The sequence below is a fragment of the Dryobates pubescens genome, chromosome 4 (assembly GCF_014839835.1).
Source record: "Dryobates pubescens isolate bDryPub1 chromosome 4, bDryPub1.pri, whole genome shotgun sequence".
In the NCBI taxonomy this organism is placed as follows: domain Eukaryota; kingdom Metazoa; phylum Chordata; class Aves; order Piciformes; family Picidae; genus Dryobates; species Dryobates pubescens.
The window spans coordinates 38,856,403-39,000,581 of NC_071615.1; the positions used below are offsets into that span (position 1 = coordinate 38,856,403).

At 39.2% G+C, this 144,179-nt stretch overlaps 2 protein-coding genes and 1 long non-coding RNA gene across 3 annotated transcripts in view; 1 reads left to right on the top strand and 2 right to left on the bottom strand.

Moving 5' to 3' along the window:
• The window catches only part of AGMO (alkylglycerol monooxygenase), a 190,782-nt gene extending 183,850 nt beyond the window's left edge, over positions 1–6,932 (bottom strand). The window contains exons 1-2 of the mRNA XM_009903069.2: positions 6,779–6,932; positions 777–907 (exon numbers count right to left, since the gene is read on the bottom strand). Coding sequence (XP_009901371.2) covers positions 777–907; positions 6,779–6,895 — 248 coding nt within the window. The 5' untranslated portion in view covers positions 6,896–6,932. The remainder of the gene's footprint in view (positions 1–776; positions 908–6,778) is intronic.
• Positions 6,933–27,493: 20,561 nt separating this feature from the next.
• On the bottom strand, positions 27,494–81,827 carry MEOX2 (mesenchyme homeobox 2). Its single transcript, XM_009903067.2, has 3 exons — positions 80,844–81,827; positions 41,159–41,331; positions 27,494–28,791 (listed from the first exon to the last, which is right to left on the bottom strand). Exons 1-3 carry the CDS (start codon positions 81,352–81,354, stop codon positions 28,567–28,569), a joined length of 909 nt encoding a protein of 302 aa, XP_009901369.1. The 5' UTR covers positions 81,355–81,827; the 3' UTR covers positions 27,494–28,566.
• A 976-nt stretch (positions 81,828–82,803) lies between these two features.
• Positions 82,804–113,482, top strand: LOC128897215 (uncharacterized). The gene is made up of 3 exons (XR_008462237.1): positions 82,804–83,026; positions 110,858–110,971; positions 113,366–113,482. It is a non-coding gene; the product is annotated as an uncharacterized LOC128897215 (long non-coding RNA).
• Positions 113,483–144,179: the final 30,697 nt, after the last annotated feature.

Consider the following 144,179-nt stretch of genomic DNA (forward strand, 5'->3'; position numbering starts at 1 on the left):
AAGAGTGGACTTTGTTTGCTGGTTTTGTTTTGCTTTCCTCTTTCTGAAGTTTAATGAAAGAAAACTCAGAGTTTAACATACAGCCTAACATAGGATATGGTCAAGTCAGCTAAGACCCAGAATCAGCAAAAGGTGACAGCCAAGATCAAATATAGATGAATATAATTGGAGCTGGAAAATATCCTTCAAGGATCATATTTAGCACTGCAGATTAGAAAGACATTTACACTCTTTATGAAACTTCATTTTAGCAAGGTTGCTCACTCTAGAGAAAAGAAGGCTCCAAGCAGATCTCATTACAGGCTTGTAGCATTTGAAAGGGAGCTACAGAACAGCTGAAGAGGGACTTTTTACGAAGACATGTAGTGACAGGATGAGGGGTAATGGTTTTAAACCACAAGAAGCTAGATTTAAATTACACATTAGGAAGAAATTCCTCACCATGAGGGTGGTGAGGCACTGGAACAGGTTGTCCAGAGAAGTTGTGGAGTCTTCAAGTCTAGTAGTGTACAAAGCCAGGTTGGATGGGGCCTTGAGCAACCTGGTCTAGTAGGAAGTGTCGATGTCCACAACAGGAGGGCCAGGAACAGAGGATCTTTAAGGTGTCCTTCAACCCAAATCATTCCATGACTCTATGACAGTGAGATCCAGATATCTAACACAGGCCTTGATTAATCATTTTAGATTAGCAATAACAACTTCAATACACAATTCCCTTTTCTTCCATACTTTGTATTTGAAAAACAATTTTAAGCCATTATAATATGTATACTTACTCTGGCAGTCGAGACAGGATACCCAGAGAAAGAGAACTTATGCCATCATTGATCCGACCTGACAGCTTACGCTTCTGAACCCAGCTGACAGCAAACTCCAGCACAATAAAAGCAATGAAGAATGGAATACTCTGAAAAATAGTTTGAAGAACAGATGTCACAAGGCAAACAGAATTATATGTACCTTTCCTAAGACTGCAGCCACATACTTCAAGTTGGTTGGCATCTTACTACCTACTACTGTGATAAAGCTCCACATGAACCCTATGAATCAGAGCAATGAAGAATGCAATTTAATCCACAACACCAGCATAAATCCAGTGCACTAACCTCCTCCAATATTATTTTCTTTTGTATCTTCTCCACAAATTGTTAAATGGCATCAAAACACAAAAGTCTTTCCAAACTCATATTTTTCAGATTCAAGTAAATCAGTGAGAGCAGCAACATCTGCAGACTCCTCTAACCACAAGGTAAAACAGAATCTGCTTTTGATTTGTGTTTTTTGAATGTGTTCAGCCACTGAACTTGACATCCAACAATATTATCTGAAAGACACAGTAAAGTGAGTTTCTTCCTACTCTGCTTTTCTGTTGCCATGCTTTTTGCTACAGAGAGCAACAGCTCCTCTGTATGCATTTTCACCAGAAAACCCAGAAACTATGCAGCCCATTTTGATGTAGGTCAGACATCATGCTCTGCTTCCACACCAGGCAGCAATGATACAATGTTCCCTTTTTCCTTTTGAAATGTACTAACTGAAATACAACAACAAGCTAGACCAAAGCATCTCTCATTCACAGCACTGCTTCAGTCTAGAATTCAGTTCATGCTATTTATCTTGCAAACCACGTCAGCTGGCAAGCTGAAAAGGTACATCCATACCCAGCAGAGAAAGGTACAGCTGTGGCTACTGGTAGGATTGGTAATATTGTGACACCACCATTTTTCATCAGTGGAGAGAGACTGTTGCAGCTGTTCTCAAACTTTCACAGGCAAGAAAGCAGGACTGAACAACAGCAACTGGTAGAGTGCATGCATTTTTACTGATATTGGAGTCCCTGAACTTCATGGGTAGAGGGAGCAATGAGGCAGTGACTGTATATCAGCCATTGCCACCAAAATCTAGGAAGCCTGTGGCAAGGAACACAGGAAGGAGCCATTTCACTTCTCTGTGTACCTGAATGTTCCTTCCACTGTTTCCTTCAGTCTGCAGAAAACTTGCTTGTGACCTTGGAGACTTTCAGACAACTGTTTCTTGGCAGTATTAAGGCATAATATTCCCACCACATTTTTCAGGGTAGGAGAAAAGCACAACCAGTGAGACATTCTGCACTGTTATGGAAGGCATCATACAGCCAAATCTGCCCTGTTACTCATTTTCTGTCTTCCCCTTCAAGAGGCCTACAAATACATACTGATTCACAGACTGAAGCCATCCAAACTGGACTGCTGTAGAAGAGAGGCTGCTGCTGCCTGTACAACATTTTAATGGAAGAAGCAACTTGCTGCTGTGAATGCCACTGCATTTTGAAGGGTGCTCATTTTTGTTGCCAAGTGAGAGAGGATCTGGGAATTCTTACTAGACTGGGACACTAAAGAGCCTAAGATGGATATAGACCAGATTGCTTAGCTGAAGAATTGGATGATTCAAACCATACAAGCAGCAAAAGATTTATAGCATCTAGGAAATGTGAAAGTTCATAAACTTCAGCAGCTCAGGGTTAAGTTACAATAACAGATGAACAGATATCAGTATCAACGTGGCACTTTTTAATTTAGATGCCTAGCTTGTTCTTTAATAGGCTGTTTGGGATACAAACTAACACAGAAAATTCTGAAAGCAAAGAAAGACCAATGGGTAAAGCCTAAATAACACCCAAGAAAATCTGGACATTTGAAATCAATAATAACAAAAGAAATAGAAATCAAACTTTCCAACCTTCTACTTGAAATCATTGAAATTGTCTAGGGAAATATAAATACTCCTGTCGCTCTAGCTGCTTCATTTCCAAGCAGGTAAGGCTTTCAAGATACTTTTCTTAACTGTTGTAAGCAACTGGACATTTGAACAGAGATTAAAAGTGTTTTATTAAGAACAGCTAAGAAACACTTGACCACAATATTAGGAGCCAAGTCTAGCACTGAGAACAGGCAGTTCAACGTTAAGAACAGCAGACGCTGCACCAGACTCAGGACAGAAAAAGTGGGATGTTTAATTATGAAATCAAGAGTGTGTAGAAAATACACAATGTATATAATCTATATAATGTTTTGCTTTACCCAGCAACCTCTAAAATGGTTTAAATACTTGACTTTATACTAATACACAGTAATATAACTTCTTATCCATTGACTTCACTAAATATTGTCTTCCCACCGTGAAGCTGTGAGACAGCCAAGCATTTGACAGCACTTTTTGATTCACAAATAGGGAGTATCATAGCAAGGAGGACAGGGAAACTTTCAGCCTTAACCTCCTGCCCATCCAGGAGCTTGCAAAAGGTAAGATTTATGGCACAGTATCTAAGAAATTACTGCCTCTCTCCCACATTCAGCTTTGTCCAGAGCAGATCAAAGGCATCAATTATGTCAAGACTAGTATGTATTATTTATGTAACCATAATACCTAACAGCTATTGTCATGGAGCAGGATCGTGCTGTGTTAGATGCCCTACAAATAGAAGAAAGACACAACCTGTCCCAAACACTTCACAATCTAAGGATGAGATGTTAGCAGAAGGATAAGGCAAATCATTCAGGAAGAAAAGGAGAGAGATAATAGTCCCACTAGTTTAACCATTACTTCTCTCTATTTGTTTAAGTGAAAACTACCATGAAGACATTTAAGGGATCCATTGAGGGTAAGCAGCTCTGCGAAATTTTTCAAGGGTTGCCCCCACAAAGTGCAACAAAGTTAAGAAACAGCCACAGCAGACATCACAGGTCAGAGACATAAGCTGGATCCTTCTGCTATCTTCTGGTCTGCAAATGTTTTACTCTCTTGGTTTGGCCATTTCTTTCTCTTCACCCATCACCAGAAATACTTAATGGAGATTTGCATTAGTTTGGGGTTTACTTGAATAACAGATCCATAACTTAAAAGTCTTACTCTGAGCACGCAGCAAGAAGGGTTCCCTTATAAGTAACCAGCTCTTGCAGAATGCAAAGGATCATTTAAGATCAGTTTCTGCTTTAGACAGTTAAAAAAAATAATATTAATACCAAGCTGAAACTCAGCATATATTCATGGGTTTATTTCAAGCCTTGAAACAGTTTCTGTTTTCTTAAGGTCCCAGATCCTTACACCATAAGAATCTCAGCTTTCATGTAAAACTAAATACAAAGGTTCTGTGCCTCATTATTTAAAAGCAAAACCTAAAATGTGAATTGAGTGTAAATGTGAATTTAATCTTCAGGCTCTCAAAAGCAGAATAAATAAAGAAGAAAAACAGTGATTATCAAATTTAAGCCTTTCATTCTGGTGCTTTTAGCAGAAGGAACTATACACTCTTTTCCTGAATTTGACCATGAAAGCCTTTACAGAGCACAAGTGATAATTTCAGACTGTAGAACGGAGCAAGGTGAAGTTGTTTTTCCATGAACACTGTATCCAGCAATCAAAAAGTAGCATGTGTCCATCTTTAGATTATGAGAGAATACAAAAAACAGAGCATGCAGAACATAGTCTTGTACCTATAGCAAAGCAGAGGCTCATAAAAAACAAGGTAAGCATTTTAAGAGTCTGGGGTAGTCTACCCTGAAGAAAGAACTTTGACTTACGCTTTCTTGTCTCCTTCTAGAAAGAAAAACCAAGGCTTTCAAATTCTACATGACAAAAGCTCACATAAAAAGAAATTCTATGATTATGGCCCAGGATTTGGACCCCTTTTCCCAGAATTTTGGGGATTAGATGGAAGGGCGACATTTCCCTGGACACTGCTGCAGAGCTTTGCTACTAGTCACTGGTAGCTTATCAGATAGTGTTTGAAATGTGACTAAGGGCCTTCATGTACAGCTCTGCCATGACAACTTAAACTAAGTTATTCTGTTCTCAAAATCAGAGCTGCTTCATCTACTGCTTCATTTGCTGCAAGATATAACAGCAAAGCCTGTTCTGGCTCAAAGAAGCTACTCTGCACTAGAATTAACTTTTACGCTGTGGGGCTGCACTCAGACATCCAATTCTGTATTTGGACCAACTCAAGGTGTTACCACTCCAAGCCCTACCTCAATGGCTCATCAAGTCATGATCAAATGTAGCCCTGCTGAGTCCAACGGATCTGCTGCTCTTTCTATTGCTCCCTAAACAATTCAAGAGAAGCTGTCAGACCAGTAAGTCAAGTGACAAGCACCTGGAGAGGCACTGCCCACAAACACATGGCCAGAAGAAGAGCCATAGAGTTAAGATAGTCAAACTGCTAAAAGACTTTCACACACACAACTAACCAAGCATCAAAATATCTTTTCTGGCAACAAATGCACTAAGGGGGGATTCTAGTGCAACTAACTCCAAACCAGCAATTATATTAACATATAACCATAACGGAAACCCTTAGTGTATTTGGGGTTTTTTGCAAGATATACATTTCCTTACAAATTTATCACAGTGGTGCTCTGCAACAGCAGAAGTCTACAGGCACTTTTGTAATGCAAGGAAGTTCTCAGTTGTATGCTCAGTAAAGACAATTCCAGGTTTGGCCAAGATCTGAGCTGAATATCTCACAGGTCTGCATGGAAGATGAAAGCCCAGGGATGTTAAGGAATGCTGCTGGCAAAAAGTGAATGATACTCAGGCACATGGGAATAGTAAAAGTGCCTGAGATAGGAAATAGAGCTGGAGGAAGAGACTAGCTAATCTAGGCAGAACTGTCAAACTCTAGACAGTCTTCCTCTGTCATGCTGGTGTAGCATAATTGCAAAATGCCTCTGAGGAAAGCAGTGCATCGACCACATACTGCACACAGAGGGTGGGTTTGCAGCAGCTGTCTGCTTACCCTATCCCAAAGGGCAACATTTGCTGACAGACGTCATCAATAGAGGTACTGCTGCACACCACAATCCGCAGAAAGCTGCTGATGGTGCTGCACTGCTCTGCACAACCCACAACACCCTCACTGCAGCCCAACAGCAGCTGCTGCACAGCAGTCAAAGGTTTACCTGGCTGAGGAGCTAGTCAGAGCTACCGGGGCCCATACAAAAGCATGGATCTTCAGTGAAGTTGGGCTAAATTTACTTTCACACAGGCAAAATAGCATTTATCTGCTGTCTCTCTGGAAAGCTCACATCGCTTGCAAGCTCAGCAGGAGCCAGGTAGCAAGATATGTGCAATAGGTGGACAGAAGGGAGCAAAGGTACTTTCATGGAAGCTAGCAGGGCAGGAGGGGAGGGAGGGGTATGCTGCTGCCTGCTGACAAAGGAGTTCTCACCCCTGACCTCTGTACTCTTCCCTTGGAGCTTTAGGAGACAGCAGTGTCCCAGTACAAATATTTGCTTTCATTTCTCTTAATCTTTTTTTATTTTAAGTAGAAATTTTTATTTTTCTTTCTTTGACTGAACTTGTCACATTCACCTTAAGGGCATAAGGAGGCCTTACTTTGCTTGCTTTAAGAACCATAACAGCCAAACCCAAATATCATGTTCGCTGGTTTACTCAGTTCAGTTTGCTGTCACTATGTCCAGCAGCAGTAACAAACCGAACAAAGTTAGCACCAGCCCTCAGCTATCCGGGGTGTTTGTCTGAACAGTTTCACTGCTGCTATCAGAAGAAGCACCTGAGCCTTATATAAAACACATTAGAGCGCACGGTTCCATACTCAGCTGACGCCCTGCAGGCAGAGAGCCCAGGAGTGAAAGTGGTGGGAGAAAGACGAGATATTTAGCCCACCTCCAGGTGCCCTTTCGCGGACATTGTTTCCTTGGGCCACCTGGGGCGTTGGATGACAGGGTGGGCGGAGAGGAAGGCGAAGGATGCTGCCGAGGGCGGGGAAGGGGACTCTCACCTTCTCCACGTAGTCGGGCACCTCCTCCACCGTGCGGAAGGAGCTCTCGCCGGGCGGCAGCACATAGAAGAGAGCGCGGAGCTGCTGCCCCGGCGCAGTGGCCCTCGGGCCCCCCATGGTTCCGCTGCGCTCCGCGGCCGCCTGACAGCGGGAGCCAAGCCAGCCTGCCTGCCCGCCCTCCCTGCGGCGCAGCGGCGCCGGCGCCTGCCCCGGGCACGGCCCCGCGCTCGGACCTTTAACTGGGCCTGGCAGGCTTTGGCTCTTCCCCATGGCGCTGAGCGGCGTGAAGGCTGTTTGGGGGAAAGCCTCGAATTTCGTACTTCTTTAAGTACTGTGCAATGAACCTCCTGCGTCGCAGGTTTTCTTGCGTTTTGTTTTACCATGTATGTCATCATGTGTGTGACCCACTTCTGGGACCCAGGAGAACGCCCTTGCGCACCTACCCACTGCCCGTCCTGATCCCGTCCCATCCTCACAAATCACTGAACAGCAGAGCTCAGCTCATCCTGCTTCACTTCTAGACAGGTTTCCACACGCACAAAAGTACTGCTCACGTTTTTGCTACTGCATAGAATAAAAGAACTATATAAAATGTTAAAGGTTTTGAGAGGAGAAACAAACCCAAGTGTGCATATTGGCTTCTTTGCTCAGCTGTATGGGTCACTCCAGGACTCTTCCCATTTAAAGTTTTCTTTCTAAACCTTCAGAAGGGTGTATCACAACTCAATTAGCTATACCTCCAGTTACCATGACAATACTGTAGGTAGCCACCAGAAGCCATCTATTTTGTTATTATTTAGAAAGGAATAAAAACAAAGACAAAGAAATGGGGGGGAAGTATGCTAGGTGCTTGTAGAAATTACTTTTAGAAACTGGAATAAGGACAGGTTTTGTACATTCAGGAGCTCAGGAGCATGCATTTCCCTGCCAGATGTTTGTCAATCACACTTGATATGTTTGGCATTAATACAAATAATAAGCTGTGTGATAAAATCAGTTAGCCAGAAATAAAATAACAAAATGTCCCAACAATACCCTCACCACAAAAGTTCAGTTCTACTTATGGTCTTTGCAGAAGAAATTGACTGTAAACCCTGCTGTAAAGGATTGTGCCACAGTTTAAATCCCACCAGTTATTAAATTAAGGAAAACTTTCTACTTTGAATCAGCTCTTAATTTTGGAAAGGAACTATGACAGGTAGATTCAGCTGAAGTTACTGTTTAGAGAAAGAAGCATATGCAGAAATTCGCATCAAAATAATAGAAGTAATACATATTTGTGCTGTTTGTATTAAGTGTGTTGCCATTTAAACATCAGTATGTGGAGTGGGTAGATTTAAATTGTATTCTACAGATAGAATAATATAACAATACTGTAGTGCATGGCTGTCAGAAAGTGACTGGAAGTACCAATAAAATTGTTCTAAGCTGAACAAAGAACACATATTTTAACATGGCATTAATGGTAAAATAGGTTTCAGCACTTCTTCGTACAAATAGTTTAAACAAAAATTTATAAACTCATTGAAATAATTGTAAAATATATCCTAGTGGTCTCAACTTCAATGTTGATTTATGGTGATCTGAGGTTCTTCTAGACTCCTACTTGCTAACTTCTAAAATCTGACTTCATCTAAATTACAAATTTGCTCAAAATCAAATAAATCAACAGCACTTGGACTAGCTCTTAATTGCAGGCAATTACATATGGTAGAAAACATTTGCTTTTTCACTTCAATTAGCCTAAGTATTTCTATGATGTTAATCTCACACTCAGACTCCTTGAACTCACCCTGACCTCAGCCACACCATCCCAGCAGGCCACACTGAGCTCTTAGTTGCTCTGATGCTGGTGTTCATCTTGCTCCCTTATCAACTCAAACTTAATTGCACAAAAAAGAAACCTAAAAGATTATTAGTGAGCAATATCTGTGAACCACTCTGGGGTAAGAACAATTACCAGGGAAAAAGAGCTCATGGCCTAACAAGGTAAGATACATTTCAGGTGCCTTGGAATCACTACTTCATAACACTTAATTTTGGAAAAGGAGAGAATCCATCCATTTTTGGGGGGACTCTATACATCTTAAAAAATTATTTTGGATGTCCATTTCAGTGTAAATTGTCACCCAAGTATCACCCTACTGAAATTCATGTTTTCATAGCTAGAGGAAAGTATTCAAAGTTGATAATGCCTCACAAGGGAGACAGATGGGTTGTGTTTTCCAGCTTCTGTGTCCAAGGAGAAATAGATAATAGCACTACAATAGCTGTTAAGGAGAACATCTACAACGTCTATTAAAGAGACAAAACAATTTAAAATCCTATGCTATTTTAGACAAGCTTCAGTAATCTGGCTCTACAAGTGTAGCTGCTGTTGACTCTTTAAGCCTTGAAACTTTCCAGTGCTCACTTTTTCTTTTTTAAGGAAAGAAATAGAATACAAAACATCTGTGAACACTGCTTTAGTTGCTTTGCTCTAGCCTTCTACCAGACAACACTTTCTCCAGTCAGTGACCTTGCAGAATTTTTTTTTCCCCCAAGGGTTGATTTTCACAGTTCTTTTTTTTTTTTTTTTAAATTTTCTGAAGAGAGTTGAAAAACTTGTTGGGGTTTTGTCTCATTATAACTGAAAAGCAGAAAAGTAGAGATTTCCCAGCCTATGCTGCCATTAAAAATGCAGAAGGATGTTCTGTCTGGAGACTGGGATTCTACTGTTGACTAGTAGGTCACTCCAGTAACTAAGGCAACACAATCCTCTATTCTACTTAGAGGAAACTGGGGATCTGGCTTAACATGATCTGTAGGTGAATCATATTTTGTTTTCTCTGAAGAACTCCATCCCACCCACTCCACGAACAGAGAATGCCCAGACGCTTCCTGTTTGGGTCTCTCTGAGCACTACACCATCACTAAATAATAAACTCATAAAGGGAATTAGAGCAGGTTGAAATTGGGATGGGCAGTATAGTCTGCCTTGGCAATCTTTCACAGTAAACTGAATCGTATCCAGAACTGAGCTGGGCTTAGTAGGCTGTGTTCATGTAGCTGTATCTTTGAATATAGCAACACTTTCAATGAGTACACTCCGATGAACAGACATCAGAATTTGTTTTGTATCACTACTCCAGGTATTCAGCACCAACATTCTTGCTTGGCAAGGTATATCATTAGAGAAGCATTAAAGGCATCAGTGTTATTACAATACTGCTATTATAATTCATGTTGTCTTTGCCAGTGCTAAACATTGTCATTCTTTTATTTATTCATATTTTATGAGCTATATGCATTAATACATAATTCTTAACAACAACATTATATATACTCCAGAAACCTGAAGGCAGGGATGTTCTGCATATTAATCAACATCATGCTATGCACTTAGCCACTTACTGCTAACTTTCCATTCCTTCTATGTGGGACTGCTAACTATAGGACAGTTTTCATATGTGATCCTTCCAAGTTATTTACCCCAGGGCAATTTGTTAGCAAAATCAGTTATTCAAAGATTGGCAAGATGTCCAGAGAACATAATGCACCTTTCAGGCAGTCTGCTAGGAAAATTTACTGTAAAAAAAATCTACATTCTAGAACTATGCTTATATATTATTTATCCTATAACAGCTTGGTTTTTGCCCCCTTTTTTCCCCCATTCTCTCTGGAAACAAAGGGGGTTTTAAATTATTATTCTTAAAATTCCTTATCTTCCTTCTTCTGTCCCCTAGTGTATTGATCATGGGAATCATTTTCACCTTGGTGAGCCAGATGCTGACTTTCTGCTGGAAAATGCCTGAGCAACTCTGCTACTTCCCTCCTTACTTCTAACAGGCTTCCTCCACAATTTACCTACCCAGGCACAGAGATTAACAGGATTCACCCATGAGTTGATTCACCTCATAACCTCATGGAAGAAATTAAGCCAGAGACAAAATAGTTTTACATTGTTGTTCAAGCCCTGGTGGTCACTACACACTCCATGTTAACATGCTTCATCAGTGGAGGAAATAGCCCAGCAAAACAAAATGCTTAAACTCGCTTGAACTGTTCTGGACCAAAGTCAAGACAGACAGTGACAACAGAAAGGATGATCAGGACAATGTGGTAGTCTAGACTCTACCCCACTGAGGACAGCTTGGGAATTTCCGAGTATCACACTTGTCTCATTATCTCATGCCTGAGCTGTGTTGAAATACTTGTCAATAAACAAGCACATGATCTAACTAAATGATTGTTCATCCTGTCTGCATGCCTCCTTGCCTGGATTGCTCAGCTGCTAAGATCCTAGTCTGCCCCATCTATTGGGTGTTCAGCTATCAACCTGCTTAAGAGGCAAATTAACTGGGTCAGTTATTGGCACTCCCTAAAGCTGGCTTCTTGGGCTGCTTATCTCTGCACAAACTGAAAAAGCTCCAAGATGCTACTTCTAAGCCACAAGCATGCTCACAGCAGCTCATGCCTAGTTCTGATGCAGACACACAGCTGCCTAATGAGTCAGGAACCACTCATCAGGGTACTTGGGCAGGCTGAAGAATAAGGCAGAAACTTTGAAAGGATATTTGTATGTTATTATTTCAGCATTTTCTGTTCTTGAAGTACTTTAACCTTTTGTTCCTACTGAGGAAATATGTGTTTTGTTTTTTTGGTGGGAGAGGGGATGGGAGTTACTGGAAAAATAAATTCCAGCTTCAAGGAAGGCCTATCAAGTATCATTAGAAGAACAGCCTGCCCACCTGTTGTGAGCATTTCCAAATTTTATTTGGCATGCTCTGCTGTGCAATTTCTTGTACTGTGTCACTGAAAAATCTTATTTTAGTTTAATTTGTTAGAAACAGCAAGGTTCGAGTTGGTGCATGCTGTAACCTACATGGTACGTCAGCACTATATGGCTGAAAACTTCAGATTCAGGATAAATGTCTTGCACATCAAGATCATTCGATGAGACATGCTGTAACCGATTTCATAGTGGTTTGTACTATCTGACCAATGATTATAACTGTTTGTTATCACCAGAATAATCTTCCATATTTTTAAATTAGGAGCACATGACTATCAACATTAGGTAAATCCAGAACTACAAAACATCTCTTGGCATAAGCTATAGAACAGGCAACCAATTCACTGCATGTGCCCAGGCAAGAGTCATTTGTGTCATTTCTGAGTAGAAGTATAGGAAGTGCCACCTTTTAGGCAAGGCTAAACAAAACACTGGGTTATTTTTCTAATCATAAAGAACAGTCCTAAGGAAATTTAAAGGTCATATACATATACCTGAACCTCAGCAGAAAGACAGTTGTCATAAATTGATACTGAACATCTTTCTAAAAATATCTTCTAGTACCAGCAGCAAATGTACTTAATAGAACTCACTGGGTAACACTGTAAAGCTTGAGGTCTTCAAGCATCATATGACCTCAAAACAAGTGTTTTCCTTTACCCTGAGGAACAGGGTATATTTTCTTTTTCCTAGGAGAAATCACACACTTTCTGTGTATTATCTAGTCTACAAATCTTGAGTCCATGAGGGAGAAATTACTTCCTGTGGCTAACTCCCTTAAATAAACCACCGTGAGCTGAGAGCAATTAATACATATGAACAAAACACAGAGTCAAATTCATAGCTACCAGAGGGGGCAGATCACCTTTGGAAAGGTGGAAATCCTTGGTTTCTTTTCTTCTATTGTATAAGCCACCTGGGCTTCTAGCAGGCAACAAGCCTCCTGTGTCAAAAAGACTGGTAGGACATGGACACTGTCACCCCCACCCACTCCACAAAGGGAATCTACAACCCCTCTCCTCTATCACTCTGGAGCTAGAGCTCACCTCTGGCCTCTGAACTTTCCCTTAATAGAGTTTGCTCCCTTTCCTTACCTTCGAACCACTGCATTAATAGTGCAAATGCTGGTTTGAGGGCAAAGAAGGAGCCTTTCTCATGTGGTCCAAATCACAAGCTTACAACCTCCTCCTAAGTAGCTTCCATCCACCCACAAGAAACCTCTTACCGTTCTTTGTTATTCCAGTACATTTGATGTGCTCCAGATAATTTCTGTCACACATTGATTATCAGACTGTGCAATCTGGTCTTACCTAAAGACATTTCAACATGCTCTTCACAGTCCTTCTGGCTCTCTAATTACCAAAATGGCTGCTAGTTGCAATCCTACTGGCCTAAATAGGTGCTTTCCTAATTAGCAATCAGTTCAACACAGTTGCAGGCCCTTTTTAATCAGCACTCTCAGTTTCAGAAGGTAGTTAACTGAAACTGTTAGCTCCAGAAGGCACTAGAAGCTTTCAGAAACAACTAAAATCTGGACTCTAAATTGAAGAGAAAATGAACCTGCAAGACAACTTATTAGTAAATGCAGTATGATTTGCAAATAATTTTATGGAGGGGAAAAAACCCCAACTTTGAGGGAAGTATGCAAGTGAAAATTCATAGAAACCACAAAGTTTCTGGTGTATTTGAAATCTAGAGCAGAAACCTCATTAGATGTTCTGGTACAAGGTAGCATGTGATTCAGTACTGAAAGATTACTGCAGTGCACAATGCTTTCAGTGTTCAAGTGATTTATTTCGTGAGCTTAAGGTCCATTTCATGCCTCTCACCTTTTGATACAATATGAAAAGCAAGAGTTAAAATTTAGTGGATGCAATGACTGATTGACACGAGTATGATCAATTGAATTGCAAGTATGTTATGTATGTATGTTATGTACGTATGTTATGTCATGTTTTACCACAGAAAAAGCTTTTTTTGACTTTTTTTCTTTTTATAGGTCCTTCTTCCTATGTGATGAATATAAATGAAAAGATAAACAAAATTTCATACACGCATGCACATCACTTTGAGGAGAAACAGACCATCCACTACAAAATTCACATATGAAATGACTGTTTTTTCCCTTCTTCATTCTAGTTCCAAAACTTAGTTCTCCATATATTCATGAATGTTTCTAATCTCTTTTTATGTTCAGGGAATGAAATAGGCTTCAAATTTGTATGTCATAAGCATGGAATGTATTCTCTGTTATTTAGTTGTGGGGAATCCTTCCAGTGTTACAGAGCAACTTACACAGCAGCTGCTATCAAGATGTCTGCAAAGTCTTCTTTGCTGTGCTGTTTACCTGTTCTGAAACATTACTGGTTTAATATCTGAGCCAAAGCCCAATCACTACAGTAAGATTTGTACGGGTAGTGTTTTGGGGACTGCTTAGGGGTTTGTGGTTTTTTGGTGGCAATTTTTCAAGATACCGGGAGACAAAATAGTGGAAAATTAGAAAAAGATTTGCAAGAGACCAGATGCAACTATCAAGGTCAGTTCTGTCTACTTAGAGTAGGTTAGCAATGAATCAGCTCCATAATTTTGACATGAATCATCTCTCTAGCTTTCAAGAGACTGATGAGCTACCTGGGGAATGCAAGTTCATTCTTAAAAGATTACGAAATCTAGCACAATGTGAGGATTCAGTCTGACTAAAACACCACCATAAAACACACAATTTTGCACTTTTTTTTTAAGTTAAAAAAAAAGGAAGTCCATTGACCTCACAACACTCTATAGTTGTATATTGGTGAATAGTTTACAGCATGCTGCTCAGTCAGTGAAACTCCTGTCCACAAGTTTAAGCCATTTCTGTATCATTCTTTTTCCTTTCTTTTTGGCCACAGAGAGGTATCTCTTCAGATGTGGATTGCAGTGAGAGGAAGGGATGGGAAGTGGGGAAAACAAGAATAAACACAGACATTCCTCTACCAACTCTTCAGAATTCAGAAAAAAAGTTAACATTAACTTCAGATTCTCTTTGAGTAGTGCTACAACCCTTGGAGTTCAGGTGTTGTCACAATGCACAAGGCATTTGAGACACATTGATCAGTGTCTCCAGTTTAGCTTCAATATTTGTTTTGCCTTTGTGTTTTTTCCAGCTTTTCTTACCTTTCAACCTGAGCAAACTCACTTTTACTCTAGTTTAGTGAGCAAAGCAAACTGTCAAAGAAAAGCTTTCTTAGAGGATTTTCCCCCTTTTATTCTGGTTGGTTGGTTCGCTTTTTCTCTTCCAGACACCAGATGTAATGATCCCATACATATCTGTATTTGCTTTAGCATTGAAATGCTGTGGCTGGTATGAGGACCTGCAATGTGTAATTCTGAACTAGCAGGTATGCAAACAGTGTGAAAATGTTGGTATCTGTCACATCCAGTCATTCTGCTCCAGAGAAGCACATTCTTACAGAAACTTCCTTCACAGACATCTTATCTTACTGACACTATCTCATTAAAAATGTCTTGGAGCCTATGCCAATTGGCCTTTCAGAAGCGGGGAGTTTTTCATTTGTATTTGTCCAAGTGAGAAGGGAAATAATCTCTATGTTATTTCTCTTGGCTGTTTTGAGCAAGTGAAATTCTCTGAATTGTTCCACTGCTCACATAAGTACATAATCTAATTTTGTTTTTCTGACTCACACCTCTGTGGGATGCTTAAGCCACAGCAGCAGTGTGAGCACAAACAACAATTTTATCAATTTCCTATGGAAAAGCAAAAAGCTAAATGTGAAAGTAGCATTCTAGCTCAGATCATTTTATATCTAGATGTTCTCTACGAGTTTCACCTTTACCTTCTAAATGTTTTACCTGTTGAAAATGTTATGATCAAGTTCAATTCTCCAATTGATCTGGGGTGAAAACTAATTTCAAAATCACCATTTCCACAGAACAAGTATTACATTGCCCAAAATGTTCACAGGTTGAGTATTTTATGATGACAGGTATAATGCAGATATAATCTATGAAGAGTTCTGATGAATTGTGTGAATTAATTTCAGAGGAATAGAATAGAATAGAATAGACCAGACCAGGTTGGAAGAGACCTTCAAGATCATCACGTCCAACTTATCATCCAACCCACCTAATCAACTAAACCATGCAACCAAGCACCCTATCAAGTTTCCTCCTGAACACCTTCAATGATGGTGACACCTCCACCTCCCCAGGCAGCCCATTCCAATGGGCAATCACTCTGTGTAGAACTTCTTCCTAACCTCCAGCTTAAACCTCCCCTGGTGTAGCTTGAGACTGTGTCCTCTTGTTCTGGTGCTGGTTGCCTGGGAGAAGAGACCAACGTCCGCCTGTTTACAGCCTCCCTCAGGCAGTTGTAGAGAGCAATAAGAATGATTTGATCTCAGATGTTGCTAAGTCTTCTTCTGATTTTAGAAGCCACAATCATACCAAAAATTATCTTAAATGTCCTTAAAAATAATACATTCTTACTGCCTTGAGTATCACAGCATTGCTTGTAAAATGAAATCTCATTTTTTTTGCCAGGATAGGACGTGCTTGGACTTGAATTGGAGAAGATCAGAGTGATCTTCTCCAAGCTGATGCATCACTTTTTTGTACGTTGCCATCCTTTCTTCGTATTTGATAGACACAATGCCCAAGCTTGATTTTATCGATGCTCATCTGGAGAATTTGACATAAGTCAATTGATATGTGGGGTAAAGCTGTCAACTCAGTTAATAAAAATTGCAAATTGTATTTTATGTAAGTAATTGTTGCAATCACACGTGGTATTCCTGATTCACTTCTAAAAGTAAATAAATAATGTCTGCACACTGCAATGCAGTGTCCCTGTTAAAATCCAGTTTGTATAACTGCGGTAATCAAAGCAGTGCTAAGTAAGCAGCAGCAGTTAGATATATCATTGTTTATATTCACTTCTGTTGTCATTCTCTGAGTTGTGATAGAGCTGAGAAGCTTCACCTCAAAGAGAGCTGCACAGCAGCGATAGGCAAAAATAGGAATAATAGGTGCGTATGGTTCGCATAAAGCTGACTATACCTTTCAGCATGATTTTTTAAGAGGCCGATTTAAATTCCTGAGTAATAGAATCTTTTGCTGTCAAAATTTCTGAGAACCCTATACATGCCTCAGAGCCTTATCAGACTCATCAAAGATTACTCCAAAAGGACCTTTTCTTGTACCATTGCAGTTTTCTGCTATTTTGAGGTAGGGGAAGGTGTTTGAATATATCTTGTGAAGGTGTTAGGAGACTATAGTCTCTGGCTGGAATCAAAACAAACCTTCGTAATGAACTGTCAAATGCTGTATTCACAAAGTCATTCAAGAGACCACTGTGGGATGGACTCAGTCACAAAATTAGAGCTTCATCCTCATTTCTTCCACACAGTGAATAGGTACAGGATGGATTTTAGTCATTAATGCATTACACCACAGGAACAATTTCACTGCAATTTTCAGCTTTTCCTTTCTCTCTAATCAAAATGTGTTTATCTAAGCCTCTGTTTTGCAAATCTAATGAAGAACCCAATCTGACAAGTAAACACTGGGATTTTGATAAGTATTCAGCCCAGGCCAAGAGCAAGGTTCAGAGTTTTGTGGTTTGTTGTGTGATGAAAAGTCAATGGTATATTTCAATAAACGTATTCATACAAAGTCTGCTTTTAATTTCAGGAGATCCCAACTCCAGCTTCATCAGGCTTATCTTCGTGCCATTGCTGGATCTTTCATTCTTCTTTTGTTAGTCTCTTAAGAGTCTGTGTAACTTTTAACAGGAATCTGGCTGAGCCAAAAAGGAAATCATCTCAATAATGCTGCATGCCAGTGCTTTGTGTACATGTCATTATCACAATATGCTAAGTCAGTCAGAGGCTACACATGAGCTTGAGAACACAAGAGGAAGTCCTTACGAAAGGAAAACTGTTCTTCGTAGTTGAAGACTGGTAGTTCAAAATCATCCAGATGTCTCGGGGTTGATCAAAAATGTAACAGAGCTAGATACTCAATTACTTACAGGACTGCTCTTTATCTCAGTGTCATATCAGCCTTTTGTAAATATTTTGTCAAGGGTTCTGCCTAAGGCTGGGGAGAAAGCTGGATTACTTTCATCACTGATAAAGTAAGCAATGCAAAGCCTTACTGTAAAAAGAAGTAAATGTGCCTGTGCTTTCCTCATCCTCATTTTTTTAAACCACTAACAATATCATTCATTCTGAATGCCAAGACTGCAAAGAGTAAAAGGACTATTTATTCAAAAGACCTTCTGAAAATGGCATAGGAAATAGGAAGCCTTGCATTTATACTGGTAATCCCTCACCTCCTAACAACACTCATCTGCTAGTGAGAGAGAAGTGTTGTAACATCTGGCTCAGTGTGGTGAGTTTTCATCTTCTATTGGGAGGGCTGATGTCATGTAAAGAAAAGAGGAGCAGACTAACCATTGTAAATGAGAGGCAGCAGCAGCGCTTATCCTGGGAGCTGGGGTTCCTGCATGAGTTGAATGGCTGCCTGCAGCCCCCATGTGTTGATTCTGGCCCATTAACCATCCCATTAATCTTCAAAAAGCTTTAAAGCATGAGTGTTTTGGAGAGCGAATATAGGTGAGAATTTGCAGGTGTCATTCACACCATACAGCCATCTTCCACGCTCTTTTCAACAAACAGCTTCCCAAGCCTGTTAAAGCACAGAAGGAAATTCTTTCCGCTACCTCTTACCCCATTTGAAGTTTCTGAGATCATCAGGATTTGTAACATTTTGCAAGATGGCAGCGCAAATGTAAAGGAACAGAATGTCAGTTTATAAGAATCAGGAGGATATTTGTTTTGGAAAATGTCTACACTTCATTCATCCCACATCCTTTAACTTTCAATTTCTGAGTGTCACCACAATAAATACTTCTGACTGAGTCACCTCAATCCTGTATCAACCAACATTTCAATTCCCTGTAATAGTCGGTTCTATTCTTTTGGGAAGGAACAGCATACAAGAGCAGGGCAATTTGAGGCAATTCGAAGGTTATACCATGCTTGACACCTGACTTCACTTTAGCAACACCTGCCTGAAGAATAATTAGCAGGCCACTTTTAAAGAAAGAACTTCCATACACCACAGATGGCATTTTTCATACCAGACAGGCAATGATGTATGTTGGAAGCGAGCCAAACTGTCTGCAAAAACTGTGAGAAATTCAAGACAGACATCTGAGTGGAAGGAAAGTTTTACCTTCCTCGACACCCCTACCCCCCTGCAACCATTCGGGAACATCTGTTCAAACCCAGCTCTCTATATAATGTGCTTTATTTTTCTTATCTGCTAATGCCACAAATTACAGGAGAAGGAAAGCCGCGTAGCAAGCTTCTTTTATATTGGTTATGAAACCTACGATTTAATAACATAATGTGATGATTTGCCAGCTATGGAAATCCCATCTCATAAGACACTTATTAGAACCAAGAACAAAATTTTCTTAACCGGCCAGTAATATGGGGCCCTAAACTCACATTTCCATAAAGTGGTCCCAATTTTCACTGTGTACTCAAAACTCCACTGAAATCAGGATACTGTGTGTCATAATGGAGGCACAAAGTCAACAGTCACTTTGGAAATTATTGGCTAATGTCTTAATCCTGGACTGTTCACTGATTTGTATGAACTTTCGTGTGTACTTTGGGCTAAATCCAAATCCCTGTGAAATCAATCGTAATCTTTCCATTGCCATGGGTAGGCTTTAGATGAGGTCCTTTGCTTCCTTAGAAGAATCTGTACTTCTTTCTTGCAAAAATACTCTATATAAAAGGAGCCCTGAAAACCCTTCATAACGTTGTCAGCTGAATCCAATGTCTTTCACAAATAGGTTAAAATCAGAAACGCAAGAGCTCCGTGTTGCCCTCAGTATTGCTAATCAACTAAACAGTTCCAGTGAACAGGTATAGAGGTGAGGATTGCAGAATTATTTGCAATGTGTTGTAATTCCAAAGTAGGGCTTTCTTTCTCCCCTCATAGTTTTCTGCTCTCTTAAATGCGTTTCTGTGGTGATTGCATAAATTTTTTCTCAGGGCACTTTTCAAGATAAATTTTTAATTTGGGAAAATGCCCATTTTGGTATTTTCTCAGCTGTGCATGTGACTTTCTTGGCAGATAATGTGGTAAGCATTCAGAATAGGCATATTTCTGAAAGCCCTGCAGTCCATCAGCAGACATAAGTAACACGTACGGTGCCTACGTACGTATTCATGGTGAGACTGAGAATGAGATTCTGTCCCTAAACACTAAGTGACATTTATAGATATTTGCCAGGTTCATTGCTTCATATGGTTGTAGAGCACACTTTTATGAGACAAAACCCATGATATTATCACAGAGTCACAGAATCACAGAATGTTAGGAGCTGGAAGGGACCTTGAGAGACCATCTAGTCCAACCCCATTGCCAGAGAGGGGTCACCTAGAGTAGGGGACACAGCAACGTATCCAGGTAGTTTTCAAATGTCATCAGAGAAGGAGACTCTGCAGCCTTTCTGAGCAGCTTGTTCCAATGTTATCCTCACAGTGAAAAGTTTTTCCCTATGTTCACTTGGCACTTCCTGTTTTCCAGCTTGCACCCACTGCCCCTTGTCCTATCATTGTTCATCACTGAGAAGAGCCTGGCTCAGTCCTCCTGATGCTCACCCTCCACATCTCTACAAATGTGAATTAGGTCACCCTTCAGTCATCTCCTCTCCAAGCTAAAGAGACCTACCCCCCTCAGCCTTTCCTCATAAGGAAGATGTTCCACTCCCTTAATCATCTTTGTGGTTCTATGCAGGACTCTTTCAAGAGGTTCCCTGAGGCCCTTCTTGAACTGAGGGGCCCAGAACTGGACACAATATTCCAGATGCAGTCTCATCAGGGTAGAGTAGAGGGGGAAGAGAGCATCTCTCAACGCACTCACCACACCCCTTCTAATACAAGCCAGGATACCATTGGACTTCTTGGCCATAAGGGCACATTGCTGGCTCACAGGTTAAACATGACTTCCCCTTGGTAAAAGCATGTTGACTTCTCCCAATGACCTTTTTATCCTTGATATGCCTATACAGCACCAAAGCTAAGTTTCTCCACCATCTTTCCAGGGATTGTGATGAGGCTGACTAGTCTACAGTTACCTGGGTCCTCCTTATTGCCCTTTCTGAAGACTGGAGTGGCATTTGTTTTTCTCCAGTCCGCGGGCATCTCTCCTGTTCCCCATGACTTACCAAAGATGATAGAGAGTGGCCTAGCAATGACTTCTGCTAGCTCCCTCAGCATCTGTGGGTATGTCCTATCAGGACCATGAATTTATGCATGTCCAGATTACTTAACTGATCCCTAACCCAGTCCTCATCAACCAAGGCAAAATCCTCTCTTCTGACTTGGTCTGTGGCCTCAGGGGTCTGGAGCTCCTGAGGACAGTCCCCACACTATAAACAAGAGACAAAGAAGGCATTCAGTAGCTCTGCCTTCTTTTTATTCTCTGTCACCCACCTCATTCAGCAGTGGGCCTACATTGCCTCTAGCATTAGCTCTGTCTGCAATGTATTTAAAGAAGGTCTTTCTGTTGTCCTTGACTTCTTTTGCAAGGTTTAATTCCAAGGAGCCTTAGCCTTTCTAGATGCCTCCCTACATCCTCTGACAACAGTCTGATATTCCTCCCAAGTGGGTAGCCCCTCCTTCCGTGATCTGTAGACTCTCTTCTTCCACTAGGCTTTGCCCATCTGTTCCCTGTTTAATCATGTGGGTCTCCTGGATACCTTTCTTGATTTTTCTACCCTTTCAGATGTTCTGATCTTGAGCCTGGAAGAAGCGGTCTTTGAATGTTAACCAATTATTTTGGGGTCCCTTTACCTTCTACTTCCCTGTCCCATGGGATTCCCCCTAGGAATTGCTTGAAAAGGCCAAAGTTTGCCCTGCTGAAATCCAGGGTTGTGATCCTGCTTGGCATTCTGTTCCTACCACAAGATCCTGAATTCAACCATCTTGTGGACACTGCAGCCAAGGGTGCCCTCAGCCTTCACCACGTCAACCAGACTCTCCTTGTTAGTGAGTACAAGGTCCAGCATTGCCCCTCTCCTAGTTGGCTCATCCACCATTTGTATCAAGAAGTTATCATCAATGCACTGGAAGAACCTGGCTGGCCAGGGAGGCCTTCCAGCAAGTATCTGGGTAGTTAAAATCCCCCATGAGAACCAGGGCCTGTGACTGCAAGGCTGCTATCACTGCCTGTAGAAGGTCTCATCAACTTCCTCATCCTGATCAGGTGGCCGGTAATAGACACCCACAACAGTATCACACATCCTGGCCTGCCCCTTCATTCACACCCACAAACTCTCAACTTGCCTCTCATCCACCCCTCGACAGAACTCAATACATTCTAGTTCTCTTTCGCATAAAGAGCAACTCCACCACCTTGCCTTGTTGACCTGTCTTTCCTAAAGAGGACAGAGCCATCCATGACCAGTCATGGGAGCTGTCCCACCATGGCTCTGTAATTGCCACCAGGTGCACAACCCCTTGACCACACAGAGATTTCTGATTCCTCCTGCTTATTCCCCATGCTGCACGCACTGGTGTGCAGGCATTTCAGGGAGCAAGCTCAGCACACCAAGCCCATCCTAGAGGGCTGGGAGGCCTCCTGGTCTTCATTAATACCAGAACACTTGCACATTGGTGCAAACCCAGATACAACCCCAACCCCTTCAAATCTAGTTTAAAGCTCTATAAATGAGCCCTGATAATTCTTGTCCTGGGACCCTTTATCCTCTGCAAGATAAGCCTTTCCCATGTATTACTATCAGGCCTGGTGTCTTACAAAACCAGCCATGATCAAAGAACCCAAAGCCCTGCCTGTAGCACCAGTGCTGGAGTTGGGTACATATGGTCTGGATCCTTCATCACCTGCAGCTGGAAGGAGGGAAGAAAACAAATAACTTGCTCTCCAGACTCTCTCACCAACTTTCCCAAGGCCTTGAAGTCTCTCTTCACTCCACTTAGACTATGGGATGCAGCTTCCTCCCCACCTGTCTGGAAGGTCAGTAGCAGGCAATAATCTGATAACCACATCAGGTTGGCAAGTTTCCCACTCATATCCCTGATTCAGGCTCAAGGAAGACTACAGACTTCCCTATGGTGAGGGACACCCCAGGACATTAGGTTCTCTGTTCCCTTTAGCCTTAGGATTAAGGGTTAGGGTTAAGGAATAGGAGGGTTAGGAGTTAGGGTGGGGGTTAGGGTTACAGCTAGAAGTTAGGGTTAGGTGTTAGGTTTCAGGTTAGGCTTATGACTAGGTGTAAGGTTATTGGGCCCTCATTTCCCTGTTTTTTGGTTACATGAAATTTCCTACAGAAACCAGTTATTGTGCTGCTTAATTAATGGATCAGTGAATCTGAAACTTGTCACTAATTTAAAATAACACTTTACAACATTTCTCTTAATAGATCTTAATTTTCCAAATTCACAAAAAGAATCCAAAGGCTAGCAGAGAAATACTTATAGACAAATTCTCTCGCTTGATATCTATCTAGGGACTAGTCAAATTTCTCTCCTACATGTCCAAATATTTAAATTCAAGTACATAACCTTAACAGATATAAACATATTATGTAAAACATTCTAAAATAATTGCATTGGTACAAAAATAATAGGACACTCTGGAAGGAACAGGGATGTGGCAATATGCTTTATCCCAGTCACTTCATCCTCTGAAGAGAATGAATGGCCTTTGAATTATTATTTCATGTTCTGGCTTGTATACCTTTTCCCCTTTTCTCAAGTCTATGTTCTTGCTTTGAAGAATCACATATTTACTTGGGTTTTTTTGGTGAACCCTGTTGGGGAAAGGAGTCTGGGTCACAAGGGCTAGAAGAGGTTTTCATAGAGAGCATTCAAAAGCCAAATAATAGAACCACATTCTTACAGCTGTCTCACAGATTCCCTATGATACAAGGTGGCCAGCAAAAATTAGTTGATTCCCTTGTCTTTTATCTATCAGAAAGGCTATTTCAAAACTTACCTTTCTTTAAAAACTCTTTGGAGTCCATCTATGGAAAAAGACTGCAAAGAAGGGAACTCTAATTATTTTCACACTGCAGCTATTACTTAACAAGCTCTTCATTAACAGTGTTTTCTGGGGTCTTCTCTATTGATTGATACCAATCAAGTCTACTGCCCAGGTGATTTTTTTGTAACTGAAAAAACCCTACATTTTCACCAAATTTCTGCAGGCAGGAGAAAAACAACAAGGGCTAACAGACCTGCATGACTTAGACAGAAGTAATACATGTCTTAGAAACTTCTAATACATTTGCAGTTTTTACAGATGACTGTGATAACCTCTTATTATGCCATATGGAGGCCATACCTAACAGCCAAGGGCCTTAAATTACATTGAAACTGATTCCTAAGCTGCAGCTTTCAGCTGTGAATGATGTCAAAAGCCTATAGGCTTAAAATTAAAATTAGTAGAAATATATAAAAGCAAATGAGCTCTAGTAAGTCTGTATTAATCTGAGGTGATAATGTGCATCATCACTGAAGCCCTGTGCCAGTTATTGCGGGCTATCAACTACATTGCCTGTTTTAAATCGATATTGACAACAGGTTGTGTACAGAATTCCCCCTTTCAACCCTCACACATTACATAATGATATTAAATTACAGCACATAATTGGTTAAACATTTTCTTTAAAATGTCCTGAATCTTGTAGCTGATCTTAAATACTGCATGTACTCTATTAAATACAAGCTCACCCAGGAGACACAAACTGACTGAAGCCAGGAAATTCTAAATGAAGGCTCAAGCTGACATTTTGTCCCTAACTTATATAACTGTGTTTCCTCATAGCTACTAAGAGTGCACATCCTAATGGTGTTTCTTTCTTTATTTGTAAAAATAATATTATTGCAGCAGTCAGAGCCTTCATTTAAGAAAGCAGGTCACATAAACTACCTTGAAACTTGGCCTGTGGTGGAAAGACATAGGTACAGAATCTTTTCTTCTCGTGGTCCTTTTTTGACTGTTTTTGATTCTGATGAAAAGAAAGTAAAGAAAATATAAGCACTTAATTAAATTTCCATACTGCTTCCAATTTGTGATTTAATAAAGTTCAGCCAGCTTGTAATGCTGTTATTTTAACCACACCTCTTGACCAGCTGTTGTCAAGATAAATCTGGAAACAATGAAGCCATAGTAAACAAAAACACAAAATAAAAACTCAGCAATGATAAGGGAAGAGAAAGAAATCCTCCAAATAATACATAGCCTTGTATTCTAGAGATAGCAGGAAGAAGAATTCTTAACATCCATCATGTTGAAAATTAAAACTGTTTGACAGCTCTGCCTGTTTGCAGTCAATTGTATTTTCTGTGTCCTTTCCCTGAGAGTACAAATTTCTGTGTCTGGCTCAGCCACATGCTAACAACAGAACATCAAAGAGAAGTAGACCTTAGACAGATACAGCATCAAAATTACTGTAACTCAAAAAAACACATCATCAGTCCTGAGAAGCAGCATTTGCTAACAATAAGTCATCCAAGTTGATTAGCCACTATCCCATAACAGGAACTAATAAAGGTAAATAAACCAAACTAGGCTTCATCACATTTCATTCTACCACCAAGTGCCTGCACAACTTTGGGCAAATCACAGTCTCAGGGCTTGATTTTGTCTATCTGTGAAATGGTAAAGTATTAGCTATAGCACATGGCTAGATTGGTAAAAGAATCCTCTGCAGACAGGTAGATGACAATGAAGATAACCCAAAGCTATTTCAAAAGACTTTATGCATAGCTAAAAAACTGTAATAAAAAGCCATAACATGTAGCAGCAGGTGATTGATCCCAGAAGCTTCCATAAAACAGTTTTTAAGTAATTAGGTTATTCAGAACAAGATGAGCCATCACCTGCTTTGATAGGTCCTGAGCAATCAGCTAATGACCAAAGGGCAGTTAAAGTGTGAAGAATTTGTTGCTGCTGTGCATAGCTTGAATATGAGCTAGGCCAAAACTGGAAGGAGTGGCTAGCTGCTGCCAATATGGGATCTCCTCACCATAGTGCTCTTACCACTGGTATACCCACAAACCAGGTGGGTTTTTTAAAAGCCATCAGGGGTCTTTAAATAATCTAAGAGATTACTACATACACTTAGCACCTTACAGGGAGGTGCTTTTAAAGCATCAAGAAAAGCAGTTTTGCTAATGTTTTTTTCCCCTGTAATAAAAAGTTACATTATTTGGTCCTTTGTTGGAAGAGTCATTCAATTACCTAAAAAAAATTTCCAGTTTCGGTTAAATGTGGGAAAATGGCAGAATACTAGCTTTCTCAAGATGAAAAAATTCTTTGTGGTAATGAGATTATTGTGGCTCACAGGTTGCCATTATCACACTTGCTGCCTGCTCCCTACTGCAAGTGTCTCTGACAGAATAATATACCAGTCAAAATGCCTTGGGCTTGGAACACAGATAATGCAAATAAAGCCCTTCCATTTGTTTTGTACAATGTTAGCTCGAAGTTGTCTGATCCCTTCTCAGATTCAGCCTTAAACTTTTTATTAAAAACAGCAACAAACAATTCTGCAAACCTGAAAAGATATTTTTGGCAGAGTATTTGAAAGACACTGATCTTCCCCCCTCTTTACTGGCACAACAAGCGATGTTATGTTTGACTAAATGTTGGTAAAAGGCATGATTTGAAAATGATGCCTTCTTTTCAACTTTTCATTCTAATTTTTCATTGTGAAATTCAGCTATATTTCATTTAAGACACAGAAAAATCCAGCCAAGAAGGAAAAAGTTTAGTCTGAATCTCTGGGGATTTTTTTTTCCTGTTTAGATAATCCCTACCACCCCCACAAAAGACTTTACCATCCAGCCATGAAATCAAAAATATTGAAGCCAAGTAGTTGGCTTGCTTCTCTATCCTACTCCCATTCTCAGAAAGTTTTTTTATGGCAAAGGTATCTGAAAAAGAACTTTGAAACAAATACAAAACCCTTTAACTGCTGGAATCCATAAAATGCTCTGAAGCCTTTAAAGAAGTTAATTAGCCATTGTTTGGATATTTTAAACTAAAATGATCCTGACAACAATTAATGTGCAAGAAAGATCAAACCTGCAGTGAAAAGACTTGGGAAACAGACACAGAGTTCTTGACTGCCTTTAACTTTTATGATGCTCTACTGCTCCACATAGCAAAGCTTTAGTGAACACTGATAAGCATTTACTAGGATATGCACATTTCTTGCTTACTCTTTCTTTCTCTCAGCTCCTTCCATGACACAACCCAGTCCAATTTAGATCCAAATTTTTGGGAGATATTTTGTTGTTTTTTCTTTTCCTCCCGAACAGCTTTATCGAACAAAGGCATTTAAATATAAGTATTCATCCTTTCCTGGTATTTGTTCCCTTTCATCCATTTCAACAAGGTCCAACAAAATAACCCTTTATACTTACTCTGAATCTGAAAAAATGGTTGACCAGGGTCTTGTTGGTTTTGGCTGAAGACATCATTAGCTGCTAGGTGCCTTTTTCCTGCTAAAGGAAAGAGTTTCCCAAACGGATCAAGGTAGAAGGTTTATTCAAGATTAAAAGCCTAAATCTGAAAATATAGCTTTATGTTGTCCACAGAAAAAGTTCTGAGAGACCTGAAAAAGGCAGAGCTGCTTAGGACTTTTATAAAAAACATTTTAAGTATCACAGAATCACAGAATGTTAAAGGTTGGAAGGGACCTCCAGAGATCATCGAGTCCAACACCCCTGCCAAAAGCAGGATTACCTAGGGCAGTCCACACAGGAATGCATCCAGGTGGGTTTTGAAAGTCTCCAGAGAAGAAGACTCTCTCCAGAGAAGGAGACTCCTATGAGGCATCCTATGAAATCACTGTTAGACAGACCAGAATTATTTAAAAAGGATTATTTATTAAACATATTTCTTTACAAAGTACAATCAATGGTTTGTGTTAAATTTGGGAGTTTGATATTTGCCTGTATGTACATAAAAGCTTATAACAGAAAATGTGTCGTGATTTTACACATAGGACACAATACTGAATTACTTTCATAATTTGATTTCAACCAACATAAGCAGTTGATAATAAGCTTGAGCTCATCTGCTGGGGTTTTTTTTAAACTGAAGATGAAGCAACAACATTTCTGCAGAGTGTCAGTATTTATCAATGTACTCAATTATGACAAAGTAGAGATGAATAATCCTTTGGGAAGTTTCCACCGAGCATAAGTGGAACAGTACAATTTTTGGCAGGTTAATGGATTATCCTTATGATCCTAAAATCATTTTTTGCAGTTAAAAGATAAGAAGAGTTGAGGAGCTAGGTAAGTTTAATAATACCCTATTAGCAGCAGTTGAAAGTAAATGCAACATAAGGTTTGTTTTGTCTGTCATACAAGGATGTGTCCTAGCAGACACTATTGCGTTGTTCTCTACTTGAACAGAAGTATCTGCATGTATTGTATGTCTTTGGAAAAACAAAACAAAAATAAAGAGACAAAAAGCCATTTATTGTCATGAGTGACTATTGCCATCAGCTAATATGAATGCATTGCTAAAATTAGTGAAGACAGGAAAATGCTGTAAGGTAAATATATACAGAGTTAAAATACATTTCTTATCCACTAGATAGTGATTTTGTGGCACTGTGGTTTTTAGAATATAACGTCTGTTGAGAGCAATGTAATTTTCAGTGCAAGCTAAAGCAAAAATACCTGCCCGCTGTCATAAACATGACAAACAAATCTGGAATGTTCAAAGTAAGTTCATCTTCCACTTCTCCACTCTTGAGGCACCTTTAAGACATGGCACTTACTGTAAACCATCTAAAAATCAAGAAAGGCAGACACAATAGGCCTGAATTTTCTGTGACAACTTTAAAAATCACTGCCAGAGTCACTTGCATACGTAAACGATGCCTGTGTAAGGCTTGCCAGCAAAGCATCTTTCCTGAGAACGGAGCTGGGACACTCTGTGTGTATCATAAGTGTGCGTGCTCAGAGCTGTGATCGCTGTCGTGGCTGTCGTCGTTCGCTAGTGAGTCCCCCGTGTGCTGGAGACCAGCTGCCCCGATGCCAGAGAGCTCGGAGGGGAGCAGTGTGCCCTTTTTCACATTCACCAGTTCCTTCTCCCGGGCTGCTGCCCCTTGCTGGCCCCCTTTTACCCGCTTCCACTTCATTCGTCTGTTCTGGAACCAAACTTTTACCTTCACAGAAGAAAGAAAAAGCAAGAAAATGAAGATGGTGTCATCAAAGGTAATTAATAACGATCTTCCTACCTGTAGCACAATGCTTGGCTTTTTTTCCCTCTTTTGTTTTTCAAATGTGCAAGACACTGCCTTTCTCCCTGCATAATAAAAAGCACAGCAAGCCTTCCCTGAGGAGTAGGTGATCCAGTTTTGGATAGGACACGAACCCTGAGGATGTGAAGATAATGACTGCAAAGGAGCGAATGAGGTTACCACAAGAAGGCAGCTGGGCTACCTGCAGCAAACAGTTCCACAGGGCCTTTTAGAAAACGTCAAGAAGTTGACATATTCTTGAAAAATGGATTAATGGCATTTCACAGGCAGAGAAACAGGCAAAATGGTTCCCATCAAGGGTCTGCACAGAAGAATCCACCTTTCGTGTAATAGGAAGCCTAGGCTGATGGCAGGGACCTGTACTGCTGCCCCTTTACAGTGCTTGTAAGTACCCTTCAAAGGAGGGTAGTCACTTTAGAAAGGAACTTGCACTGAAAAGTTTGCATTGATTTCTGTTTGCTTGTTTCTATAACTAGTGGAGAGTTTCAGGTGGACCTCTTTAAAACCACTTTTTTTTTTTTTTTTTTAAATTACTTGCTGAAGGCTTCAAAACTTACAGCTTCCCTGCCTATTTCACAAGTGTTTTTAAATGATTCTAGCTGACTGACCTTCGATTCTACTACATGTAGCCATAGATCCTAGTCAAATTTTTCAGACAAGTAAATATCCCCAAAGCCAGGGGGCAAGGCATTTCTAAATCTGAGTCAAAATCAGCAAATATATTCAGACAAAAATGGAAAATAAATTCATAGCATGAAAGATTAAAGATGTACCTGCATTTAGGACACATTGAACCGTAAGAGTTTACTCCAGCTGAAACTCATTTCTGTGTCTCCCCTTCTCTGTATAGAGATGGGGATGTGTGTGTGTAAATAAACCTAAATTATTTGCACAGGTCTAAAAAACCAGCGCTGCATGCCACAAGATTTCAGTGGGTTTGAAACCTTTTGGTTTCAGTTTATTATTTTTTTTCAATAGCTGAAACAAAAGAAAAGGAAAAGGAAAAGGAAAAGGAAAAGGAAAAGGAAAAGGAAAAGGAAAAGGAAAAGGAAAAGGAAAAGGAAAAGGAAAAGGAAAAGGAAAAGGAAAAAAGGATATTGAGAAGGAAAAGGAAAAGAAAATTAAAAAAAAAAGAAAACAAAAAAGGAAAAAGAATAAAATGTGCATAGGCTGATTTCAAATCAACTTAAAACACTGTCACTGAACAGGGTATGAATAGATTGTTGGGTTTGACCCATTTAGAGTTAATGTTGCTAAAAAATCTCATGTGTGTGTCTGTGCAGCTCCTCCCATGAAGGTTCCACAGAAAAAATAAACAATGTCTGCAACATTTCACTTGGAAAGAAAGCAAGAAAGCTTTCAATGTTGGTGTATCCTCTGCTGTGTTCAGCAGAATGTGTTTCAAGGGCTTTAAAAGAAACAGCAAGGAACAGGCACAGCAGGACGTATTGTACAACATGAGTAACAGAGCCACAAAAATGCTGTTTTGCTGAATCTGTCTTACACATCCAGGAAACTCTGCAGTGTTTAACCTTTACTATCACTTTGAATTTTACATTAAAGTTTTACTACAGTTGAACCGATAGTTAACGTCACTATCTGTATGTATGTATGTGGGAAGGAAGAGAGGCATAGTTATTCTTTTACACTCTATGCTTCTGTTAAAGCCAATGTGAGCTGTTAAAGCCAATCACTTGGAAACACATCAAAATGATTCTGGGCTAGTCAAGAGCCTCAAAGCACCGCACATCCTTTCCTTTAGTCAACTCCTCAGAGCCAAAGAATCTGGCTTGTAAAGTGCAATGAGTGTAAAGGGGAAGGTTTTTATTACGGGATGCTGTGATGTAGGGAATTATCATACTAAGGTCACGTATCAGAGGTGACTGTGGAAACAGTGTCTTCAAAAGGGTACAGCATTAGTACAGCACTGGAAGCTTTCTGGGTAAGTTAAGATGTGATTAAGTTTATTTTTGGTTTGTAAGACTAGGAAGTTTCTCTTGCAAAAGTCACTACTCTGCTGGTGCTAGAAAGTGCAGTAGATGCAAGTAAAGTCTTAACCAAAACATGAAAAAGAATACACTCTGGATTCACCCCAGTACCATCAAATATTATCACTCTCCTCAATTAAAGACTGAGATAATTTTACTCAGTAAGAAGAAATGACAGGAGTGGAGTGATGTTTAAAAGATTCAAGCAATTCTCCAGCTATTTTTATGGCCTTGAACACTCACAGAATAAGTCACACCATTGAAAGCCTAAAACTAACTAATAATATATACAGAATGTGGTTTAAAAACCACTACGGTGATGCACTTGAAGCAAAAACTGTGATGCGTGGTCTGAATTCAACCTACTTTAACTCACTGGAACTTGAGAGGTCCAGGCAAATCACCTTCTGGATGTGTCCATTTCATTTTTGGATTCCTGAGAAACTGAAGCTAATACTTCTGCAGTCATTGTTCAAAGCTGTTGTGGCTGGGCCAGATGTGAGTATGATGATTGCTGCCTGGCTCCTGATGCAGGTGTCCACTTCTGTTCTCCTCTCACAGAACTAAACTCTCACATCTGCTAGTCTGACAGTTTTTGACTGTTTCCTACTTCAATTTAATAAATTATTCTTTTTCTGTTTTCTGCTTTTTCCTTTTGTTGCTGCTTCTTTTTATAATTCAAGTCACTTCACAAAACCACAGTCAAGAGCAGTTTCTCTCCTAGATCATTAAACCCGGGAGAACCAATTAGCACCAGCTTCCAGGTAATGAGTAGCCAAGGCCAGACTGGGGAGTTCCTCTTCATTTAGATCACCTACCCTCAGAATAGGTCTTTTGACCATGCCCCGAAATGCCTCCACCAGGGAGAAATTCAGGCCAGTGTCTGTATCTTGGTTGATATAAATCAATTCAAGGATGACGATTTCAAGAAAAAGTGCAAGATACATTTACAAATTCCTCAGAGGATCCAGCATGCAACACTATGTCTGCACATGAGCCACTGTCTGGGAAGCATGGCATCTGAGGAAAGCAGGGCTGAAAGCATTCCACCTACTTTTGCATGCACTCTGTTGAGTGTAGGAGGAAAAGAGTAACCCAGCTGCTCCCACAGGACAATATACAGTACTGACAGGCACATGGCCTGTCAGGCTTCCCATAAAGAGACAGTGGAAACAATTTTTAAAAGAAAGGAAAAGTGGGGGAAGGAGGGGAGGAAAAACTCTCTAGGTCTTTTAATTAATGGATTCAAATAATCTGCATCTGCATTACTTAGAGAATATAAAATGAGAAATGTCTTTGTTTGGTATGTCAAAGATTATTTTCAAAAGCTAGAAATCCCTTATAGTGAAGTTTATTACTGAAAATACTGAGAGTTTATTTTGCTGTCATTTGCTGCATTAATGTACAGCAGGACTCTTATATGAGGAAATAGGTATTTTTTATATATATATGTATGTATGTATGTATATATATGTTATTTATGTCCTCTATTACATTTTGACCTGATGCAAAGTACACTAATGTCAGTGGGAGTTTTTCCACAGAGTTCAATGGACTCTAGATGAAGACTTTACTGTTCATGTGCTAATAATACGAGACAGATCCTTCAATTGTTATTTCCTCTTGAGATCAAATTCAGATACTGGAATTCTGAACTTCCTTTGGAGCTGATGAGTCAATTATGGAGGGTATGGTTGTTACTGATATGCGATCCATCTATATTTTAGTAAAGGGAAGGAAGTGAAGCAAACTGTGTGAACTAGTTCAGAGTGTCAATTTATCTGCTAGGCTTTTCAAATGCACAAGTCATTTGAAGCTTACAGGGGCTGCACACAACATGCATCAGAACAGAACACCCTAAGAAACTGAAAAAAGAGAGGAGAAAGAAAGAGAAGAATGAAAGAAAGAAATGGCAAAAGAGAAATAATGAAAGAAAGAAAGAGCAAGAGAGAGAATGGCTGAAAGACAAATAAAGAAAAACAAATAAAGCAAGTAGAAAGCAAAAGCCCTTACTGAAGTGAACTTGAAAACTTGAACCTTTTTCCAGTGAAAGAACTACCTTGTGCCATTTACAACTTTTGGAAAAACTGAATCCTTTTAAAGTGGTTTAAAGATCTACTATGACAAACTATATACCACAGGTTTATGAACATTTTTATTCTGCTTTTCAAGTATAAATTAGCTCCAGGAGGAACTGAAAGTGCTCACCACTCCCCAAAATCAGATCTTGATTGCCTATTTCTTATTAAAATGCACTCCTTTTTCTCCACCCTCTGACTAGCACAACTTAACTGTATAGAGCAAGCATATGTATGTATGGAAAACAAAGGAAGTGGAGGGAAATAAACTACATTAAAGATGATGGTAGCATTAACAGCTGTTTCTAAATCAGCACTTATAAGCCACTCGATTGAGCACATGTGCTTACTGGCACGAAAGCACAGTTTCTTTTCCCTTAGTCAACAAGTTGTTTAGCATCTGCCTCTCCACATCCGATGATTACACTGTTACTTGATGATGATTTCACATTGCACATCTCCTGATCTACAAGATCAGTGTTTTTCCTGTGAGCAATTTATTTTAAGGTCTGCTCTGTAGGAACCAAGGGAGGAGATTCAAAACAAGGAAGTTGATAATGTCAGCGTCTACATTACTAAAGCAACTATTATATACTTAAAAGGTATAGGTCCTCAGTAGATGTAAGGGCCACATTATGTGCTCTCTTGCACATATATCTTCAGCAGAACTTCATGATTTGGACATCAACAAACCATTCTGTTTCCAAATAAGCATATTCTGATAAAATTCTGATTTATTACTCAGTCAGCAAAGCACTTCGGACACAGCAATATTAAGAATAGTCGACTTCTATGCTCTAGCATGCAGATGCTTCCTTTTGACGTGGGATTTTAGCATTCTGTACTTACAGAGAAAAGCTAAACAGGTATTTTCTATAATTAATGAGTACTCCTTAATAAGACATTCTTGGCTGAAAAATTAAAGCATTACTGAATTCCAACCTCCTTAGCTGTCTGCTGTCCTTACTTTAAGAAAAAAAGGTATTTCTTATTCAGAAAGCTCTTCTCTGAAATTAAAGACCTTTCCTAAAATAAGATTTTCTGTTCCAGGTTTTAGTGGCATGAGTCCCAAACAAGATTAAATTTTGAGGTCTGATATCCGGCAAACTTTAAAAATTAGAAACCAGATCTCTGTGCTAGTTGAAATTGTCTCTTGCTATAAGGGAGGCATATTTCTAAGTATGAGTCTTTGAAGTCAGTATCCTAAATTCCACATTTTATTACAGCTAAATGATGTGTCAGGAAGACCAAACCACCATGCCTTTTAAGCGTGCTGCCCGTGGTCAGCCATTGTCCATTTTCTTTTCTTTCTTTCTTTTTTTTTTTAATCTGTCAATTTACTTTCCTCTAATGCAGACAACCATACAGGTAACGAAAAAATAACCCTGAAATTTAAAAATAAGGGAAAAAAAAATAATTTACTTCTCAACTTTCTTTGGCTTTGAAAACATTCCTGTTATTTTTAGATAGTACATTCATGCTGCCAAGCTTTAAAGAAAGTCAAACTTTTGAACTTTACAAAAATCACTGGTGTTATACAGATGAAACTTACCTTTTATATATATATAAAATATATAGTATTTTTCATGATGGCTTATTCAACAAACCTATTAAAGCAAATAGGAATATAAACCCAGAAAGTTTCTTTTCCCATTCAAGACTATGAATAAATATAAGGGTTGGAGTGATCAGCAATATTAGTTAAAGATATTTACAGTGATGCTAGTCAGAGCTATCTGTCCAGTAACTAAAGATAACATGAGATTTTAAATAATTCAGATGGTTTTCAGTCATGCTGGATACATGAGAGAGTAAGTTAGGATAGTTTTACTTGATTAAACTCAGTTTTCTTTCTTATATGATTTGATGGAATTCCAATTTCTATTAAGAAAAACCCCCAGCCTCTTAAAAATTTTAAATCTATTTTGAACTTAAATCCAGTTAAATTAAAAAAAAAATAATCTGAGTATTAAATGTGTTCTTAGTTATCATAAAGGAGTATCAAAATATACCAATTGGAGAAAATTAACTTTTCTTTGGAAATTAATGAGTGGTATCAGAGCCTTCTGATTAAAATTGCTTAAGTCACCTGCTCACTAATTGAAAGCAATCTGCCCTGGGTTATATTACAGGACTTCGCACTGAATGTGCAGAAGTACTTTGCAGCAGCTGTTGAGAACAAGGGGAGGTTTTGGCAGGTGCACAAAGGACAGCTGGAGCTTTTGGCACCCAGGAAGGTGTAGGAGTGAGTTCTGGGTTTTCATTACATAGAAGTCAGTTGAGGTTTGGGTACTGCTTAGGTGATACATTCTCCTTTCTACCTCCCACGTTTAGAGACAGATGGAATGGACATTAGAGACCACTGATAGGAGTATTTAATTTCAGTTTCAAAAGTCTTTGAGACCTTCTGAGAACATCCAAAGCCCGTCCACCTTCTCCACCAGTGATGTTCAAAATCAATTTCATGATGAAACAGCTAACCCTAATCAGCAAAACACTCTCTTAACTATGTTTCACTATACTTAAGCAGATTTTGACATGTTATTTCATATTCTTCCTCCTACTGGTTTGTACAAAATCTAGGGGAGTACTTTTTGTCCATAAGCAAAGAAAAGCAATTTGTGAGGCTGCCGTATGAACTCTCTCCACCTTATTCTCCTGTAATGTATCTTTTTAGAGTCTACTTTCATCCAATTTCTTTGTATATATATAGAAATCAACAAAAGAAAGACATGGTGGAAAACTAATATTTGAGGACAATTGTCCTCTGATGAACTTTGCCTCTTCTTTATATAGACATTTATCTGCATGAAAGACTAATGTATAGAGCATGGCCAAGAAAGCAAACAGCATCCTGGCCTGGATCAGGAACAGTGCCCAGCAGGACCAGGGAAGTGATCATGCTTCTGTGTTCAGCACTGGTGAGGTCACATCAGGAATACTTTGTTCATTACACTTTGTTCACTACAAGAAGGACATTGAGGTACTGAAGCATGTCCAGAGAAGGGCAACAATGCTGGTGAAGGGTCTGGAGAACAGGTCTTATGAAGAGCAGCTGAGGGAACTGGGATTGTTTAGTCTGGAGAAGATGAGGCTTTGGGAAGACCTCATTGCTCTCTGTAACTCCCTGAAAGGAGGTTTGGAGTGAGGTGGGGACCAGTCTCTTCTCCTTAGTATCAGGTGACAGAACAAGAGGAAATGGCCTTAAATTGTGCCAGGGAGGTTTAGGCTGGATATTAGGAAAGATTTTGTCATTGAAAGAGTGCTCAGGCATTGGAATAAGCTGTCCAGGGAGGTGGTAGAGTCACCATCCCTGGAGGTGTTCAAAAAATGTGTAGACACGGCACTTTGGGACATGGTTTAATGGCTATTGTGGTGTTATATCAATGGTTGGACTCAACAGCCTTTGAGGTCTTTTCCAACCAACGTGATTCTACAATTTTATTTCATTAGAAAAAAAAATCTAATATGCACGACTGCATCCATTTTGCACAGATCACCTGAGTGTGAAAGTTAAAGACTCTGGGCAATCAAGACTGGCTTTTGAGTATGTTGATGCTTTTTCTGCTACTGCTTTACAATGAGGAAAGGCAAATGTCAAGAAGCAGAAAATAGCCTCTGACTACAGCCCCATCACAATCCTTCATGGCTCTATGGCTCTGGAAGCTATCTCCCTGCCCAGGTAAGAACTTTCTTCATTGGTATCCACTTAACTAGTTCCACACTTCTTTATGTCAATCCCAGAGGGACCTTGCTGCCTTCCAAAACAAGCTAGCCCTGAGTCTCTTAATAGTAAACTAGTCTCAAAATCAACAGCCAGTTTAAAAATCAGTAAACTTCAAGAAGCTGCAGCTGTTTGTAACAGTGCCTGACTTGAGGAGATGGAACCAGTGAAACGAGGAAGAGATTCTACATTTTCCAATACCTTGCATCAAAAATAAGTTAAAAAAAAATAAATAAATTAAAATCTCCTTTATTCTACCTGTTCATTTGTATCTCTCCTATACCACTTGTTCCTCACTGAGTTCTTCTCTCTGTCTCTTAAAGTGGCCATAAAAAACAAATCTAAAAAAGTCCTATCTTTTTAAGCAGGTGGCAGAACAAGCCTCATCTTTCTCAACTTGTGTCTAGAGAATGTGCAGGGGTAGGGAACAGGGAGCCTTACTCACTTGGTAAAAGCAGCTGTATGACCTGCTAATATTTCTGTCTATATTGCATATGCTGCTTGGCATAGACAGAGGTTTCTCCCCACCCAGAACCTCATGGGGTTTCTCTGCAGGTGTAGGGTCCATTCACAACTAACAGCTTGAAGCACTTGGATCTTTGCACATGGAATTGCTTGTTCAAATTCAATCAGTACTGCAAAAGTAAATATGCTGTTTGAAGTTTTGCCATGTACTTCTTGAGGAAGAATTATCATACACATCAAACTTACGCATGAGTTTTAATTAAGTTTGCCAGGAGCATTCTTTCCCCTCAAAAAAACCCCAAAGAACTGAGTTAGCACAGTAACTCTTACTGCTGGTATTTATATTCCTCAAGACAAATATAAAAGTATTAGTGAGTTTTATTTTATTAAGACTGTTACTTTAAATAAAACAATCCAAAGGATTTCAAGCCACACAGGCTTATTATTATAGTGTGTATAGAGAGTGCTTAACACATGGAAGCTTGGAATGAGCAGCTGCCTTTCAGAGGAGATGTGACAGCACAGTGAACCAGACAGGCATGGACAGGTTTGTCCTATCAATACATTATTTTAATTTTGTTTGAAAGTATACAGGGGAATAATGTCACCACCTAACCTAAGAAATCTAGTTTCCTAAGATAGGAAACTAGATTTCCCAAAGTAGTTTCCCAAATCTAGTTTTGTAAAGTAGGAAACTAGTCATACTGTGTGATGCAGGGAGAGAGATTTACTCTTCCAGAGCTGGTTCAGAACAAACACCTAACTGAGGATCACTGAACTCCTTGGTGTCTCACTGTGGTGACTATAGTGAGTAACCCTCTCACTTTCTCAGTCAAGTCTAAAAAATGCAGTGGTTAGCCTCCCCTGAGCTATGCGGTGATAAAAAGTTTTTAGTGAATTCACTTGTAATGAAAGATTGAGGTAACTGGATCTGGAGGAAACTTATCTAATGGAAAAATGTACTTATTATTTGTATAGTACAAAAAATGCAGTGCTACAGTGTAGGCTATAGTACTATACCAACATTGTCCAAATCCATTTAAAGAATAATGCTGTCTGCTTCCCTGTCTGGCAGAAAAAGGCACTGTGAATCTTCTTCCTTTGGCTGCCATGCATATTGTACCATGATGGGGTGAGCAGCAAACACAGACACATAAGCACTCTTCATTTTGACACATTTTTTCCCTTTGTCTATGCAAAACTGATGGCTTCTATAAATGATTGGTAGCTTCTGGGTGGGTATTGAATATTAAAGCAGAGTTCAGTCTGACTAGGTGGGATTTTCTGTTTATGTTGGCGAACACAAGCATTACATCTTTGGACTGTTTATTCCGGTAACCTTAGCTAGCCTGCAGAACTGCAACATTACTCTTTTGATTAGCTCCATGCAAAAGGATCTTGTGAGGTGGAAAGATCTCCTACTCCTTCTATATTTGGCAGGACCAACTCCATAAAAATTTTGCCACACCTCTGATACCCCACTGCAGCTGCTTCCTCTCCTCATCCCACAGCAAGATATTAAAAAAGCTTGCATGGAACCTTCTCCAACTTTATCTGGATGTACAAAAAAGCCAAGAATGTGCTTGTCAAGGTTACAAATATCTAGGGAGCTAAGATAGTTTTTAGTTTAACTGGCTCTTCAAAATAAAATAGAGGCCTGCCAGCTGAAAATTATTAACTGTTGGCTGAGCAGGGATTGTAAGTGCACTCTATAGGAGATGAAGCAGGAATTATATGTACCCATACTGCTGGAATTCTTACCATAATAGAGCCATCCTACCACCAGATGTGTTTATAGTGCTCTCAAAGTGCACTCTTAATATCTAGGCAATTGAGGCCCTTATTTCATTTCATCCTCCTGTCTTGTAACTCAGGTTTCCCTTCTAGGGAGTGATAGGATTACTTCCTTCTCCCAATCGATATGTTGTGAGGGTTTTTTCTTCCATTATTATTTTAGTGAAATGGCCTTCCATAAGTCATGTATGTTTGAACTGATCTTGTAAGTTGTTTCAAAAGTCAAATAGAGGCTTACTTTGATGACTGTAGAAAACTTTAATGCCTTTATATAGCTTTTTAAATGTGGGCAGACATATGTTTTTTTCTACAGCTTGTTTAAATGTCAGAAAGGTAATTATGAAGTGTAAGTTGGTCAGTGCCTCTTTAAGCAGTGGCGTATGGTTGAAATTATCACTACAGTCAAGAGGAAGATAGAGCTTTCTTATGATAATAGGTTCCATTACTTATCTCACATCTTGGGAAATAACTGAAAGCTGTAAATTTAGGATGACCCAACAGTACCTTCTCTAGATTACTTTTCGGTTTTCTGCCTTCTGAATAATATGGTGCTTGTAATTTTTTTAAAACATAGCAAACCAGTGATGCTAAACATGAACACCAGGGCTTGAGTCTGCTTTCAAACCCATTTTCTGAGCAGATACGTAAGATCACCCAATAGTCACTGCTGGGTTTTGTTATTGTATTACATGAAGTGAGTTTCGGTACTCAGTCTGCAAGTTCAGTGTTTCATGAGAGGTTAAGAGAGCTTCCAACACACAGATAGGTCTACAGTCTGATGAGATTGAGGTTATCACTGACCAATTCCCATCAAATTGGCCAGTATATTTTTTTAGATTTGTTTATCACTGCTCAGCTAAGACAAGAATCCATTCCTCTCCTCCTTACCTGTCAAAATCTCACATGGAATTTAACCTACTTAGCTTACATTAGTCAAAATGAAAAAGACAAAATTTTATCAGTTGTTTGAAACAAAAGAGTGTGCTTTACAAATAGCAAAGTAACTGAAAATTACTCCAGTGGAACCTGGCAACATGTTGAAGTGAAACAAGAGAAACTGACTTCTTAACATGCTGGAGGAAACAGCCATTCTCTAGAAGCCTTAAAAGAAAAGAAGTTTCTCTTGCTTGTATGAGTGAAATGTGTTCATATGAATAGAAAACACAGAAATTTCACTGAGATGTCTACTTACAGCAAGTGTTAATGACATTGAAGAACATTGCAAAACTCCTCATATTGAAAGTTCACAAATCATAGTGTTATTCTATACCTTCCCTTGAATATATCATTATCTTACTGATGGTTTCTGAAGCAACCCCTCAACCTAATGCTGATTCCTGAAGAAGGCATTACTAGTCAGTCATGAGTTGGCAAAAAGCCTTCCATTTTAATGATAAACCCATGGGTAATATTTAATCAAATTTGGTGCACTTGAGTCCAGTATCCTAAATGTCTTTACTAAAACACATTTAAATAAATGTATTGTTGATAAAATTATTAGTTGAAATGTGACTAAACTACCTATTTAGTGTGTTGGGACCCAGATCCTGAAACACTTCAATACATGCTTAACATTAATATTTCCATTAGAAATTAATGTGACAACATGCATGATGAAATTTGAGCACATGCAGAAATGTTTCCTGGACCAGGCTTTGGTGAGCAAGAAACCAACAGCAGAGATAAGAAATTCCATTGTCTCCTCTGTTTTCACAGTGCAGAGTAAGATAAAGTGGTTAAAAATGCCTGTATATTCCATTTTTGCTTGTGCTCCCACTCTTGCTGCCATCTGGAAACAGGATGTTCAGAAACTCTGGACAAGTGGCAAGTGCATATATTTAGTACACTAAAACAAGATGCTCATATTTGTTGCATGCAAGCAAATCAACTCTTTGCGCATGCAGTATTTGGGACCTATCATTTCTTCAGCCGCATCAGTGTGGGCAGATTAGAAAAGATGTGCACCAGTTTAACAGGTATGTTGCTTGTGTTTTTATCTTCCATCTCTGCCTCCTGGATGAGGCTAACTTGTAGCTAGTGCATCTAAAATATAAATTACTTGCACAGTGGAGAGATTATAAATGTATGCAATTTTGCTACAAGCACTCAACCCGATACATCAACATATCTGTTAGTAACAAAGAAGAGTGATACTATGAGTGGCTTCTAACTGATGGTAAATACTGAGCAAGAATTTAAAGTGCATTATTTTTCATTAGTACCTGTCTTTCAGTGAGGTCAAGGTTTACTGCTATCTCATATCGCCTCAGCCTGGTCAAATAGTTGTGATGAGCAAACTCTGCTTCTAACTCTCTGATTTGCTCCTTGGTGAAAGCTGTCCTTTCCTTCCTGGGTTTACTGTTGACCTCTGACTTGTAGTTTCCTTCCTGGGAATCTGAAACAAACAAGGAAGCAAACAAACAAACAAGATTAAGAAAAAGATGCAACAAGAAGTGTACAGCTAAATAGGAAACAACCCCCAAAATAACAACATGCTTAAGTTACATTCTTCAAACTTGCTTCTCTCAGAAATTCACCCTTGCCATCACACCTACGGATTCTTTGCTGTAAATCAGGAAAGTAGCAGTAATTCTAACAGAGGTGAGCTGCTGCTTCCATTCATAAACATCAAGCCTTAGTTTAAAACCTTGCAGTGTTTCATTTCCTAATTATCTATAGAATTTCTGCAAAGCTTCAACTCCTTCCCACTTCTGGAAACTCTCAGTGCATCCAGCCATTACAGGATGTGTATCATTTGATTAGTGTCTTAATGAGTAATACTTCAAGAATCTCTCTCTTGTATCACTTCACTAATACCTTAAGCCAAAGCTCTATTTTGAAGAATATGCTTTAAGGATTAGTCCAGTTACACTTTCAGGGAAAGGTAAACCATAGGAAATTCAACACACACCAGAAAGAAACTGGTGAGTGCATGCCATGTGATAATGAGATCTCATCCTACTCATGCCACCGTGCAGGTAGGGAGGTTATACAACAGCTGGTATCAGCACAGGAAATCTGCCACCACTACAGCTCAGCCTATGGAATACCTGGGCTACAATCAGAGAAGCTTTGCTGAAAGTTTCATTATCACCCTCCTGATTCCTTTGACTATCAGATACAGGTACATTTCATCCTGAGCCAAACTACTGAACTCAGTGACAATCATTCTGTTCATGTCTGTGACATTGTTTAAATAAATTAAATAAATTAATAAATTGTTAAAAAATATTTCATTAATTAAAATAAATTAAAGTCAAATTATTACCAACAAAACAACAACAAAAGAGAAAAGAAAAAAAGGAAAATGGAGAATGAGAGAGTGGAGGAGAAAACCAAGGGCCAGACATTTGTAAGTTTGGGTATAATACAACACCTATAAACCCCAAACTAGCATATCGGTAGGAGAATCATTAGTCAAATTCTGGCTCCATGGACCGTCTTAAAAATGTCACAGATAAATTCACACTTCAGCTGCTGATTTAAATAGAAACCTGCATCAATATCCAAATGAACAGGCCTGCAAGAAATCACTCCCTGGACTCTGTGTCAGATGAATCATCAGCGTGCCTGAAACTGTCCAACTGGCCAGCGAGTCTGGTTTCAAAACTACAGTCAACTGTCTACATTTTATAAAGGTATAAATATATTTTCACTTTTTGTAAGTTACCCTGTTGCTTGGAAGGGAACTTTCTTTTTTTAATGAGAACTGTTGATGCTTGACTTAGTCCTATAGTCATTCATTTAAAATGCTTTAAAACCAAAGGGTCTCAAATCACTAAACCTCTTAATTTGTGCTGATATGACACTCAGAGCTTTGCTTCAAATGTGAAGTGTACTGATGGTTGTGTGACTGAGGGTACCCACCAAAGTTGTTGGGTGGATTTGGGAGCTCTTCAGCCACAGCTTGAGTAGAGATTTCTGAGGTAGAACTCCATCAGAAGACCCTCTCATCTACTACAGTGTGGGGCCAAAGTCAACACAGAAACCAGATCAAAACTACCTTAAACCTAGAAGTTCACATTTCTTCCTTCATCCTAGCTGGAGAACTCAAGTCACTATGACATCTCTCCACATGTACATTGCTCCTGTTCCTTGCAACTTTGTTGGCCACCTCATTCTGAGGTATACATACTATGTAGATGACCTGAACTTAAACACCTGTATCAGCATTTTAATGAAACACTGGAGAAACCTAAATATTTTTCCTTAGCCTTCAGACTTACCTTTCTTATACCATCAGACATCTATTTCATACATGCTTGAAAGCAGGTGGGTGTGCATAACTATTTATCTGCAGTATGACACAAATGCATTTCATGCAAGACATTGCTAAAGTCCTAACTGTTTTTGCAAACATGTGCCAGTGTGAAACCATAAGCCAAGAAGTCTTCCCATGTCAGTACTTGCTGCAAGAAAGATCCATGGCTCTCTGGTTTCAAAACTAAAGTTGTGACTTTAAATAAAAGTAATGTACCTACAGATGACACTGATATCATATTGAAAATTAAGTACTAGAAATGAAGACATAAGCCTGGAAATAAAACAGAAAGAGGGTGTAAAAACTTGGTAGCTGCTGCTATCATGAATGATCAAAGGGAAAAACTTCAGAAGTACCCATCCAAATGTTTCGCAGAGTATGCTTATCTCTGTAAGTCACTCAAATTTATAACACAAGCAATTTTTCTGCAAGCAGGCAGTTCCATGAGAAAACTGAATTATTGTATAGCAAGTAAAACCATAAAGGACCCAAGTCATTGTCTGAGTTAATACTCATGGTTCTGAGTTCCCAATATACAAGCACAGTTAGCATCTAAACTCTAGGTTCCTAGGATACTGATGTACAGAAGGGGAAATGTAGCTGCATGGGTAGCATTTGTCCTTCATCTTTGCCAGCAAAGGATTCAGTGCTGCTAGCAATGTTAGCCCACACAGATCCTGTGCAGATATAAGCTGCTTGGACAACTGGTTTAGACATTTCTGTCATTGCTGGATACTTCCTTTCAATCAGTGTTGGATTTTCAGTGCCTGGCAGCTACAATTTTGTCAGCAGTATGATCTCATCAACAGACTGACACAGTGGAAAAGATTCCAGTTTTAATTTATTTGTTGTGAATGTCATTGAGTGCATCTGTAACAGCCAAGATACTCTGAAAAAAAACCAAAATCAAAAACAAACCACATGTGGTATATTCAAACATTGCTGAAAGCCAGAGTTGGAGAGGAGCACAAGAACATAAGGCAGGTACACCAAAACCTGACTCTTTCTCAGTACTGAGGTTCACACAACAGAACAGGGGTAATCCTAGGAAACTTGTTTCAGCAAAGATCTGCTGAAAATACGCATTAAAAAATACTTAGGTGGATACTAGTTAGGTGAACACTAGTTATGAGTTCTTGCTGTCATCTGACTTTGCTGCAGTGTTACTGCGGTTTCTATACAGATTGGCTTTTACTTCCCATTGACATCATGCTGCTCTGAATAGTAGCCTTTAAGAAATGTGACCTCCATACATTTTGATTGTTTGAATTTCCAAAGCAGTAAAACTAGATTTTCTGATTGGTTCTTTTTAACAAGCTCTTTAGAGGCAGAATCAGGAGCTCCCATTGCTTTCTGACCTTCAGGTCTGTTTGTGTCACCTGACTGGCTTCCCTTTGGTGGAAAATGGGTGGGAGACTTGGAAGAGATTTTTGGCAGAACTCATGTCAGCCTACATCTGGTTTGCAGCTGTTGCAACTAAAACAAGAAAAAAGTCCCAGCAACCTAAGTTTTCTTCTACTGGCTACATCCTATGCCAAATGGTAGGTGTAGAGGCAGAGAACAAAGCCTAGGGGGATCTAAGTTACACTCCTTGCCTCTCAAAAGGCACATGTAAAATACATACAGATGGTACAAACCACTTGATGAAAAATACAGCAATCTATATTGTCTGTCTTCTGCCTTCTCCCAGACAAATTCTGGCACACGCTCAGAAGATGTAGCCTACATGCAGGTATTAGTACTTTATCAGTCTCTCTTTTGCAAACCTTTGTTCTTTGGATGTCAAGTAATGCAGGCAGTTAAACACTGTGTTCTGCTTTGCAGGTCACACCTCTCTCAGAACTTTTTGTATCAGTTTTCAAAAACTCCAGGCAGCATCTTTACTCTCTCCTGTTAGACAAAAGTGCTAACTGATGTAGAAAGTACCATTTGGGAAGACATTCAGTGTTATAAATCACAGTTCTACAGATTATTTGGTGGCATATATTTTTCCTAAGTTTATTAATAGCTCAATTTAAAAATAAATTTTAAAAAAATAGAAAAAATCATTATTACTTGTACTAGTCCCCACCCTCAAAAGTTACTTTTACATTATTTTCCTTAAGGAAAAGTCTCTGTTAATCCCAACATTTGCACTGTCCTGCCAGAGGTCACGTTTCCTTCTCTCTGTATTGAGACATGAAGCGTACCAGGCAAGCACAGAATCTAGCTCCTATGTGTGTAGAATACATTTTGGCAACTTTGCCAAAGGACTGCTCACAGAACAGGGAAAAGAGACTGATCAGAAGATCTGTGACAAAAAGATCTGCTGCTAACTGGGTAGTGTCAGAATCACAGGTGAAATGTGCAAGAAGCACCTACTATTTTTTCTTGGATTAGTTCAATAGCTGAAGTGCCTTCATTTCTCAGACAGAAGTGAGTTTTCAGTTAACTGCAATGTAAGATCCCAGAGAATAAAATTCAGCAATAAGTCAGATTGTTAGTTCTCTGTTAGCAGTTTCAGATGGTTTTTGGATCCTGACAGCAAGTAGCGACAACAGTCACTAATAATTTGTGACTGTAATAATTTATGGATTTCTCCCATAACCTGTTACTCAACATCCAGGTTTTCCACTTTGACTCACAGCATTTGACACTTACTCTCAGAAAAACCCTACTATGTCCCTGCTCATTGCCAGAAGTGTTGGACTAGATAACCTTTAAAGGTCTCTTACAGCTGAAACTGTTCTATGAGTCTATGAACAACCTATTTCTAAACTTATTTCACTACACATTTATAATGAAGCATGATAAATTGAATGGGTTTAATTGCATATGTGTCCATAAATTATGTTCAAGTGTTTGCAGAGAATTACTACATGGTTATTTATTTTTAAAAAGCAATCTATACAAAATAATCAATACAAGAAGCTTGTCCCTTTACTAGTTCAATGCTGTGTGAAAGAACATTTCTTTCAACCTTAATTCCTCTATGTTTGTTTAAAACACTGCCATCTAAACAAAAGCTTTAGAGCCTCTAAACATCAGCAAGACATAAAAAGTATGTATGACTCAGAGCAAAATGCCTTTTTTTCCCCCCCTTCAAAATAATAACAATATGAACTTACAAAAACCATGACTAGAATAGAATAGAATAAACCAGGTTGGAAGAGACCCTCGACATCATAGCGTCCAACCTATCATCCATCACCACCTAATCAACTAAACCATGCAACCAAGCACCCTATCAATGAGGGTAGCAGAACACTGTAACAGGTTACCCAGGGAGGTGGCTGAGGCCCCATCCCTGAAGACATTCAAGATGAGGCTTGACAGGGCTCTGGGCAACCTGATCTAGTTGCTTACTGCAAGGGGGTTGGACTGGATGACCTTTAGAGGTCCCTTTCAAGCCAGGGGATTTCATGATTCTATGAAAACTACTTTACTATCAGGGCAATAATAGAGAAAAAAATCTGAAATATACATATGAAGAAACTGTTGTGCTATTAAAGTTGCAAAGGGGGATTATGAAAGAGAAAACAACTTTATTTTTTAATGGTCAGAAGTACATACTGGTATCCAGCTGTACTGCCTAATCTAATTGTTTCTGATATTTTATAGTTAATTATATTTTCTGACAAAATGAAGTAGTTACTGAGACACAAGCAAGGAGCTGGCATGAAGGTTTCCATATGGTTCCTATTGATTTGCCAGTAACTACATGTGAGAACAAGATTTACCCAGAAATAGTAACTTTCAAACATTTCTTACATTTAATAGAGAATACTATGCAGTTTTTCCATGCTATTTTTTTCTATTTCCATTTCAAAGTTGCTCAGAATTCATATGTAAACTTACCCTGTGTCCAAAACACTGCCCATTGCTCTGTACGATCCTAATTTAAATTCTTACTCCCTACTTTTGAGTATAACAATTAGTTAAATCCAGGGTTAGATGAAACTGCATAGCCCTGCAGATTACTTTGCTGCACCTATTCTTGTTGGCACCGGTTGAGACTAGGCAACCAAATACTGCAGATTTAACTAATCTATTTTTGTTTCATCATTTTCTTTCCCTATAAAATGATTTAAATAATATTCTTAGAAAATTTTGCTCAGTTGAATGTACTGTTCCAAATCATTGAACATACTCAGAGTGCCTGTTTTGAGAAAGTCATTAAAAGTATTTCTGGAGCTGCCATTCACTAAATGTATTTAGGGAATCCTTTCTGAACATAGGAACAAACAGCATCGTCCCTTCCATAATTCACAACTCTGCATGTGCAAATAGGCAAAGCTGTACAGTAGCACAAGTACAACATCAAAATTCCATGAATCCTTCTTTTCATTCTAATGAAAGTGAAGTTTTGTTTGCTTATTGAGTTAACGCTTTCTAACCAAGTCTGTGACAATTTACTATTTAAACCAGCCCTACATCCACTCCCAAAAAAACCCATGAACTGGCACAGCAAACCCTGTGGACATTCAGAAACACATTCTATACCATCCTAAAGCATTACCTACTAGTTCTTGCTGCCAACTTTTTTTGTTGTTAATGCCTCCTGAAAGCAGAAGTTCAGGAATTATACTGCTGTATTGGAAACACTGATTCATAACACTGCTAATGCTCCAGATTGTTGAAGATACCTGTGCTGGAAAAGATATGTTTCTGGCAGGTCACCTGATCAATCTAACTATATGGCATGTACATGTCACTTCTTTTTCAAACCATGCCAATATGGAAGACAACATAAGAATTCACTCCTATGAACATTCACACTAGTTAGTAGATCTTCATGCAGGACTACTTGAGGTCCCAAATGTTGCATAACTACAGATTACACTAGGAAAGACTTGAAAGACACTTTTAGAAACACCTAGAAGTTTGCCTAAAATGTCAACATAGAATTTCCTTTAGAGAAACCTAAAGGCTGCATTTTAATAGGACTTTATCCAGTAGGACTCCCAATTCCCACTTGGAGTTCTAGAGGTACATGTCTTACATATAGCATTGGATAACATACATGCGATGACTGCCTACCTATTGCTAAACTATTTTAGTAGTTTGCTTTCAGGTAGAAGAGTTTCATCAAATGAAGGCAAGAGCTGCTGGCATCACCTCCCCACATATTAGTAGTCCTCTTGAGTAAGAGTAATCTACAAAACTAAACCAAGACATTTTCCATGTAGAGGCCTCTCAGAACAAAGTCATGCAAGTGGAGAAAACAATAGTTGAGATACAAGCTTACATAATCTTCCTTTTCTTGAGTCTCACCTCCTATCCAACTCCAACAGAGACTTTCCTAACCAAAAGAAGCAGAATAGGAATGAACAGCAACCAAACACACCACACTTTGCTTGCCCTGGTCATCATCAATGATCTGATGAAAGCCCTTCCCTGCACAGCAGCCGTATCAGAACTCCAATGAAGCATTAAAATACTCCTTTTGGCCCTACTTTATTGCATAAAAATACTTAGGGAAAGATTTTTCCTGCAAAGATGGTACATGAAGGATTTAAAGTAGTACAAACCGTAGGGAAGTGGCTGATTAAGAAGAGAAAAGAGTATATGACACACAGAACTTATTTGGATAATCACCTCTCAACAAGTCTTGAGTCTCTAAAATTCTGGCTTGAAGTTTTTGTTTTAAGCTTTGGGAAGCAGGGAGACTCTTGTCCTGTCAAAAACACCTGAGTAACCAACAGTCAGTGTTCTGGGAATCAAACTTAACAAAAGACCGTATTTAATTCCTGTGTGGAAAAAAAGAAAAAGGGAAAAAAACACACAACCAAACATAAAACCACCACACAACCAAAATCAAACCACACCAACCAACCAACCAACCAAAAAAAAATATCCCCAAATGCAAGCAAACAAACAAAACCCCAAAACAGCTAAAATGCTTTAATGTTAAAGAGCACACTCTGAATGTTTTAATTCTGGCCAGTGAGCTTTCTGTGGAGGTTCTTTATCACAAGTATCTGTAACTCTGTGTCATAGTTAAAATAGATTTCAGGTTGATCAGCTTTCTATGACATAAAATACGAAATATTTAGCTTAAGACAAAAATAGAGCCAGCAAAAGCAGAGAGGAGGCTAGGGAACGGAAAAAGACATTGCAGTGATTTGCTGCTAAGAAATAACCAGAGAATCAGTCTGTCTCCAATGCTGTTACTCTTTGAAATCTGTCCTTTCAAAACACTCATAACTGCCCTCTGTGGTGTGTATAGCACCTTGCAGAGCTGCAGCATCACAAATTGCTTTCCACTCCACTGTCTTGATGACTCTTGTGGTCCTCACAAGCAATTTCATGTGGCCATTCCCTGCTTTGGTGGCTGCCCCTGCTGGACACAGCTCAGTGTGCCGTTACAGCTTTCACCGTCGGGCACAATGTAATCCCTCTCTGGGTCTTTAAGAACTGTCAGAGACTTCAGTGCAAATGCATATGCCTGCCTATGTTTTATTGACTTGTTTTGTAAATTGTATTATCCCCCAGAAAGCATTAAAGTGAAGCCAACAGGCACAGCTGTCCTCATAACATATCTTAGTAGATATCCAGACTTTTTAAGAACAGAACAACACACACACACACACACACACACACACTACCAAGCAGGGTTGCTGTTCTGGGTGTATTCAACTGTTTCATTCCCAGTTTACTTTACAACATTGTATTGAAGCATAACACTAACTATAAAAATGGAAAAACAGTGGAAAGTGCTTTCCACATGCAATTAAATGGAATTACCTGCCTTTCAGAGGAAACCATAATTAAAAGGGTTATAAAATACATTTTTGGGGTGTTTAGACTATTTATACCATTTGCTTTCAAAACAACCATGACAATCTCATATTTTACTTAAAACTATTACTATCTGTTAATACTAGATAGAAAATCTTCTAATCACTACTTCAGAAGTCCTGACTATCAGCTGGCTTTGACTTACAAGTTCTCCTGCTCAGCAGCATGCATCATTTCCCCTTCTTTGTGTTTTCTCAGATGGTAGAATTCATTAAAAACATCCAAAGGATTTGTTGTGTTTGAAGCGACACAATTTCATTTCTCAAACTATAGTACAATTGTTAAGGGATGGAAAAACATATAATGAAAGAGGAAACCCAAACTCATTCTCTACATTGTATATTGGGTGAAGGAAATAAATCTGTAATAGAAATAAAATCTAACAAACAGCACAGGTTTAAGTGTTCTGCTAAATCTATTTCACTATTCATTTTACAGTCTAGGAGAGCTTTTTGATAAATAATTTAACTTAACTGCTAACAATCAAACTTGTAGAGTTAAAGTTAGTGACTCATAATGGAAAGCTTTGGCAGAGTGCAATAAAAAAAAAGCCAACACCACCAACAACTTTGATGTGAGCAAAAAGCCACAACATAATTGTTTGGAGTACTTCCTATTACTTTAAGATTAGAGTGCAAGAAAATATTTACTATAAATATAAGAGGAGAAGTCACTTCAAGTATAGCTTTTGAGATGGCAAATTTTTATGCCACACTTGTACTGTCCCCTCTTACATACTATCATAGTATCATAATATCAGTCAGGGTTGGAAGGGACCACAAGGATCATCTAGTTCCAACCTCCCTGCCATGGGCAGGGACACCCCACACTAGATCAGGCTGGCCAGAGCCTCATCCAGCCTGGGCTTAAACACCTCCAGGGATGGGGCCTCAACCACCTCCCTGGACAACCCATTCCAGGGCTTCACCACTCTCATGGTGAAGAACTTCCTCCTCACGTCCAGCCTGAATCTCCTCACCTCCAGCTTCATCCCATCCCCCCATGTCCTATCATGTATCATAAGACTGCAGTTAAAGTAATGTCGTAGTTTGGGCTGGGTGCCCTCTGCTACAGGGGTGTTTCCTGTGTCCAGAAGTCCATCCCAGTGGGTGGACTCAGGAAATTAGGTATTTCTACCATAATCCCTTGCACCACTATAAATTTTGCGGTGGGGTCTGGCACTTCCTCTTTCCTTCCCTCTCCGAGACTTGGTAACTGGGGGAGAGATCTCCCGGCCATGGGCCTGATTGGGCCCAAGGCCACAGGGGGATGGGCAGTCTCAGGCCTGGCCAGCTGAGACTAGCCCAGCAGAGGGAGGGGGAAGAAGGAGCCCTGGGGGTTTTGGATGCACCCTCAGGTGGGGATGGGATCTTTCTTTGTCACTGCGCTTTGGGTTTTCTGTAACATTCACTGCTTTCTATTTAAACTTTCATCACTCTTGCAATCCGTTTGTCTGAGTCGTTATTTCTGCCTGTGGTGGGGAGGGGATCTGCCCCAACCCATTACAAGTAACTAAGAGGTTTAAACCTCCCTTAAATGTCTAAAGTGGACTGATACTGCCAAGGTAGTTGATATGCTTAGCCTTCATTTTTTAATTTGGAAAGAGAAAATACAGTAATAAGGGCCTGGTTTTGAAGACTTGTCAGTGTAGATAAAGTTCAGGTCTCAAGTGAGCACTCTGAGAACAGATATATTTAGAAAGAAAAAAAAAAAAGAAAGGGAAAAAAAAAAGGAAAATAATCCACCAAAACCCAAGAGTGTCCAATAATTAAGCCACAAGTCCACAGTATGTTAGTCAAATCAAAAGGTCACTTAGTCCCCAGCTTCATTTCCAACTCCTATTCAGTAATGGAAAGTCTTGCTGTGATCACAACATTAATACAAAAGTAGAAACTTTTATTTTCCCAAGTAAGAGAGGCCATTTGCACAGAAATGTTGAATAATGTGGACTGGCTCTTCCATCATTCACCTCACACAACTTGCTGTGTAAAAGCTGGAGAAGAGGGGCCTTTCTGGTAAGGTGTCAGTGAAACCGTCTGACAGTGCGTGTCAAAGCACAGTAAAACCTATATATGTTTTATAACCCCAGACAGTATTGATTTTACTCTTTAAACAAAGCTCATTTAAAATACCTACCTCTACTGGGGTAAGAAAATTAAAGAGAGGGTCATTATAATTGAAGATACAGGTTGGGTAGGTATATCTTTTTTCTCCATCCTATAAGCTGCAACACTGAAAACAAGTATAAAGGTTATCTAATTCTTCGGTAAGACAACCAACATCTGTCCCCACATTCTCTATTATGATCAGTTGTCACCTCCAGTAATGGTTGGGAGGCTGGAAGTAAAAAATCATCCCTCTGAAAGTGTGGAACTCCATCTTTCTAAGAAATGAAAATTGCTAGTTATTTCTGTGTCCTTCTTCCCATCTATATAATCTAGGGTTGCATGCTTCACAGTAAGAGGAAGGGCAATACTTGAGATTATCAGATCACAGACACAGTGGGGACAAGAGTAGTAAAAATATTGCCACACCTACTGGAGGATGTAAGAGTGTACTCTGAAAAGTAGAGATGAAGCAATAAGGAAATCCCAGCCTATATGCCAGTAACCAGCAATTCCAGGGATGGACTTCATGCAACAACAATGAACACTTTATTTGCCAATGCTAATGGGGTGAGGAAAGAGGTAGAAAAATCTGCTTCTGAATCTCAAAAAATACGTCTTGAACTCTCATCTGGCAGCTCTGAAAAGGAGTATGTAGCAGCTCTGAAATGGCACAAATTTGAGAGGTATATTAGAAAGTGGAATGAAAGCCTGCAGCTTTCCAACAAAATGAGTTATAGCACTTACACATGAGCTCTTTTCAATAAAAGACTTTATTCCATTGAATTTTAAACTAGTCAGTCACAGAGTTTCCACCCGATTGAATAAGATGATTGGACATTATACTATTTTCATCAAGGGTATCTTATTTTTAAATTGCACAGCTTTGAAAAGCCTTACTGCCCAGAAAGGAGCATTTCCAGGGCTTTTTACCCATGGATAGCCACCCAGAATATGTGGTCTCTCACATCTGTGCTCAGGATCTTGAGGCAAAGGGATGCCTATGAACAAGGGACTGCTTGCTTGGCATAACCATCCCTGCAATACACCGCCTGGTAGTTTTTTACTGATAGACACCAAAATCTGAGCCAGTCTTAATTGTCTATTGCATGACAAAGTATTAATAGGCAGACATCCAGTATGGAACAATTTAATTCCCTCTCTTACCCACTCTTCTGCTCAGCCCGTTTTGCTGCCTGGTTATTTAAAATGTCTAACTAGCACAATTTACATTTCCTTTCCTTTCTGTGGTCCCTAATGACTCCAGTCAGTAGAGCAAATGTCACTAAGACATGGATTTATTGTAGATGCTGGACTGAGCATGCTGCAGTACAACACAGCCCTATATAAATGGTACTTGTTGAATAACTGCATTGGGTTGTTTTACATTGTTGCAACGTTTTCCAGGGGATTTATAAGCCTCTGGGGCACTGAAAACATGGAGCAATAGCTTCTTTTGCAGATGTAAACAGGGGGTTGAGTAAATAGTTAATTTATGCTGGTGTTAGAGCATTTGGCAGATGTTTCTAGTCATAAACAACCTTTCCCCATCTTTCAAAACAAGCCCCCAAACTGGACATTGACTTTCTCTACCATCCAAAATGGGACTGTGTTCATTTCGCAAATCTCAGACAAAATTCCAAAGGAAAGGAGGTCAAAATGTTGGTCTGTTAGGGTTATGATTGTGCTGAACTCATATAAAAGATAAAAGAGCATGACATGCTGATGTATCTGACATTTTTAGGCAAGACTGCCTTGTTTCCATTAAACAGCAAGACAGCTACTGTTTAACTGAAGAAACTGATGGAAAATCCTCATTACTATATAAACAGTGATTTAGGCACAAAAGTGTTTAGTTTATGCATCTGTGCATTTAGCTGAACACTAAGCTTTTTCTAAACACAATTTTGTGCCTTCCTACTCCCATATATTTTCACTTTCTTTTTGAAAGCAGGAAATCTGTGTCTCCTCATGCCTCAAAATGTAAAACACACAAAAAAATATTAATTATTTTTGTATGATGTGTTTTACCTAGTCCACCACAGACTCTCAGCTCCTACATTTTACTTCCCTTAGCTTTTCAGTCACAGCAATAAAAATGTACACATAAACCAATTTTTTTTCAATGATGGCTTCCACTGGAGGTTCCACAAATTTTACCTCTTTCAAGCTGCTGTAGTCGCTCTTAAAAATCTAAATGTCAACCTTCTCCTCTCTTCACTCACTTTCATGATGTCACTTTTGTAGAAAGCAGCCCGGCAGAAAAGGACTTGGGGGTGCTGATGGATGAGAAGCTAGACATGAACAGACAGTGTGTGCTTGCAGCCCAGAAGGCTAGTGGTATTCTGGGCTGTATCAAAACTAGTGAGGCCAGCAGATCGAAGGAAGTGATTCTGCCACTTTGCTCTGATGAGACCTCACCTGGAGTACTGCATCCAGCTCTGGAGCCCTCAATACAGGAAGGACATGGACCTGATGGAACAGATCCAGAGGAGGGCCACCAAAACAGTCAGGGGGTTGGAACACCTCTGCTACAAAGACAGGCTCAAGGAGTTGGAGTTGTTCAGAAGAGAGTGCTCCAGGGAAACCTCATACAACCCCCCAGTACCAGAAGGGGGCCTACAAGAATGATGGAGAGAGACTGTTTTACAAAGGCCTGCAGTAACAGCACAAAGGGCAATGGTTTCAAACTAGAAAAGTTAGACTGGATGTTAGGGGCAAGTTCTTTACCACGAGGGTGGCAGAACACTTTGCCCAGGGAGGTGGTTAGGGCCCCATCCCTGGAGATATTCAAGGTGAGGCTCAGCAGGGTTCTGCATAACCTGATCTAGTTGAGGATGTCCCTGCTTACTGCAGGTGGGGCTGGACTAGATGACTTTGAGAGGTCTCTTCCAACCCAAACCATTCTATGATTCTATGAAAAGTAGAAGACATTGATAAGACAAGGCTGAGAACATCAACCAAATACCCACCCTTCCTTCTTGTATTGCATCAGTGGTGACCTGATAAGAAGTTCAGGTTAACCATCCTCCTTCAACATATAATGAGCATTAACTCACCCATATGTCAACCTGCAGGTGAAACAGGATTATTTCTGTGGGTAGTGCCCTGTTTGTAAATAGGTCCTGCCCCAAAAAACTATTCAATAAACCCACACTTGCTGTTGTCTGTCTTAGTACATTTAAAAATGTCCTTTTTAATCAGTTAAGAACTAATTCTGGGTTTTATTTGCTTTGCTGTAACTTGCACTGAGATATAATAGGAGCCTATTTCAGACAATTTGCCACTTCATTATCATTTATTCTCAGAGAAGAGATAACTGAAAACACTGATCACTTCATCCTAGGTATCATCATTCTGTGTATTATACCAGAGTAAGTTTTAAGGAAAGACATAGGGAAAACAACACAACTGTGACACCCTCTAACTTCGTCTTCCAACTCATCTATATGAAAACACCAATTCCTTTGATCCTTATTTGAGTAAGATGTGGCAGTAACTGGCCAACAGTGTACAATTACAAAGCATTTTGCATGAAATTCAAATTTTAAATAACAAACCTGGAGGAAAAGAAGGGCAAAGAGGAGTCAGATTGTGTATGATCTAGTCAAGGTGTGCATCCTGGGCATGGGATGATGTCTAGGTCACATACCACTGTGGTAAAACTGAAGCGATGGCAACACACTCTGTTTCTCTGAGTCAGGATGGTCTTCCTAACTGGTGCAATTCTGAAATTCCTTACAGTATGCTTACCACAGAATCACAGAGTGCTGGAAGGGGCCACCAGAGATCATCAAGCCCAACCCTCCTGCCAAAGCACAATCACCCAAGGCAGGCCATACAGGAGCACATCCAGGTGAGTTTTGAAAGTCTCCAGAGAAGGAGATTCCACAACCTCTCTGGACAGCCTGTTCCAGTGCTCCACCACCCTCACCATAAAGAAGTGCCTCCTGTGTTGAGGTGGAACCTCCTGTGTTCTAGCTTGTACCCATTTTTCCCTGTCTTATCACTTCGCACCACCTTCATCTTGAAACCCACCCCTCAGCTATTTACAGACATTGATAAGATCCCCGCTCAGCCTTCTTAAGATTAAACAGCCCTTATGACAAAAAAACCCACCCACCCAACCAAAAAACCACAAACAAAAATACCTAACATTTATCTCAAAGGTTGCAAGTAATTAAAGGAAGAAGTCAAAATATGCAGTGTCTTCAGACTTGTGTTCACCAAAAGTCTAAGGAAAAGAAACATGAGGTCTAATCCTTGATAGAGAGAGCAAAGGCAACATGAAAACAAATCTTTGTAGACTTTTTTGAGAAGGTGAACAAACCTTTTGTGAGACCTATGTCATGAGATACCCAGATCTATTGAGCTACATAGTAACTCAGTCTTTGTGGGTATAAATCACTTTATCTTCCATATGACAAATTGTTAATATGCAGTGTGAATATTATCTATTCCTTTTTATAAATGAATAATTCAAACAGAGTAAGAGTTCCTTATGTGTAAAAGCTGACCTCAAACTCCAGAAATATATTTAGGAAGTAGGAATACAAGCCAAAATCACCTAAAAAAAATGGTTTCAGGGTGAAAGCAATTACAGAAATTACAGAAGCATCATTGCAAATGCAAGATAACCATTTATCATTAAGAGAGCTATGGAAGTTAGATATTTGTTTGTAGGCAGCTCATACATCAAGTTGCCCAGGGGTAAAATCACTTAGTATTTGCACTTTCATCTTCCTTAGTGTATTTGGAAAATAGCCATTTCGAAACTGTCTTTGCACACACATGTTTAGGGGAACCAAAACCCTTTTCAAAACTTGATAAAAGAACACACATAGTGTATGAAAGTCATTAGCTCAAATCCAGTTCTGAAAATCTGTTTAGAAATCACAATCCCAGGAAACATTCATACAGGATATGAACAATAAGTTGTTTCACAACTCTCAGCAATGTGTGTGTCAAATAAAAGTAGTAGAAAGTGCTCAGAAAGTAGACTGCCTTTTGTACCCATTTTTCCAAGGCAAGCTCCTCACAAGGCTGTTCTGCCTCTCTACATCTTCTGCCACTATCAATCACCAAATTTATCTACCCAATTTTTACCAGGTTATTACACACTGACTTTCCTCTTAGATCCAAACCCTTGTGAATCATTATGACTACAATGTCCCGGAATATCTCTATGGTTCTTTTCTCAAAGCATTCAATATTTCTACAAAAGCAGTTAAGAACCAGTAAGGCAATAATGTTGAGATGCCAAAACTGATGTTCAGCTCCTCATTTACTCTAAATCAATATTAAGAAAAATGTAGGAGATGGCAATGTTATATCCGGTACAAATCATCACTTGGACTAGCATAGCTGACTCTAGACAGGACCAAAGTACTTGTCTGAAATGCTTCCTTCTATCTGAGTGCCTTCTGCACCAACCCCCTCCTCCTGATGTTAAGACGTGCAGGCAGATGCCCTTGTCACTGCCTAGCCTCTGTGTATTTGCCTGGATTGATTCTCGCTGTGCATAACTCTCACTCCGGATGATGAAGATCCCCATCCTAACCCGAAACAAAGCAGACCTCAATGAGCAGAATTTACTAACTGATGTAATGCATATGCAGGTATTAACTCATGCATCCTGAAAAAAAAGTTTGAGGTTGATACATAAACACACAAGTAGTCTGCTTAGCATGAAGATTCGCATGACATATCACTTTCCCTTCATGCTCTGTGCACTGGCTCCCCCTTCAAGTAAAGAATCTACTTCAAAGTCTCTCTCCAGCTCTTTAAAGCCCCTCACAGAAATAGTTTGAGGAACCTGGTAGCTTTTTCTAAGACACAACTTCTCTAAAAAAACTGTGTTCCACCAAAACAATTTATAAAACTTAGGAGGATGAGAAGCTCACAAATGCAGTCTTTCCCCCCTCAAGACCACATCTCCATTCCCATTAGAAATGGAAATTCATGGCTCACAGGAGCAGATTCAAAGCTCTCTTTACCCATTGAACAAGTTATACACATAAACACAACACAAACAAAAGCTGTGTAGTACACACAGGAAAAAGCTAATTCTTTTCTGCCATAGTAACAAGCAGAATTCAGAAACATGACATCTTTCAGTCCTCATAAAGGAGCTCAAAAACTGACTCAACTAGTATAAGTAAAAATTTTGAACAAGGCTTGAAAAACTGGCTGTAGCTTTTGCTCTAAAACACTCTGGAATTTGTTTATGTTTACCTGCAGCTTGCCAAATCCTAACAAACTTGGGCTTAAGTGAATGGGTTAATTCTTAGAAAAGAACTGTCTTTCCAATTGTATTTATGCAATCTGTATGATACTTTTCTTTGGGTCAATTCTTTGCTGGGAGACAAAATAAACAGGAAACTCCCAAGCATTTAGCTCTTACAAAACTAGCCATCGAAGTTTTGAGTTCCAGGATTATTTTAAAAGGCTTGAAGATCCTTTTCAGCACTACCTCACCCTACTATTTTTGGTCTGGGAAAAAAAAAATTGTGTATCTTTTTTCTTCACTGCATTCTTTACAACTTCAGAGGTATTAAATGAATCAACAGGGAAAGTGATCCCACATTTGCTCAGTAAAATAGAAATACATTCTTTATAGTTGTCATATAAATAAAATATGTTAAATAAAGTTCATGTAATGTAGAGCTAAGTGTTTAGCAGTCCTCAAATTTTCCTTCTTCCTATAACAAGGTGCTTTAGCAGTTACATAAATAAGTTACCTAAGGATGTAATTCAGGAACCCTTATGCAATTTTTATTCACATATTCTTTAAGGTACACCTTTAAGGTACATCTTATGGGGTTTTCCCCTCTATTTTCTTTATAGATAACCTTAGAAGTGCTAAAACCAGGATTTCCATCCATTGCAGAAGTCTACGTGCTACCTGACTGATACAAAGATACAGGTGTGAAGCATTTGTTGTTAATGACTGGCCAGAAATCTCAGGTAAGCATAACAAACAAAACAAAACAGACAAAAACTGGAAGTGAAGAAAAATGAGTAAAGATTAAGTTATGAGCAGACTTTGTACTTTCTACTCCACATTTTCTACAGTCTCAGCAGCTAGATTTGGAACGCAGTATTTTCAGCAAATTCAACTTTTACAATCTCCAATTCTTCCCATTTCATTATTTGTTCCTAGTGATCACAGGTCATGTCTGTAATATATCAGGATCTAAGTGGTTGCATAGCTTCAACAAAAGTGCCTTTTCAGGACTTGAAGCTACCAAAATCATATTAGAAACAAATCATCTCTAAACACTTTTTCAGAGTGTGCATGGATTCATTTCAGGATATTTTGGCAAATGTAATTCGGGAACTAATCCCAGTTTTATAAACAAGTAGTGAATTTTGTAGGAACTGAACTGTCATGTTGTATGCATGGCAGACAGATGCATGCCTTTCTTTTCCTTGCCTTTGTTCTGTTATTGACAAAAACACCACTTACATGGGATTAAATGTGAGCCAAGAAATATATATTGTCAACTGCAGCCCCAGTTATTTCCAGAAGTTTTCCAAATTAGATCTAGCATCTGGCACCACAGCAAATGCCATACTCCTTTTGGTTTAGTTTTAAACCATTTTACCATAGGTCTGTTTTCACGTCTCTCCATCACTACTGCAGTCAATTTTAAGTCCAGAGAACAAGAAAGAAAGGAAGAAAAGAAGCCCACAAGGTCCTGTGATGGGTAAGCTCCTGGCCCAGGACAGGGAGTGGTGAAGTGCATCAGCACAGCATTGTCTTTCTCTCCAGTTGCTTTCAACCTTCCGGTATCTTCCCACCAAGGAAAACAGCGACCCTTCAGCACCATGTGGGGAACATGCAAACACCCATGGCAGGAAAGAGACAAATACAGGAATGTCCCCTTCAGTGATTACTGGTAAAAACATGTAAAAAATGTTAAAATCATCTCTTTATTACCTTACAGAACACAGTGTGTACACAAAGCATCAGAGCACAATCTGAATACAGGGGTTGAAATAACAGTTGGGACAGGATACAACTGAAGCCTGTGTTCATGCTAGCAGCAATTACAAGAACAGTTTCTACTTTATCATGAGTTCAAAATGTAAAGTATTAAAATTGCTAGCAATAAAAAATAATAACTTAAAAGGATTTGGATGAGAACAAATTAAATATTTTATTTTTAGGTTTAAAGGCAAAATTTAAAAAAAAAAAAAAAGGCTGTGGATCCAAATCCAAGATTGGACTCCTAATGAAACTGTTTTCCAACAAAGAAAAAGCACCAATGGAAATACTGATGCTAAAACTCTTAGCAAGCATGAAATTATTTAGAAACAAGAATGGAATGGATAAAGGAATACGAAAGGGTTTGCAACACTATTTATAGACTATGTTGTAAAGCTGTCCCATTTTAAAAATCTCATTAGCTTTTGCTGGGCCAAGGGTCCACCCATAAGGAAGATTCATTAGATTTTCCTTTAAAAACTCTTATTTCTTCTACTATTGATTGTTTCTGTCATGAGATCAGCTTCCATTTAGCAGTTATTTGTAGTTTTCGTATTCATAGACATTTGTAGAAGTCAAAAGTCAGTTTCTCTTAGAAACAAAGTTTAAAGTGTCTTTGCTGAAAATAACTGCAAGCTCTTACCAGAAACATTTTCTGTCATTTTTATGGGGTAAACTATAGTAGTACACATAAAAATCAGTTACAGAACCTAAACCCAAGATTTTTTTCCCTTCACAACCACTATGCTTGCCTGTCAGAAGCTTACTTTCCGCAATCCTTTTCAGCAGTGGAAGTAGCCATCAGAGAACAACCAGCATGAATTAAGGACTTTACTGCCTTTTCAAGACTGTTGGTTTTTTTTTCACTGAAAAGAGATAATAGGTAAGACTTAAGTCACAGATCACTGGGCAACAGAGATTGCAATGGCGTAAACTCCAACTCAAGAGTAAAGACACAGCAGATGCAAACTTGCACATGAAAGCACTTGGTGCTAAAGGCAGTCAGGGCACAGAGAGGGTATCCTGTGGAATAAAACACCAAATGCAGAAAGCAGAGGACCACCTAGTTTATAAAGGGGCCCAGGAAAGCATGGCAGTCAGAAGTATAGTGCCAAGCAAACAACAGCTGACTCAATGGACGTCATGGGCCTAGAAGAACTTCCTGGACTTGTTCAAATTTCCTCCGTCCCTGTGAAACTGGCTTTCTTTAAGTAGTTTCTAAGGGCCTGCAATTCATTTCTTGGCTAGGAAAGCTCACTTTCACTGAACTCAGTGACCTGAGGTCTGTTTGAATTCCTGCTGTGTGGAAACCTACTGTACTTTCTAGCAGGTGTGAGAACACTGAGGCTCCTTCAGTTGCAGCTCATTTCCACTTACTAACTACTTTATCTCCGTGGATGAAGCAAAAGTGACTTTTGTGTTTCCTGGCAGTCTGCTGCTTCAAAGAACCTAATAGTGATTTGTTTATTTCAGAGGAAATGGAGACCAGTCAGTGATGACAGATTTATTGGTTAAATGGACATCACAAAAAAATTTTCATGCAGTACAGGCTGGCTTTAACCACACTATGAGAACTCATAGTAAGGGATGATGTGCATTCCAGAAATCCAGTCCTATTTAATCCACTCCAGTCTAATCTGTACATTTACATAGCACCCTTCACACAATTTCCGAGAGCTCTGTACAGAAATGTAACCACAGCACTGAAAAGTATCCAGGTATGTTGATGGCCTACATTTAGACTTGAAAACACAGCAAGAAGAGCCAGACTCTTGAATATCTCCTGGCAATAAGTCAGTGAGTGACAGACAGGAAAAAAAATGGGTGCCTAATCTTTCCAATTAAGTCTCAGGACAGAAGAAAAATTCTTAGTCCATAGAATCATAGAATTGTCAGGATTGGAAGGGACCCCAAGGATTATCTAGTTCCAAACCCCCTGCCATGAGCAGGGACACCCTCCACTAGATCAGATTGCTCAGAGCCACATCTGGCGAGGCCTTAAAAACCTCCAGGGATGAGGCTTCCACTGGCAACCTGTTCCAGTGTCTCACCACCCTCATGGTAAGGAACTTCTTCCTAACATCCAATCTGAATCTACCCATTTCTAGTTTTGTTCCACTCCCCCTAGTCCTATCAGTACCTGACACCCTAAAAAGTCCCTCACCAGCTTTCTTGTAGGCCCTCTTAAGATGCTGGAAGGCCACAATAAAGTCTCCTGGGGGCCTTCTCTTCTCCAGACGGAACAGCCCTAACTCTATCAGTCTGTCTCCATAGGAGAGGTACTCCAGCCCTCTGATCATCCTCTGGACACATTCCAGCACGTCCATATCTTTGTTATAATAGGGGCTCCAGAACTGGACGCAGTACTCCAGGTGGGGTCTCCCCAGAGTGGAGTAGAGGGGGAGAATCACCTCTCTTGACCTGCTGGCCACAACTTCTCTTGATGCAACCCAGGATATGACTGGCTTTCTGAGCTGCAAGTGTACACTTGTGACTCATATTGGGCTTCTTGTCCACCAGTACCCCCAAGTCCTTTTCTCCCCAAGTCCTTAGTTGTAGAGAGACAGCTCACAACATGGCAATAGTTGCTAGTTCTGTGAAATGAGACAGAGGCAGTTTTACATTGGAGTAATAGAACATAGAAATGACACAAATCTTTACTGGGACCCACTACAAATTGTACAACACAGCTGATCAAACTCAGTCCAGCAGTGGGAAAAGGCACAGGGTTTTCAGTACATGGTAGGTTTGCAACATGCGAAGGTTTATGCAGAGAAACTGGATGGTCTCAATATGAAAATGAATAAAAAGAGCAAGATAGGACCAAATTTATGTTGCTCTAGTCCTCAAATGATAACTGCATGCAACATTTGCATCTGTCAAAGAAGGTAAAATAGATTTATGGATAACATATAAGACTCTGTGTTGAAAATCCCAGATAACCTGACAACTGCCTGTTTTCTATAAGGGTGAGGATCACTGATCAACGCAAGTACTGAGATCCAGCCAGTCAGCAGGGCATTCCATTTGATCTGGATTCAATTTCAGAAAAATATCTGGCTGAAGTTGTGCATCAGCCAAACAAACACACCATTTGGAAAGAAGCTGGAATATCTGTTGAGGCAGAGGAATATATCTGTACATCACCTCCATACATATGGTTGGCTAAAGCACATCTGCCAATAATTGGCTCAAAAAAAAATCAGAATGATTAAAATGTCTCTATTTAGGATGATAGAAGTGTTATTTATTCTTTGGAGCCACATACTTGCTCAAAAATACCTTGATGGGTAATTCACCCAGCATTTAGGAACTGGAAATGTCATTGCATTTTGATTCCACCTACTCCCCAGTCTAGCCTGACATCCTGAATGGTTTAACTCTGTTTATATATAAGGAACTGTACGTCAGTTGTGCCCATTTTACAGACTGAAGATCTGAAGTATGGAATAACTACAGCACTGTGTAAAGAGTATTGAAATTACTCTGAAGGAAATGAAACTAATGGGTCTACACAGAGACTCCTGTAGGGAATACAGTCAGGGATATTTGTCCCAAATAAGGTACTTGCTTCTCAGCAGGAGCAGTTTGCCTGGCAAATCATGATGCGGACCTGTATGTGCTGACTTCCAGCCCTGGAAACTGCTTGATTGCTTCTGGGCCTTGTTCTAGTAGACAAATTCATACAAAAAGTCTATGGCAGAGTTGGAAACTTGACTGTTTCCCCTTGGTTTTTATCCAGTGTCTTATTTCAAAGCCACCCATACTCTCTACTCTTGGGGTGCACAGTGGCATAATGGCATATTTATTAAAAATTACTCTTCTAAGACCACTAAAAACCTGTAATCCAAAATGAAGTGCAAAGGCACTTTCGAATCAAATGTACACCTTATACAGCCCACAGTACAATAAAAGTTGAAATGGTATTTTTACTGTATTAGTGTGTGTGTATATATATAAAGAACTTACATAAAGTCAAATGTTTTAGTATATTATTTAACTATAAAAAGACATACTAGGTGCCTTGTTTGATCTTAATTTAACCAAATCCTGCAATTACATATACCATGATACCCTGTACATTATGAACCTTAAGTATAAGCACAATGATTTGCAAGCATCCTATACACTAGCCTCACTCAAGGCATTTTCTAGGACTGGAACCTTACTTTACAGGAGAAAGTGAACAGCCTTTAAAGCATGTTGATATTTTACAGAACTGCCAGCTTAAAACAAACAAAAGCATATAACTGTATTGTGTTATTAAAAGAGTCCCCACGGTGGTTGTATTCCTTGAAAATGTATTACCAAAGCACTAGATGCAAAGAAGTAGATCCCCAGTATGAAGCAACGTGAGGGGGACATATTAGTAAAACTCAGGACATGCTGAATGGGTTGCAGCCCTGCAATATTAACAATAGATCTCTTAACTGTAAGCAAATGCTTGAAGGATATAGATGAGGAACAATTCTGGAACAAAATGTTTACAGTTGAAGTTCTACAGCCAGGAAGAGATAGGCTAAAGCCTAAAAGCTGCTTCAACACAAAAGGATCAGCTTTCAAGCAAGCTGCACACCCAACTGTTACCATTTAGGCACCTAAATGAAGAACAATGGGGGCTGCTGGGTTCTGAGCTCTTTCAAGCATCTGGTCCAAATTCTTTCCTTCCATATGAATCAAAACAAATGTTTAGGCTACCAACTTTCCATTGCCCTTTCAGTTTAATGCCAGCTTTTCTAGCTTTTAAATTCCATAGTATAATAAGATGAATAAAACACCAACTTAGCAAAATGCCTAGTTAGGGGCTATTTGCAAGATTTTCTTTTTTATTAGTAGCAGGCATAAAGTTTGTATAAAGTAATTGTAAAACATTACTTTGAAAACAATATCTTTTTGGAACAACATTTGTTTGTTTGTTTGTTTGTTTAATACTTTTTAAAAAAACCATGACCCCGTCTTCCTTAGCCATCAAAAAGTGATCACAGATTAACTCACAAATTTTAAACCAGAACAGACTGCAAATCAGCATAAACCAAAGCATGGTAGCTGCAACAGTCAGAAAACTACAAAGTAAATTATATAGGAAAACAAAAAGGAGATCACATCATGATGTGGAAGTAGAATATATCAGTATGTGCTGTGCCACACCACAGTAAGGGAAGTCTGAAGGCTATGTAGTTCTTGCTGCTCAGTACAATTACATGCCTCCAGCAGTGGTGTGGAGGCTGATATAGGAGCTGCAATGCTCTTCTGAAGCTTGGGATACATCATTGTGCCTGGGCCGTGATACATCCTAAGATGGTTAAGAGCTGCACTGAGTTGGGACAGCTGGGCAGCTGTTGAGACACAGTCAAATGTTAACTACATGGCAGTGCAACACCTCTGCAACTAAAACAGATGACATAGGAAATGTGCAGCAGCATTACCAGGTACCAACCCTGGGAGAGTAAAGGTCCATTCCCAGCTCTCTTCCCTCTATGGGAAATCCCATTCGGCAGAAATGTGACGACTCAAACATTTTAAGAAAGTCTGTTTAAGAACACAGATGTTTTGCAGGTTATCACAGTGAATACCAAAACATTCAAGCAGGTTCATGAATAAGTATCCTTGAATGGATAAGAGCAAAGAACTGGATTATTTCATTTTAGTTTTATAACACAGTGCAGAAAAACCCAACAAACAAAGACCCCACCAACAGCCCAGCAACCAGCAAAAACACAAAACCATGATGGAAATCTGTGGTTTTTCTGACTTGAATGAAAGAAAGCTGCTTCAACAAGCACGTAAACAAAGTTGGCAGGAAACATCTTTGCTAATTTACATGAGCTAATTTAATAAAATCTGAGGGGCAGAAAGAAACATACAGTTCATTTTCAGCTTTTGCTATACCTAATGAGCATTCCTCTCAGCAGTTTTTCTATTCCAAACTACATTCAGGTTTAATGTTTCTACTACTCTACGACTTTGGCATAAATTATCATCTGTAAATGAGAGTACATTGAACATCCCTTGTGCCAAAGTTACCTCTGACCTTCATCTGTAGAAAAAGTTTTCAATAAGAAAATGAAACAAAAAAATTGCAATGAATGACTTGGAGATAAGTGCAAAGACTCAGCCTCTAAACTAACTAATCCAGCGTATAAGCATGCAGGAGAATTTACTCAGGACTGTAGTAGAGCATGAGACAAGGTTCAGAAAAAGAAAGTTCAGAGTATTTTAAGATGAGTATCAGACCAAAATTCCTGCAAGTGAGATTTATTACACCACGAAGTCTGTTTCCTGAGGCTGCTAATGAAGGCACGCTATTTTTTAAAAGTCCAAATGAGCATTTAATAAATTAGTACCACACTCATGAACCATATACATAACCTGCTTTGTCATACTGAATTGAAAGAAATCAACCCACACTCAAGCCTTCTAGTCATCACTACTTCATCTGTCACTTGTCTAATAAAAGAATATAAATATGGATTGCTGTTGGAGGAGGTGTACCTTTTTCCCTGCAAATAGGATTCCTCTAGGAAAAATTATGTGAGACTCTTCAGCAAGTTTTTCTTTCCTATTTTATTTTTTTTTTAACCTGTGCTGTGGTTTATGTCCTTCCAATCATTCCTAGGTCTGCATAGCTAGACAGCAATGTAATTCATTATGTTGTAATTAATTCTCTCAGGGAGTATGTTCAGCCATCATCCACTCTACCATCTGACCATCTTCCACATTCATTACACTGGAAATGATGGCATCCTTAATGCATACTTTAAAGTGTGTAGTTCCTCTCCTTTTTGGAGCAAGAGAAAGCTTACCCTGGCATAGAGTAGCATGGAGAAGAAAGAAGGGAGGGGAAGCTTGGGAGAGATGGGTATGAACCCATTGTGAAGGCTGGAAGCAAGGTGAGGAGGCTATTGATGAAAATTGGTGTGATAATGAGCAAAAAACCCTCTCATCTATGACAGTTTTGCAGCATTTCCTGAAGGAGGGCAGGCTCTTGATCCATTTTAATATCCTTATTAGTCTCCAGTTCAAGAAGCGTGTGTGAGGACATGTTTAACTCTCATTGAAGTCAATGGTTTTTCAGCATATGCTCAAATTTTTTCGCCAATCAGGTCTTTAATCTGTTCCTTATGTACATTCAGGATTACAGAGAAGTCTTCTGTTTTGAAGTTGCTGGAAACATCAGCTTGCTGATGAGAGGTGGGGGAAGGGAGCAGGGCTCCATCACTTTCAGAAGTCTGCAACTTTCTTGTTTCATTTTTTTTCTCATTTTGACCAGAACAGTCTCTGTTTTGTTTACCAATTTTTAAAATCTCAAATACTGTCTACTAATGTGTGCTGCAGAAATGTGAGTTACTGTAACAAGGCACTTCTAGGCTTTTGTTAGGTATAAACTCACAAATACTCTCATTCATCCTTCCTCCCTCCATAAAGTTGATAGATGTCTCACCAAAAACCAAAGAGATTTATTCCTAGGAAGGGGAAAGAAAAGTTGAGACAAAAGCTGTAAAACTGTCTCCGTCCCACACTGCAAACGCACCTCGGTTCTGGCATCTAGCGCTTTCGGCTATTTCAGTCCTGGAACAGAACCCTCCTCACTGAGCCTGAAGGTTGTGCCAAACGGTATGGCGATTTCTTTGATACGGAAAAAAAGCCCATGGAGACTATCTGGAAAGTAGCCAATCTTGTGATCTGATCCTCATGTGAATTTATGTATTCAGAGTTCTAATTTAGTATCTTCTGTAATTTTACTGTGCCCTCTATTTGTTGATATTACACTGAAAAACCCTAGATATTGAAAATAACAGCAAAGTTGCCAAGCCCAAGGATTCACACCTGCTAGACTCCTGTACCTTTTCTTTTCTCTCTTTGCCACCAGCTCCTTCATCCTCCACAAACTGTTTTAAAAAGACTTTTAGGAATAAAATGGCAGTACAACCAAGTACAGGTCCAGTCAAACCAAGTGGACTATCCAGGTCTCTTTCTGCTCTTGTTTTAGGTTTGATGCACACAGGCACATACACACACACAAAAGAGTCTGCTCATGTCTATTATATCAATGAAATGGAATCACAAAACCATATTTCATGGGTTTCAAGATTCTTCTTACAGAAAACTAGAGTGAAACACCAAATTGCCAGTGCTATTTAAAGAGTTTACAGGCCCCTTCAAAATTAAACTACTTTCTTTGAAGCACATTCCTTCCAGCATGAGCAATTACCTAAAAATCTTGGAATTAAGAGTGCATTTTAAGAAAGATTTAAGGGGCTTTCACCTATTTAGCTTAGTTTCAAACACTCCCTTTTCACACAAGGCTCTGCTCAGCACTAGGAACACCGCTGGTATTAGATATCAACCATCACCTTTGTCCTATCTGGGTCATGCTTGATTTCCACTATAGCTATTTACAAAATCTGTTCTGTGGTGCACATCCTTATGAAGTTAAAGTCTCAAGAAGAGAAAAGAGCACACATGAAACATCCTTTTTCTCTTTGTTGTTGTTTGGGTTTTGTTTGTGTTTTTCTTTTCCTGTTTACTTTCAGCCTTGCACACTTTTCTTGCACACCATAAACGCACAGAAGGGCCATGGCTGACATACAGTTACCACAAGTAAGTTCACAGTAAAACAATTGATGTTTTGGGGGCCAATGGGACAGTGACAGAATATTGCTTCTGAAAGTTTCTTGCATGTACATGAGCCATATTGAAGACACAGAAGAACATGAATGGACAAATGAACAGCCCACTTAAGACAGCACAGAGAAAACACTGAGGTAGATAAGAACCAGCATTGAACCATCAGATGAGCAGCAGTTAAGCAATGCCTTCAAGGGAAATAAGTTTAACTCTGAGAGGATAAGCTGGAACCAGAAGAAGAATTCTAGGAAAGGAATTTCAAAAGAGTGTGATTTCATCAACTTTGGGTTTGGCAGGGTTAAAATAGGAGCCAAGAGAGGGCCAGGACAAGAAAACAGGATTTGATTTCTGTTAAGTGGTGTAAAAGACATTTGCAAAACAGTCTGAAAACACATTGGAGAGATTGATAAATGAGCTTGCAAACTCTCGTGGCAAAGATCTTCTAAACCATAGTTTTCACGCTGTTCAGAACAAGTAGAAACCCATGACCTTGTACAGGGGAAACCAAGGACAAAGTTGTTTTTCCCCAGTAAAAAGATGCTTTGTGCTTACCCAAGGTCTCTTTTGTGAGCATTTTTTGTCTTACATCTGTGCATTCTTGCCCTGGAAAGAAAGGAAATGTTGTCTGCATAACACGAGCTCTTGGAGTTTATGGAGAGCAGAGATACAAGAGACACTACATAATATTGCAGGGAAGGTGCAAAGGCTGATTAATGAGAGACCTTCTTTATGTGCTCATTGTGCAACATGCTACACACATTCCCTGGACTTGCTTCAGTTCCCAAACTTGCAGAATCACTCTTACAGAGATATTTAGGGAACATGCTCCCTGCCAACTAACTTCTCAACTAGTAAGGCTTCATGTAGGCTCATATGAGCATCTCAGATAAAAGCAGTACTTCTCACATTTCTAGTTCAGTGTGAATTTCACCAGCACCTTTTGTGATCAGAGTCTACTGATACGGCAAAAAGTCCTTTAAATTAATAGGCCCGAAATAACATGTAGCCAGACTCTACTCTAAAGCATTAAGCTTTCCACTTATCTACATTATCAAGTCCACCATATGTTTCAAGGTTAATATGGATGCAGCTTTCAGTGTGTGCGTGCGTGAATTTAGACTGTCAATTAGTTGTGGAAACATGCTTGAAAGACACAAAGCAGAGATAGACTCCATAAGTAATATTCTTTATGGTATCTACCCATGTGTTTTGTGGAACTGCAAACATTTCTTAGCTGCACACCACCAAGCTGAAAGAATCAATGACAGAGCAGCAACCCACATGCCTGTACTTAATACTATGTTAATTCCAACAGAATTACATATACTAACCTAGGCTTCAACAGGATTAGAGCATCAGTATACAGACTAGCAAACACTGAGTGACTTTTGCTGAAGGGGACAGAACAACTTTCCCAAGAACTTTGAAGGACTGGGTCATTCTCTAAGTTATATTTCATGAAACGTACTTCACAACTGCTGGACACATTTAGCCACTGCACTTGAAATACACAATCCCTATCCAAAACTTTTTTGTTTGAGTGTCATGTCTGGCAAAGCACTCCTGATATGTTTGCAAATACAAAAACATGAAGTCTCTGATACATCTCATGCCAGCAGACTGCAGACTCAATTGCCACCTTCTCTGCAGGTCTAAATTTCAGTTTGGAATCAGTGAAATAATGGTAGTTTTATATGGTTTGAATACTGCTAGATTTCTGTATGTACTCTCATCTTAGTGCAATAAAAATATCTGCCTTGTAAAGTTGTAGCAATGTCTCAAAGTGTAAAAAACAAAGGGGTTAGAATGCTCGGAGAAAAAATATGGTTCTAGGTTTATTAAATATTAAAATGCAAAGTTAAACCAAAGATCAGCAGTGTATGTCTTCATAACGTAAACCAAAATATTTGTGTGCTTGTCACCAGCTTTTTCTCCTGTTCACATAATTAAAATAAATAAATAAATTGGCAATTTAAGTTCTATTTACTATTTTTAATACTAATGTATTGTTTCATTAAATCATCATACAGACAGAATAGGCACTCTTTGTATTGGTCCAATAATCTATTAAAAACTCATGTAAATTAAAGTCATAATAATGCAAGAAAATATAATGCTGCAGATTCCAGACAATGGAGAACTCTTAATGAAGCCTTCAGTTTTCATTTGACTTTGCTCCACTGATCTGTAATTGTTTCATCTTGCATTGCCTAACAAACTAACTTTACTTAACAATACTGATCACTGCAATTCTTAAATTATTGTAGGTGAACATCTAAAGAAAGTCCGATTAAGGTAAAGGGTGGTATTTTGTTTTGCAACAAAGAAAATGTTTATTCTGCAAGGATAAATGGAAATTGAAAGGAGATAAAGGCATACAGTCCTTCAGAAACTGACTTGTGTAATAAAAAGGAGGGAGGGAGGGAGGGTTTGAGCCGGGAGTGAGACCATTAGTGTGCATTGTTCTTATGTCCTCAGGAACACAAAGACTTAACACACAAATGTAGCTTGAATTTACTGTGGTACTTTAAAAAAAGAAAAAAAAGGGGGGAAAAAAAAGAAAATTAATACTGCTATGTCACTTTGGAGTCAGCCAAATCAGTAATTTAGAAGTGCAAAGGATTTGCAACACTCTCTTCTCCCCAAGCCCTGTGCAGGTGAGCATAACTCACAGACCTCTACAGAAAATATCAGTTCAAAAGGAGTGAATACGTCTTAGCCCCCATTAGACTGCTGTTTTCTTCTGGCAGAAGATAGTGTCTGGCATTCTAAGCCCAAAGCTTTAAAAGGCATCTTCAAGGATTCAATATTGCCATAATCCACCTGGGCTTCCATTCACACTATTCTTAGCAGCTCAGTTTATCAAAGCCTTGCAAACCATGCCATCGTATGGTTTACCAGCACATCTGACTTCATTGCTTTTTCCTTCACTAACCCAACTGGTACTTAATGAATTCAGAAGACATCTAGTCAATGCTCCTACCATTCTTTTTACAGTAATAAGCACATTGTAACAAGAGGGTTTTGCTTGTCCACATATCCTATGACGATGGAGCCTAAAGAGTTCTGGTATTCTGCACCAGCTGGAAGAAAATGGAAGGCTTGAAAAGAGACCCGTGTGGCTGAGGAGACACACTCACCCTGTTAAAACACTTCTTTCCAAAGATGCCCCCATGCACACTCACACTGCTACTTCTAGAATATACCAATTTTGTCTTAGCAGGTAGAAAACCCCACAGTTCATCCAACTCTCCTCATAACTATACTGTGAATCCACATATGTCCAACAGATTTTTTAGTATCTATTTTTAGAGGGACTAAAGTGGGAAATTCTTTTCCTGCTTGATACATTTATGTGACTAATGCCCCCATTTCACCGAAGTGCGTAAACATACATTTAACTTCAGGTGGGTTCATACCAAAATAACATGACTACTTCTGCTGTGAAGTCCTGCCTCCACTCAATAGCCAGTTTTGACTTCACACCCTAGATTTCATTCATCTCCCAACAGAGAAAACTAAATGTATTGTAGAATCAGTCTAAGAATTAAAACTCACAATGGTGGCAAAGGCCAGCAAAGTGCATCTAACACAGTTTATGTAAGGCAGCATTTGTTCAGGCTCACTTGCTAAAAATAAAAAGATCTGAGAGAATGCAAGAGGAAGGACGTTTAAAAGCCTGCAGTAATCTGTTTTAGTTTTAGTTTTTCATATCCTATTTGCTATAAAATAATGTTCAATCAACCAATTTTTCTCTAGTCCAAGAGAAAGCTTCATAGAAAAGAAAGAAAAAATGAGAGAGAACAAGAGAAAGAGAAAAATAGAAAAATAGAGAGAAAGTGAGAGAAAGAGAGAAAAAGGAGAGAAAGTGAGAAACAGAGAAAAAAAATAGAGAAAAAGAGAGGAGAGAAAGAAAGAGAAAGAAAGGAAGAAAGGAAGAAAGGAAGAAAGGAAGAAAGAAAGAAAGGAAGAAAGAAAGGAAGAAAGAAAGGAAGAAAGGAAGAAAGGAAGGAAGGAAGGAAGAAAAAAGAAAGAAAGAAAGAAAGAAAGAAAGAAAGAAAGAAAGAAAGAAAGAAAGAAAGAAAGAAAGAAAGAAAGAAAGAAAGAAAGAAAGAAAGAAAGAAAGAAGGAAAGAGAAAGAAAGAAAGAAAGAAAAAGAAAGAAAGAAAAATAAAAGAAAGAAAGAAAGAAAACAAAAGGAAAGAAAAGAAGAAAGGAAAGAAAAGAAAGAAATGGGGGAAAATAAGAAAGAGCCAGTTAGGGTTTCATAATCCACTGGATTTTATTGGTTTAGTAAAACTATGCTCTTCCATCATAAATGAAAGATTTTACTCATTCCTTTGAGACTTGTTTCTTTTTCTGTGTGGTCAATTATTTTGTTTCATTCTTGAAAAGCAAGATAAAAGGAAACATGGATTTGAGTATAAAATAACTTCTCTTTCAAATGGCCATTAAGTTTTCGTGTATGTTTCCTTCTGCTTATGTATTTTAAGGGCCTCTTTTCCCACTGCTGTGAGGGTTATTCAACACAGGTAATTTTTTAAGACAAAGTTGAGACTGCCTTTTTTTTTTTCCCTTTGTATTGAACAAGAAGCTCCAGTGACTGCGTATTACTGAATGATTCATCACTAAAACCCAAAATATTCAGTAGCCAATTTTCAAACATGACTTTGATTTCTCTTTTGATGTATAATTGCGTGTCTATTTAGTAATATTCGTAACTTCCACTCAAGGACTCTACCCCAAAAACTATTTCTAAAATTCCCAATTCTATATGGAAAAGAAATTTATATTCTCAATAGGTGGTATGGTACTGTCTCCTGCAGGCCCAAGAGACCAAAATGAAGAAGGTCCTCCCTAATCTACAATTAACATTAACAAGTAGAATGTTGACAGTACAAATTGTCTATTTATGGTGTCTAGCAGAGGAATTCAGAAGCAACTTTTTGTGTCCGATAGTGACTATATCCCATTATATTAATTATTTCCACTTTGCATCCCTCAGAAAATGCTGGGATATGCTGATGCAACTCTGCACTACTGATAGTACAGATATGTGTACTAAAATTAGAAGAGATTGAAATAACCTTGGTGTGATTTACATTTTTGTCTATTAAAGTATTGGTTTAACTGGACATAGTTTAGGTAAACTTATCAAAGGACACAGATTTCATAACATAAATTAATAAATAACAAGGACAACAAAGGCTAGAAAATGAAGAGCGATGGCAGCAGTGGGTTTTTAAGCAAGTACTGCTTCGCTGTGTTTGCCAATGGAAGCACAAGAGACAGTGTATCACAAAAAGCATAAGCACTAACTAGCACAGCTAACTGGTCTACCTCCTTCCAAACTAAGCTACATTTGTAGTAAGAATGCATGTCTTAAAATCTGGCATTACCAAAAATCAGTGGCAGTTTTGTCGTCAATAACTTCGAGGTGAAACTTTCGTTAGCATGTATGTTTATAGACCGTTTATTTTAATAACATTTTGTAGTGATTCAGCTGCTTCGAATACATTACAGGACTAGACTGTATGCATCCCACACAATTCCATCAGTCTTTTTTTAATTTTTTTTTTTTTTTTAACTCAGGCTTTAATTAAATACAATAGAAAAGCAGCCACATGGTCAACAAAGACCCCAGAAATCAAATTACTACTTTCTGAGGACACCTATGCAGCTACACAAGCTTACACTGATAAACGTGATGTGATAGCCATGCTGAGGAGAGCTGAGGAGGACTTTTTCTGTCGGGTGGCTGTCTACCTTCTAACTCCTACCCTGCCACCATCTTTGAGAAATAGCAATGCAGATCTGCAAGTCTTTAAAGCCTACTTGAAAAAGCATGCACGCGAGCGCACACACACACACACGTCCAAAGCTTTTCATTAAACATAAGCTTGCAGCACTTTAGGAGTGGAAGGAAAGCACTGGGTATTGCCATTGCACAGACATATAAGGATAGGGCACAAGCTTGAGACAGATCATAAGGCTGGGTTCAGTGCCCAGCTGTGCGCTGATGTAATGAAGTAGCCTCAAGCACTGCTTATCAAACTTCTCTAACACCACGCGATTTTCGTCAGAAACCTTGTTAGCAACATATGCAAGTATTTATATTTAAAAAATATGACTTTCCTTTCACATCCTTTCAAGTTGCATTCTTAAGTGTATTAGAAAAAAGCACACAGGATAACATAGTAAAAATAGGGATTGAACCCAAGCCCAACATAACTACATTTTACTGATGCATTTAAATGTTGCTCATTGTAGCAGATGAAACCAAAGTTATTTTGCTTCCTTTCTGTTAGCTAGAAAACATTTTGCTACTGAAAGAAAGGTGCTACAGCAACTACTCATTCTGCTGTGTAACACTGTATTTGCTGAAAGCAGTGAACAATATCAGATTAGTAGCAGACAGCAGGAAAGATATTGTTGTCACCTTCCCGTGATTTTGAAGATGCAGAGCTCAATCCTGCTTTTGAGGACCTCAAGGATAGAACATATCGAGTCATCACATCACTGAAGAATGAGTATTACCAAACGGCAAACTATGTGCAGATTAACAGACTCCATTGAAAAACAGTTATTAAACAGCACGTCTAAAAAGGGCAACAAGTCCAATAAGAAGTCTGCAATCTGATTACTTACTGTGCAAAATACCAGAGAAGTTATGCTAAGTACGTTAGGACAAATTTTCTCCTAGGACGGTGAAAACAATGAAATTAACATCAAATTTATTTTTATATATACATAAATAAGTGCTGAATTGGCAGTGCTCAAACAATCAGGCAATCCTAGTATTTTATAAATAAATATCTGCAAGAATTATAAAGGCTTTCCCCCTCTCCCTCCCCCCCCCCCCATGCAACGGCAAAAATCCTGAACGGTTACCACAAGCAAGACTTTTTTAATGTTTTAGTGACATTTTCTCCAGATATTGTCAGAATGTTCAGTTCTTTCCTCCTCATGTTTCCATACCTCCTCCTGCATTTTGTTCTGGTACCACACTTCTTACTCATCCAGACCCCTTGGTGACATAGCTTGGAAAACTGGGATCATTGGTAGTACTTTATACTAAATACTAAAAGAATAACATGCATTTCTGCGACAAAGATTTAAAACAGAGTAACACAACTGAGATCCAAACGATTAAAAAACCTTGAGCACCTCAGCAGTTCCACTACAGTCAACAGACCTTTCTGCAAAAAAAGGTTTGTTCTCCAGTGAACGTCTGGCTTAGGACCCCGATGTTTCCAAAAGGGCAGGTTTGGGGGAGGAAGTGTAAATCCTAGCGAATGATGCATATAAACAGACAGAAATATGTAATTAGAGGCCATACTTCTTTCTGTCCACACAAAATTACTCTTTGCTTTGGGCAAGTAATTCTGAGAATGCATCAGTAAAACAGGGGTTCACTTTTTTACAATCCTAGAAAAGCTCCTGATGATATTTTCTAACAGCAAAAGTGAAAATACGAGAAATGTTCATCTATTAAACAATCCAGCAAACAGCCCACTAGGCAGCCCAACATTTGCTAAGCAATCAACTTTGAAAGTATTCTCTTAAAACTATGATCATTATCCATCAGATTTTGAAGTTGTTTCATTTATTGAAAGCTACAGAGATGTTTTTCTTTTGCTGTTGGGTTATTTTTTCTAATGGTAAGTGATGCTTTGACACTGGATACCAAACAAATGAACTATGTCCAGAAAAACTCTGCTTTATTATGAATTTCTTTTTGCTTCCGTTTACAACCATACTGAAAAGCACAGACATATTGATGAATCAGTTACACAGTTCTTTTTGATTACAAGTGTGCAGCTCATTTTTCTTACTGATGTGTTTCAGAAACCAATCAGAAGTCCTCAAAACCCATGATTTTGCAGTATTTATAATCATTTATCAAAATGATCTGCTTTGTAGAGACCATTTCAAACAAGTACATATGATTTATGATATTTAAGTGTGTTTAAAATAAATTCCCTGGAGACGTAACTTTTTACTGCTAGCATGTTAAGAATAGGTAGATTATAAAAGATAGGGGGAAAAGGGGGGAAAAAAGTATTGGTTTTTTTTCATGTGATTTGTCAATGAACAAAAAACAGCAGAGCAGCTATTGAAACACTGGATTCCTGAAATGCTTTTGTAGGTTAAACAGCAGTGTTTCTAGATGATACTACTGTAAATATAGTCAAAATTACGAATAGTTCTTATTACCTGCTAGCCTTTCCTTAGAAATCTGCACCATATAAGAACATTTTTTTCATGTCAAACTTGGGGGGGGGAAAAAAAGGCTTCTCATGCCTAGGGGCATGTGTTTAATCACATAAGACTTTAACTGGAATCAAATTTACTTATGTATTTATCTACCCCAATTAAATGTTTAAATAGTTACACTGCTTAAAACTCCTTCAACACTACTCAGCTTCCCCCTGGCCTTTTCAGCAGAGAACAGATCATTTTTTTCACTATAGCATTTTAGGGTTCCTTAAGACTACCAGATTCACTTCCTTTTCATATTTTTCAGTAAATCCAGATTATACTTTCTATATGGGTATTAATATGCTTTTCTGCTGACCAAAGTTTTAAGAGAACTTAACCTCAGCAAGCTGACTTAGACAACTGCAGGAGTATTTTTGCATTTGATGTGCCCTGCATCATCTGAGAATCAAAAGCTACTCTATAGAAAACAGAAATAAAATGGCCTCGAAAGTCACAGGCAAATAATGAGAAAGGGAGGCATGAGAAAAATCCAAAATATTCCATATAGAACAACTTGTACCACAAAGCAACAAAGCACTCCAAGAATATGGTTTTTATACGTTCAGCATGGTTTTCATCCGCACCTCATTAGCACATAGATAATTCGGACCATTAGTGCACTTCAAAATAAGCAATTCTATTTGTAACCTATCTTCAAATTTAGTATTGTCTGTTTTACTCCTACATCCTCAACACAGGCAGGGCTCAGTTACAAAGGCAAGGATGCAGATGGCATTATTCACTGCAAAATGTTAACATCTAAAGATTTGTGTGCATCACTCCTCAGCTTACAGGCTAGTTTACTGACCCACTTCTGGGCCTACGCAGGTTGAAAGGAATGTTCTGAAGATAATGAGAGAGCAACTACAAAACCTGGAGACACTGACAGCTGCAGCGTGCGAGGTCAATGACTAAGTAAAGCAGTTATTTCCCAGTGCTTTACAACATGAACAGTTGACAGTTTCACCCTGTTCTGTAGCACCCTATTCAGTATCTTCAAAGGGAACTTTCCAAACTGCTTAAAACCTGGGTTAGGGCAAGAGAAGTCAGACAGGGATGCTAACAGGGAAACACTTTTCACCTTGCTTTCTCAATCCCAAACAGAAGTACCACGGGGAGTCACGCAAAATATTTCCATCCTTCCCTTTCCCTGAAATACGTGGATTGAAGGTAAAAAAAGCAAGCGCAGGAACAAACACCCAGTCCATCATCCAAACTTTTGCTCATCCTCTGGATTTTTGTAAATAACTGTAGATTATACTCCCGCCAACGTAACAGATAAGTGAAACGCGGCACCTCTGCTGGATTATTTTCAAGTGTATGCACATGGCTGAGCAACAGTTACTAGTTTAGGACATAAACGATACAAGGAATGTTCACCTTTTACTTTCTTGAAACTATTTATAAACTCAGCTTTTATGAATGAATGTTCCTGATCTTAAACATTCCGAAATAAAAGCAGAGTAATGCAAGAAAGGGGTAGCCTAAGGTTAATTCAGCTCTGAAATGCCGAACAGATTCAGTGCTCAAGAATACATTGAACGTTCTGTAGCTTTAAGTGATATGCTCAGGAAGAGGAAATATATCTGTAAATAAGCGAGAGCATTAATAATTGTCTCAGAGTGCTGGCACTGCAACTTAAACAGTCTCTCTTCACGTCTTAGTTATTTACTATTAGGATTTTATACAAACGCCTATTGAAGTAGTTCCAAGTGTGATGAATATGTCTCCAAAAAGTAGGAAAGGCGTGGATTAAATTCTTTCAAGTACAGTAATCTCTTTTAAAAAACAACAAACAAAAAACCCCACGACCAAACAGATTAATGAGAAATCAAGGCGATGATTTTCAACCAAATGAGGGGCAACTATATATGACAAATCTAGAAATGCTGTGACTTAAAAGTAATTCTGGCCGCCATACATTAGAAAGGCATTAAATGTCTAGCACCACTGTTCAGAATTAATGAAGGGGTGGGGTTAAATGTTCAGTCCAAAACTCAAGGTTTTCCTGAAGAAAACCCAAGGACACAGCAGCTACCCACTTGTTGTCAGAAGATTTTCAGTTTGAGAGATTCTCAGTTGTGTGGATGGTTTCTTTTTCTTTCTTTCTTTTTTTTTTTTTCTTAGCGGAAGGGAGGAGGAAATAGTTACCTGCCTTGATCTTCAGAAAGTCTCAGAAAGTGAGGTTCAGAATACAGCACAAGATAAGTGTAACCATGGCTAAAGGCTTGAACCCTTCTCCACTAAATCCAGTGGAAGACTCCAGTCATTTCAGAGTAAGGTTTGGGACATTCCCCACTCTGTTGTTGTCAGGTTTTTCGGGTTTGCATTGCAAAAAGAAATAAACAGAAAGTGATACAGGCACTTCCCTGACAGTGAAAGGGACTGATTTCCTTTTTTCCTTCAGCTTTAAATAGACTGACAAATACAATAAATCCTTACACCAACAGGCAGCCGGTTCTTTTCCCAGTAGTAATGAGGACTCAGGTTTTAGTATCACTCATAAACCTCATTAAATCAAAGAATTTCTTTTATCTCATAAAATGTAACGAAGATGCAACAATAGAATTCACCACCAGTGTTCTATCTAGATACAGCTTTTAATCTTGGAAGAGTTTCCAGCCTACGTAAATTGAGATTCAGTTAAACTCATTCTGAATTACTGCAAATGTATGTAAATGGCAGTGTGGAAAATTATGGTATCCTTGAGGGTTATTTTTTTAAACAGTTTCTGTTGCTTACCACTTTACCAAGCTCACAACATTTTGTGTGAAAGAGGTCACGGTTTCAGTTCTGAACTTTATAAATGTCTGGAAAAGCCTTTCGCTTTCTCTTCTTCAATAACAAACAATTCATTTACAAATGCTCTTGGATTTTCAAACTGTTGTGCCCTCTCTTTTTCAAGTGCCTCCTGCCTGCCTCAGTCTTGTTTGTGATGACCTCTCGGTTTATATGTGCCCTAACGGAAGTGCCATCAGTCGCGTTGCCTTCGCCGAGTGGCTTTTGTCAGAATGGGGTTTTGACAGGCTTCGCCATTGTAAAAAGCAGATACTGTGTCAAATTTTTTTGCACATTCAGTGATGCCGAATCATCGCCCTGGAATGACTGCAGGTCTTTACATTCGTCTTTAAGTAAGAATTGCAGTGATTTGAAAAGTCAGACAGCTCCTTGCTTCCCTCTGCCCCCGCCAGCAGCAAACTGTAGTGAAGCCGCTTTCTAAAACTCCCGTTCGCTGTACAGACTCCAGATTTTGACCCTTCCACGCTCAGGATTTGGTGCAGGCGCAGCCAGATCCTACAGGGCTTCAAGGCACCAGCTCCTCTCCCGAATCCCCACTTCCAAGGCAGAGTTTCCAGGCGTTGTGCAATCGCCTGGGCACCGCAGTCAGCTCGGCGGCGGAGGGGCGGAGGGGCCGAAGCGCGCTACATTCGGAATTGCAAGGAGCGGTGGCGTACCGGCCGGGGGGAGGGGGACGGGGGAACCACATGCTGAAATCCTCACCAAAACTAGGCACGTTTCGCTCCTGGGCTTGTAGAAAACTCTCCCCCGCACACACACACAACCACCTTGATTTCATGCCCTATCACATGCTGGATTTTTTCCGTTTGCTTCCCCCACCCCGCAGCCCTAGCAAAGCTTGCTGTAATGATGGAGATTCCGAAGGACCATTTGAGGGAAGGCGCGACCCGACAGCCCGCTGTCAGCGGGCGGCGAGAGCACAGCGGCGCAGAGGCCGGGGCCAGCTGAGCCCAGTCGAGACAGACCGGGCCGAGCCGACCCGAGCCGGGCCGGGGAGCGGGACTCGGGGACCGGCGGCGCAGTTCCCCCCAGCACCCTCAGCCCGGGAGTCCCGCCACGCAAGGGACAGCATGAGCCGTTACCTGAGCTGTCGCTTTTCCTCTTGCCGGACCTCTTCTCGGTTTCCACCGGGGACAGAGCCTGCCTGCCATAGTCCCCTGGCGCACATGCTGCTCCCGTGGGGGTGTTAGTGCCCAGGCTGGAAGAGTTTGAACACAGGACTGAGGGGCTGCTGCCCAGCTCCGGGGGTCCTCCTGAGTCCGGCTGAAGGCAGAGGCTGTGCCTGGCCGCGGCGGGAGGAGACGACATCTGAGGAATGTGCCAGTTCGTCTGCAAAGCCTGGTGCTGCTGTTGCTGGTGATGGTGGTGGTGGTGATGGTGATGGTGGTGGTGCCCCCTATGATGCTGGCTGGCAAACATGCCCTCCTCATTGGGGTATCCCGCTATTATGCAAGAGGAAGAAGAAGAAGACAGATCAGGGTAGGACATGTGGTCAGATCTTCCATGCAGGGCAAGAGAAGACTGGGAGAAAGGGTGCAAGCTCTGCGCCGTGGCATGGGGGCTGCGCAGGCAGCCAAAGAGTGTGTGATCCATGGCATACAAGTCTCAGGTTCCAGGCAGGAGAGTTTAGGAAAGATCCAACTTCACCACCCTTTGTCAACTTTCACTGTAAACAGATCGGGGCTGGGATTTGTTTTTTTTTTTTCCCAAACGGCAACGACAGACTTTGCAGCAGGCAGCTGAGCTCAGATAATCCCGGTCTTTAGCCCTAGTGGCCAGTCTCCGCTGCATAAACACTCGGACCTAGATGAGCCTTTTCTCAGGGCTGCTCAGATGTCAAGAAGCGGGAGAGGTTGAAGCCAATAGAAGGTGGTCCCAGAGAACTGCTTGAAGGGGGAAACAGCTCCGAGAGGTTATAAATACAGTAGTGTGTAATGTGAGCTGGGGGCTGGCTTAGCGGCACAGCACTGACCACATGCAAACTCCCTCCGAAACGCCAGCGCCGTCCCCGCGCCCAGCCGCTCCTTCAGCGGGCGGCAGCTCTACGCGCCCGCGCCCCGGGCGCTCCCCGCAGCAGCGGGGGGGGGGGGGGGGGGAGTGAGGGGTGGGGGTGTCTCGGCGGGGGCGCAGCCCGCCCCTCCCTGCCCCCGGGCGGGCCGCGGGGAGCACGCCTCCCTCCCTGCCGCGGCCCCCGCCGGGGCTGCCCCGGGGCCGGTTGGGCCGTCCGCACGGCCCCCACCCCCCCGGGGCGGATCGGCGCGGGGGGTGCCCCTGCAGGGCCAACACCGCCCCGCCGGGCCCGCTCGGGGTGCTGCTGCCGTCCGGGAGAGCAGGCAGGGGAGGGCAATAGAGACGTAAAGAAAAAACCGCGGGATTTCCTCGGGGGCGGCAGGCGGAGCGCGGGGGTCCCCCCCTCCGCTGGCAACCGGAGGTTGGAGGGCGCTGGGCAGGGCCTCACCTGCGCGCCCAGGTGGGAGGCGGCTGCGACAGCCTGAGGGGTTATCGGGACCCGCCGAAGTGCTATGCGGGACATGATGCCGCTCCGCCCGCACCTCACGCTGTCCTCCCACCATCAGGAACTTCGGTGGCTCTGCAGCCAAGCCACCGGCGCTCACCGGGCGCTCGGATCTGGCCGGAGAAAGACAAGTTTCCGTTCTTGGCCCGTGTCCCTTCAAAACTAGAACTCGCCTGAGTTTTATTCCCTGTATCTTCATTTTCTTCGTTACGGTCTTTAATGGCTCAGGGGGGACAACTCAGAGTCTCCGAACTTTTTTCTTTAAGAAACATGTAGTGGAATTAATAGCAGTCACCGAAGGTGGATGTTAACTGGTTTAAATTGTGATAACACATTTATTGATCACTGACCAAAGAGGTGCCCATTGAGCAAACGTTTTCCTTAGCCTTTCCTCCTCACTGTACCTTCCTTCTTCTCACCCCCAACCAATATTTAAAAGAAAAATAAAAAAAAAGAAAAGAAAAAGAGGGAGTGGGAGTGGGAAAGCATTTCGGTCCAGCAGTTTAAGTCTAAATTCTTGGGTCCATGTGTGAAAGATAAAATTAATTTCAATTGCTATTGGAAAAAATCAGAAATTGTATGAGATTTGCAAGAGCTAGTTTCTTAAACGGAAATTGACTTCTATTTTGTGGGAAATTAGTTTTGCAGACTTTCTTAAAAAAAAAAAAAATCTAAAACTTTTGTTCAGCAGCTGCTCCACTTTTCCCTGCAGTTTCAGACTGAGCTGGAACCTGCAGCAGTCTTTCGACGGTAAGACTTTTCCCCCCTTTTCTGACATCTAATGCTTTGTAAAAATTGTCTTTAGATTTAAGTGTAACAACGCGGTCTTCAAAAAGAGCGTGGCGTTCAAAGCAGAAGTGGCTGCCTCTGTGCACTGTTCTAAACTTGATATTTCTTCAGAATAAAGGAAATATACAGTTACAACACTGATGAAATATTTTGTGCTTTTCATTGTGTTTATCATTTCAATATGTGCTCTAATATTAAAAGAGAGGAGTACAAAGAAAACCGGAGGGCCGAACCCCTCTTGGCTTTGCCAACTCGCCGGGCTGTGAGCCCCGGGGTGGCAGTGTCCCTCGGAACGGGCAGTGCAGGAAAACAGTGATACGGTTACCGGCTCGGCGCGCTCGCAGCGACCCCGCCGGGCCTGGCCCATCCCCGGGGGCTGCGGGGGCGGCCCCAGGTGGGAGAGCCGGGAGCGTCAGGGCGGTGCCCCCCACGGCGGCCGCTGCCCCCCGCACCGCAGCGCTGCCCTTCGCGGCATTCCAACTTGCTGCTGTCACCCCAGCCACGGGGGCCGAAGGCTGTCAGGGAGGGGGCCGGTACCGAGGGGTAACAATGCCAGTACCCCAAATCGGGACCGAGAGGGCAGAATGCTAGGACCCTGGGCCGGGACCGAGGGGGCAGCAATGCCAGGACTCCTCCTGCAAGGGACAGGACGTCGCCGGAGATGCGCAAGGCGCCGGGGAAGTCCCAAACCCAAGCCGGTGTTAAAATGCCCTTTTTCAATTCTAGGGGATGCCCGCACAGGGTTTCTCGCACGGTACAAAAAGAAAGGGAAGCACAATGAAGAAAGTGAGAGGGTGCAAGGGGGAGGGAGAAAGATTGTGTTTCCAAGAGAAATAAGAGACGGAGCCAAATAGCACTTTTTAGAGAAATGTGGGAGAGGCTCCAAAAGGTGAAGAAGGGAAGGAAAAAAAAAAAAAGACAGAAAATGAAGAATGCAATAGCAAAGTGACAATGGCACGGCAAAGTGTTTGTCATTAGCTTCATCATCAAATCTTAATATTCGGGACTGCACTTCCCTGGGCTGCTGAGTCCCGTAACAAGTACACAAGTCCTACACCAAATGTTCTTACTACTTCTTTACTATGAGTTTTGAAACATGCAAGAACTGGAAATAAAAACCTCTACATAACTTTATGCTTTCATTTTAAACTATTTAAGGAGGATGCAAACATAGGCAACTAATGTTAAGACACATAAATAACTTTGAACACTTAGTGAAATGATTCAAAAGGTTTCTGTGCAGTTATCAAATAGTGACGGCTATCTGATACTATTCTTTCTAACAATGTATAACTTCTCAGTTAAAGCTTCAATGCAAAGCTGCTCAGTGAACTAATTACTGCAGAAAGTGTAAGCAGTTATTACTTTTCAATATTAATGATTGAATTCTTGTTCAGATTGTATCTTTCCAGAACATGCGCTTGATCTACATATGGTACAAAAGCATAACTTAAATCAATGCCAGCAAGTTTGCCCAAAGCTTATAACATCAAGTGAAAAAACAGAATGTTTGAAATATATGAAAACAGTAAACTGTTTAACTCTTAAAAACATCTGGAGCCAACACATTTTGGAACATCATTTATATTTTCATGTATGGGCTAATATTTACATTCACTTTGTGTTTTTTGGGTTTGGTGGCATTTGCTGTTCTTTTTAGCTTAAGATTTATGGGGAAAGAGATGATATAAAATTGACCTGAACGAGCCTGTCCTCTTCAGGACTTTTGTAGTCTTGTCCATTTTTTTTACGTTGGAGTCCGAAGGAACCATCTTCCTGAATATTTATCAGAACGTAAGTAGGATTCTTAAGCAGTTGTATCTAGTGTGTGGTTTGCATATTTGCAATATGCATATTCCAGCAATGTCAGGCAGATAGTTATACTAGGGGACCACCATTTGAGTGCTATAAAGTGTCCTAACTTTTTTGAAGTCAGCAAAAAGATGGCAATTTATGCCATTTAAGAATATTTTCCTTACTGTCAAAGAGAAAGCTTATGAATATGAATTCAGCTTATTTTAGCCAAAGATTTTATTGTACTCAAGAGCCTACCAAAGGAAGAGGACGAGGTTTTATTGTACTGTAATTATGATCAGTTCGTATTTTTCCATGGCAATTTGGTGAAGGCAGGCATCATTATTTAACCTTAGAGTCAATCCAGATTCACAACAGATGTATGTTTATTTTCAGTCTTTTTTTTTTTTCCCCTGATTTTCCCCTATTTAACTCCCATAGAAGCAATATAATTCGTTCCTCTTGATACCTGTGCTGCAATGGAAACCTACAGGTATCAGCAGTAATAAAGCCTGGGGATTATGCATCATTTCAGGGATGCCTGAATTCCTTAACTGAAAATCCTTGCAGAGAAAATGAAGAATTTGTTGACTGACTTTGTCAAAAGTACCAAATCCCTGTCCAGTTAAGAATGGTGATAAGCATATTTACAATTCACAAACCTATGGTATAGAGTGTCTTCACCATAAAAGCATTTTATCTTTGTGAGAGCTTACACTACCATGACACGTTGCATTTCTGTGTTTTACTTCCAGTTTGCTCTTTTTAATGTTTACACGTGCCATGGTTTAACACTTCTCAGACACAATTTTTGCTTTAAAGACTACAATGTATCTATAAAACTTTTTAGCTTTGAATCTGTATTCTCAGCTACTTCTCCCATATACATACAGATTCTGTTCTAATTTTCACAATCTCCAAGTGTTAAAACTTTTAAAGCTATGCCAGCAATTCAGTACATTACACGAAAGTTGCAATGAACTATGAAGCCCTCATTGGAAATGATTTGCAATTTTGCATTCCATCATTAAAAGTTATTTGAATTGTCAGCCTACTTGAACCAATAACATTTCTTATGCTTCCTAGTTAATTTAAACAAACCAATGTACTTGAGACTTCACACCTGAATTCTGATGTTTCAGGAAGGCTTTTAGAGTTTAAGCTATAAGAAACTTCCATTCCACATTAGTCACTCAAAAGCCTCAGACTGAGTTCTCTCCAAAACTTTGGGGTGTGCTTGTTTTAAATAGATAATTTATTTGCAAATGGAACCATCCTGCACAGTAGTATTTGTTTCCCAATCTGCACATTATACTGCAATTTAACAACTGTTTCATTCTTTCTAGTATTATCTCTGCTTAAGAACACCAAACTAAAAGAACAGTTATCACAAGCCTTGTAGGTTACTTTAATAGTGCAGGCAAGTAAAAAAATATGGGAAAAAATATGTTTTCCATTCTATTTTTTCCAGATCTTGACAGTTAGACATGCCGGTCAGTCCATTCTCCTACTAAAATTGCTAGTCACAGAGAAAAAGGCATTATTAGTTTAATCATTTGATACAATTTTCATTGTGCTTTTCATCTGCATATATTAATATTTTGCTGATTATACTTCAAGTTTTAGTCACCCAGAATAAAAAATGCGGATGATTTGAATCTTAATACATCAGACGGTTTAGGCTATGACTCGCTTACATTGCAAAGACTGAACTAGAGAAAACGCCCCTACCATTACCTGAAATATTTATTGTCCCCTGCCTGACAGGCTTTTACAGGACCAGCAGCAGGGGGCATATTTCATAATTCTGCCTCCATCAGGGGATGTTAGGAGAGTGATAAGTCACTAATCTTCAACACCTCTTTTACACATTAATTAGTAAAATAATGCTCACAGTGTGCATTCCTAGTAATTTCTAATTAGTAATTTCTAATTTTCTCTTCTCTGTATGGAGAAAAAGACACCAGGAATAAATAACTACAAAATACCTAGGTTTTAAAAAGCTGCTAGGATTATGTCACTTACTTTGCAGGTGTGTTTGTGTATGATTTACAGTGTGATGAGCTCTGGGATCGGAGCAGAAGCCCCTAACTAGCTCATATTCGGAACAGAAAGAGATTCACTGCCCTGAATTGCTCAGCCTCTAATAATTTTGCCAGTTTCATGTGGGAGTACTGTGTTTTTAGAGAGTCCTGTCTGTGTTCATGGTGATGTGCTCAACTAGAAGCAATCGCAGGACTGGAACCTTAATTAATAATAGCTGTAGGAAGCAGAGAGCTAAAAATTGTGTGTGCTTTTTTAATGTATCATCATGCTCCTCAAAGCCTATACTGCACAGAAGTAACAAAGTAACAACTGTTTGAAATGATCATTTCAGATAAAACTAGGTTGTTCTTTAAAAAATTGAGATATTCTAGCTTGTGAAAGAATGAGAAAAGAAGAAAAGGAAAAAAACACAACCAAACCAGAAAGCTAGCTAGATTTCCCTAGAACATACAAGCCAAGAAGAGCGTAATTTGCAAAGACATCCCCAAAAGATAAAATTGTATCCGTCTTAAAGATTCTGATTTAGGAAACTGATTTAAGTTTGCTAGCCCCAATGACATTACTGATGTTTAAAAAAAATAGGCAGGTTCTTAAACTATCTTGAAGACAGGTCCAAGTGTCATACCTTAAGGAGACTGACACCTTCCAAACCCATATTTGCATAAGCTTATTTGTTTTATTTCCCCAAACCAGAATGTAGCATTATTAATGAGCTGTGAACATATTACACTGCTTCTTGAAATGAACCTTTCCAAGGTATTTGTATTTGTTATGCTTTATTAGGCACCACACTTGCATGTCCTTTGATACAATGCAGATAGGTCTCACAGTGAGTTCAAGAAACTACTCCAGTAATGGACTTTCTTTGCGGTACCTTCACATCATCTAAGTATACCTGTTGGACTTTGGCACACTGAATCACTATCAGGAGCCACCTTCCTCTTCATGGATTCCTATCTCACGTATTTCATTTAAATTAGATGCCTTCAATATAAGAGTGAAGCTCTTTTATTCTCACATCTTTTTGAAATGAAAAGTGCCTAGTACTGTGAGCTCAGCTGTACAGCAAAGAAAAGGTGTGTTATGTAGCATACTTTTCAGCTGACTGAGACACAAATGCAAAATATAGCACATGGGAACACTGTCTGGATTTGTGCAATTCCCTCGCAGGCGTTTTGTCCATGAACTTTACACGTTTGTGCATTTGAGCTGTAGAACATATCACTTAGGGATTTAGATTTTATTTAACAATCCAAGTGCATTTCAATACAAGATGGTAAACTAAGAATATTTTCCATTTAACTGTTTCAAAACGCCATGTGCAAGAGAACACAACAAAATGGAATTAACTCGTAACATATGCAACTCTTATTTGTGCAAGAGCGGTGTATGCCCCTAAATCCAGACTGCAGCATCTGGAGGCATAGCATGTCTCTAATGGAAGAGAAAGGCACGAGACATGTCAGCTTCTTGGAAGCCGTGCCTTTTCCTTCGTGACGCTCAATGCAACTCTGATTAAAATTCATAAAACAGATACTGTCCAGGTAAACTGCCTTGGAAGCATTTTGGGGTTCTCATTAGCTGTAGGCAGTATGATTAAGCTGAGATAGGTATTTGTAATACAATTTTTAAAAATAATATTAATAAAAAATCTTACCTAAAGCTCTTTCATTGCAAACAATCAAGTTTGAATGAAAACTAATACAAAAACCCTGTGCTATGAGTCATACGTCCATAGTGCATCCAAACATACAAATTCTCATTTGCAGAAACAAGTTTTGCTGTCACCAAGGTATCTGTAGCGCCTCTCTCTTATCACTGCCTTCTACCTCCAGTAGTAATACCAACAAATTATTCTTTTACTACTGTGATCAGCTTGGTAGAGGATGTGAAAACGTTTTAGAGAAACAGTTCATCCTTTAAATGTTTTACATCACAAACTGTCTTCAGACTTGACCTTGAGGAGCGCTGACTTTTTTCCCCATTGATCTCACTGGATTAACTTCACTGTGAGACCACAATAGCCATTTAAAAAAAAAAAAAATGTAGATAAACATAAATACTGCTTGTTGTGGTTACAGAAATAAAACCCACTGAAAATTTCACTTTGAAAGGAACATGTATGAAAAAGATGTGATGGATAAATTATTCTAGCCATGCGTTATTCAAATGCTTGTTTCACTGAAATAATTGCATTATCTGCTATAGAAGTTGGGACTTTAAAAAAAGTAAATCTAAACTTTCTTCTGTTCATTTTTATTAGTTGATCTCTGCTGTTATGTTCATAGTAAGCAAGAGACAAGGCATGCCTGTCTATTGTAGTTATTCTTCTTTGCAGTAAATACAAGCTGAATCACAGAAACTGCATTGCTCCAAAGATTTGTTTACTAAACTTCAAAAATCCTATCACGAACAGCATGCTGGATGTATAAATACACATATGTATACACTAAAAGAGGGTGTTCAACCATGCAAAAATGCCAACATACCTCCAGGCTCAAAGCCTTAATGTACGATTAAAACAAATTAGGTTAGTGCTTGCTTTCTTTTAATAATAGGGAGAGTGCTCAGATGCGTTACACAAAAATAGAATGAATGCCTCGCTTTAAAGCGAAGGAAGGAGCAGAAAAAGCTCTTTGCGCAGATTACCGGACAAAGTCCGGACTTAGCTTCCTAGCAGAGTAAAATGTTTGGGAATGTATCTAATCTAACACACCCTATAAAACTGTACAGTAGTCCCTGGTACAGCAGTGAGCTGCGTGCAAGAAGGGGTTATATCACAGAACGAAATTCTGAGATTTCAGCCTGCAGTCCAAAACTGCCTGTGTAATTTCTAACTTGCAAAGCTGTCTACCTATTTTGGAAAGCAGGTAGGTAGCCTTTCCTCATAAATGTACAGTAATTGCATTATGTATGATGCCCTGCAGCTGTGGTAATGAGGATTTTTTAGAAACATACCTTGATTTGATGATGAGACTATTTCACTCTAAAAAGAAGTCATAGATTTAATTTGTTATAAGCAGGCATGGCTTGTATCCAGGGGCGCATGCAGTAAGTTTAGCCTGTACAATCTGCAGTCAACCAGACTTTCTCAAATTAAGCTCCATGAATACAAACACACATTGCTTGTTTGCTTGCTTTTTTTTTTTTCCTGCTTTTTTTTTTTTTTTTTTTTTTTAAATTTTACTTTATTGGTATCATAATAGTATGACCCAAATATAAGGAAATAACCATATCATATTAAACACAGGAATATGCTTTCACAGTCATTTATTGTGCATAGCTAGTAAACATTTCCTGGCAAACAATTTAGAGAGTCCATAAATTCCATCCTAACGCTGCTTCCGTAGCTAGATGCACTACACCATACACGAGGGTATTAGCTCAGTCTCTCTCATCCGGAATGGGTGGATTGGAATTGAAAAATCCCCACCCCCCCCATTATAGCACCATATGTCTCGAAAGTCTATCCTCTCTCAGGGCAAACGGCTCCTCTCAGATCTGCCTGATGGATCACGGCTAAAACGCTGCTGTCCCTTGCTATTTCATCTAACAGCATTTCTGAAGTAGCTACCAAGAGAGCACAACGAGCCAAGCATCCCTTTGGCATTAGTGGCCATTCTCCATGCCGAGAATGTCAGGGATAAGGAATAGCAGAGGGAAAAATCGACCACATCATGCCAATTTGTATGGAAAATTTGTTCCTTAACCTAGGGGTAGGGAGAAGAAGAAAGACTTTCTCTCCAGAAAGCTTAACAGTGCTCAGAATTCCCTGGTTCCTTATGTAACCAGTTAACCAGTGTGAGCAGAGCAGCTTTGCAGCATCTTCAGAGGTATTGAGCCTGTAAGAATTTCAAACAATTTTCTCTAGATATCTTATTGAGGTGTTTATAGATTGAGAGATTATTAGGATAACAGCTAACTCATAAAGATTTTTGGTAAATCAGTTTTCTTCTAAGTTGTTTTCAGTTCTCCTGTGTGTGTATCAATTTTAAATTTGAAAAAAATTAAATTCTTCAAATGGAGCTCAAATAATTTGGCATCAGAAAGAATTTACATAAGATGATCGTGTTAAGGTAAAGTTCATATTGCTAGTAGAAGAGACTAAGCTGAAATATTTCCACCAGTTTTTGTCTTTATTACAGGTATATATTATTATCGTTCCTGCTACAGGTATTATTTCCAGATTATTTTGTATTGAAAACAAAGAGTTAGCAAAAATCTGGAGTCCTTCCAAGTTTCCAAAGACCAGCTCGAAAGCTCAAAGGGGTTCAGTCACCATGTCAATGTTCTGCTTTACGATCTTTAATTTTACAGGGTATAATATTGAAGCCTCTTCTCTGTACCTCTTCAATCAGAATCTGAGGAAGGGTTGCATGACAGCAAAGACAGCTGAGGGCAGAAAGATTTTATTTCACTGGTTGCGGAAGAATTTTTTGTTTTTAACGCCTTGCTTTTAAAGTCCTCTTTGATTCATTTATATTGCACGGAACCAGTATGAAACAAACAGTCCTTTTCATGATATTTATTTGCTAATTCATATTATTGTAACCTTTCATCAAATGTGCTCTCCTTTGAAAGATAAACATGATCAACCAAAAGCTCCAGAGTAAAAATTGTGATGGGTTACTCCATCTTTTGAAATTCATTAAAACGACCAGGACTTCAGGGCTCTAGAATTTTAGATTTATTTCCTCTGTTCTTTGCCCACTACTTGACAGCAGACCTTGCACAAGCATCTCTCATTTTCTGGCTGCTCATCTTTAAAATCCCCATATACTTCCTGAACTAGTATCTCTAAGTCACTGAATTCAGCCAAGAGTCCTTCAGTAGTGCCCTGAAGAGAAGTAGTTTGTAATCTGCAATTTGCTCAACTTATTGTCTGATGATAAAGCCTCTAATTCATTTCCTGGACCAGGACCTCCACCAGCTTCCTTTCATTGTGCACATGGGCAAACAGAACAAGAAGGAAGATAACACTCCGCTTGTTCAGCAGTCATTTTCTCTTTTATGTTTCCAGTGAATCTGATCAGTGGCACAAGCTGCCAGGAAAAGACAAATCTGATCATTTAGAGCATGAGCAGAGAAAGCCCAGTTTCCCAGATACATAGCCTCAGTAACCATTTTGTACTGGTGATAGGGTAGATCAGTCACTGGGATTGGCCAACCTTGGCCTCTCCCAGATGAAACAAGTCTTCCTGCTCATGTGAATAGCTCCCAAATCACCATTTTGCTGTGAAGTTGTCTGATGGGCACAGTATGCTATTTTTGGTATATATTTGGTATTACACCCGTGCGTGATTATATGGATTTTTTTTCCTCAGCCTCCTCATGGTACAGAATACCAATAGCAAATTCAATTCATGCGTTTTATGTACATTAAATAGTAGGAAATACATCTGTGTAGAAAATGTATCTTGTTCCCGTGCTTGCAGAGTCTCCCTGGATTTATTGTATTGAAGCCAAATCTATTGTTAATCCATTTAATACTGATTGTGTTCTCCAAATATGCTTGGTGTTTCCTTTCTCAATTGCCATATATATACATCAGTACTATACGTTCATGAGGCACTGGCAAAAATTGCTGAAAACAGGTAACATATTGTGTTCTTGATAAGATACTTAGGACCTCACCAATTAATTTTAGACAGTAACCAGCTAATGATCACTGATATTGTAATAGGATCCCTATGGAGATCTTTGCCCTTTTGCATCAGGTGCTGTGCATTGAGCAGGGAAGCTTTTCATCTAAACAGGCAAGAAAAAATGTAAAAAAACAAAGTTGGATCATTATCAGGCAACTGTATCTACATTAAAAGGTATGCCATAAACATTCAGTTCAGGGCTGTCATGAAGAGTAATTTGCTTGTAACATATAGAAATGCAGTATTCCTCTTCTAAAATGTTTCTAGGGAATCATGTAGCCAGAATTAGGAGATTCATTCCCTGAAAGCAGTCTTATTTAATATCAATTTTTAATAGATTTCACACTCTTAAAGAATTGGATTAAATCAGAGTGAGGTAATTGGGAGTTATGGTCCAGTTGGTGAACTTTACCATGAAGCTAGTTGCAAGAGAAATCATTATAATGTGGAACAGCATTTTGTGAAGAAAACTGCTGGAAGTCTAACATTTTGAGTGGTATTGACTTCAAAGAGGTTGGAATTTCAGACCCAATTTCCAGCATTTTATGATTTGCTATAATTGTAGCTGCATTTTTGGTATGTTACATATTTATGGTCAAAGCACTGAAGTGAGCAATCTGCATAGGGTCTGTAAATAAACAGACATTACGAGAGAACACTGTGAATCCAGGTTCACACTTTACTCCTACAAAAAAACCCAAACACCCAAACAGCTTCTGTACTTTAAATCTTTCACACCTCTCAGTAACTGTGTCAATATTTTTAAAACCACACTCTATTACGAAGCAATAATTCAGATTGCAGTTGTATCAGACTGACATTTTATATCTCACTTGTTATGCCTCGCTTGAAAGATTCTTATTGCTGTCACATTTAAACGATAATTTTGAAAGTCTGTATTGCTTCCACACAGGTCATGAAATATCTTAACATGGAAAAAATTCTTACAGGGTATGGAATAATATTAACATGAGCTGGAAACTTCAGAGTGTCCATAGTAAAACATCGGCTACATTAAACAGATCAAAAATGACAATTTCCCTAACTAGATCCAACACAGAGGAATTCTATGCTAGAATTCAGTTTGACAGAAGAATCTGAGGATTAAAAATTAATTGCTTATGTGCACATAGCTACAACTTGATTGTATTTGTTACCAGAAAATGAAATAAAATCCAGTGTTTACGTTTGCTGATGTGAGACAGTCAGCTTTTAAAAGTTGATAGTGAGAATAAATCAGTTGTTTGGGAAAAGTATTAAAGGAAAAAAATGTGATTGACACCTTCAGTCTGCTAAGCAAGCTGTAAAGGACACCCCAAAAAAAGACACGATCAAGGGAAAACCACCTACACTTTTGGTGGAAATAATAAAATGACATTGTCAGTGAAGGCAGCTACTGGGGAAAAAAAAAGGCAAAAAAAAAACCAAAGCAAAAGGGAGGAGCAGGGGAAAGTGTGGTAATTAATGTAAATTAGAAGCTGGGAATTACAGAGCACGTTTAAAGAAAGCCAGAGGTCAGAAAGAGAAAACAGAGATAAGGATAATATGAAGACATTTTGAAATTATATTATGAACAAAGAATCCTAACAATTGCTTGGCTCCATTATTAAATGGAACTTGCTTGGACTTTCTGTAATAACTTTTTTCTTTTTAAAAGCATTCTCGATTACTTTTCTTCTATATTTTGGGGGGGGGGAATCAAATGATGCATTCATATCAGATCATTATGATGAAGCTCATTCAGTAGTAGTGCAGGAGAACATTAAATAGCAGCTAATAAAACTAGACATTTTTAAAATCAGTAGACCTGAATAATTTGCATGGAGGTATTTTAATACATTTGGCAGAGAACCTGTCTGCGCAGTTAGTGAGGAGTTTTAGTATGTCTTGGAGAACTAGAGAGATCCAAGAGAACCAGGCAAAAAAATTGGGGAATATTTCAAAAGAATAAATGTGATGACCTAAATGGCTGTAGGCATTTCAACCTCACATTGATCTCAAGCAAAATAAGGAACGGCTTCTAGGAATGTTAGTTCATTTGAATCAAAGCAATGAGACCAGAAGTTTATGGAAAATTACCTTGCCAAAGCCAACTAGATATCATTTAATAAGAGTATGCATTCGGTAGAATAAAGGTAATTTTAGTAGTATTAAATGTGCAGAGGAATATTGGAAAGTCTTTTTGTTGCTAATCATAATATTTTGATGAAGAAAAAAATTATTAAAATCAATATTGTATCTATTAAATGGAGTCAAATCGCAGTCTTGAGCATGTAGTAAGTGGGGGAAAATAATCAGTGGTGTTTATTTTAATGGAAACCCATGAATGCATGGCCCTGTGGCATTTCTTTTTCCATCTGTGACTCTTTTATCAATGGTAAGAAAACATATTTAGAAAGTTTGCATTTGAAATGATTAGAAGATTAGTAAATAAAAAGTGAGCCAAGTTGCTGTGGAAAGTAGATTGTTCAGCGAACTGGTCACAGTTAAACAAATGGTAAATTTCAGTCCAGACAAACTAAGACACTGCTCAATAACAAAGACTGGGTAGGGACCCTGTCCACAGACAGTCTTAAAAAGCCTTTAGAGGACAGAATCAGCTGGAAAGAGCCATGAGTACAAGAGGGTAGGCGTGAATCTGATTCAACCCATGGGCACATCAGCAGAGAAATTTACAGCATGGTTGTGTTACCTCTGTCTTTGGCACAGGAGCAACCAGTTATGGAAATATTGTGTCCACAATTCAAGAGACATTGTTGAAAAATTGGAAAAGGTTCAGAGGAAAGCAACAAGAATGATGAAAGAATTGGAAAACATTCCTTGTAATGAAAGACTCAAGAAGCTCTATCTATGTAGGTTATCAGAGAGATGTTTGATCACATCTTAACAATAACTGTGTGAGAAACAGAAATTTGATAACACCAGAGTTTTAAGTCCAATGACAAAGGGATAACAGAAGCCAGTGGTAAGAAGATGTAGTTGGAGAAACACAATGGAAGGTTTAAATCAAAATTGAATGCTTTTCTCTATTAAAATCACACACACACGCACACAAAGTAATTCAGAAAAGTTCTGGTGCCCCTTACCCGGGGGGGGCAGACTGAGTAGATGACCATAATAGCCTTTTAGTTTTATAGGCCATGAATCTACGGCTTCAATTGCAGACTTCTCTGCTCAGTATTTTCTTACGCCATCACTGGGCAGATCCAACCAGTGCAAAGTTAATCAGAACCAGGTGGAGCCTGCTTTTTTGCAGCACAAGGGAGCTTCCCCCTGAAGCTACATTGGATAAGACCAGGATTTGTCTGGAGCAAAGGAATTAATACAGTATGAAGAGCGCCTGTCTGTCATATTGACGCCTATAATTTCTAATTATTGCAAAATGTGCTGGTATTTGCATAAATATAAAACACTGTCTTGAGGGTTGAAACATGACAAATTTTTATGGCAAAGTGATTTTAATCCTTACACACACACCTTATCTGCTGCAGAGAAGTAAAAGGAAATAGAAAATTAGGCGCACACAGAGCACTGTTTAAGTGAGGCAGACCAGAGGAGGGAGAGCTAACTTGGTTCGCCCGCTTTTGTGCTCTTGAGAACAGCGTTGGTCCAAAAACTTCCCTTCAACCACAGAAATTTCTGAATTAACATTGTTGTTAGGAGAGACTGCAGGAGGAGGTGAAACAACAAAGGGAAGAGAAATGCTAACGGAAAAAACACACATAAACAACATACCATATGTAGGACACTCACCATATGCCAACCTCACTTTTTTCCTCTCTCTCTAATGTGGTCCAATAATTCCCGTCATCTAGAAGGTTATTCACAGTGTCTACTTCAGGCATCTGATTTAGGTGTTTGGAATTGCAGCTGCCCCCCAAACCTCCCCACAGCCCCCCCTCTATCCCCCTTTTCCTACAGCCCTCCAGCATCTCTGTCTCTCTGCCAGCTACGCAGAGAAGCACAAACACCTAGGTTTAGTTCTTAAAACTGTGCCTAAGTTAGATAGCTGAGTTAGCCTAAAGCTGTTGTATAAATACCTCTCCTATTAAATTTATAATAAATAAATAAATAACTGCTATGGAAAAAATTACTTGTTTAAATTACAGGGGTATAAAAGTGCAGGAAAGTTTACAAATTCAAGGCCAGCTCCTTAGCTTGTGCAGTTCATATACTGGCATTCAAATAAACAGACCGATTCCCATTTGCCCCAGCAAAAGTGCAGCCTTCAAGTTGGTTTTACAAACCAAGTCGGCCACCTGATTCTGCTGGGTAAAGCACACACGTTTTCATAAAATACAGAAAAGAACATTTTACAATGTAAATCCATTAAGAAACAACCTCAGAGGGAAAAGAAAACTAAAACGAAAAAGTTGTGTAGGAAATGGCAGCTACTGCAGTCTGCAGAAAGCACTTCTCTTATAAAAGCAGAGAAAAAAGTGGTGAGAGATCAGCATCAGGCTCAATAACGATTGAAAATAATGGTGTTTTTTCTGAGGAAATCTCTTACTTCCCTTCCTAAATAATTTTTTATTTTATTTCCAAAAACATTCTAAATGCTTTGCTGCCTCATATTAGCAAACAGCTTTACTATATACTTCATTTTTACCGTGGGGTGCTGCAGCACACCAAAGTAAGCAAAGCACGCAGATCTTAGCTCAGTGGAGAGCTAGACATTTGACAAGAGCAAAAAGGCGACTTTGCATAAATATTGTTGAAAGACAGTGAAGAGAGAAGAGGAAATTCTGCATCTTTAATGCAAGATTTTTAATGCTAATATATATCAAAATGCTCTGTGCACTCCTGGAACCCTTCTGTTAAAATGTCTGTAACTCTAGGGACAGATTGTATGAGGCAGTTATGCACCATTTAAATGTGAAAAATGCACACTTTACTTGGAAAAAGATGTGTGATGTGAAGTGTTTTTAAGAATAATTGAATGATTTTGTGATTCATTAAATGCTTTTTCCTCAGCAAGCAAGTAATGGATTTTCCACTAAGCACCCAAAGGGTGAAAAGTCAAACAGTTAGAAGGAGTAAAGCGTCCTTAGGAAGAGGATCATTTACAGCGCTTTTTGTTTTATTCCTTATCTCTTTTTTGTTCCAAGAGGAACAAAACAAAGAGAGAAGGAAAAAAGTAAGTAACTGTACATAGGAAATTAAAAAGATTGAATACCAGGCTGTTGTCTATTCTTTGGTTTAAGAGGAAATAGAGAAAAACTGCGGCACCTAAAGTTTATTGAATATGGCTTCACGTACATATCCCTGCTGAGACCATGGGATCAGTTCTTTTATGGGAGGGGAAAAAGACCAAAAAAAGGAGCTGTTTTCATATACCAAATAGATCTTTAAGCCAAAGTGTAAATTTTCAGTTTCTTTCCCATTTCCCCCCCCCCTTTCTTTAGGGGGAAAAAAAAATAAATAAAAAAGGAAAGAAAGGACAAAAAAATCTCAGAAAACAATACACACCTTGACTCCTGCAAAAAAGATCTCTGGCAAAATCACAAGACGCCTGCTTAAGTAATACCCAAAAGGTAACTCCATGCATTCCACTGGCCAGAAATAATTCACAGCATGATGAATCCACAAGAAAGTCAATAGCATATTATAATGCTCTTAGGGGAGCTGTAGCTGTAAGAGCAATGTGAGGCAATGCCTTAGTGTGAGCTATCACTTTATTTATGTGCTGTATACACGAGCATGAATTATATTACAACATTTGACACGCTATGGCTTTTGATCTACTGTGACTTATGACCTCTGTCCTATTGTGACCTTTATGCCTAAACCTGTAGAGAATAGTTCAAACAATAGAACATACATGATAGATGACACTTAGATAGGATAAAAGTGTATAAGGAATATGAAGACTCAAGCTCAGGGCAACAGCTAGCCAAAAATTGCCACAGATTAGGAAGATACTTCCCCTGGGATATGATATTATGAATTATCTTGCATCTTCTTCTCAGACACCTGGAGCCAAAGACAATACCCTAGATGGACCACTAGCCTGATTAGATATGGCAATTCTAATATTTCTGTGATCTATGCTAGTATGGAAAAATACAGCCTGTAAGGTTAATAGAAAGTTCTGAATAAGGCAGGAAGGAATCTTTGCCCAGTGATAAAATCCTTTTGAGCTTTCAGTTGAAAAGCCAATTGAACTTTGTGTAGATTCTGTTTCCACTCAGATCAACTGTGATTTCCAGCTGATTTCAGAGGGAGCTGAAGGAAAGCTGTAAAGAAGCCCAATATACACTTTCGTAAGTTGAAGCACTCGGACCCCACAAGCAACTGCATTTTATTTTTAATTAAAAAATAATAATAATCCTTGTAGATCTGGGATGTCTCAGATTATACAGACAGACAGGATTGGCACTTACTTCTCTCCACAGGAGGGAGAGTTTGAAGACAGTCTTTTACAGCTCATCTTTATCAGCCTCTGCTGTTGCTCTGTTTTTCAACAGCTCCTATTTGTTTAGCCTGTTCCAGCAGCTTCCAGCTGCAGTCTTGGACTCCAAAGACTGGCTTCCTGATCATCAGCTACCTGGCTCCACAGAGCAGTCCAGGGACCAGGCATTCAAATGCAATTAAATTGCTCTCCAAAAGAAAGCCAGAGAGTAAAAAGTAGTGTTGGCATGCTGCAGAAAAGCAGGAAGACAAAGAATCAACTGACAGTCTATATAGCATGAGACTGGAGGTTTTGGCTAAAATGTGGAATTATACTGCATCTTGGAAAAAATTATGGACAAAAAAAGCAGTCACGGAATGAAGGGATCCATAAGGCCTTGGCTGGAAAAGGTTTCAGAATTTTTAAACAGCTGGATATAGACACATTAGTAAAACTTTAATCATAAATAATACTTTTAATGTTATTGACATAACCTTGAGACCTGAAACTTACTTTCTTTTCACAAAACATAGAACATATAGCTATAATTTTATTTACTTAAGCTGATTTTAAAACTAAGGGAAAACAGGCTTTTGAATAGACTCTCAAATTTGCCTAAAACCAAATTCATTTTAGTACAGTCCTTACTGGCTAGTTAAACAAGCCACTAAAACTGTAACCAGACCTCATATTCCAGGATTTATATTTGTTTGAAAGGAATCTATTTAAAAATCTAGGAATTTTATGCTGATATGGCTATGTCCTTTCACCCCAGTTAGCCTGAGTCTCAGCCCCGTGGGAACTCTGCTCTTGCATCACGCTGTGAGAAGGGCTGAAACCTGTGAGTTCGACAGACAAAGGCTGCAGCTGCCACTTGTGTCACTGCCCACTCTACAGCCCACTGGCTGTAGACTTGGAGGTAGTTCTGCAGAAGCACAAGGAATTTACAATGAAGGAAAAGCAGTGTAGGACAGAAAAATAATGTATTCAGCAAAGCCTAGAGACTGGCAAACTGCCCCTTCTGGTGGAAAATTTACACACGTGCAAGCTATTGGTATTATCTCCTTCACACAATGAAATATATGACCCTCAGCTCAGACAAGCCACAGATGCCATCTATACATGCCCTCATGTACGGATATTCCTCATGTGCTGTTCATAATATGGTGGGAGGGGGATGTGAAACAGTGTTTGAAAGTGAGATGTCGCAAATGCTGTTGAATGGACTGGCTTTGGCTTTCATGATCTTGTGATAACTGCTGTTATGGGGGATAGATACAAAAACTAGCCACTTCCTCTCTCTTAAAACTACTGAAAGCAATGTGACAGAAGCTAGAGAAACTGTAAGTAAAACTTGTATGGGAATTTATTAAGTTTGTCCTAATGTATTTCTGTTCTCAGGAGTAGAACTAGGTACTTCCATGCTGGCTAAATAATGCAGCAGTATTAGCAGTGAAAAGATTAGGCAACCTGAACTGAGATTCACCTACACGACTTAAGCCATTTGTAGCTGAAATGACAAAATGCAGGCTTACAGTTGGAAGAATAGGTGTCCTGAAGCACAGCTCCTCTGACTTATTGCAGATATCCACTTTATATAAAATCAAGCCACTCCCTAGGCTCCACTGACTAAACCTCCAAACAGCCTTTGGTAGCATAAGAGAGGCCAGTTAAAAGGCCAGTTGTTTCCACTCTGTTTGAGGAATACTGCTGTCACCAAAGTCCCCAGAAAAGACAACACTTGTCTCACTGTTATGCTACCATAAAACAGATCTATAAAGTTGTGGATTTTCATTACATCCTATTGATAATCTAGCTAAGGGACTGAACTGTACTATTACCTAAATATATAAAAAAGCACACGGGCTGTAAAATAATAGGCTGTCAGCAGTACATGCCAATCTATTTAGCATGAATTGAGACAGAGATGCATTACAGAGAGAAAGCTGACACCACTGGAGTTTCTATTCCCCCTATGACACTGAGCACGAACCTTGCCTCCAGACCCTTTGTCTTCACACTTCTCTGACATTGTTCCTTTTCCCTGTGTTCCTTTCGTCTTTCCACTTGTCAAACGGTTCCTCAGACACCTGGGCTTTCTTAATAGATTTCCTACCCAGTGCTTTGGAACTATGTATTTTTGATCTCACAGATGTATGAACTGAGACATTGTATTGAGTTTAAAGGGGAAAAAAAAACCCCAACAAACAACAAAAAAGTCAAAACTTTGAACATATTCAGAGTAGAATCAAATGTTTCATCTATTTCCTGGAAAGTAGTTACATTATGCAAATGGAGATTTTATTTTTTCAAGAACATCTAGGAAAACCAAACCAAACCAAACCAAAACCAAAACTAAACCCCACAACTGGTTCTGGTCACACCAAAATAATTTTTTTTCTGTGTTTTCTCCTGCCTGATGTGATGCAGTGCATGTAGCATTCTGCTAATGCAAAATAGTTTGTTCTTCTGAGTATGTAGAAAAAGAGGGCGAAAAAGCGGGGGGGAAAAAAGGGTACGATGAACAAATATGAAGGAGGACCGACAGTTTTAGCACAGAATCAGGGCTGCCATTCAAGCCAAGTGAGAAGAGTGTTTGATTTCCTTCTCATCATGTTAACAGTTAAACCTGTATTGGCTCTCCTCAGTGCCTCCTCTTAAAATGTCTTTGTATTGAAGGACAAAAAGGCAGCTAATGTGATACCACATGCCTACACATAAGACATCTGTGGAAGTGCAAGATGGTAAACTCATTCTGTAGAAAAACAGTAAAAGCTACAATAAATAGTAAAATTTGTGGATAAATAAACTGAATTTACATAGGTAATTCCTTAAACAAATATGAGGAAAAAGATAAAGCTTACTTGTTGCTTTTTTTTAAAAAGGATCTTTCACTAAAACCTCTAAAAAACCCTAAAAAGGCCTTGTGATGAGAGAAGGTTTCCAGCTCTTAATTGGTTAAAGGAGAAGACAGAAAGAGTTAATTTTTAAATTAGAACAGAACAGAGAAGCCTATGAAATCATGAGCAGTGTGAAAAGGGTAAAAAAAGAGAATGACTTTTTCTCCTCCAGATTAGGAAGCTGTGGGAATCAAATGAAGGTAGTATATACCAGCTCCAAAATTATCAAAGAGCAGTAGCTCTTCATCCAAATGGAACAACAGAAATTGTAAGTGCTAGATGCTTGCCAAGGTTGCCAACTAAACTTATGGCAATAACAAGTGATTATTAAACATAAGAAAACTGTGGATGAAAAGATTCATGAGCCAGAAACTGTTTGAGACTGAGTAGTCAGTGGAAATACCAAATATGTGCTTATTCATTTGCTTTTCTCCTCCTCTTCTTTAATTTCTATCTATTCGCCTCCATTTCCAGCAGTGTGTTACACCTGCAGAATCTCCGACAGAATCCAGTGTTATTTCTCTCAGGGCAGTGCCTAATCTCAGTAACTATCCTACTGTCAGGTTGACACTGCTGCATTCTGTGTAGAGCATGAACTCTGCTGGAAACTTCGCTGAAGATGTAGCATCAAGGTTTAAAGAAAAATAAAAAGAGCAATGATGAATTAAGATGGGTTTGTTATTCCTCTTATTTGTACAAAATGATGAATGGAAAACTCCTGACTGAGTAGATTTGTTACATCTGTCCAAACTGTCCATAACAGTACATCACTATCCATCACTATCTGCAGGTGATGTATCTGTCACAGACACAGACATACGAGGGCTGGCATGTTTGGATCCTGAGGAGTAATTAGCTCAGGCATATCACAGGTGAACACTGATGTATTACTTGTATGGCTGCTTCAAATCTAGAAGCACTATAAGCTCATTTCCATAGTGCTGCACCCCCAGAGCTACTCAGACCCAAGTCACCTGGCTAGGAGACATATTTCTGTTATGACAAATACTCATAAACCAGAAAAAAAAAGAGTGTATGTGTACTGAGACTAGTCCACACAGTGCATAGCTGGCATTGCAGTGGAGATAACAGTGCTGTAAGTCTGAAGATCTTGAAAGGTTCACCTTCAAAATATTCCAAAACCACTGCACACAGCAAGTGGTACTCTGGGGCTGGTGCTGCTGCCTAGCATAATGAGCCCTGGCAGTGGTACAGCGCACTATGTGAGGCACTTTAGTCATGGGCTTGGAGCTGGTGAAGCTAGGCTTGGACTGTCCACTTGATCTTGGCTGTAACATTATTCCCTACACTCATTATGTAGGTTTGTGAATAATTTTAAATATTCCAGTCATTTCCATCAGAGATTATAGGAAGTTGCTTATTTAGCCTTCTCATTTTTCTTGGTCTCATTTATCTCTGCATGTTGATAATCCAAAACTTGTTATAAAAATTCAAAAGTAATTTTATATATGGAAGAGAGGGACAAACTCCTTTTCACATAGGTAGTTCTAAGAGCAGCTGAGACAGGTTTGTGGGGTTTTTGTAACTTTTAGAAAAGCAGTTCTGCTTGTTCGACCAACGTAGCTGCTCCGAATCTCACATGTGGGCAAGAAACAGAGTGCCATCAGCACCACATTTTATGCATATATGGAGGAAGTAGAAGTGATGAATTAAGTGAGAAGCTTTTGTTATGATTCTTTTAGGTTTTAAGGGTAAAAAATTGAGAATGAATCTCCTTGGAGAGGAAGGAGAGAGAATGGTACATCTAAAGGATGCAATTTATCATCCTAAACATTGGTAAGTGACATTTCCTTAGGCAGCTGATGAACAAATACGTCTGTTTTTTTCAAGTTGTACTGGTAGAAGAAAAAAGGAGTCTTATGCCCTCATTTTTCAAAAAGGATATCCACAATTCAGAGAGCATAATTTTGTACACAAGACGCTGGTAAAGTTGTATTTAGCATACTTGGCTACATAGCATTTTCCTGTGTGGATATTTTGGGAGGAAAGGAATTTGTTTGTTTTGATGTGTGTTTTTATGGTTTTTATTTAAGATGTCTGTGATGTGTTAGTAAGCATCATGTGCATAGAGGAACTGCAGCCCTTCCTGTAAATTCAACAAACTGGTATTTGCTGAAAGCAGGCTCTGAATGATTTACCTTTTTCACAGAGAGACGTGAAGAGTAGGAGAGGGGTGGGAAAACAACAGATTTTTTAAATTATATTAACACTCACTACCTGCAAAAGCATTTGCAGAGAGTTACCCAAATCTCTTGTGGGCATTTCAGTGTAAGTCCAATACAGAACACAGCAGAAAGGAATGACTAGTTGATTGGGCTACAGGCCAATCTCAGCTACAACTGCATGGTATCATAAAACACCTTGGCCCCTTCCACGAGAAGAAATAATCAAGTATCCATGATATTGTATTCCTGAGGAATGTGGTTTTTCCAGATAATTTTCATTTTCTGAGTCACTGTTAATTTTGTTTAGGTCTATGTACAGTTCACATTCCTTTTATGAAGGGCAGCACCATAAGAAAGTACTGAGATGGTCAGAAAGTAATAGGAAAAGAATGCTAAAAGCAATTACTTCCTCCAAAAGACAGCCACAGTTGCTTGGGTGTTTTAAAAATATGACAGGTTAAATTCAATCAGGAGACTCAGGGAGCCAACCAACACTTGCTCCTTGGTTTCCTCTCCAGCATGGAGCCAGAAGATCCTTAGACAAGCCCTGCCAGCAGCGTGCACCACTGCTCCACTCTGTCCTCTTCAAGACTCTGTCCAACTGGGAATGAATACAGTGTTTTGTTACTAAAGTTATTGCTTTAAGACTCACCACCATTGACAAGTCAGTAAAAATCCTTCCCTATGACTTATTCTAACCACACAAATTTATTAGAAAAAAACCACCCCTATATTACTACATAAAGTCGTTCCAGCAATTATTTTAATTAAGTGATGAAGAACGGGCACAATATTATCTTCCCTATGCTATTAGAATGCACAGTAGTAGTGCTTACAAAGATTTACATTTGTGTTGGAATAATATTCATGAATTGGGAATTAAAATTTTCGCTCAAACGTGCCTTCACACAGTGGGCCAAATAAAGCAAAGTTGTTCAACAAGGGACTTCTGTGTTAGAGACCTTGAAAATAATGACTTAACAGTATGCTAACTTGTTGAAAAGATTCTCATCAGAGGTCTGTCCAGCTATGACATGTTATGGATTTACTTTGGACTGAGCCAATGGGCTGAGGTATGCCATCGAGATGAAGGACTACAACTTGAAAGATGTATATGTCTGTTTTAAGTTGGAATGTTCATTCATTAGCTCACTGCTTCATTCACTAAGCCGTGCACAAACTCCTGCACAAATGAATGATTCAACACAGATGCCTTAACATGCCGCACAGCAGTAACAAGCGACGTACTTGCCATCATGACTCTCCTGGTGAGACAAGGAAGCAATTTCTTCATGGCTGTGCTGTGAGGCAGAAGCCTTGGAATGGAAGAATGCAGGCTATCCTGGGTAAAGTAGTAATATTAATATTTTCACAATCCTCCCTCACATCTTCAGTGTTACAAATTCATTTTGGGGGAGCAAGGGATAAAAGAGATGAATCATTTTAAGGTCCAGGCTGAGCAAAATTGTCCAGAACAGCAGCTCCAGGGGCTACTGAAATAATATACAAGCTCTCACAGTGCAAAGTATGCTAAAGTGGGTCATACGGTTTATTTCCAGATGTTCCCACCCTTGGAGTATTTTCTAATGATATAGATTGTATCCCTAAAGACTTTCTATACCAGGTCAAATCTGTTCAGAAATGAGCAAAACCTGTGCAGGATAATTTGCTGGGATGTAAAATCAGAATAAGCAAGCAAACAAAGTCACATAGTCCCAGTATTGAGAACTGAAAGTACTACATTTTCACTGTTAATAAAATACTTACCAACATTCAGGGAAAGCCTTCCCCCTGCCCCACCCCCCGAAAGTTTCCAAACTCAAGAAGTATTCTAAATAGAGAAGAAAGTTTAACTAATACCAAACACTGGTGGAAGCATAAAAGAAAGCAGAGAAAAGCCCAAGCAATGTAAATGATAAAAGCTATCAGTTAAAGAATTCTGAAGCGGTTGCCTATTTGGAAAACCTTTCAATTTTACACTATCTTTTTGATGAAGTTATAAAGTATCTGCAACTAAGACTGTCAAGAAGTCATTTTGGTAACCAGCCCAAGAAGGACATATGTGCTTTAATAAGAGAAGTTGGAATGTAAACAGGGGCATATTCTCGAAATTAAGCAAGGCATAAAAATGTACACGTTTCTGGTCACTAAAGAGACCTGTTATGGTCGACATGAAGACATTGCATTAGAATACATTACATATGGACTTCAGCCAACAGAGTTGCATTTTGGCCCATATGTTTAGAACACCAAATATACACTCAAATATAAGTTTGAATCTATGGGCCTTCCCAAAGATTACTAGATGACACCAAATATTTCATAAATCAGTATACATGCCATTGCCACTATAAAGCACTTTCTCACCACAGACCTTAATGCTTCCTCTTAGGGAAAATAAAAACAAAGACAAAGAAAGAATCCCAAAGTCTTAATTCCTTTAGTATTTCCTTACAAAATATTATAGCCATGAAGGCACCCATTTAATGGTGGAGTAGAATGAAGTACTAGAGGAGAACCTGATTTAAGAAGGACAGATCATAAGCAGACATATGATACATTTGTATGCTTTTTTCAGGCAGCCCCATCTGCACTCCAGTTCTTACAAGACCAGCTAAAGAAAAATCCTCTGTGGCTCCTTGGTACACAGGACAATCATATTTCAAATTCACTGTGTTTGATTTGCATGCTTTAAATTTAATTCAGACTCATCAGTAGAATTTTCAAAGTAAATCAGACAACACTGTACCTAGCAAAAATTAATTGGACAAAATAACAGACTGTGTATCCAAAACATAGTTAATTGTCAACCCTACATTAAAAAGAGTTATTCATTATTCTTCATTCTGTCATGTGACATAATCTTCCCTTTCCACTGTACTTCATTGTGATAGTGGTATTTGGAGTACCTATATGCTGTCTTGTTTTACCACAGTGTTACCCTTAGTTACTTTTTTTGACTGATTTTATGGTCTGGATATACATTTTGGTCTTCTAACGTGACCTGCTATATAAATTAGAGAACAGGACCCAGCAATTCTTGCATCAGCTATAATATCTGTTGTAGACTGAATGTCTTTCTGAGAGATATGTTACAGCTCAATTTAAGAACTGAAACAGATGGAAAATTCAGCACATTGGTATGTCCGAATTTGTTCCAAACGTTAATTACTATAACTTGATATTTGTAGTCTCTTTCCAGCTCAGAATTGTCAAAATTACATTTCCAGTAGTTCCATCTTTTGTTATTAATTGGATAAGGATCAAGTAACAACAATAATTAAAAATTAACAATTAATTTTATAGACTTTATTAGTTAACAAAACTGGTGAAGAACATCTTTTTCATGAAAGATCTTGCAGACTGTCATAAAGTCTCTTATACCTGGAGTAAGCTGAGCTTCTTTAATGTCTCAGTATAAGGCACATGTGCCAGACCTCAAATCTTTCTTGAAGTTTTCTTCTGAGCCCATTCCAGTATGGGAATGTCCTTCTCAAAACGTAAATGCTAGAACTGGACCGAGTATTCCAGGAATGCTCTCACTAATGACATACACAGAGGAAGTTATCATCCATATCCCTTTGCTTGGACATGAAATGATTGCATTTGGCCTTTCAGTCATAGCATCATTGTGGTAGCCTACTCTCAAATTATTAATTGTGTCTTCTAGACTATATGCTGGATTCAGTTCCACAGCAATAAGTGTTATGTAAATTCTTTGTCCTTTGGCCTCTCCATTAGCCATACAAAAATATCTTGGTTTAATGCATCTGTTGTAGTGAGTGCTCCAGATTAGCTCATTCCCCTTTCAGCATCATTAACTGTTCACCAAATGACTTTGTCACCTCTAAGTTCTGCTGTTGATAGTCTCACATCTTCCAAACTGCTAAAGATGTTGAATGGCACTGGAGAAAGAACAGATCCTTACAAGAGCACATTATGTTTTCCCCTTCTACACTTATTTCTTTCCTACCTCAGCTTTAGTCAGTCTTCAGTATGATTTTTAATATATTTTTAATTGAGAATTTCAGCATTAATTAAGTCTTCCACAATTTTTCCAGCATTCAGTATTTTTAAAATGATTAGTACACTGAAATAAACTACCTTAGCTTGCATCAAAGCTATTATCTGATACTGTGAATTAGGGGGGGCGGAAGTCATAGTGTTTCTTCAGCATTGTATCTAGCTACTGATGGGCCAGAAAATACTTTTCATTAGCTTCAGCACAGAAAGAGATCTTGGTGTCTTTTCCATGTTTTTACTCTCCTTGGTGAGTACTGGATTTAAACCATTGTTAAGATCTCACTTTATATGCTTAAAGTATTGTCTCTCATTTTCCTACACCCTTCACAGAGTTTTTCAAAGATACTTTCAGCTTCCTGTATCAATCATCCTTATTTCCCTAGAGTCAGTTTCAAACTCACTGCTATTACCCATGGGTTTAGTTTTGTGAATTTTTATTGCTGCCTTTTCTTCTCAATCAAAAGTATATTTTTATCCTGAAGATGTCTTTTAAGTATTGCAAAGTAGCCTGTCTTTCCACACTGAATTTATCAAATATGAATTATATTGTCATATATTCATTATTAAATGTTTCCTGCCACATAATTTTGCTCACAGTTTTTCTCAGCCTTAGGAAACCAGTTTTCCAAAAGGCAAAATAAATGCATTGCTAGTAAAGTATTGCCAAGGCAGATATTGGCAAACTACAGAGGTATTTCTGAGGGGATAAAAGGAACAAGCTCACTCTGCCCTTCCCCAAAAACCACCAAACTAAAGCTAACTGTAGAAATATTCTGGATTGTTGGGGTTTTTTTACTCATCAAATCAACTTAAATTAATAGCATTTTGTTTTGTTTTCAAGCAAAAGTTTATCAGTTAAATTAATTTCTTGCACTGATTTGCCCTGAAGGAAAGACATATAGTAACCTAGGAGATGAACCTAAATGCAGGACCATTTCACCTGCTCTGACTTAATGATCAGAATTTAAATTTTAGATCTTTCCTCTGTGATCTGGAAAAAGTCCCTTAGTTTCTCTGTGCCTCAATTACCCAACAGGAAAACTAAACTAACAATGTTCTAGTATCAACAGATATCATGTACTTATTCACAAAATTATTTGGTGACCAGGAAAGTGATGAGAAAAGGTTTTAAGTATCTCTGATTAAAATTCAAACCAAATCCAAATGTATCTGTATCCAAATGTATCGGTATCCATCATAAGACTAAGCGCAGAAACAGTTGAAAACTGCTGCACTAGTGTTCTTTTGTTATCTGTGTTTTGGAAAGTGCAATTTGGAAAGGATATTTTGTCTCTGTTCCAATTCAGAAGTTCTGAACTTCTTAATTTCAAAGTAAAATACTGCACACTGTCTTTATAAAGCCGACGGTACTAAGGGTTTGGGTTTTTTAATCTTCTTTCCTCCTGTATGAAGATCTCAAAACATTATGAAAAACTGGATTAATATATTCTACAGGCTTTTTAAAGGTTGTATTAGTAGCACTGTAGTTCATTTAGGCATCTGTGGAACCTTTGACATCTCAGTCAGTGTCACAGAAAGCACGCTTAGAGTTCATCATCTGAATCTTCCATTTAACTAAAGCATGTGTTTAAAGTCCATACAGATAGATATTTGACAACCTTGCTAAATAGGCTGAAGAGCACAATTTATTCCTTCCAAAATCAACAGTGAACTGGGAAAAGATTCTCCAAGAATTAATGGCCCAGAAATAATGTATGTGCCCTGGGGAGAAAAAAACAACAAACAAACAAACAAACAAAAAAAACCCACCCAGGTCTTAATCACCTGGGTCCAAATCTATTCTGTCTCTTGGAGATTCTCTCCAGTGGAAATGGAGAGAAAATAAGAGAGTCATGATCTTTATGGAAATGCAGAAAAATGGTGAATGTAAATGTGAAATACTGGCTGCCACAGATCTTCCCGCTCTCGATTTCATAGCTGATCTGACAGGCAAATTTGCCTTTACACACTTAAAGGGTACATAGTACCAAGGCTAACTGTTTTATCCAGGCCATCAAAGACATGATCTCTACTACCGCTTTAGAAGTGATTTGCCCAGACTGAGCTTTTACATGATGACCTCTGATTCTTGTTTGTTTGTTTGTTTTCCTTCAGAAAGAGAGAAGATTTATGGAGACATCTGACACACAAGCATTTCATTTTTGGCGGGAAAGAATTTGTCTTATTTCCTACCAATTACCACATGTTTCAAGTCACATCAGAATACATAAAATCTACCTTTAAAGGTACCAGAGTTCAAATTCCAAACCCAAACTTTTTAGACCATAGTACCTGATCCTGATTTTGAGTGGAGAGCTAGTGTTTCCATTCCAGCTTGAGGTTCTGCAATGAAGAACTGACAACTTCAGCATTCACAGGTGGTTTTGTGTGCATATGTGTATGTACACCTATTTAATTGTCAAAGGGTTGAATAAAAATGAGCTTATAGAATCAGGAACTTGGTTACAAATATGTACACATATGAATTTGCCTGTTTTACTGAAAATACGTGATTAATTTCAGTTCCCTAAAACATAACCCAGCTGTAACTTGACTTGTTTTGAGTAGCTATACTTAAACCGGTGTTATGTTTTCAGTACTAAAGACTGATAACTTGATAGCTCCCCAGGGTGTGTTGGTTACAGTTTAAGTACAGAGTTGACATTACATGCTATTTTTCTGAAAATCCCAGCAGTAATATTAAGGATGAGATACTGGTATTTGGAGATACATTCAGTGACTAAGTTAGAGTGTGGATACTTCAAACACAGCATCGTTCACTAACCTGCAGTTTTGTTCTTTTTCAGGTCCCCTTAACCTTATGAAAATGGAACTGTAAAACCTAGTAAGAGCTGCAGTTCAAAGGAATTCTTTGGGCCAAGACAAAACCAGCCTGGATTCTGTCATCCTTACAGTGAACAGTAAGTTACTTTGCAAATAGTCCCCATTATTTCACTGTGAATAACAGTCACCCAATTTGGTGCTTGGGGTTTACATACTAATTTCTCATCTGCATTTCTCAACATTTTTAGAAAGCATACAGAACTCATTCATTCTTGTTTCACAGTTAGGAACCTGCTGTAAAGTTAGGTCTAATAAGTTACCTTATATTGTTCAATGAAACAAAGGGAGCCAATAGAACAGGGCAACATTCGGCTAGCATTTCTTTCTCTTTCTTTGCCATTTCCAAAATACATTTCAAAGAAAACAGAGGCCTGCTGTATGTATTTTTATTACTATCATTTCTTAGCCTATCAATGGATGCAAGCAATGATGCTTTCTGATCACAACAAACTCTTATTCCAAATGCAGATGAAAAAAATTACCATAGGTAGCGAATATATGGATCTGAAAGATTTAAGGCTTTCATGCAGATTAATGGAGGGTTTTATTCTATTTCCCAGAATTTATGTGTTTGTTTTCTCATAATAAAGGAAGTTTCTAACTTCTGGTTGTGAAGATAGCCTTGACAATGTAAACCAACATACTTTCATCTTGTTGAGTCTTCATCCTTACTAGCTAAAACAATAGCATCAAGCAAAGTTAACTTCCCCCATTCATCTTACTGGAGTGTCAGCCTTGAAGCATAAACATGCTAATGTAAGTACCAACACTGTTAACCAATTCACTACTTATTATCAGATCAGAAATGACTAGTCAGCACAATTAGACAGTGGCTAGATGTTTCTAATGTTCTTGACATGCTACCAACTGAAAATGTTGCATACACTCTTGATATGAAAATAGCAATATATTAAGTTTAAAGACCTGTTTTTCTATAATAGGTAACTGTGAAAGGTTGCACACATAAGGTTTGGAATACTTTTAAAACACTCCCTTCTGCATATCTAAAAATGACTCTTAAGTTTTCTCACCTACTCCCTACCTCTAATTTTGGTGCTGTGTGACTGATTGCCCTCTGACTGTCAGCTTCCTGTGCCCTGACAGGGACTTCACATCACATGTATGTTCAACTTCTTTGAAACAATGTTAAGGTATAAAAGCACATGGATCCTCATTTATTCTGAACTGACTTAAACAACCAAGCAGAAACCATAAAAACCATGCTAACATCATCATGCTCACTCTATTGCAAGGACAAGGGAGGAGACAATGGGACCACACAAAACCTGTGCTCTTTTCCAAAACATCCCAAATAAGGAGAAATAATTCCCAGTTATTATGCCTCACATTTTCTCTCTAGAAAGAAAACCACTTTTCTGATTGTTTCTGCAATGCTTACTGCATCCATTTTACATCTGAAGAAACTGAGGCATTGGGCTGAAAAGGTCATTCAGCAGGAGAGCAACAGCAGAGACAGGAAGGGATGCAAAATCCCAAGCCAGCTCTCAGTTTATTAAATCATTCAGCCTCTGGTCAGGTGGCATCTTAAGCACACATTGCAAACTCTGTTAACAGCTGCTTTGCAAAAAGCTTAACAACCCTCTGGCACCCTTACCTTGAATGTTTGAATCATTGCATGAACCCAGAGCCACAGCATCAAACACAGAGAACAAATCCTACATTTGTTAGAATGTAAGCAATGCTGTTTTCCATGCTTCACCATGCTGCCAGCCTGCCAGAGGACAAACAGCGCTGGAGGAAACCAGCCTCTGCGACAAAAATACTTCATCATGTCCCCAGACAATTCAAATGGACCCTAATAGGAATCAAAAAACATACCACTGATTCTCCTCTCTAGACTGTTCAGTGTACTTTGGGTTGGACCAGGAGTAAATTAATCTAATTAATATACAGAGCAAGTACCTGATTCCTGGAAGTCTCTATGTTTCCCACTAGCAAATTTCCTTTCCTTGCTACCTGCATTTGACTTGCTGAACATAAATTTATTGGTAGCTTTTTTCATCCTCCATCTTCCTGCCTCCACCTCGTTGATGAAGTCTCTTTCATATCAACTTTTTATGCTGGAAATGTAATTGAATGCATTGAATACGAGGAGGTGGGATGCATTCTTTACATAGTGACAGCAAGGATATTTGAAGTGGGTATTTGTCAGAATAAAAATGTATTTTCTCTGAGAACAACTATGCTTCACGTGCACTCACTGAACAGCCAGCATGATAGCATTTTAATTAAAATCCATCTAACTTTAAACTATGGCTAAGTCTTTAAAAAAAAAAAAATCAACAGAATTCCAAAACTGTATTCACTCTCCCTGACGAATATTTGGCTATTGCAAAGGATTCTTTCTAACTGTTTTTTTATTTAGAAGGCACTTTTTACGCTTTAAGCAGTTAACAATGATTCTGCTGAGTATTAAGCAAGTATTATTTAGTTACTGTATTTAAATTGAGGTATCTAGAGGAGCACGCAGAAGCAACAGTTTGAATGAAGAGCACGAACAAAAGCAGGAGAAGAAGATACCAGACTGGCAGTGATCCCAAGCCGCTCAAGCACTGATGTTCAGGACAGCACATGTGGGTGCCACATGAGCAGGTGAAACTGTGATTCTACATGTGTGAAGGGGAGGATAATAATTACAGAATCAGATGTGCTAAGTGCATCATGCTGGGACATCGCTACATTTCAGATGGGTTGTGAGGGTTGAAACTGAAGGTGGTAACATGGGAAGATTACAGCTGTAGTTGTAGAGTTTTCTCATGCTCCCTGGAACACCACAGTGCCAGTCTTGCCCTGACACACTCCCGGGTGGTGTGCCAGATGCATTGCAGCCTAAGGGCAAGCGTTTGACATCTTTCAGCTGTTAAGACTCTAAGATTTTCACTCTGGATGTGCTCCAAGGCTCCTCTCCCTGCATGCCTGTGCACACTGCAGCCCTCCGGAGCCACCCGCTGCCACATTCCCTGCTGCTGGCTGCTCTCAGAGATGGTGACCCGCACCTTTCAGTGGGCTGGGGACGGGCACTGCCCTCCGCTGACCAACTGCTGACCCAGAGCTGCACACCTGGTGCTGCCACAGCCCCATGGCAGTTGCAATGGAGGGAGCCTGGGCAAGGTGTTCTTTCAGTGTGATTTTGCTTGTAGCTACAGCAAACGGTCATTAGAAAGCCTGAGGAGTTAAAATCTGCCCTGACAGGGGTTCACGAGCCATTGAAAGCTTTTATTACAATTCATGATGGCCTTCTGCATCCTAGGCTGTCCTTTCCTCACAATTGTGGCTGGCAATCTTTGCCTGTATGTTTTTTTAACTAATGTAGTAGTTTAACAATAGTAATAGAATTATTAAGGTTGGAAAATACCTTAATAATAATATTAGTATAGCTGTTGTTAGTGGTGGTGGTGTTATTACTGTTTTGAGGTAGAAGCTATACTAGCTGGAGAACATGAATTTAGTCATTGCACTGTAACTGAACTATTAACCTGAACTGCATGGAAATGCTACACCAAACAGCCATACATTTGTTCAGCTGGTTCTGGCCAACTGAGATAGTTTCTCAAGAAGAGATACAGCAGGGGGTCACAGAGGGCACCCGCCCCTCCCCTCCCGGGCCCTGACCTGGGGAGCACCATGGGGCCCTCTTGTTTCTTCTGTCCAACACACACACAGAGCTGCTGGAAGGACCTGTGCGGCTGCACGGTGGTGTCAATGTTTCCACAGAGTCTTTGCACGCGCAAAAGTTTGAAGGGAAAACAAACCAACCCACCCTCCCACAGACTGAAAGTCACAGCTCACACCAGGGGCTCAGCTCCTGGGACCGCTCCTCTGTCCACTGCTGCCACTATCAGTTTTGTGGCTTCCATAAGTTGCTTCTTTTTAATGTCTGCTTCCCTTTCCACCAGCTTTGAGGCATCTGTATCTTAAAGTATGCGGGCTTCTGGGTGAGGATGATGTCTGTCTACACATGTGCACAGTGTTTAGCACCCTCATCTCCTGTACTGCCTTGAAGATCTGCAGTCATATACCACTAGCAGTCTGCGAATATTTTACTCCCCTGTCTCCAGCTGAATACAGAGCAACTCAAAGCGCTGTCTCTCATGATAGAAACCTCACATAACATGAGCCCAAACTGTGTCACAGACCACCTGCCTAACCACGTATAGAACTGACTACTAGGAATCCCACTGTATTTTATATGTTATTAATAAAGTTAACATTTCTATTAAATACTGCTCCCCACTGGGATTCTCACTGAACCTCAAGTGTAATAACCAAGAAATAAACTTTCTGTCACGTTATTAAAATGTTCAGTTGCAAAAGCATAGAAGACTCTGGTAGCATAATGCCATGTTGGCATCTTTCCAGTAGGAGAAATTTTTTCCATAGATTTTTTTTTTTTCAAGTCAATTTATTGCAAAACAGTTGCTTTCTGTAATATCACAGATTTATCCAGAGTTTACAATGCAGTCATTGCTCCTTGCTATTGGAAAAGATTTATTTAGCCAGTTTTGGCCTCGATTCCAAAAGGCTGAATGCCAAATCATTACAGTGTATCTGGTGTTCTGTTGTCAGAAAATATGATCTAGCATTAAGATACTATTCAGAGACTCTAAAAGCCAGGGAAAATAATTGTGGTAAATCAAAACCTCATAAATACTTTATAAAGTTGTTTTTAATGTCTGTCCTCATGTGTGACAAAAAAGCACCAGTTTACATGCAACAAGAATACATGAGTTTTGAGGCTTCATTTCCTATATTGTCTAAGTTTTAAAACAATATTAAAGTCTATCCCATATAGATGCAAAAGTCAGGCAGTAGTTGTCACATTATATTTTCTGGTACTACTGCTTTTTAATAAGCCTAAAGACAGCAAACCACTTTTCTAGACTTAACTCCAAATGATGTATTTTCTTTTATGTAAAAAAGAAAAAAGGCACTGAGAGGCTAAGAAACATATTATATGGCTCTGAAGCTGAGGCCACAACCGTGCAAGCGCATACACACAGGCAGTGCTCAATGTGGTTAAAGAAAAGCACATGCCAAAGACTTAGGAGCAGCTGGCCCTGAATTTTGGCCTCTACACACAATGTGAAATTGAACATATGTGTGGACTAGGCTTGACTCTCTTCAGATGCTTCTGAAACAGAGTAATACCTCACTGGGTAGGAAAGCTGTTCTGTCTTCCAGACTACCTATGCCAATAACTTTTTATTTCTCCACCAAAAAATGCAGAACAATTTTCCTGTGTAGCACATCAGTGTGACAGATAACAGTGGTTGCCAGAAGCTTGAAGAAGGCAGTATATCTGGGCTGGATATTAAACTGAGTCAGTCTAGAGGCATGGAAGCACAGGGGAGCAACAGGCAGAATAAAAAACTCAAGCAAAGATCATAACCAGATCTTACTCTGTAAATATCCCACTTACTTATTTTTGCAGCACCAAAAATATAGCAATCATTTACCTTTTAAGGCTATAAAATTACATAACCTGTGGGCCAGGGAATCTGCTACTTCACATCATATTGCATACAAATTCAGAAGCAGCTAACTGCTGCAATATGGAGAGGTGCTTTTGTGAAAAGGAAACTACAGATGCCAGGAGGGAACAGTGGGTTGAGAAACGGGGCTAAGCTTGGAGGTAGCACTCAGTCTGATCTAACTCAGTTGCCTCTGAGCAGTTTAAACTGTGGCCATATTTCAAAGAAGGACAGAACTGTTATGTATCACTGAGGGAAGAAAGTGAACACAGTGAATCCTGCCAAGCTCTGATGTTCTTGGTAAGTTATAAAAGTAATAGTAGTTTTGTCCAGCTGCAGTTTTTCTGCTGGTGGGAAAGAAGACTGATCTATATGTTCTGAGGTGACCAACAGTTGTACGGGCCTCACTCTTTAATATCTTTATCAATGATCTGGATGAGGGGATTGAGTCCATCATCAGTAAGGTTGCAGATGACACCAAGTTGGGGGCAGGTGTTGATCTGTTAGAGGCAAGGAAGGCTCTGCAGAGCAACCTTGACAGGCTGGACAGATGGGCAGAGTCCAACAGCATGAGATTTAACACATCTAAGTGCTGGGTTCTACACATTGGCCACAACAACCCCATGCAGTGCTACAGGCTGGGGTCAGAGTGGCTGGAGAGCGGCCAGGCATAAAGAGACCTGGGGGTACTGGTTGAGAGTAGGCTGAATATGAGACAGCAGTGTGCCCAGGTGGCCAAGAATCCATTCTAATTCCTATTACATCAATGTACTTTTTGAATGTCAGCCCCTCTGCTGACTCTGCAGTCACAGTCTAATTTTCAAAGATCTTCCAGAGGTAGAAAGACTTAACAAATCTGGAATCAAAACAAAGTTCTAGTTCATGTTGAACTGGAGATTCTACCTGAACAGACTGAAGTTATAAGTGGATTACTCCCAATTTACTAAGATTGTGGAATAAGAACTCTTCATTTGGACACTGTCAACAGTCCTTAAATGCCCTCATAGTCTGATGATAAGTCTGAATATAAAAGGAAACTCATTAGCAGAGAAAAGAGGAAGGCATGCAACATAGAAGAAACAAAGTTTACTCCAGTTAGATTCAGCTTCTAAGAAATATAACTGAAGCTTTGTACCAATCTCAAGTATTTTTAATTAAACATCTTAGACAGTGTATTACTTACAGGCACTCAAATACATATTGAAAGTGAAAGCACACTTAAGTGCCACAGCAAAGCACAGTTTTTGATACTGCTGCCTGAGGAATGTTAATTCAGTCCCCTTAAATATATACACAACTACTACTGTCTTGCACTAGGTGTTCTCATACTGTATTAGGGCCTTTGTTCTACTGAGGATATTCTTAGTAGGCATTGAGGGAATAATCCATTTTATTTGTGTAATTCAAAGTGTGACTTCATGTCACATTTTGGTACACAGTTCAGTCTTGCTCTGAAGAAAGAATCTATGTTGATTCTGTCAGATTTCACAATGGCATTAATTTGTATAGTGTTTCAGTCAGATATAAATTATGGTAATACTCCAATAAGCTTGGGGAAATCACCATCAACATTCTTATTCAGAAATAACAGCAATATAGACATGGCTAGAGCTGGCAGATCAGTTTCACACACATAGGAATAATAATTAAAGGATAAAAAGGCAAAAAAACCAAACCAAGTATTCTACAGCTTCCCCATTCAGTTTAGCTACAATTGTGAGTGATGAGCAGTTGTTTGCAGCTTGGTCCTCCACAGCGTCTGCCATCAAACAGAAAGCAAACAGCACACAGTGCCTGACTGCCTTTGAGAAGCCAGATTTAATATGGTTGCCTAGCACCACCTTCCAGGAAGCAAAGATCAGAAAAGAACCCAGTTCATGAGGGCACCATAGAGCTCCTGTACATGCAAGACAGCCTTTCTATCTTCTGCAGTTTCTGATTCACTTAGCACATCTCCCAGCCTCTGCAACAAGCAAGGACTCCCATTGCTACAAAATCCTGATTCACCCCTTAATGGTTTCACTCTGTATACTGACATTACTGACATTTTGTGCTGCTAAAATAGTAGATGAGGACATAAGCAAAGCCTTTCACGAATAGAGATATCAAAAGAATTCAGGTTATCTTTTTGTGTTACGTAGGAAATTCTGCAGCTAAGAAACTTTGAACATGCCCCCCAAGTCTATAAAAAAAGAGCTCTCTGAAGCTGATCTGCTTGTTTTGGTTTCAAGTTTTAAAACTTTGTAGTTTTTCATATCACTATTCTATTCCAAATAAGAAATGAGATTCCAAGAAATATCAAAGCATTTCATTCTGAAACAAAACCATGCAGTAGCATCAAAGCACCTTTCCCTTCCCTGCCCCCAAAGGAAATCTTTGAAATCAGTAGATATCACTATAAATTATCTGTAGCCTCAGTTCTGGTACACCAAACATTTTGAAAAGTTCAGAATCACAAAAAATATGATTTTATATTGCTTGTGTGCATGTTATTTTCTCTTAAGAAGGCAAAGCAGTAAATCAGAAAAAAAATCTGACAGTATCCTATCATCAACTGCGTGATGAACAACAGGGTTGGAACACTGAGATCCTTTGCAGACTTCAGCCACTCGGAGTTAATGGACGAGCTAACAGCCATAAGAGGATTTGTGTTATGGTTTGGTGAAGGGTTTGGAGAACAGGTCTTAAGAGGGGCAGCTGAGGGAACTCAGATTGTTTCGTCTGTAGAAAAGGAGTCTGAGGGGAGACACTCTTGCTCTCTACAACTGCCTGAAAGTAGATTGGAGTGAGGTGGAGGGTCAGACCTCTCCCCAGTAACCAGAAAGAGAACAAGAGGAAACAGCCTTGAGGTGGGCCAGGGGAGATTTAGGTAGGCTCAGGACATATTTCTTCATGGAAAGGGCTGTCAAGCACTGGAACAGGGACTCCACCATGGAAGTGGTGGAGTCATCATTCCTGGAGGTATGTAAAAGCTGTGTAGATGTGGTGCTTAGGAACACAGTTTAGTGGGGTCCTAGCAGTGCTGGTTTAGTGATTTGACTTAATGACCTTACAGATCTCTTCCAGCAAAACAATTCCATGTTTCTATGATTCATCTGCTGTCAGAGAAGAAATAAGTGATGCCCAGGAATTCAAGACTCATACAAGACCCTGAAGGATATCATTCTTTCCCCATAAGGCTTCATTTGTTCACCTTGCTGCTTTGTCATGCTGCTCTTGAGGTACCTCTGACATTCTGCAAAGTTGTAGTGGAAGTAGTCTTACACCTGAGCACAATTGTGACCACTGTTCTTCATCATAAGCAGAAATTTAGTATTGTTCCTAAAGACACCCTACTCTGTTAGTTATCTGTGCATATTGCACAGAGGTGGATAGGTGCAGAATGAAGAGACACATTAGGAAAAAAAGGGGGGAAAGACATTTGCAATGAACTGTAGTTGTTTTCTGATTCCAGTTGGCAATATTTGAACCACTCTCTACTTTTATGCAAGATGTGATAGGATTATTATTGTGATGCTTTGGTTGCTTAGTTTTGGCCAGGTTCTTAATTTTTAACCTCAGCAAAAAGCAGCAACATCCTTCCAAACATAGTGCTCTCAATCCAGAAGAAATACGAGTACTAACACAGTAGGTGGTCTTCCCATTGAATCACTATCAATGCCTGCACCATCTGGGTTTTCCTTGGAGGCCTCCCATCCAAGAACTGGCAAGACTCAACTTTACTTAATTTATGAGAGAAGATCATAGCCAATCATTATGTGAATGCAAGTGTGTATAGTAACATTTGTGAGGTTTACAGATAGTGTGTGAAACAACTGCTGTGTAAGTGGGCTTTTAGGGTCATGGTAACACCTTTATGGAATTCTGTATAAGTGAACTTTCATGGCCTATTTGGTTTAGACACTATTTGCCTGGGAAAAGTACCCAGTAAAGAAAATAAGATTTCATTTTTATTGGAAGAATTACAAAAACTTTACTTACTACACATGGGTTATGTTCTGAAACAATGTGCCCAATCTTTTTTCTCCTGCGGAACATCTAAAAGTGGTAGTCAAGTGGTAGTATACTTGCCTATGAAAACTGAGTTAAAGAATAAAACAGAAATTAAACAAAAATTCTGTGCCCAGGATTTAAATTTTATTAAGGAACTTAACTTTTTACTGGAATTTAATTTTGTCCTGTTTAGAATTTAACAGAGAAAAATGTCTATTCATTTTTGAAGGACTCTAAAGAAGAAAACTGTATTTGTTTTAACCATTAAATGATACACAAAGAAGAACTTACATTACAAAGAGAAGTATATAGTCATAAAGAACTATAAATGATAACTGAGAGCAGCAAGCTTCTCAAATCTCTGTACAGCACATCCAAGTCAGCAATATCCCATAGAACTCAGAAGGAAACTGGTATGTTTTGTGATTAGGAAATTCTTACCAATATCCCAGACTAGAAGGCAGTAGAAAATCAAGTTCAGAAGTTCATATCCAGGTTCAATACAAACTGAGCTGAATTACAAGTCACTGTAGTTCTGACCTCCTACTCACTCATGAATTTTTCATGGTACCAAAAGGTTTTTTCCCTACCTTTTTTATAGTTAGTAATTTGGCTACTTCCCCATTGAAACATTTTTCTACCAATCTAAATATTACTCACCAGATTCCATTTTTTTCCCTCTTTGTAATTTTATTTTTATTCTTTTGATTTATTGTCCCCTATTTTAAAATAAAAAGATCCACTATGCAGACTTTTACTGTTCCCTAGAATGCCCAGTTAAAAAACAAGAGATGAATCTTTGCTGCCAATGTTGAGCAACAATGGGCAAGTTTTCACTCAATTTCCCTTTAAAATCAGAAATACATCTGGTTTGTCTAGACAGACACAGAATAAAGATGTTAGGTACCCGACTTGGGAGCACTAGCCCTGCATAAAGAGAGGACAGGAGAAAGGTTTTGTAGTATCTACAACTTCATAGTAAGAAGACTTCCCTACAGTTGACCAGGCTTCAGGATATCAGAAACTCCTGTGACAACTACTAATTTACTGGTGCTAGGGATGACTTTGAAGACTGTACCTAATTACTAAGAATCTTCATAAGCATCCCTGCCAGCTGCTCCTGGGAAAACACTCTCAATCACGCTTTCTTTAAAGCACCTGCCCAGTCAGCTCAGGTTTACGAAAGGCAGATCCTGCATTACTAATGTGTAAAGAACAACAAAGCTGATGAAGGGTCTAGCAGACAAGTTCTGTGAGAAGTGGCTGAGGAAACTGTGGTTGCTTAGTCTGGAGAAAATGTGGCTGAGGGGAGACTCTACCACTCTCTACAGCTAAAGACCATACCGATTCCATCATACATTTTCCAGAAGAGATCTCGGCAGGAAGGCTGTTTTGTCATTCTAAGAGAAAAGCAAGAGAGAAATACGATGCTCACCTTTTCCTTTGCAAGTACACAACAGGGTGAGGAAAGAGCACTTCGAAAAAATGCTGGGTTCTTTTACCGTGAAAGCTCCCATCACTGAAAATATATTTATACATTAAGGGTACCAGATCCATGTTGCAGGGAGAGTTACAGTATGTCAATGTGTATTCCTTCCTTTTACTTCAGTCTCAGACCAATTCAGACATATGGTTTGCAGAGTGCTTGCAACTGTCTCATTTTTGGCACTTCAGACACAGGAAGCAATACGTTATTTGTATATTCTGTTAGGGACTAATACAATAGAAAGCCCACTGAAACAGTTCAGCTTTGGATCATGCCATTCAATTATCTTCTGACTAGTCCACAATGTTTCCTGAAAAGGCATCACTTTAATTTTTCGGTAAAGGTAGTTTGATATCTGCTGTACTGGCTATCAGTCTTAAGCTTGTTCTCAATTGTTCTCCACTTACCCTGCAATTTCTTTCCATCACCTCTGTGTTAGGCTCCAGACCTGATCTCAGTGAAGACAACAAAAATCTTTCCATTATTTCATGGCAAACGGTTTAGATTGGAAACCAAGTCAACCCTCTGGGGTGAGAAGTGAATTGCATGACTTCCAACTAGAGAGACTCCAGTCTGCATTAGGACATTTGGCTATCCCACCACACCCTAGTTTCTGTGTATTTGTAGGAAAGCAACACATTTGCTGTGTCAGCATGCTGGGAAGTACTGCTTGTAAGGACAAGACATAAAATATGTTTGTCTGATTCAATGTCAGAAATGTTTATATGTCATTTCCAGATACATTTTGTTCTAATATGGCTTAAATTAGTGTCATTTAATCATAGTTTTTACTCTCCTTATGTTGCAGTCACAGTGAAGTTACCATTTGAAAAACCTGACTGATCATGGAGAGCACAAGGATACTAATCATTGCACCTTACTGCCTTTAAGCAGTGCACACGGTCATTAATTTACCCTTTGTAAAAGGACACTTGTTTTTTTTACTTTTTTTTTTTTTTTCACTTCTGTCTTCCAAGATCTACAGTAAGGTCTTTTCTTCTAGGAAGAAAACAGGTTAATAAATAATCCCAAGTCTGAGCTTTATTGGCCTTTTTTGTCATTCACCTCCAGTGGGAATTACAGCAAGGAACAGTTGCCCTTGTTAACCTGCAAACATTTTTCACTCAGTTAGGTCATTGCCTCTGGCTCAAGGGTCCAATTTTCCTTTCATTCATTAAGCACATTGGGAAGTGGAGTTCCTAACCCTTTCCAGTCTAAATGTGGAACAATCACATCCCCTCACAATCAAGTGCCAATGTGCTGGGACCTTTACGTTTCACTGTGATCTCTCAGTGACGCAAGTTTTTAACAATTGAAGGATATTAAGTCAAAAAGTTGTTTTCTAATTGGAGGAGCTCAGGGGATTTCAAATAATGAACTCTTATAAACTGGAAGCTGGTACATGTGCCTTTCCAATTATTTTTGTTTAAAATCAGGCAAGAGGGCATTGCTAATCTCAGAAAAGAGATTCCGGGGATTCTGCCTAGGAATTAAGGCCATGAAGCATAACAGATGAGCAGGCATACCACAATTGCTTTGGGGAGATGAAGTGACATAGTCTCATCTGTCATTTTACCGGATGGTGTAATAGCTAAAGAGCAATGTAATTCCAACTTTTAAAAGTGTATTTGGAATAGATAAATCACTTACTCCTTTTGGAGCATTTGTAAAGAAAGAAGGCAGAATGACTGCTTCTTATTGGCAGAAGACTCTGCTCCAGAGCGTCTCTGGATGCAGAGATGGATGGGTGATGGATACTGTCTGGTAATTAAGATCTAAATACTTGAGTAAATAGGTGTCACTGGCTGTGCCCAAATACAATAAAGAATCTTATCTCTATAATAAATTAGCAGCAATGATTGCATAGGGCCAAATCTGTAAGATAAACAGGAGATATTTTGTGAATCAGAACACTTTAAAATGGAAACAAGATGACTAGAAGGGTAATCTCCATAAAACTGTGCAGAACAAGCTTTGAGATATGGCAAAGGAGAGGACACCTGGGTGAGACTAATGTGGAATATGCAGAAGCAGAGCTTGAATTTCACATCTTCATCTGACTTCTACTCCTGAGTGGTCAGGAACAAGTATGGGCAGGATTTCTCAGGAGCTATATATAATGATTTAATGTAATTATGTTGAGGGGTAAACTGGAAAAGAAATGCAGTTAGGACATGAAATAAGCACACTATGAACCAGAATCTTGGCAATAGAGGACAAAGGGAAAGGGATGTAGACTGAAGACTGAGCAGAGGGAAACAATACATGAGGGTCTGGATATGTGGGATGCATGTAAATAACAACTCATGCAGACAAAGGAAGGGAAAGGTTGACACTAACAATGGTGTTAAACAGAAAGGAAAAAAAGAAAAGGAAGACCTGATGGTCAGAGGCTGGCAGATGAAAAGCTGCTGTGGATTTTCGTCTTGAAAATATTGGGTTTATTGTGCACTGTGTAAAGACTCCCAGAAAACTTAGCAGACATGTCAGGGGAAGTAGGATATTATTCAATGAGGAGAGATGGAAAGGGAAATTTGGGAATTATGTCCTTGCCAATTGTTGAAGAAATTGGAACTAAGTCAAATTTTCAGGGAGGTTCCCAAAGAGAGGGAAAAGCAAAACTGGTGCTTTTCAAAAACACACACATCCAGCTTCTTTGTTATTTGTACAACTTATGTGTCAAATGTCAACATTTTGTTATTTCTAAAAAAGGAGAGAAGAAACATGCTCTGTTTGAACATGTGACTGCCTAGATGCAGACAGCAGAAGTGAAGGCTTCAGCTAGAAAAGTGCAGATTAATTAGACACACATATTTTGGAGTCTTTCCTAAATAAGTTACCAGAGCAGACAAGGCTGTTTAGCATTTGTTGGACTCTCAGAAGCTCAGAGCTAAGTTAGACAGAAGGCTGGTCAGCAACAGATTAAGTCACAAAAATTCATAAACAATCTTTTTCTTTAGTTAAGATTTTTCACATTAAATTCTTAAAGTTTATATGTGTAAGTACATTTAAGTGTGTATGTTGGGAGGCAGGGGGAGAGAGAGAGTTCTTTATCAATATATTTATATGGATGTAATTCCTGTATGTCAATCTTGTGCCATATACCAGGTAGAATTTGGAGGAGACCATGGTTTTCATTTTCAGCAGTATTTACAACCAGATATAAGCACCCCACAGACAAATTGGGAGCCAGAAGGAGTAGCTGCAGGATCCTTACTCCCACATTCCTTGTTCCATAGGATCTGATGGAAAGACTTCCCTGACTCCAGAGCAAATTAGTTTTTTGTTGTTTTTTCCTTCTCTCTCTCTTTTTTTTTTCCCCCAGACAAACATTAAAGTCTTTTCCATACTGGAATGAAAACAAAGATCCTCAAATTTGTATGTGTGTGGCAGATTTTTGCTGGAGGAATTCAACTGTCTTTACAAAACCCTGGGACATGAGAGGTTCAAATTGTTGCTCTGATATAATGAACAGTTCTTCCTCCTTAAAATAACAACAACAACAACAAAAGTGGAGTGGGATCCATCTATTGTTTCCAAACTGATGCACAATTATTTTTTTCTCTTATCTGTCTCTCCCCAAAAGCAACCATTTTGACATAAGACCATACTCTTTGCAAACTACACTGCAATGAAACTTTCTTGACTAGTCTATTCTACTCAAAGCTCTTTGGAGTGAAGGACACCATGCCTCATGGACTTCAAGTAAAGCTGTCTGAAGACAAGCACACTATTTCAGAGAGGCTAAAATTAGTTTTGCATGACTATAACTAAATGTAGAAACATCTCGATACTCTGTGAAATGGGATTGCTGCTTTCTGCCAAGTTCTAGTTGTACACACAGGTGTTACTGGAAGCTCGAGGGTCTTGGCTAGGGGATAAAATGCATGATAGAGAAAGAATGATGTTACTGTCAACCCCCATCCCAAAACCTGTAATGCTGTTGCTGCAAATTTCATACTTTCAATGTCAGCAGTTACTGTCATTTTACTGCAGGGCTGCTATTACTTGGTGGTATTCTTTAAAGCCTAACTCCTGGAATCTTGCAAAGACACATGAATTTAAGTGTAATTTTTCCTTTTTAAATAGCTTTAGGTTTGTATTGGCTGCAAAGAAAAGTTTTAAATTATGAGTCCAAATGCTCAATGATCACAGAGCAGATGGAAAGACCCTTCTCTTCAATACCTTTTTTTTTCCTTTTTTTTTTTTTTAAAGTTCATGAATTTTAAAGCAGATTGCTGAATGTTTGGAGCCAGTTCATGAAGTTTGAGTGCTCAGGTTTGGCAATCCTTGTTTTTTCCTTTGCCGATGCAAGCAAGTCATGAAAAAGGGGCTGAATCCATCTGGTTTAAGGTTCTGCCAAACCTTTGTTTGCTGACAAGAGAAGCATTTTCAAAAGGCGTGAGAAGCACTGAAAATCTTTCTGCCAGCTTTGAAAAGAAAAAAAAATATTCAAATTGCACCTCTGTATTCCAGGCCACACAGACTGAAATCTTTTCTGAAGTGAAAATTGCACAAGGGAAAAAAAAAAAAGTCCGAAAGTCCGTATATACATTTGTTAAAGCACTGAAATCCAAATGCAGAACTGATTCTTTACATCATAAGTCAATGATACAAGACAATCTTTAATTCTGTGAGTGTAGATGGCAGTAACAACAGATTGCATTAGTCTGTTCAGGAAGAAACACTCGTAGGTTAACTTCTTGATCGCATTGAGAAATTACTTAAGAAACAGTAAAAGCTGTTTACACTTTCCATGTATTATACATAAATATTTGTTTATGGAGCAACTGTGTGGTGCTTTGCCTTTGTCAGCAACTGGAAATTGTTAATAGTAATGATATTTGAGGTTACAAATGCCATAACCCCTATCTGACTCCATGCAGTACTTTCCAAGAAATTGCAAAGTGAGAACTCTGGCCTGGGCTTCAAGGAAAAAGTTATGCTGAGATATACAAAAGTGTTCTGTGAGAAACTTAAGTGCTTTTCATACTCCCTATTACCTCCATCTCCACAGCTATGTAAAGCACTCTCTGTAGCCTTGCACCAAAGTGAGTTTACAGCATCAGTTAATCAGAAGTTTGAGCCCAACCTCAAAATCAGACCTAATCCCTACTGACCACTAAAATATCACATCATTCTTCTCCTCTCTGTCATCCAGTTCAAACTTTTCCCTTCATTAAGGACCTAATTCCCCAAGCTAATCAGCTCTGTAGACACTACTGTTGTATAAATACTCTTACAAGACCTGAACTTTATCCTTCCCTTACATTTCCATGTTTGACACTCAGCTCAGTTTATTGGAATAATTAATTCCAATTAATACATGTTAGACAACAAAGAGCAGAAAGTCTGAAGTGTGTGTTTGAGACATGTTAGCAATCAGTTTATAATTTAAGGGTGAGCCAATACGGAGAATAAGCAAAAAAAATCTTTTCTCATATTTCAGATAACTATATTACACTTTGGCCAGCTTTTGGGTACCAACAGTTTTAAGACATCAGGTCTTACTACATTACCTTCCCAGGTGAAACCAGTGGTACAAAGAAACCTTGTGGAGCATGACAGCAAATGAGCTCAGTAAAGCGTTCTGGGAGTTCTGCTGTAGGGCTCTTCCGTGCTACTTCAATGAGCACAATTTCCAGATTCCAATAGGAATCTCGGAGAACTTAGCATAGTATTTGGCCCATTGTTAGCACACTATGCTTCACAATCTCTAGCACAGAACAATACCCAGTGGATTTTGTGGGTTCAGCTTTCTACAAAACTATTCTTTCCTTCGTACAGAAAAGGATGAAAAAACAAGAAAACATCCAGGCATGGGAAAGTCATTTAGGTGGGAACTAAGTCAGCATTCACATTGGTTATCCAGAAGTATATTTGGGGAAAAAAATAAACACATATTTTAAAAGTTGAACATTTTAGCTTAATTTTAATTAATATTTATTCAGAGTCCTGTGGGAAAGAAGAATAAATGCCATGTAACATATCTGATGCTGGAAAGCCCTGAATATCCTCAAACTCATGTTGATGAAAGTAGGAGCTGGAAACATGGGAACTGAAGGTTCTGTTCTATATTTTTAAATGTAATCTAGGCCATAGTTTGATAATAATTAAAGCATTAGGGAATTTGTATAATCTAAGAATTCCTAGGGAAAGAATCCTGTGCAAAGAGACATGTTTAAGGCCCTGGAAGAGATGAACCCCATCTACTGTCTGTGGTGACAGGTTGGACTCGATGATCTTTGAGGTCTCTTCCAACCTTAGTGATACTGTGATACTGTGATACTTTAACTAGTTGTGCATGTGCTCAGTATGCTTCAAGTCATCTCTTTTGTATTAGTTTTGTTGTAAGTAAGTTTTTTCTAATTCACATCTACAGGACCAATACACATAAATGCAGGGATTATAGTAGAATTGTCTCAGTTAATCCTACCTGTAGTCAGAAAAGCAGTTTCAAAGTGGTTCTGTGTTAAATCATATCACTTAGAAAATTCAAGAAACAAAAGGCAATTCATAGAGTTTGGGTGTAAAGTAACTCAATCCATTGATGATCATAAATCAATGAAAAAAGAAGATGACATATGAACTGGTTTTGTGCTGAAAGTGGGTAGATTTAGATACTAGGAGGAAATATTTTACTATGAGGGTGGTGAGGCACTGGAATAGGTTGACAGGTTGAAGTTGTGAGTGCCCCCTCCCTGAAAGTGTTAAAGATCAGGTTGGATGGGGCTTGGAGCAACCTGGTTTACTGGAAGGTGTCCCTGTCCACGTCAGGGATGTTAGAATTAAAGGACCTTTAAGGTCCCTTCAAACTCAGACCATGCTAGTATTTAAATCTGCATTACCCACTTGCTGTGATCCTGCCGTGTGAATAGCAAAATCACCCTTGTTCTGTCCTGGACAGGATGCTTAATTAACTCTTAACTTTCAAGTATTTTTTTGAACTCACCTAGAATGCAGACTGAAGGTAAGCCCCCAAATGTCTGTCTGCAGTATCTTGGAGGGGAATTAGGTTTCAAATTCATACAAACTGAATACTTACCAGGTTTTCCAGTATCAGCTGCTTCAGGATTCCTCTCAAGAAATTTTTGTGGGTGTGCTTTGATTCATATGATTCCAAAGGTCTGCATTTTTCCTTATCCTATTTCTCTCTCCAACAGCTGCTAGCTACCTTTGATCTGGGAACATAACTCGATAGAATAGGTTGCTATGTTCTGGCTCCTCTCTCCCAGTACCAGAGGGGTCAGTCATACACATGTGGCTACTTTTTAAATGACATAATTTTGACAGTCTCTCCTTGCATTATCTTTCAATACTTCAACCTTTGGTAAAACTTTGGATAATATTCTTCAAATCAGGGAACATTTTCCCATTGATCTATCCAGAATTTTCTAAATTACTGTCACCATATTTCACACTAAGTGTCTAAACCTTCTTGAACACAGAAGAGAGAAAAAGCTACTTTCTCAGCTCAAATTCTAATACGTGATTACAGTTTTGTACCTGCTGTCAACTGTGATCATAAATATACAGATGTAAAAAAGGAGCATGAGTGTCAAACTTTGGTGTGACAATCTTATAACACTGCTTTTGGGATCGATCAATCAATCCCAAGCCTGACACACTCAAAGAACAGGTGCCCAGTTTCTGCTCTTTGGAGCTTTCCTGTCCTGATCACATCCCTTTTTCCCCTTTGTTAGGCTAAACTGAAGTTACCCTTTCTTATCCTACCCAGTTACCTTTTGTACAACATATTTGTTTCTTGGGTTTTGTGTTTGCATAAGAATTGTGTAGCACTCAAGTACACACATGGAAAAATAAAGATCAATCACATAAACTGAAAACTCAGAAGAAAATAATTAAATGAACTGAAAATGTTTAAAGTCCTGCAAGAGTTTAAAAGGTTACAAACTGAAAGGACAGGGGTTTATGGAAGCAGACTTACAAGTAAACAACCTCACCGTGACCTCATGCTCATATAAGGAGTGAAGAGGAGGAGATGGACCCGTTAGGCAGGAAGTTACAAGAAATCTGCTGAGCTAAAAAAACAGCAAAGAAAATAATATATGAAGGTCTGCAGTTGAATCTGAAGAGGAGGAATCTCCAAGGACTAACTGGAGAGAAGAAACTACATTACAACATTTTCCTGGCCTATAAGCCTAAGTTACGAAGTAAGCAAAGCCTAGACCCAGTGCCAGATCACCGGGACTCACTAAAGCTTACTGCGTGCCAGAACATCCTCCAAATTGAACAAGAGGGAACAGAGACAACAATGACCCTTTTTCATAATCTTTCTTAACTAGGAGCTGTAAAGCAGCAAGATCTAGGGACTGACCTGGAGACGGTCCACGTGAATCTGCTGAACTGTCCACAGGAAGAAAACTCCCAGAACAATGCACAAGAGGTCTGAGACAAAGGGATTTGGATGGCTATTTAAATGTAGAGAAAGAGGTTCATCTCTCCTACCAGACAGGATACTCAGTAATGTTTGAAAGGAATTTCTGCAAACTGACCTTGTTATTTTTCTAGCATGAGAAAACACACCAGGTACCTAGCAAGTGAACAGACAATACCAGTTCAAAGAGCATCTGACCTTAATATAACAAAACCAGAAGCAATGACTATAGAGAGAAACAACTGGAATGGCAATCTGTACCTATTTATATTCAGCTTAACTGGAAAAGGGGTCCAAAGAGATGCTGAGGAAATGTGGTTAACTGAGAAAGCACCATGCTGAAGTCAAAAGGAAGTAGGAGAGCCAGGTTAAGAAAGAATAGGGGCTACAAAGGAGTACAAAGCCTACAAGAAGTAAAAATGCATTGTTGCAAGAAACCAAAAGGTGGTAATTTTAAGGAAAAAGCAAGGAGCCAGGGTATAGAGATCCAGTCACAAAGCCAGTTACCAGTTTAGGGTGCAGAGTCCCATGGCATGTGGACTTCTAAATAACTAATATAATTACATAAAGTCAGCCTCCTCAGAATAGATTGTTTTCAAATGATGATCTAGACTGTGCCGTGTTCTGCCTTGAGTAATACACAGGTTCAGTAATCCATTCCTTCACCATTTCAGACAACTGTACAACAAATATTATACTAGAGAGGTCTCATCCAAAACACGTGCAATGCCATATATGCCTGTGTTTTCCAAGCTGAGAGAAAACCATGTTGCTACATCTTCACGTGACTTAAACATGGTAGGGGGTGGGGTGGAAGTTGCGAATGCAAGAGTGTGGAATCATACAAACATTTCATACCATGTATCTGAGCCTTCTGACTTAGGATCCTGTCTTCCTTAGGATCCTGTCTTCCTCCTGGTATTTCCACAGTGGCTGGAGATGGACAGGTGGTTGTCAGGCAGTTTTTCAGAGGTGGTCTTTAGATGAGCCTGCATCCAGTGTGTACATGTAAGGAGTTTGGAAAGGCTAGTCCTCTAGCTGCTGCTTCAGTTGAGTGCACAGTCAGACAGTGTGGTTATCCCCACCCAAATGATCCCTCATCTCAGTGTTTCAGAGACTAAGGTAAAACAAGGCTTCAGGAGTCTGAGGGTCCCTTCCAACCCACATCAATCTGTGAACCTTTGAGTCAACTCTCTCTCTACTAGTCTGTGTAACTCTAGTCTGTACTTTACGATACAACTTTGAGGAAGGTTCCTCTACACAGAGACTACATAAGGTCAGCATTTATGTCCTGCAAATGAGTCCCTCAAAAATTCTCCTGTGCTCTTGAACTGGTTTATAGAAATATTTGTTCCACATGGACATTTGCCTCACCACACTTGTCCCAGCTTGTTATGTATTTCTTTGTTCAAAGGCTTGCCTTCACGTTTCACAGCAATCGTTAATATAAAATATAAATATAAAAGCTACAGGGCGTATGATGTATAATTACTTCCCATTTTTGAACTGTCAGGTTTCATCCCCCACACACAGTCCTGGCACTCATTTAACAAAGAGATAAAGAGAGAAATCATCTTCCTGGAACATTGTAAATGTCACTGAAGTCAGTCAGTGAGACAGAGGGGCCAGTGTGAAATAAGAGTGGAAATAATAACCACACATAGATGAAGCATGTGGAAGCTGAATGATGGACTTCCATAGGAGCAAGTTCAGTGAAGCTAATCAGAGTGAGTGGGTGAGCAGGTAAATACAGCATACAAAGGCAGTTGTGTGTGTACACATACACATGTGTTTGTTTATTGTAGATGAAGGAACAGAGTAAATTCAAAACTCTATAACTCAAAATAAAATGAGCTGAATTCATAACACGTATTTGTGTGGCAGCCTTTACTGCACATGTCATATCTGCAATAATCTGGGGTCCAGATGGCTGGATAATGAGAGCCCATCGGCCTGTCCTGGATGAGGTTCCCAAGTCTCTTCTCACACATGTTGACCCAGGGAGCTACAGCTGCTGTGCCAGTAGGCACACCACAGTGCAGGCCAGATACAGATATGTTCAAAACAAGTGTGACCTCTGTAAATAAATCCACCTAGGGCAGGTAGGATTGGAATAACACAGACTAGGGTAACCTTCCTGACAGTGACATTATGAAGAGGGATGCTTCCAAAGGAAGCATTTCACCATTAGAGTAAGAAAATTGCGATGTAGTTCACAAGAAAACTACAATCTGAATTTCAGTTGCTTGTTCTCTGTGAATGACCAATAGCTGACTGCTCAGCAAACCTAAGGGAAGCAGCCGTAAAAACAATGTGTCACTGCTTGGGTACTTGAACCCTATTCATTCTTTCTTAAATGTCCTCTCAGGCTGTTGGCTTTGCTACAAAACCAGTATGAGCTAAGGAAAGACATGTGAACTCAAGTTTGAAGGAGCATTTAAAGGGAAACAGACTATACAAAGTATTAAGGCTTGTGATGCTGGTGGAGACACATACGCACAAATGTTGAGTCTATCGGTTAGTCACAGAGAAGGCATTTTCTGTAGGGAAATAAACTCCAGTCCTGCTATTAATATTATTAATTAATTTTGGACCATGCTTTGCATCAGCTCCACCTATCATTCACACTTCATGGGCAGTTAAATTAAAAACACTAACTACCAGCTTTATAATGTTAAAAGAAAACAATTATTAAAATAGAAAATCGCAGTAACCCATATCAGCAGACCACCATAACATTGCACAGCTTGGCACAAGTCTTGAAGTCTCTGCTCTACTGAGGCCCTGTCCAGACCACACACAGAGCCTGAAGTAGAATATAAATCATATTAAAAAAAAAAAAAAAAAAGATAAAAATATAATGGTGTGTTTTAATCAGAATTTGCAGTATGACCATCTGCTTTGCCTAATCTGCAAGTGGCATAGCTGATCAAAAACGAACTTCCACCCCAGGGGACAGTCTGACATTCTGATACATATAACTAACTGAAACAAAAGTTTAAAATTTCTTTATTCTTTTTAGCTTTTTAGCTGAATTATTTTATTATTGCTGCATCAATATATTTTATCTGATCTGTCAAATCTAAATTGAAATAAAAGGATCTATTCTCTCTGCTAGCATGGATCCCCTGGGACTGACTGCCATGCAGTATGGAAAACATAGTCCAGATGCACAGCATCTTTTCTATTGGGAAGAAAAGCATGAAAGATCCAACAATTTCTACATGTCATTGCTAAGCTTATGCTAAGGCAGAAATGAAACACTGGCAGTCCTGAAATATTTCCATCTTTTGTGAAACCTTCAGAAAAGAAAGAAAGAAGGGGGGAAAAAAGGGGGAGTGGGGGTGGAAATGCTTTCCTACAAAATTTCTGTTTTGATAAAGCCACATTTACTGACAAGGAAAATTCTGTTCAAATTTAATCACCTTACACATTAAAGTTTCTGTCAGTTCTACATGAACATAAAGAACAACTTCTAAATGTGTACAGCACAAAACCCCATTCCAGCAGTTTCAGTGTTACATGTGCAACAGTTAAGAAATCTGCAAATCAAGTAAGTCTTTTCTACTCTACTACAGTTCTCTTGTGCTTGTACATTATGATAGAATCTTTAATTACACAAACCACATACTATTTTTTCCACAGACACCCCCTCCATTTCATTCCCTGTGCAGAGTGAAAGGTGATGCAGAAATGAATCACTGTTCTGCAGTGAATGAGCCCATTGTCCTTCAGTCCCTTGCCTTGCTCACTGCACAGCTTAGAAGGTGTCCAGTAAATGAGGCAAAGGGCTGCAGGAAGAGGATTGTTCATCCTGTGCTCAGTGTGCCTCCTGAAAGTGCCATCTACAATTATGCCATCAACCATACTAATTACAGTTCTCATGCATGAAGAGACCAAGTTGATGTTATCTATAAAAACATAATGATGGTCTTCTAACTTTTGAAGAGGTAAATTTGCAGTGTTCTTCTATATACAGACCCGTAGGACATCTCCACTTGATACCAGACTTCAGCTGGCTCAAGCTATTTGCAGAGAAAGAGACCATTCACTGACAAAATTTAATTCACAGATACACACACAAAAGAAAGTAGGCGGAGGGTTTGAAATAAATTCCTGTAAAACTTGAACAAAAGTTCCACACCCATTAAAGAAAGTGAAATCCAGTTTATACCACTGCTGCTAAGAGGGCAACCATTCATTTCAGTATCAGAAAGCTTGTTATGTTGTGTCAAGCTGATGTTGCTGAAGACTACTGAAGTGCTGATATGTGAACCTAATTTGGAGGATTTGCAAGCTGTGGAACTAGTAAGATCACAGATAACAAGGGGATGGATCTATTACACACTTTCTCTGGTTTCATCATGACATAATGCTCCAAAAATCAGAAAGTAAAATAGAGTTGGCTCCAGACCAAGCATCCCAATATGTTAACTACAAAGTTGGATTCATGGATGCAGTCTCCAATTAGTTTCTTTTTAAAAACAGTTTAATTGTTTTTAAAAAATAAACATAATCAATAATACTGGAGGCTAGGAGTCCTCATTAAACACACAAAGAAGGCTTCTTGCTAAGGGCAGACTGCAGTGAAAATTCAGGAGGGCTATAGTGCTCTCTCTCTTTCCTTTCCCCCTCCAGTTAGCATCACTTAGCACACCAGAAACTCTGGGTCACATATAGTCATATGGTTTGCAGAGCTGCACTCCTCCTTCCCCTCTCCACATCACAATGGTGCTTGGCCCCTGCCTTCTGCTGCCTCTGGCCTGAACAGAGAAGATAATTTCTACAATCAAGTAGGATATCTGGCTCAAAATCCATTCAGACTTTAGCTGTTTTAGTAAAACTGTCAAAAACTAATGGAAATGTGTTGCATTTACTGTAACAATTTTTTGTGTTGTAAACACCTGGGCTTGATGGCTCAGATATTTTATATAGGCTGTACAATGATGATTTAGATTGCTTCTGGCTTTGAACCTTAAAAATGTTACTAACAGACTATTGAAGGAGCCATATTAGAATCTGGGTGAGACAGGATATTGGGGGGGGGGGGCGTGGGGGGAAATCTGAAGCTTCTCCTATGCAGTATTTAGATGAAATAGACAGCTTTTAAAGTATTTTGAGGCTAAACAGCAAAAGAGTGTCACCAGAATAACCAGTATCCCTAAATGATGCAAAAGAGCCAGACTCAAATCACCATTCTGAATCAATGCAACACAGACTGAGGTTTTTTCCCCAAACTGAGGGTAAGCACCACAACCATTTAGCCATCATCACATCCAGTGTTTCTGTGCTGGGTTTCAGTAACCAGAAATTCCATCCTGAACCTGCAAAGCCTCTCCTGAGGAAAAAAAAAAAAGCATTGAAACTAACATGCTTCCTTGCAAAGTTTTGATTTGGTTTCCACATTTTCCAATGAAAATAATCATGCAAAAGTACTAATTGCATTATAACTTATATCTCATTTATTATCTTGGCACCTGAATTACAAACAAATTCACTTGTAAGCATAAGAATCTCGGAACTCAACTTACCAGTTTTCTCAGCAGCCAAGCTCCTGAGTTTTGTCTGATTTTTAATCTTGAATCTGATGACTTAGACCAAAGATATGAGAATTCAGACATTTGGCTTCTATTTCCAGCTCTGTCACTGAGTCTCTGTTGCAACTTGGATAAGTCATTTAACCACTCTGTCCCACAGTTTCTTGATCTACTAAATAGATACAGCAGTATGCAATCTGAGTGTGTTATAAAGCTAAATTAAAGGTCTTAAACAAAAGGTTCTAAGTGTCATTTCCCCTTTTCTTTTTGCTAGTTATAAGATCAAAGAGTGAGAGAGGGAGCATATTGTGTTTCTGAGCAGTGAACATCTGATAGGTTTTATAGTCCATGCCAATATCACTGTAATGCCCTTTAAACCTACTGTCTCCAATTAAATAAATAATAACAGAAAAATCCTATTAAAAAAAGCAGTGTAAAAGATATTCCCAGGTGCAAAAGAACAGTTATGTATATTCATATCCCATTGACTTTGATGGGAGTGTAAGAATTACTGAAAGCTACAAACAACTTCCCACTCCCCAAAGTTTTCTGATGATTACCACCACACAAGTTTTCAGCGATTGATGTAGACTCCCTGGTACCAATAAAGCTCACTTTGTTTCAGTCTATTTTCATGTTCCTTAGGTTCATCAATCCCTCCCAAAATTTAAGACCAAATGGCAGCATGAACACACTTTTCCTAAGTTCCAAACATAATTGGTTGTGCCATGCCCTGTAAATTCTGCAGTTGTATATCAGATCTTGCAGCTCTATGCAGAGACGGATAACAAAGAACATTACTACCAAATCTGCGTGGTGTTATACAATTGGAAATTGTTCCCATACACGCTTCCATCTCTGATTTAAATGTTTGCCTTATGTCTTTAAAATGCATATCAACAGAATCTGGGAGCATACCCTTATTCATATTGTCATCCAAATGCTATCATGTCAGAAATATTCATACCTCCACTGAAATAACTACATGAAATAACCTTAAATGTCGTACTCAGCACAAGTAATTACTCTCTCATTCAGCAATGCTACCTAGTGAAAAAAGATCACATTTTCATTTAATGCTGTAGGCACAGTGTATTGGACAGTAGAACCAGTCTTACACTGTAGAAGTCTTACACAATTTAGTTTCTTGTTGCTTTTCTATTCCCTTTGCACTGCGCTTCCAATTCTGATGCCCAGTCCACATGTTGTTTCAAAATTTTCCATGTAACCTACAGCAATCTGTATGTTCTTTACCTAACCACTTTGATCAATTTGGACCTGCTAATATGTCTAATAATTGCATGATTATCCACACATTCTGGCCATATTACTGGGGTATTACAGTCTGGCCAACACTTTTCACTGGACTTGTTTAACCAAAGTTCATCTGATTTCTATTTAAGGGCAAGCTTCCTAAATTCTTCTTGTTGTAAGAGCCAACATAATACACTAATCAAACCTATCTTCAATCCAATGCAAATTTGCTTTGATGACCTGGAAGTTACTTCCACTTCTGTTATGCCCATGAGTTTCTGCTTCCTGCAAAAACACAAACTCCATTCCTTGGACCCACACAATTTGTAATAGCATGTAACACTTTACTTCCTATGATGTTCAGTAAGTGAGATGGATACTCTTCCAGCTGAATTCTTTATGATACCATACTCCTTTCCCTATATTACAGTTCAAAATAACAAGAGCTGTCAGCAAATGTAAAAGGAGAAATAAGCATCAGACTCCAAACATGAATATTCTGTTTTATCCAGGGGAAGAGAGAAATTATGAAGTCATTGATTACTCATGAAAGTTCTGGGCCCCTCAGTTTAGGAAGGACATCGAGACACTTGAACATGTCCAGAGAAGGGCAAAAAGGCTGGTGAGAGGCCTTGAGCACAAGCCCTATGAGGAGAGGCTGAGGGAGCTGGGATTGTTTAGCCTGGAGAAGAGGAGGCTCAGGGGTGACCTCATTGCTCTCTACAACTACCTGAAGGGTGGTTGTAGCCAGGAAGGGGTTGGTCTCTTCTCCCAGGCAACCAGCACTAGAACAAGGGGACACAGTCTCAAGCTGTGCCAGGGGAAGTTTAGGCTCGAGGTGAGGAGAAAGTTCTTCACCAAGCGAGTCGTTCATCATTGGAATGGGCTGCCCAGGGAGGTGGTGGAGTCACTGTCCCTGGAGGTGTTCAAGAGGGGATTGGATGTGGCATTTGGTGCCATGGTCTAGTCATGAGGTCTGTGGTGACAGGTTGGACTTGATAATCCTTGAAGTCTCTTCCAACCTTGGTGATACTGTGATACTGTGATATGTTACCAGAAAACAACCTGCTTCTTCAGGACTAAATGTTTCCAGCATAGACTATATTACTGGTTTTTGGCACCATAAGCCTGAATAGCCCAGACTAAGCAGGCTAAGAAGGAAGGCAAAAATTCATTCATTTTCTCATATACCAAAACTGTGCCTTAGAGAAGACACTAATGTACAAGTGAGAGATTTGACAAATTTTGCAGACCTTTATGAATATCTAAGGAATGATAAATTCCACTGGTATGAGTTTTGCTGATTTCAGCTAGGTCATATTGGGAGATTGCAGTGTAAACTGGAAGAGCCAATAGTGAAAAGCTCTTTAAGTAATCTGTTTGCTGTCCTCACCAGGATTTTCCAGGAACTTATCCAGTCCAACTTTATTCTACATCCTATTACATCCCAATCTTTTACCAGCAAATCTTCAATCTAAATACACAGCGAAAATGCTGTCTTGGTTAGCGCATAAACTTAAAGCAAATTTCAGGCAAAGTGTAAGAAGTCATCATGAGAAAACTCATCACAGAGCATTACATCAATCTAAGGACTTCTTTTCCAATGCCCATGTCTCAGGGCATTTATACAACTGCTCTAAGTCTGGGATGAAGACTGTAAAGACTGTAAAGACTGTCTTCTTCTGGAAGAGTGTAGCTCTCTACAGCAATTGAAGTGTTTATCTAGGCAACACACAAGGATTTCTCACATATCTTTCAAAACTGTGAAATGAGCTACTCACCAAGTATTAAACTTTAGAAATCTCACCACCTTGTACTCCAAGGTCAAAGCACATTTCTTTTAGATGGACTTGTAAAATCATAACTATCCATAAAAGAGAGAAGTAATCACAAGAAGCTCTTCCAGAACAAATCTAAACATAATTTTTCCTATGGGAATTAGATCTGAAAAACAAATACTCCATACTATTGCTCAGTATCATCCTGAGGGTGTTCAGATACTGAATTAAGGAATGTGATAAAAAGAACTGTATCTGAAAATATACACATACAAAGGTACTCATACCAAAAGAGTATTATCCCAGGTTGAAATATCTGTAGTCCAGAGAAGTTCACCATTTAATTATATTTATTGTCTGACCTCTCACCCCTAGGTCAAAGTTCTGAATAGTTACAGATTTTAAAATTTCCAAACAAAACAATCCCATATTACATGTGCAAAGACCTTTTCAAATATTCTGACATACTTTTGTACAAATGAACTCTAAGAAGTTTTACTGGGCAAATCATATTCCTAAATTTAAGATATGATCCATTCTTCAGAGCTTTTTTATCTAAAAAAAAAAACAAATCATTGCCTGATTTTTATTTCTTTTTTTGTCTCCTGCATCTGAGATTTTCAGAGGCCAGACATATTTTTTCTTGTAAAAACTTCTGCATCTAGATTAGAGGAGCTCTAGTAAGCAAAATGATTATGTAATTTCTATCTAAAGATTCATATCAACTCTCACTAACATCATAAGCCCATCTGCTTCATTTGACTTTATCCCTTTGATTTCCTCTGATGGTGTTTTAAATCCCCTGTCATTTTCTGTTTTCTGCCACATGTCTACCATATGTATTGCATAAAAAGAAAGGTTATTTTTCTACCACCCACCTATAAAGGCTATTCAGCTACCAGAGTGTGCTGAAAATTCTGCTTGGGAATTCACTCTAAACTGAAGGTACTCAACCTGTGAAAAGCCAGTCTACAATACACAATGAGGATCCTAAAAGTTGGCAAACGGAAGATAACCACTTGACCAAACAAGCATGTTATTTATTACCTACCCTGGAATGAGAATCAGGTCTCCAGAGATGAAGGGCTAAGCCACTAAGCCCTGGTTCTAGGGCTGGAAAAACTATTTGCCTCTGCACATTGTTTACTGAATTTAATCCTCTGTCTGTTTCCCGGTCATTCAAAATTCAAAGCATAGTTTAGTTGTACTGAAGCTCTAAAAAGTTTTGGCTTCAGGTGGAAGAACGCCAATGAATGGATGCGTGACACTTGCGGAGATTGCCATTATTTAAGACAGAGGGTATCTTCATCTTACAGCACCCCAAGTTTGTATGGCACAAACCCAACACTATCCATGATCTCCGATTTCCTCTTCATTCCTTCCTTCAAACATTCATACAAACACAGCATTCAAAATTCCAAATAAAAGCGCAGGTTTCCAGCTTTGTTTTCTTAAAGGTGCCTTTTGTTCATCACAAGTGTATCCAGAACACACTAATACAATGCATGATTTCTGTGAGTAAGTCACTAAAGAAATGTTTTTTTAGTTATGTCCTGGAGTGCAAGCTCAGAAGTGTACAAAACCACAAACAGAGCAAATTCTTCAAATAACAAATGTGTACATTTTTTGTTTATATGTAGCTCTTCATGTCAAAAAATAATCTTCATGCTTTGCTGAGATAAATCTGATGACACAGTCTTGAAATATATTTTTGGTCTGTGCCACTTTTATCTCCTTTGTAACATTCTCTAATGTGACTGCCAGAATGCTGTTCTAATTTGGGGGATAATTTTCTATATGTGAACTGACAGAATAAAAACAAATTCAAAGTTCCAGGAAATAATGAGTTCCCGATTATGTCTCTGATTATTGTCAGCTCAAGGAATGTATGGGCTCAAGAAACTGAGGAGACCACTTTTCCTTTCACCAAACTGGGAAACCTGAGCTGATGACACAAGGAGAAGGCTTTCAAGTACTTTTAAATCCTGCTTGGTTCTATATGAGAGTTATTTTGAGGTCATGTTCACGTTTCTAGGCTGAATATGATTCTGTAGTAGAGACATCTGACTCTTATCTGCCTATTTCTGGCTTTGTTTGAGAATGTTTATATTATTCAATGTGGGAGTCTTGAACTCATGACAAGGAACATGATAAATTTTCTTAATCAAACTGGGTATCAAGAGGTGGTCTGTCATCATTTCCCTTTTGTTGCACTGTGAAAGCAAGCAAATAAGGAGCATCCAGTGTGATCCCCACTTCTGTTTCAAGTCTCCCCACCAAGTCATTAAACATTCTCTGGCCTTTGTCAACAGCCTGGTAAACATCCAGAGAAAGAATCAGAATAAAATAGTTTATTTAACATTCCTCTCCTCCAACTGCTGATTAGGATAAATAGTTTGGATAAAAAGTCTATCTGATCCAAAAATCACAAAAAGAAAGGATTCAGCTATCAGCAAAGTTTAGATTTAGTTTCAAATATTTTTAAACAGCAAAAGAGTTTTTTGTGCTCTTTGATATTTTCTCCATCCTCAGCACATCATGTTAGCACCGTGTCAAAGCAAAACATCAACATCAAATGATCACTGGGTAAACTCCAGTGAACTGGAGTGAAAGGCTGGAGGCTGAAATTCCAGGCACAATATAAAATTTGGAAAGATGCCAGAAGAGAGCTCTTTTTAAACTGCTTAAAAGGCTGAGGAATTGATACCTAGCAAATCCCTTCATTGCCCTAATAGTGTGGAAATTGCTAATTCTGTTCAGACTGATGAGTTCTTTGAGCCAGGATAATTTCCTCTCACAGGGAAAAGTGTCAAATGATTCAAAGAAAAATAGAATCTTCTTCCTCTGACCAGCATTGTGCTCATCCATAAAGAAAACAGAGCAACACTATGCCTAACAGAAGGCATGTACCTAGCATCCAGACACTTACCGTGAGCTCAGGAAGCGAAACAGAAGAGTTCAGGACCAGTTTATATTTTTATCCTGGATAAAGTATTTGTGTAATCCTAATCTCCTTGCCCTAAAATACTAGGGGGCAGGATACTACCCAACAGTTAATTATGTGCTCCAAAAATATTTCTTCTTATCTGTAGTAATCTTGCTGCATTTAAGTTTGCCAACTGTCCCATTGCTCTTGTATTATACTACAATAAACAGAAACAGCCAAGTGATCTTAACAGTATTCAGAACTACCATGTCAGATGCTTAGCCAACATAGATGAGAATAGCTCTGTTGCATTCAACCATCATTTAAAATACTGAATGACTACAAAAGGCTTAAATACCCATTCTCTGTGTTTGAGTTCTGTAAGAAACAGTCAATCAACAGTTACTTTTATTGTATGTCTGATATGTTTAACATCCTTTAAACATTGGGTCAGAACATCAGTTAACATAAATCAGCAAAGCTGAAGTTGCTGGATTGGTTTACACAACTGAAAATGTTGCCTGTGGCTTTCCCACAGCAATAAAGTTAGACCACATACTCACTTGGGCTGAAATATTTGAAAACATCCAAATGATCTGCATACTTAGCTCTCTTTAACAGGAATTAGAGATAATCTTATCCAACCTATCTGATGGGTAATTTCTGTTTGCAAAATATTGCATCCAGTTCTGGGCTCTCCAGTTCAGGAGGGAAAGGGATCTACTCGAGAGAGTCAAATAGAAGGCTACAAGGATGATTAAAGGACTGGAACATGTGCCTTATGAGGAAAGGCTGAGAGACCTGGGGCTTTTTAGTCCAGAGAAGAGAAGGCTGAAAAGGGATTTAATAAATGTTCATAAATATATGAGATCTGGATGTCAGGAAGGAAGGGACAGCCTATTCTCACTTGTGCCCTGTGATAGGACAAGAGGCGATGGATGTAAATGACAGCACAGGAAGTTCTACCTCAGCATGAGGAAATGCTTCTTTACTGTAAGGGTCACAGAGCACTGGAACAGGCTTCCCAGAGAGGTTGTGGAAGGAGAGTTTCAAGACCATTCTGGGTGTGTTCCTGTGTGACCTGCACTAGGTTGTATGGTCCTGCTCTGGCAAGGGGACTGGTCTTGATGATGTCCAGAGGTCCCTTCCAACCCCTAATGTCCTGTGATCCTGTGAAAGCAGAGATCCCCATGGTGTGCACACACACCAGAATGATAGAAGGCAAGAGAATTCCACAAATTAACTCCACAAATGATTGTTTATATATAAAAGAAAAAGTAACCACAGAATGTGGCTACATTTCTCAAGCAAACACTGCTTCTGAAACTTAAAATGGTGAACTCACTTCCAATTTTAAAAAATATATACCAGCACATTTCTCTTGAAACTGAGATACACCATACTGGCACGTTAAATAACGTATAGTTTTCCATTTGATGGTTAATATACTAGTAAAATAGGAATAATAGAAAAACTTCTAAGTCAAGAAGCAGTGAAAAATGGGTCCATTTTTATTTTTTCCTATTGTATTGTGAAAAGAAAATGAAAATTAGTTCTTCCAAAACTACTTCTAGGAAGTGACTAAATTCACCACTGTAAAGTAATTAATATTTGCAGAGTAACTCTAAACATGCAGTGTAAAAGATTTACTATCGCTCACCATCGGAATGGAGTCACTTTATAATCTTACAGCTTTATCAATAGTCTCAAAAATATTCATGATTTCCCTGAAAGCTACAGCTGGTTTCTCTCATTCAGTAAGTCATTTTTCCATACAGTTTAGGAAGAGGGCTGAAAAGGTGAGCAGAACAAACCAGAGTCAAGACAAATGTCCTGTCCTGGAAAGTCAGGTTTGAAAGACAGCCATCCTCACAACACCAGGGAGCGCTAAGGAGAATTTCACCAGGATGGAGAGAGCAGCAGCTGTTGCCTACTTCATGGAATGAATTTCATGCATGGCATTTAAAGCAGCGCAATACAGGTATAAGAACAATGTATTCTCATTACACTATGTATAAAACTGAGTTCCATTATTTTGACATAAATTCTGAACCAGAGAGAAAGCAGAAAAGTTATTCAAGAAATATGAAGTCTGAAATTTTTCACTTCAGAGTCATCCTCCTGTATTTCAGCTTCTCATTTCAGAAACTACTGCAAGATTACTGCAAGGCAGCTCAGCAACAAGAACAGAGCACAACGTATCACAGAAGGGTGATCTGGGATGGCACAAAGAAAGTGTGGGAACTCCAGCTCATCATTACAGTTTATCCTGGTGGGATGAAAAAAAATATATAGACTAAGAAATAACAGAATCAAATCAATACAATTAATGAATGTTTTAAAAGGTTAACATTATAAATAGTTGGGGGGAATAATTTTGACTCAAGTTCAACATTTCTATGTTAACATTTTGGTTTTGAC

Excerpts from the sequence above, each read along its gene's own strand:
- MEOX2 (XM_009903067.2), bottom strand. The coding sequence starts at position 81,354 with ATGGATCACACACTCTTTGGCTGCCTGCGCAGCCCCCATGCCACGGCG. Across the intron at positions 41,332-80,843 it reads GAGGAAAAGCGACAGCTCAG|ATTCCCAGGAAGGAAACTAC; the intron begins GTAACGGCTCAT and ends TGTTTGTTTCAG. Across the intron at positions 28,792-41,158 it reads TTGACCTCACTGAAAGACAG|GTAAAAGTTTGGTTCCAGAA; the intron begins GTACTAATGAAA and ends TCTTCTGTGAAG.